This window comes from Catharus ustulatus, chromosome 23 (assembly GCF_009819885.2).
Source record: "Catharus ustulatus isolate bCatUst1 chromosome 23, bCatUst1.pri.v2, whole genome shotgun sequence".
In the NCBI taxonomy this organism is placed as follows: Eukaryota; Metazoa; Chordata; class Aves; order Passeriformes; family Turdidae; genus Catharus; species Catharus ustulatus.
This window is the reverse complement of record NC_046243.1, coordinates 5509710-5628052: the sequence shown is the minus strand read 5'-3', so window position 1 is coordinate 5628052 and position 118343 is coordinate 5509710. Positions and strand designations below refer to the sequence as shown.

At 53.1% G+C, this 118343-nt stretch overlaps 11 protein-coding genes and 7 gene segments (V, D, J or C); all 18 read left to right on the top strand.

The window, feature by feature from the left end:
- The first annotated feature begins 14256 nt into the window (after window positions 1-14256).
- On the top strand, window positions 14257-17790 carry LOC117006500. The segment is given in 2 exon segments: window positions 14257-15793; window positions 16646-17790. Coding segments are annotated over 2 exon segments (645 nt in total).
- Window positions 17791-20881: 3091 nt separating this feature from the next.
- On the top strand, window positions 20882-24801 carry LOC117006303. Its single transcript, XM_033078676.2, has 2 exons — window positions 20882-21449; window positions 24227-24801. Exons 1-2 carry the CDS (start codon window positions 21173-21175, stop codon window positions 24799-24801), a joined length of 852 nt encoding a protein of 283 aa, XP_032934567.1. The 5' UTR covers window positions 20882-21172.
- A 5611-nt stretch (window positions 24802-30412) lies between these two features.
- On the top strand, window positions 30413-34525 carry LOC117006492. Its single transcript, XM_033079017.1, has 2 exons — window positions 30413-32744; window positions 33531-34525. Exons 1-2 carry the CDS (start codon window positions 32468-32470, stop codon window positions 34295-34297), a joined length of 1044 nt encoding a protein of 347 aa, XP_032934908.1. The 5' UTR covers window positions 30413-32467; the 3' UTR covers window positions 34298-34525.
- A 1891-nt stretch (window positions 34526-36416) lies between these two features.
- LOC117006302 lies at window positions 36417-58657 on the top strand. Its single transcript, XM_033078675.2, has 3 exons — window positions 36417-37698; window positions 57054-57532; window positions 58643-58657. Exons 1-3 carry the CDS (start codon window positions 37422-37424, stop codon window positions 58655-58657), a joined length of 771 nt encoding a protein of 256 aa, XP_032934566.1. The 5' UTR covers window positions 36417-37421.
- Window positions 58540-62046, top strand: LOC117006491. Its single transcript, XM_033079016.1, has 2 exons — window positions 58540-60014; window positions 60866-62046. Exons 1-2 carry the CDS (start codon window positions 59738-59740, stop codon window positions 61669-61671), a joined length of 1083 nt encoding a protein of 360 aa, XP_032934907.1. The 5' UTR covers window positions 58540-59737; the 3' UTR covers window positions 61672-62046.
- On the top strand, window positions 61773-63963 carry LOC117006301. Its single transcript, XM_033078674.2, has 3 exons — window positions 61773-62103; window positions 62562-63071; window positions 63944-63963. The coding sequence occupies exons 1-3, from the start codon at window positions 61773-61775 to the stop codon at window positions 63961-63963; spliced, it is 861 nt and encodes a 286-aa protein (XP_032934565.1).
- Window positions 63873-68201, top strand: LOC117006300. Its single transcript, XM_033078673.2, has 2 exons — window positions 63873-65118; window positions 67645-68201. The coding sequence occupies exons 1-2, from the start codon at window positions 64842-64844 to the stop codon at window positions 68199-68201; spliced, it is 834 nt and encodes a 277-aa protein (XP_032934564.1). The 5' UTR covers window positions 63873-64841.
- Window positions 68202-73865: 5664 nt separating this feature from the next.
- Window positions 73866-77404, top strand: LOC117006503. The segment is given in 2 exon segments: window positions 73866-76070; window positions 76919-77404. Coding segments are annotated over 2 exon segments (600 nt in total).
- A 1035-nt stretch (window positions 77405-78439) lies between these two features.
- Window positions 78440-80185, top strand: LOC117006299. The segment is given in 2 exon segments: window positions 78440-79069; window positions 80171-80185. Coding segments are annotated over 2 exon segments (540 nt in total).
- LOC117006298 lies at window positions 79002-85800 on the top strand. Its single transcript, XM_033078671.1, has 3 exons — window positions 79002-81534; window positions 84081-84559; window positions 85753-85800. Exons 1-3 carry the CDS (start codon window positions 81258-81260, stop codon window positions 85798-85800), a joined length of 804 nt encoding a protein of 267 aa, XP_032934562.1. The 5' UTR covers window positions 79002-81257.
- Window positions 85801-86443: 643 nt separating this feature from the next.
- LOC117006297 lies at window positions 86444-89034 on the top strand. The gene is made up of 3 exons (XM_033078670.2): window positions 86444-87206; window positions 88041-88682; window positions 88991-89034. The coding sequence occupies exons 1-3, from the start codon at window positions 86930-86932 to the stop codon at window positions 89032-89034; spliced, it is 963 nt and encodes a 320-aa protein (XP_032934561.1). The 5' UTR covers window positions 86444-86929.
- LOC117006296 lies at window positions 88707-90846 on the top strand. Its single transcript, XM_033078669.1, has 3 exons — window positions 88707-89290; window positions 89754-90232; window positions 90778-90846. The coding sequence occupies exons 1-3, from the start codon at window positions 89215-89217 to the stop codon at window positions 90844-90846; spliced, it is 624 nt and encodes a 207-aa protein (XP_032934560.1). The 5' UTR covers window positions 88707-89214.
- Window positions 90847-91685: 839 nt separating this feature from the next.
- Window positions 91686-93555, top strand: LOC117006505. The segment is given in 2 exon segments: window positions 91686-92371; window positions 93204-93555. Coding segments are annotated over 2 exon segments (597 nt in total).
- A 2839-nt stretch (window positions 93556-96394) lies between these two features.
- LOC117006502 lies at window positions 96395-99185 on the top strand. The segment is given in 2 exon segments: window positions 96395-97991; window positions 98806-99185. Coding segments are annotated over 2 exon segments (603 nt in total).
- A 3274-nt stretch (window positions 99186-102459) lies between these two features.
- On the top strand, window positions 102460-104329 carry LOC117006504. The segment is given in 2 exon segments: window positions 102460-103145; window positions 103978-104329. Coding segments are annotated over 2 exon segments (597 nt in total).
- Window positions 104330-108193: 3864 nt separating this feature from the next.
- LOC117006294 lies at window positions 108194-110572 on the top strand. The gene is made up of 3 exons (XM_033078668.2): window positions 108194-108743; window positions 109580-110221; window positions 110529-110572. Exons 1-3 carry the CDS (start codon window positions 108467-108469, stop codon window positions 110570-110572), a joined length of 963 nt encoding a protein of 320 aa, XP_032934559.1. The 5' UTR covers window positions 108194-108466.
- LOC117006293 lies at window positions 110557-112316 on the top strand. The gene is made up of 3 exons (XM_033078667.1): window positions 110557-110828; window positions 111292-111801; window positions 112255-112316. Exons 1-3 carry the CDS (start codon window positions 110753-110755, stop codon window positions 112314-112316), a joined length of 648 nt encoding a protein of 215 aa, XP_032934558.1. The 5' UTR covers window positions 110557-110752.
- On the top strand, window positions 111703-115170 carry LOC117006499. The segment is given in 2 exon segments: window positions 111703-113386; window positions 114234-115170. Coding segments are annotated over 2 exon segments (654 nt in total).
- The last annotated feature ends 3173 nt before the right edge of the window (window positions 115171-118343 follow it).

Below are 118343 nucleotides of genomic sequence, written 5' to 3'. Positions count from 1 at the left end.
ATATTCTGTGAAAGTAAATGCTACCCAATTTGGAAGTAAAAAAGCCCCCAGAGTATTCCAAATGTAACAGGAACTGCATTACGACTCTGGAAAGACATGCTCCAAGACTGCACTTATCTCACTGGTACACTCCTTGTTGGTTTCATATATTTATAAAAGACACTGATGAGTCAAAAATAAACATTTTGATTGCAAAGATTTTCTTTGTTTTCCCACAGACTTGCTGGTTTCAAGCAGTTGCATCCCATTCCTGGGCTCAGCAGAGGGGCTTGATTTTCAAACCCTGCTGCTAGATGAGGAGAGGGGCTGGCTGCTGGTTGGGACAAAGGACCACATCTTCCTGCTCCACTTGGTTGATGTAAACAAAAATGTAGAAAATGTCAGTGCCTTTTCCGATGAGTTTATTTTGTAAGCTAAATTCTGTTAAATTCTTGTTTGGTTGGTTGGTTTTTTGGGGGGTTTTTTATTTCTTTCTTCACTGAGTAATTGCAGATTCGTTGTGCAATGCTATTTACCAAGATTTGATAGTGTCACCTCCCATAGTTATACATATTATCTTTAATCAATTGAATTTCTCATGCTTTATGACTCCTGTGTGACATGACCTGCAAGATATCAGCTATGTGGAAGAGCCCTGCATTGCATGAAAATAGCATCAAAATGTCAGCAAGCAGGAAAAATGTAGCTCAGAGTGTTCACTTCTCACCTCCTCTGGTCATGGTTACCCTCCTCATTTAAAAGCATTTGGAAGGAAATAACTGAAGACAGCATTTTCACTGCTTCCTGGCATCGATGGGGTTGCTTTGCTATAATACTGAACAGAGCAGAGGCAATTTGGGTGGTTTAAATTATAGTAAAATATAAGTGGCAATTTTAGTATTTCTGTTAATATCTAGAATTACTAATGATAGCAAAAGCTTACACTGGGATCTGCTGTGATCCCTCGCCTGTGCCCAGTGACAATGTGTTAAGTTGAGATAATAAGATGACAATTTAACCTTCAATATTTCTAGCAGACATGGTGAACTGGAGCTTTTGTAAACCAGAGGCTTGCACAGGAACACATGAAAACTGGTTTCCTTCCAGATATGAAGAAAATTTGAATTCTTAGCTGTTTTTGGTATTTTCTTTAGGCACCAGAGGGGGGTTTCAAATTACTGTGTTCTGCTGCCAGCTCTGAAGAGGTAACTGACCCTGAATTAATGCAATTGCCGGCAGGGACTGAACAGGTGGAACAAGAGACTATTTTGCCCACGTCTGAGAGCAACACTTGCTCATGTATAGAAGAGATACAGTACCAGGCAAATATCTTGTTCCTCATTTTAATTTCAGCAATGCAGCACATGCCACGTTTTGTAAAACTCAGATTCTGAGTATTTCAGGAAAATTATTCTTGGTTTGCTTTATCCAGCTTTACCTTGCTTCTGTCATCTCAGTAATTGACTCAAAATCCACCACCTCCTCAGGACATTGCATTAATAACAACACTGCTAATTATAATTGCAAATTATCAGACTACAAATTGATTTTTGGTATAGGTATTCTGTAGAAAACAAGTTTTGTTTGTGTGACAAGCAGACTTCTGTTTCTGTGGGGTGCTGCTTGCCTCCTGAGACATGCTGTCACCTCCCATTATGTTCAGTGGGGCTTTATGAGCCCAGACCTTGCTGGAGGTGGCAGCACCCTGCATGAGCGGCACCTCAGTCCAGGCTGGTGACATTTTCCCTTTGGCCAAACCACCACTGATCATTATGGATCTTGTGCTTTCCAAGAGGAGCAGAACACAGACAGAGCCAGGAGAATTAACCTGCAATTGGACAGTGATATAGATGTTACAGAGAAAAGACTCTATTGGAAGGAAATTTTGCATTTCCTAAGATGAATAGAGGATGTATGCTTACATATCTGTGGTAGCCTGAGAGGAGGGAATAAAATTCTTAACCACTTGCATATTTGGACTAAATATGTGTTCAGGTTCAAATACTTCTTTTAGTAGTAAACTAATAGTTTAACTGTTCAGATAGTATTAAACTTTTCAGAAGAAAAAACACATGAGGCAAAATAAATTTGGCTGGGAAGAACTGACTGTGAAAAGCCTTGCAGAGCATCCTGGTGTGATGATTTCCAAGGCTTCTATGAGCATTTAGCAACTTTGTAAGCATATCTTCTTGTGTAAATGCCCAGGTAACACAAGGCAATGCCACATAAGTGTTTCTCTTTAATTCCTCTGCACTTGGCTGGTTGAATCTTGTCAGTGGAGGGATGGGATGAGATGAAGGAGGTTGTCTGAGGAACCGAGTATAAATCTCAGTGGCTGAGGAGGATGCTAGAGGATACTGTAGCAATGAAGTGTCAGAAAGTAGCATTTGCCAGTGCTGTGTTTGGACTGACCTTAGTTTGGGTTGGCACCAGGCCAGGCGGCTGCTTCCAGGCTTTCCCAGTGTGAGGCAACCACACATGATGGGACTACAAGGGTCTGAAGTGAGTCCTTTGTACTCCTCTGGAGCATGAGTTGTCTGGAAAAAATAATCTGCTTACATACAGCCAATGAGTAGAAAATTATTAGAATATTAAGTTTCTGTCTATTAATGATGTGTTTATTAATGAATTTGAGGAAGGAGTATTAAAAGCAAGCTGAGGGGACAAGAGAGGTATAACACCTTAGAGACTAGAATGCAAGATTGTGCACAGTTTAGGGTTTCCTTTCTTTAAAACAAAGCTGAACATGAACTTTAAAATGCTCTGTGCTGTGTAGATTCATCTTATTTTAATAAAGCTCTCAATTTCAGATATTTGTTTTGTTAGGAGCTACTGATACCTCCAAAAACCAAGTCAGAATCCCCAGCAATTTATTCCCATATGTGGCTATAATTACTTGGCAAGGTTATACTTCTGAGTCTAAAGCTGTATATTAAGACATTTCTGGAATAGTAATCAAAGAAGCATCCAAAGCATTGTATCCTGCTCCCTTCTGTAATGTATACATATATACAATTTAATAACTTCCTTTTAAAAGCCTGTTTATTTACCTAAATTAGTTAATTTGATTTACATATATTAAGTTATGGCTTTATTTCCTGGTCCATTTTTCCTTATGAAATAAATCAATAGTTCTGCTGGAGTACCAGTTTCTTAAATGACAGGCAAATGCAGAAAGCTAAAGTGATTATAGTCAATAAATATATCAAGTTTAACAACAGGTAATCATCTTTCCGTAGCAGGGATACATTTTCTCTGAAGTTTTCCTGTACAGAAGCCTTCACCTCCTGCTGAGGAGTGGCATTATCAAGTGCCACAGTCTTTTTTTGAAAGATCCTCACATGCCTGACAAATTCTGCAAGCTCCTTGCAAACTGGAAGAATTGTGATTTCTTCTTACGAGTAAAATAAAGATGGTCAGCAAAAGAAAGCAATTCTACTGAAAGGCCTCTGTGCCATTCCCGCCAGAAATGCCGTGTAAAACCAAAGGATGTTTAATGGCATGAGAGGCTTGAAAGCTGGAGAAGAAACTCTGTAGGAACACCAGGCTCTGAGATCCTGATGGAAATATTACTTTAGTACGTTGAGTTTTCTTGTGAGTTTGCTCAAAGTGTTTTCTGTTTTACTCCTTAAGCTAAATAAATACGAAATACAGAATGCAGCTGGGTAAACAGTCGGTAAATAGCTGCAAAGCAGTGGTGCCCCTTTCTGTGGCTGTGCTAACAGTGCACGCGGGGTTCCATGTCAGCGCGATTATCCCGGTGTGATCGCAGCACGACGCGCCCAGCACCGCAGGAATAGGAATGCTATAACGCTTGACAAGCTTTGGAAAAGCTACCAACCTGCAGGAGCTGTCAGTGCTAGAAGACACAACCCCATGTGGGCCAAATAGATAAACATGTCAGATCCCCAATAGCAGCTTTGGAACAAGTTGTTTGCATCTGTCCCAGTGTGCACCGGCTCTGGGTCACAAATTATCATTGCTTGGAGCATCCTCACTTTTGGAGTTGCTACTATTTTCTGGCATGTGCAGCTGTCTTGTGACATCCTTGAATGCCCTCTTGGATTGACTATTATCTGCATTTTACAGGGAAGAATATACATAGGCATAAAAATATGTATCTGCTGCGTAAATGCTTATGAAATATTGGCACATGATTTTTTTCTGTAACTCCAGTGCTTGCCAACAGTTCAAGCAGACTTGTATTTCAGCACTGTTTGCAGTGTGACGCGCCCATCTCTGCAGGAAAGGTAACATATATGCAAATACATCTGCATATTTATGTAAAATCACACCCTTGAGATACAGGAGCAGGATTTTACATTCATTGCTCTGAGAAACTTCCTGTCAGTCTATATAAGCGTGGTCTCAATTAGGAATGAACCCAGTGGGAATTTAGCCAGTACTGAAAGGAGGCTTTGGTTCTTGCCATCAGACCTGAGCCTCAGGAATACATACAGTTTGAGCTGTGTACTGCAGCCTTGAAACACACTAATACCAAGATTGGTCCTTCTTAAAAAAATATGTGCTTCTTATTCTCAAGCTCAAAGGAAGTTAGCTTCCTGCCTGTTAGCAAAACTGCAGACAGTCTGAGAGTGAAGCTTTCATGACCTGTCAGAAGAAAAAGTTTGCCAGGAAACATAATTGGAGGACTAAGAGTCATGTGGAAACCACTGGAGATATTTAAATTTACGAAAGTGGGGCATCAGGACTGAGATAATCTGGGATAAACCCAGTGAAACTTCAGGTTAAGGGCTTCCAGAGGCAGAGGTGATAACTTTGTGCTTGTTAGCCTTTGGAGGGGTCTTACCTCTGAGCTATTTACCCTCTAAAGTTGTTTGACAGACTTAAATTTAGGCATCTGTGTAGACAAAGTGAAAGCTTTTGAAAAATGTTTACAGACAGAAAACAACAGATGGAGCAAGACGTGAAGAAAGCAGTATGAATCCAGAATGACAGCAGTCCTAGGTGGAAGAGAGTGTCTCTGTTATTTCCTTTTGCATTGTTACCATAAATTATGTTTCCATAAACAGCCGCTGTCATTTTTATATTTTACCCGTGTGTTTAGCTATAACGAATGGCCAGTATCCTGCCCCCTGAAAACATTTGCTTATATTCCTCACTGGTTTTTTCAAAGGTACAATTTGTTTTTTGTCTGAAGTGATAAACATGTCAGGAGCAATGCCATTTGCCCTAAAAATCCTGGTGTATGGTTTCCTTTTAGGAGAAACAGAAAGTAGTCAGAAGTCTGCTATGGTTACACTATAGAAAATAGAAAATAGAAAATAGAAAAGTGTAGAAGCACTGAAGCCTTTCAAGATTTAATCCAGTGTAAATTAAATCAGCATCCGGTTTATTTTCTTTAAGCTTTCACGTGTGCTTATAACATATACACGACAATGCACTTTTCAGAAAACCCTTGAGGCTGGAAGTATTGGCTGCTACTTAAGTTGTGTTGGAGATCACAGTTTGAGAGGAAAACTGGGGCATGTGGAAATGTTGCTTTGTTCCAGACAGATGAAATAGCCCATTTGGTTCTAATATGAGGTTTCACTTTATCAGCCACCTGCCAAATTTAAGCTACCAAAGTCTTGTGAAGATGCCTTCCAAATACACAACTTTTATTTTCCTCTGACTTCCAGCGCATTTTACTCAGTTTGACAGCACCGTGCAAATACACTGACATACACTGACATGGGCATTCCTGCTGTGTTGTAAATCACTTTGAAACAAGCCTCATATTCTTTCTTTCCCCCTTCCTGTTACATTAGAATAAATCTATCAGAGATCCAATTTTCTGTTACTATGAAATAATTGGAGATGGAAATTCTGGTCTATTTATTTCTTGGATGTGTGTTGCAGATATGGGAAATAGTACCACAGGTGAAGGTCTGTGGCAGATTTAAAAAAGATTAAGGATATAGTCTTGGCTTTTAAGTATTTCTGGGAGTTACCTAAACCTTTATGAAACTGCTATAAAGAAAGCTAGATGAAAAACCTCTAAGGACAGCATGGTTAGTTTTCAAATACAGAGAGAAATTTAGATGAGGAAATTGGATGTTAGCTTCCTTTGTTTGCTGATGACTTTCAAATATTAAATTTCAGAGTACAGCAATTTTCAGTGGTATTCTGTTACAAGACCTGCTTGGGGTAACCTTCCTATTGGGATTTGTATGTGAGAACAATCTGACCAGTTCCCCAAGCTGTGGACTTCCATACTGCCCACATTAATGCAGCAGATGTGAGATACTTAGAGAACAATTGGTATATGAATATGGTGTGCTAAAATCAGGCCATTTTCTCATTAATTAGCGCAGTTCGTTAGAGCATGGTGCTAATAATGTCAAGGTTATGGGTTCAGTCCCTTTACAGGCCATTAATTTAAGAGTTTAACTCGATGATCCTTGTGGGTCCCTTCCAACTCAGAATATTCTGTGATTCTCTGATAATTGGAACACTCCTTGTTTTCCACGAAATAATACAGAGAATGTATTAAATACTTTCCAGTGTGTTCTGGGAAATTCAGTAAATTCTTAGTGCTTGCAGTGATTTTCAGTGAAGTGACCTGAGGTCAGTATACAGCAGTGACAAATGTCCTAATTCTCAGGATGCAATCCATGAATACCCACTCTTACTGCATTGGGGCAGGGCATTCATGATATTGTCTTATGCAGCAGGGTGACATTCTTATTGGATCACTGTCGTATCTTTTCTCAGTGCTCCTTGATCTTACTGTTTTTCTTTGCTTTTGATTTTTGAGTTATGAGTTATAAAGTTATTCAGAAAATCAAGACAAAGATTTTAAAAAGAAAGTCACATTATTGTCATTTTCCTGGTGGGAAAATTGAGATCTGACTGTCACATACAGTAGGTAGGGCAATAACAAAACTAGGATTAGACTGTCTCCTGGTTTGCTTCAGTCTGTTTGGCTTATATTGCCCTCTTTACTGTACTTGTTTTATGGTCGCATTGAGCCTAGACATGAATCCTTCTATTTTTATTTTTATTTTCACACAGAGAGATCGCTTTTCATGGAGAAGAGTTACTTATGAAGCAGGAGCATTTCAGGCACGGCAAGGACAGGCCATTGCTCTGCCTGCTGCCGCTGCTGCTCCCGCTGCTCCCGCACACAGTCGTTTCCGGCACCTCTGTTCTCTCGCCGCTGCGACGTGCTTTCTGCCTCTTCCTCACTCAGCAAACACGCAGCTTGCTCTCGCCATGCACCTCGCACATCTCATCCTCACCGTCTTCCTGGCACAGCTCCTCGGTAAGTCCTGCCTTCTCCTCAAGGCTTCCTTCTTATTCCTTTCCCAGGAGACCCTCAACAGCCCGTTCAGGATCATGTTAGCAAATGCCAGTGATTAGAGGGGAAAGGCTGAAAAGAATGGGCGCCTCCTTGTGGTTTTGAAAGAGTTTTCTCAATAAGCTTTTAGATTCATAAAGGGAAGGCAGAGAAGAGAAACCTCAGACCCCTTCTCGGTCTTTTCTCCCACATTTAATCCATCTACCCCTTCCTCTCTCCTCATGATTTTGCTGTCACCTCCGGAGATCTCAGCTGTCTCTGCAATGCCATATTGCTCCTGATTTACTGTAAATTCCAGACCCCGTCAAACCTCTCCCAGGTACATCACTGATTTTCAATTAATTACATTATTAGGGAGTCCCATTCTGTCTCCAGCAGAATGACAAAGCTCTGCCACGGCTTCCAGTGATCGATCGCTGGGCCAACAGCACAACCAGGGCTCCCTGTTTCCAAGCTCAGCTTTGTGTGCACTCAGGGATCGAGGAGCCCTCAGATGGGACTGGAATGGTGAAGAAGGATGAACTACTCTGCTGTACCTCAGTGGGATCGTCAGGCTCCTGGAGGGGTGCTGGTTCCCACACACAAAGTTCAGGCATGACAGGCAGTTCCCTGGGTGGTACCAGCTGAAGAAAGGCCAAGCCCCGCAGCTGTTCTCCATTCAATCAGGGACTGGCCCCAGACACAGCGGCCGGATCACCACGCACCTGAACACCACGGGCAAATACAGTGTCCTGAAGGTGGAGGAAGTGCAGGTGTCTGACAGTGCCTCGTACCTGTGTGCTGTGCAAGACACCCTGGTGCAGGGAGCTTGCTCGGCTGTGCAACGACCCAGGGGAGGGAGAGGGTGTGTCAGTGCAAAGCTGAGCTAAGGAAAGGGATGTAGATCTCAACCCAGTGCTCACCACAACTTGCACCGCATGTGTGTACAATGGTCTGATGGTTTTCACTACGTCCATCCTGACACTTCCCTTGGAAATGTATGTTGGAATATTAGGACATATTTCTGTATGGTTCGGTATAGAGGTAAATAAAAATATTATAATTCCCCCTGGGACCTTGTCCTTCCACACTCCAACCCTGCTGCTTTTGACCCCTAGGTTCACAGCAGAGCCCCGGGCTGCTTCTGTGTTCCTGCCCTGGCTGCTCTTGCAGCAGCCCCGTTTGCACGGACACACGTGAAGCACAGATTTGTGGATGGTTCCACACTGGAGTGCATGAGCCTGTGTCTGTCCCTCTGTGTCCCCCATCGGGAGGGAATTCCCTGACTACGCCAGGGACACCGAGCACTGCTCTGGCCCTGTACAGCACAGAGCAGCAGCTTGCCAGGCTCAGAAGGAGCCCGAGTGCAGCTCAGTGCTGCCGGCAGCTGCTGGCTAGAGATGTGTGCAGGCAAGAGGCGCTGAAATGCAGCCCCTGAGTCCCGAGCCCTCCCTTTCCTGCCCGTCCAAAGCTCACGCTCCGCTCATGCCAATGTCAGCCCCTACGAGGGCGCTTTCGGTCCGACTTGGATGATCGCTTGAAGTCAGGACAAACAACACGGGCGGGGCCTCAGCAGGGCGGGCAGGCCCCTGGGCCTCAGAGTGGACACAACCACTCTCAGCAGCGCGGCAGAGGGCAAAAGCAGGAATTGTGCCTTGTGGGCATGGAGAGAGGCTCGGCAATGCTGCTGCTCTGTGCTGCCAGCGGATGGATGTGCTTGCGATGCAGTGTGGGTGGTGTGTGGGATGGCACACAGCTGTGTCCTCTCCCTGGCCATGGCACATGTCCTTGTGTCGCTCGTTGTGGCGGGGCTGGGAGAGGTGGGGACTGAGGGCGGTCGGGGCGGAGCTGTTGGCGTGGCAGAGGAGGCGGCAGGGCCGCAGCAGAGAGCCGGGGCTGAGGGGCACAGCGATGCTCGGCCGGCGGAGCGGCGCCATGCGGCGGTGTCGGGGCGCGGGGCTGGCGGCGCTGGCCGCGGTGCTGCTCGGTGCGCGGGGGTGGCGGCCAAGGGGCCGCGGCCGGGGCTGGGCTGATCCCGCACGTCCCTGGAGGCTGCCGTCCTGCCTGGCTTCTCCATACACCTCTTCCCGCGAACTGTTCTTTTGTTCATCCCTCCCTCTTCTCCATCTCATATTCCCTCAAAGGTCCCCGGTTTCTATTCTCTTCTCAACCCTGCACAAGCATTCTTTCTTTATAACTGGGGAAGTCATGTTTGCCCACTTTGTCCTTTTTGTCTTTTCGTGCTTTCCCCACCTCCACCCATTCTCCAGTGACACCACCGATCCTCCTATCATTAAGGCATTCATACCTCCATAAACGATTCATCGACACTTCCACTCCTGCGTATCTCGAAATTCTCTGAGAACTGTTTTCCTCGTGCTCTGTCTGTGTTCCGTGCATGACTGCTTATGCTGCCTTTATTCTGGGGATTTGTACGCTGGGCTGGGTAGACAGTTGGAGTTGAAATTTGCTCTCTTTGCCTTCCTGGCAGTAGCTGCGGTCACAGCCCAGGTGCAGCAGGAGCCATTCCTGGAGACCACCGAGGGAACCAGTATCAGCATCAAGTGCTCCCACCCCGATATCCGGACTGGAGATTTCATTCATTTCTACCGTCAGCTCCCGGGCCAAAGTCCCGAACTCCTGGCGGTCACTGCTAAAGCGTCCAAAGAAGTTCGATCCCCTGAAGGGCGTCTGTCGGTGTCGGCAGATCGGCGTTCGAGCGTGCTGTGGCTCAGGCAGCCCCGGCTCGGGGACGCGGCCGTGTATTACTGCACGCTGGGCCCACGGGCAGAGGAGCCGGGGCTGCGGCCGGGCACGAACCGGGGCGGGCGGGGCCCGCAGGGGCCGGCAGGGGCCGCTCCGCTCCCGGCTGACGCCGCTGGGCGGGACCGGCACCGAGCCGCGCCTGCAACCCGCGGGACCCCGGCCCGGAACCACCACAGGCTCCGCACACGGCCGGGCCTTCCACGAGTGACCCCTCCGAACACAAGGATGCTGCCCTGAAATGTGTACAAAACAATTCTGCTGGAGAAACATTTCATCCATAGTGAAGGGAGTTAGAGAAGGTATTTCTGAGCGTTTTGGCAGCCAAGGAAAGGCTCAGGAAACGTTGGCTCGTTGCTCGGTGAGGATGGGGACCTGCTGAAATGACAGGGTAAATGCTAGCACACCCTGTGCCTATTTGCTCTCATTTTAACTGGAGTAGCTTCTCCTCAGTTCCATCACATCGCTGAGACTCCCTGAAGCCATTCTGGGAACAAATCAGCACCCAGAGGAGAAGAAAATTTAAGTAAAGAACTTCTACTGCACATACACGAGTTCACAGTATCACAAACACACCGTGGAGCTTGCACACACCCAAAGAGTAACACATAGCTCTGCGTTTATGGACAGCTCTGTGCACACACATTTCCAAAGCACACCCAAGCACTGACACTTCTCCTTCTGCCATGTCCCCACACATCTGCAAACACGCACACTCACTCCCATTGCTGCTCCTGCACCCAAGTCTTTGCACACACATCTCCGGGAACATTCCTGCCCAGAGATGTGCACACATAAAGCACATCCCAAGAAGTATCTATTCCCACACACTCACACATACTCCTTCCCTTCTTCCCTCCTCAGCTCACCCTGATGCGCAGCGTTTTTTGCCTCCTGATGGCTCAGCACTGGGCTCCTTGTTTCGATCCTGCCCTGTCAAAACTGCCTTCAGGAAAGTATTCGGGCCTCGTTGGACATCTTCCCCTCTGTTCAGCCTGCGGGTACACAAACTGTGCCATGGGCTTGCCCGACTCCTTGTCCTTCCCCACTAGGCTCCAGCCCTGCTGCTGTTGGTCCCAGGTTTCCTCAGCAGTGTCCATGGCTGGTTGTGTCCTTGCCTGTGTTCCTGGTTTGTGTGTGCTTGTGTTCAGGCAGGGTCCACAGGAATCCTTGTGGGAGCACAAATCCGTGTATGAATCCAACCCGACGTGATTGGGCATGTGTGGGTGTGTATGTGTGTGTGCTATTGTGTTACTCAACAAGTGAATTGTGTTGATTGCACTGGAGATGCTCTGTGCTGTTCCGCTCTGAGCATCACAGAGCAGCATTTTCCCAGACTCAGAAGGAGCCTGAGTGCATTTGAACAATGATGTAGCAGCCTGCCGGACATTTGTGCAGGGAAGAGGCAATAAAATGCAGTCCCTGTTTCCTGGGCCCTCCTCTTCCAGCTCTAAACATCGCACTCTGCTGCTGCCAATTGCCGGCCCCAACATGGATGGCATCACCCAAGTTTGCATTGTTAACTTAATTCTGTTTGAAATGTTGGCAGTGCCTCAGCATTGCTGCGAGTGCTCACACAGACACAGACATAGAGACACAGAGACACAGACACACGTACACACAGACACTCAGACACAAGGAATGGTCTCTTCAGCCCAGTGCACAGCTGCTCTCCCCTGTGCTGTATCAGCTTGGTTTCGTGGACACGGAGAAAGGCTGAGGCTTTATGCCCACCTCCTTTATCCTGTGTGAGGGGATTTCTTTCCAGTGCCCTAAAAGAGAGTTCAGGAAAGGGGGGGTGTGAGGAAACAGATAATGGGAGTGAAAGAAACACAGGGACTGTCAATCTTCAGCCCCACGACACCAGCCCGACCCCCGGCCATCCTCCCCGCTCCCGTCAGTCCCGACGCGCAGAGACCCGACTGCCTGTCCACTCCCACCGCGCCCGCCTCCCCACCGTGCCCTGGCCGGACTCGCAGAGCGGAGTCGGGGAAGAGCTCTGCCCTGGGGCGGAGCTGGGGGCGGTGGAGAGGACAGAATAGGATTGGAGGCGTGGCAGAGGAGGCGGCAGGGCAGCAGCAGAGAGCCGGGGCTGAGGGGCACAGCGATGCTCGGCCGGCGGAGCGGCGCCATGCGGCGGTGTCGGGGCGCGGGGCTGGCGGCGCTGGCCGCGGTGCTGCTCGGTGCGCGGGGGTGGCGGCCAAGAGGCCGGAGGCAGCGGCTGTGTCTGGGTGTCTGGATCTGCCCGGGATAAGCATTGGGCTCGGGATTTGTGTCTGGCAATCCTGCCCCTTCTTACTTCTTTTTCACACACTGACCTCAACGCTCCTCTCTTCAATCAATCCATTCTCTCCTGGTTTGCCTGCTCTCTGCTCCAATTCTTTACCTATTCATTGATTCATTCAACCATCTCCCCATCCATTCGTTTCAGAACCTCTTCGCTCATTCCAGCCCTCCCATATGCACTCTGACACTTCCCCAAAATATCCCACATTCTTAAGTCCAAGTAATCACACTCAGAGAAATAGTCTCTCCAACCTTTATTCTCAGAACACATCCCAGGTAGCTCTGATTCGTGCTCCTGTGCCCTTCCCCATCTCTGCGTGCACGGTTGTGCTGCTAATGGAAAGTGATTCTTGTTTTCTCCGTGGCAGTTGTTGTGGCCAGAGCCCAGGTACAGCAAGAGCGGTCACTGGAGACCACCGAAGGCACCGGAGTCAACATCAGCTGCTCACATCCCAAAATCCAGACCAATGAATGGATCTATTGGTATCGACAGTTCCCTGGCCGAGGACCCGAATTGCTCGCATCAACAGCTAGAGAGACCAAAGAGCTGCCGGCCATTGCAGGACAGCTCTGGGTGTCGGCAGATCGGCATTCGAGCGCGTTGTGGCTCAGGCGGCCCCGGCGCGGGGACGCGGCCGTGTATTACTGTGCGCTGGGCCCACGGGCAGAGGAGCCGGGGCTGCGGCCGGGCACGAACCGGGGCGGGCGGGGCCCGCAGGGGCCGGGGGCACAGCGCCGCCCGCGGCCAGCAGGGGGCGCTGCCGCTCCGCCCGCCGGGCCCCAGGCGGCTCCGCAGCTCCTTCAGTGCCCCGAGCCCGCGCACAGCGACAGCGCCCAGCCCGCCACGGCCCCGACACACGGCTGCCAGCCTGCCTGCTGCGGGACACAGCCGCCACACACAGCCCGCCACGGCCCCGACACACGGCTGCCAGCCTGCCTGCTGCGGGACACAGCCGCCACACACAGCCCGCCACGGCCCCGACACACGGCTGCCAGCCTGCCTGCTGCGGGACACAGCCGACACACACAGCCCGCCACTGCCCTCGCCTTTCCGTTTCACGGGGAAAACATTTTATTTACTACTTACAACTATGTCAGCTGCAGACCACGTTGGGGATAAGTCCATTCCATCTTTTAACATCCTGGGTCTCCGGAACTGGAACTGTTCAAGTTTTAATTTTTGAGGGATATATTATAATCTTCTAATTTATATTTCCTCACACAGCCGGGGCACCATTTAATGCCGGACACGTGTTTACACACAGAGTCACAAACGAGACAGGACTTCTGTGGAACACGTCTCGAGCTGTTTATTTTCCAGCATCAGTCTCATTACTTGGTCAGGACAATGCGAAATTGCCAGCAGCTCATGTCCTGGGCAGCAGCCACACAACTTGGTGTTGCAACGCACTTTCAAAGTTTTATGACCAATCACAAAAAGCAAAAGCATACTGGCAGTAGTTTTATCCCACCACTAAAAGTATATGTACCTTTGGTTAAAACAATGCTTGCTTATTTCGAGTACAATACCTGCTTGTAAACCTATAATTTACAATGCAGAGATCTCCATTATTAATTTTATAACTTCCTACTACCTAGCCAGGTATACTTTTCCTCAGCTTAGGCAGTTAGTCGAGCCAAGCGTTAATCCACAGACCATTATTTCATTTGTCCTTGCTTTCTCCATCCCATAGAACTTTTCTGCTGACAAATCTCATAGCTACCACTTAGCTCTAATTAAAGCTCTGCTGTTTCTGAGGCCTGCTTTTTGCCACATTTTCAAAACCCTATAATTTTCAATATTCCCGCAGAAAGCTGTACTTTCAATCCCAGTTGAAGTTGGAATTCACTTCTTTACATTTTTGTCTCATCCACGGGCTTCCCCAAATACCCTTGGATGTGAATTCACCACATTTCTGAAACAGCAGAAAATCTGGGAGGGAAGACTAAAACTCTTTTGGACTAGAGGAGGATTTCAAACCATCAGAGGACCCAGCCACAACCACCTTCCACCTTAAAATGATTGGTCCTTTTTCATTGACTTTAGTATCCTCTCAGATACTCTGAAAAGCAGATGCCCGGGTTTAGCAATGTAGCAAGTGTTGGAGGGAGACACTTGGACGAATGAGCCCCACATGAGGTTTCCCTCCTGATACTTGTTATAGGGACCCCATTTCCTTTGGGGACAGGAGCCTTTCAGCATCTTTAGGAAGTCATTGCAATGAGCAAGCTCAGCAGAGGCCACAGTCAGGTCATGTGAAAGTTGATGGTGTCTTGTTCTCTAATGCTCACATCACGCCTATTTTGGTTTCAAAGGGAAGAACAAAGGAAAGCGAAAAGTAATGACCAGACCAGACAGTGACACCAATGTAGCAATAGGTGATAACGGAATGGAAGGGAAGCTCAGAGCTCAAAAATCTCTAATTGTTGAGCCTATAGAAACCACCGACCATGGCTGAGAATTGGCTCGGGCTGAGCTTTGTCAGTGGCAAAGGGTTAGAGATGATGAGGAAGGACATGGAAGACACAGGAAAGGAGAGACTGCAGTGCTATGTCTCTGGGATCACCAAGCATAGTTGCAGGATTTGTCTCAGCAAAAATACTGGGAAGACTTCTCATCTCCTTCAACAGGTCTCACCATCTTTTCTCTGCTATGAACCCTAGGAAGGCACAATCTTCGAAGGGTAAAGCAGAACGATAAGCTCCCATCTGGAAAGCCTGTGACAACCACAAACCCTGCATTTCTGTAGAAATCTCCTTCTAAACCACGGAACGAGGCAACACCTACATGAGAATTTTCCTATTACACCCATTATCATTATATGCATCATTGGAGACATTATTCCAAATACTTTCTGTGACAAAACCGTTTTAGAGAAACTGAAAATGACCAGTATGGGATCACTCAGGAGTTGATATGGAAAAGAGGGTGGGAAAAGAGGGACCTGGGAGAGAGGCATTTGTCCGAGGCAGATGAAGAATAGCACGGCAGAAGGGGCACAGACACACGAGTCCCCTGTTCCCAGAGGAAATTGCAATGAGCCCAGACAGCTGAGAAAGCTCAGTGGGGAAGAAGCCGCTGAGCTCGCCAATGGGCAGCACGGGGTGTGCAGCAGAGCTGGCGATTGCAGCTGCGGAGGTGAGGAGTGCAGTGCGAGCTGAGCGGGAAGAGCCCCTTGCCATGGCTGAGGCCGCAGAGGCACGGAATGCTCCGAATGCCAGTGGCTGAGGGAGCCACGGCGGCTGCTGCTGGACGAGCGAGAAACGCAGCAGGAGCATTTCAGGCACGGCAAGGACAGGCCATTGCTCTGCCTGCTGCCGCTGCTGCTCCCGCTGCTCCCGCACACAGTCGTTTCCGGCACCTCTGTTCTCTCGCCGCTGCGACGTGCTTTCTGCCTCTTCCTCACTCAGCAAACACGCAGCTTGCTCTCGCCATGCACCTCGCACATCTCATCCTCACCGTCTTCCTGGCACAGCTCCTCGGTAAGTCCTGCCTTTCCATCAAGCCACCCTTCTTATTTTTTTCCATCCCTTGCCTCAGGAAACTCTCAGCAGTTCAGGACCGTGTTGGGAAACATCAGAGATTAGAGGGAAAAGGCTGCGATAAAATTGGCTTCACATTGTGGTTTTGCAAATGTTTGCTCAAGAAGTTTTTCGATTTGTAATGGGAAAAGAGAGGGAGAGAAACCTCAGACCCCGTCTCTGTCTTTTCTCTCACATTCAGGCCCTCTTCCTCTGACCCTCTCTTCTCATCCTCCTGCTGTCACCTCAGGAGATCTCAGCTGTCTCTGCAGTGCCATGTTGCTGCTGTTTTAATGTAAAGTCCTCAGATCCTGTCAAATCTGCCCCAGCAACCTCAAAGCTCTCATTTCACTGACAATAACAGGGTGCCGCTTTCTGCCTCCAGGCTCTGCCAAAACTTCCAGAATTCTCTGGACTGGCAACACAATCAGGTTTCTCTCTCTTTCCAAGCTCAGCTTTGTGTGCACTCAGGGATGGAGAAGCCCTCAGAGGTGACAGGGATGGGGAAGCAGGATGAATACTTTTGCTGAACCTCGGAGGGCTCCACATCCTGAATCAGCACAGAAAATTCAGGCTGTTACCAGATGGCCTGAGCAGGAAAGTAGGATTAGGGAGACAGCCCAGCTCGTTTCAGGATCCAGCAGTGCTGAGAGCTCTGAAAAACAATGCAAAAAAACTCTCGCCTCGCTGTCTACACATCTCAGAATGTCTCTTGCAGGGCAGAGAGCTTTCTCCACCAGGGGTTTGCACTCATTTTACTTTTGCTACCTATAGTCCTTCCGTGTGGAGATACTGACCCTGATCTTCTTCCAGGCACATCAGGACAGATCACGGTCAGCCAGGAAGATGCACAAGTCACACTGAAGGAGGGACAAACCTTCGACACCACCTGCAAATACCAGAGCAGTTACTTTTATGGCTTGCAGTGGTACCAGGTGCGGAAAGGCCAAGCCCCCCAGCTGATCTCCATTCAATCAGTGACTGGCCCCAGGCACAGCGGCCGGATCACCACGCACCTGAACACCACGGGCAAATACAGTGTCCTGAAGGTGGAGGAAGTGCAGGTGTCTGACAGTGCCTTGTACCTGTGTGCTGTGCAAGACACCCTGGTGCAGGGAGCTTGCTCGGCTGTGCAACAACCCAGGGGAGGGAGGGGATGTGTCAGTGCAAGGCTGAGCTAAGGAAAGGGACACAGATCTCACCCCAGTGCTCACCATAACTTGCACCGCATGTGTGTACAATGGTCTGATTGTTTTCACTACGTCCATCGTGACACTTCCATTGGGAAAACATTCTGGACAATTTTCACTCATTTCTATATTGTCCAATGCCTAAGTAAGGAAAAATGTCTCCTGTGCATGCCTGGGACCTTGTCCTTCCACACTCCAGCCCTGCTGCTTTTGGCCCCACATGTTCCCCAGGGCTGCTTCTGTGTTCCTGCCCTGGCTGCTCTTGCAGCAGCCCCGTTTGCATGGACACACGTGAGGCACAGATTGGTGGATGGCTCCACACTGGTGTGCACGAGCCTGTGTCTGTCCATGTGTGTCCTTCAGAGGGACGGAATTCCCTGACTATGCCAGGGACACCGAGAACTGCTCTGGCCCTGCAGAGCACAGAACAGCACCTTGCCAGGCTCAGAAGGAGCCCGAGTGCAGCTGAATGCTGCCGGCAGCTGCTGGCAAGAGATGTGTGCAGTGAAGAGGCGCTGAAATGCAGCCCCTGTGTCCCGAGCCCTCCCTTTCCTGCCCCTCCAAAACTGACTCTCAGCTGATGTGGATGGATGTGCTTGCGATGCAGTGTTAGTTGTGTGTGGGACGGGACATAGCTGTGTTCTGTGCCTGGCCAGGCCAAACTTTTTTTTGTCTCTCGTTGTGGCGGTGCTGCGAGAGGCGGGGGCTGAGGGCGGCCGGGGCGGAGCTGTTGGCGTGGCAGAGGAGGCGGCAGGGCCGCAGCAGAGAGCCGGGGCTGAGTGGCACAGCGATGCTCGGCCGGCGGAGCGGCGCCATGCGGCGGTGTCGGGGCGCGGGGCTGGCGGCGCTGGCCGCGGTGCTGCTCGGTGCGCGGGGGTGGCGGCCACGGGGCCGCGGCCGGGGCTGGGCTGATCCCGAACGTCTCTGGAGCCTGCCGACCTGCCAGGCTTCTTCACACACCTCTTCCCGCGAACTATTCTCCCCTTTATCCTTCCCTCTTCTCCATCCCATAATGCTTTAGAGATCCGCGGATTGTATTCTCTGCCCAATCATGTACAATCAGTCCTTCTTTATAACTTACGAAGTCAGTCCTTACCCCTTCTAACTTTTCTGTGTTTTTGTGCTTTCTCCCACATCCTGCCGTTCTCAAGTGACTCTCTAGAGCGTTCTGACGTTCACGCATTCATCTCTCCGCAATCGTAAATGGACACGTCTGTTGTGCGTATCTTGAAATCCTCTGGGAACTGTTTTCCTCCCCATCTCTCTACGTCCCTGACTCTTTCGGCGTGCTTTGTAATGTGCTGTTGGGCATTGTAGGATTTCAGGTTTGTCCTTCTTCTGTCCCCGGCAGTGGCTTCAGGCAGAGCTCAGGTGCAGCAGGAGCCACTCCTGGAGACTACCGAGGACACTGGCATCAACATCAGCTGCTCACACCCAAAAAAACAGATTGAGGATTTTGTCCAATTCTACCGTCAGCTCCCGGGCCAAAGCCCCGAAATCCTGGCACTCGCTGCTAGAAATTCCAAGGATGTGCCGGTCATTGCAGGAAAGTTGTCAGTGTCAGCGGACGGGCAGAGCAGCGCGCTGTGGCTCAGGCAGCCCCGGCGCGGGGACGCGGCCGTGTATTACTGCGCGCTGGTGGCACGGGCAGAGGAGCCGGGGCTGCGGCCGGGCACGAACCGGGGCGGGCGGGGCCCGCAGGGGCCGGGGGCACAGCGCCGCCCGCGGCCAGCAGGGGGCGCTGCCGCTCCGCCCGCCGGGCCCCAGGCGGCTCCGCAGCTCCTTCAGTGCCCCGAGCCCGCGCACAGCGACAGCGCCCAGCCCGCCACGGCCCCGACACACGGCTGCCAGCCTGCCTGCTGCGGGACACAGCCGCCACACACAGCCCGCCACGGCCCCGACACACGGCTGCCAGCCTGCCTGCTGCGGGACACAGCCGCCACACACAGCCCGCCACGGCCCCGACACACGGCTGCCAGCCTGCCTGCTGCGGGACACAGCCGCCACACACAGCCCGCCACTGCCCTCTCAATGTCGTTACGCAGGGACCCCGACAATGCTATTTTCTGTTTGCAACTATATCGGCTTCTGACCACGTTGTGGATAACTCCATTCCTCCTTTTAACAGCCTGGGTCTGTGGCACTGGAACTCCCCAAATTTTTATCCTGGTTTTAAATTGGTTTTTTTTTAATATTCTTCCAATCTAGAATTACTCAGACTGCAAGGGACTTATTTCAGTCCCGCCACGGGTTTATGCACAGAATCCTGAACGAGACGGGACTGCTGTGGAACACATCTCGAGCTTTTTAGTTTCCAGCATCAGTCTCATTACCTGGTTAGGAAAATGGGAAATTCCCAGCAGCTCACGTCCTGGGCAGCAGCCACAGAACTTGGTGCTACAACGCGGTTTGAAAATTTCATGACCAAGCACAAAGAGCAGGGGCATACTGGCAGTAGTTTTATCCAACCACTACAAGTAAACGCACCTTCGCTTAAACAATGTTTCCTTATTTCGAATACAATACCTGCTTGTAAGAGAGCTCCATCATTAAGTTTAGAACTTCCTAGTATCATGCTAGATATTTTTTCCTCAGCTTAGGCAGTTAGTCGAGCCAAGCGATAATCCACAGATCATTCTTTCATTTTTCCTTGCTTTCTACATCTCATAGAAGTTTTCTGCTGAGAAATCTCATAGCTACCGCTTAGCTCTAATTACAGTTCTGCTGTTTCTGAGGCCTGCTTTTTGTCACTTTCTCAAAACCCTCTAATTTTACAAATTCCTACACCAAGTTGTACTTTGAATCGCAGAGATGGGTGGTATTCACTTCTCTGCATTTTCACCTCATCCATAGCTTTCCCCAAACACACTTGGATGTGCATTGACCCCTTTTCTGAAACAGCAGAACGTCTGGGACGGAAGATAAAAACTCTTTTGGACTAGAGTAACATTTCAAATCATCAAAATGCTCTGTCTCTCCACTTTCCACCTTAAACGGATTGGTCCCTTTTCCTTCACGTTAGGAACCCGTCAGGTATTCTGAAAAGCTGATGGCCGGGTTCAGCAATGCTGCAAGTGTTGCAGGGAGACATTTGAAATAATGAGCTCAGCATGAGGTTTGGCTCCTGAGACTTGCTCTAGAGACCCCATTTCCTTTGGGGACAGGAACCTTTCAGCACCTTCAGGAATTCATTGCAATGAGCAAGTTCAGCAGAGGCCACAGTCAGGCAATGTGAAAGGCGAAGAGTGTCTGGTTCTGTAATGCTCACATCACGTCCATTTTCCTTTCCAAAACAAGAATAATGAAAAAAGTGATGATCAGAGTACACAATGACACCAATGAATTAGTAGGTGATAAGGAAATGAAAGTGGCAGCTCAGAGCTCATTAACATCTAATTGATGAGCCTTTACAGACTAGCGACAGTAGGTGTGAATTGGCTCAGGCTGAATTTTGTCAGTGGCAAAGGGTTAGTGATATTGAGAGAGGACATGGAACCCCGAGGAAAGCAGAGACTGCAGTGCTGTGTCTCTGGGATCAGCAAGGATGATTGCAGGTTTTTGTCTCAGCACAAATGCTGGAAAGAATCCTCATCTCCCAGTGGGTGTCTGTCCATTTTTAATCGGCTCTAAAGCTAAGAATGCACAATGTTCGAAGAAGCCCGTAGAATGAGAAGCTTTCACTCGGAAAATCTATCATAACCTCAGGACCATCCACAACTCTAGAAACTTTCTATTAAGCCATGGAGCAGTGAAACACCTGCATGAAAATTATCACTATCTGCAATACTGTTCATGTTATTCTAGATAGATATCAGAATAAAAACCGTTTAAGAAAAATCAAAATGACCACTCAGGAATTGATATGGAAAAGAGGGTGGGAGTGATGGACCTGGGAGAGAGGCATTTGTCCCAGACAGATGAAGAAGGGCAGGGCAGAAGGGGCACAGACACACGAGTCCCCTGTTCCCAGAGGAAATTGCAATGAGCCCAGACAGCTGAGAAAGCTCAGTGGGGAAGAAGCCGCTGAGCTCGCCAATGGGCAGCACGGGGTGTGCAGCAGAGCTGGCGATTGCAGCTGCGGAGGTGAGGAGTGCAGTGCGAGCTGAGCGGGAAGAGCCCCTTGCCATGGCTGAGGCCGCAGAGGCACGGAATGCTCCGAATGCCAGTGGCTGAGGGAGCCACGGCGGCTGCTGCTGGACGAGCGAGAAACGCAGCAGGAGCATTTCAGGCACGGCAAGGACAGGCCATTGCTCTGCCTGCTGCCGCTGCTGCTCCCGCTGCTCCCGCACACAGTCGTTTCCGGCACCTCTGTTCTCTCGCCGCTGCGACGTGCTTTCTGCCTCTTCCTCACTCAGCAAACACGCAGCTTGCTCTCGCCATGCACCTCGCACATCTCATCCTCACCGTCCTCCTGGGACAGCTCCTCGGTAAGTCCTGCCTTCTCCCCAAGCAACCCTTCTTCTTATTTTTACCCCTTCCCTCAGGAAATTCTCAGCAGCTCGTTCGGGACCGTGTTGGTAAATGTCAGAGATTAGAGAGAAAAGACTGAGAAAAATCGGCTCCGCTTTGAGGTTTTGCAAATATTTGCTGAAGAAGGTCTTCGATTGGTAAAGGAAAAAGGAAGGGAGAGAAGTGAAACCTCAGACCCCTTCTATGTAGTTTCTCCCAACTTCAATCCATCTCCCTTTGCCACTTCATTAACATCCTCCTGCTGTCACCACAGGGAATCTCAGCTCTCTCTGCAGTCCCATATTGCTCCTGTTTTAATGTAAATTCCCACGCCTCAGCAACCTCAAAGTTCTCATTTCACTGACATTATTAAAGTGCCCCTTGTCTGCCTCAAGCCTGCCACAGCTCTGCCAAAATTTCAAGCGTTCTCTAAACTTAGCAAAACCAAGGCTCCCACTTTCCAATCTCAGTTTTGTGTGCACTTAGTGATGGAGGATCCCTCAGAGGGGACAGGAATGGGGAAGCAGGATGAATCCCTTTAGTGAACCACGGTGCGGTCCTTCACCTGCTTCACCACAAAAAGTTTAGGATACCAGATTGTCTTGCTAAGAGGAGCAGGAGCAGAGACCGAGCACAGCCCTTGTCAGGATCCTGCTGTGCATATAGCTCGGAAATCATTGTCGCCTATCTGTCTGCACATCTCAGGGCTTCCCTGCATGGCAGAGAGCTTTCTGCACCAGGGTATTGTACCCAATTTGATTTTCCTGTCTGTAGTCATTCCCTATGCAGCTGCTGACATTGACTTTCTTCCAGGCACCACGGGGCAGATCACGGTCACCCAGGAAGATGCACAAGTCACAGTGAAGCAGGGACAGCCCTTCCACACCACCTGCAAATATCATACCAGTTATTTTACTGCCTTACTGTGGTACCAGGTTCGGAAAGGCCAAGCCCCCCAGCTGGTCTCCTATCAATCAGGGACTGGCCCCAGGCACAGCGGCCGGATCACCACGCACCTGAACACCACGGGCAAATACAGTGTCCTGAAGGTGGAGGAAGTGCAGGTGTCTGACAGTGCCTTGTACCTGTGTGCTGTGCAAGACACCCTGGTGCAGGGAGCTTGCTCGGCTGCGCAACAACCCAGGGGAGGGAGGGGATGTGTCCGTGTAAGGCTCAGGTTAGGGAAGGGATGCAGATCTCACCCCAGTGCTCACCACAACTTGCACCCCGAGTATGTACAATGATCTGATGGTTTTCACTACGTCCATCCTGATACTTCCATTGGGAAAATATTCTGGAGAATTCTGACTCATTTCCACATTGCGCAACCTCTAAGTAAGAAAACCAAAAAAATATCCCCTCTACAGGTCTGGGACCTTGTCCTTCCACACTGCAGCCCTGCTGCTTTTGGCCCCTCATGTTCTCAGAAGAGCTCAGTGCTGCTTCTGTGTTCCTGCCCTGGATCCTTTTGTAGCAACCCCATTTGTATGGACACACGTGAAGTACACATGGCTCCACTCGTGTTGACGAGCCTGTGTCCGTCCGTGTGTGTCCCTCATCGGGACGGAATTCCCACACACTGCCAAGGACACCGGGCACTGTTCTAGCCCTGCAGAGCACAGAGCAGCAGCTTGCCAGGCTCAGAAGCAGCCCGAGTGCAGCTGAATGCTGCCGGCAGCTGCTGGCTAGAGATGTGTGCAGGGAAGAGGCGCTGAAATGCAGCCCCTGTGTCCCGAGCCCTCCCTTTTCTGCCCCTCCAAAGCTCACGCTCCGCTCCTACCGATGTCAGTCCCACCAAGGAGGGTTTGGGTCCAGTTTGGTGCTCATGTAAAGGAGGACAAATAACACGGCCGGGGCATCAGCAGAGCTGGCAGCCTCCATGGCCTCGGCACCAAGGCGGGACAGAGCCGCTCTCAGCGGCGCTGCAGAGGGCAAAAGTAGGAGATTTGCCATGCCTTGTGGGCACGGAGACAGGCTCGGCAATGCTACCGCTGTGTGCTGCCAGCGTATGGATGTGCTTGCGATGCAGTTGGGTGGTGAGTGGCAGGGGACACAGCTGTGTCCTGTCCCTGTCCACGGCAAACGTCCTTCTGTCGCTCGTTGTGGCGGGGCTGGGAGAGGCGGGGGCTGAGGGAGGCCGGGGCGGAGCTGTTGGCGTGGCAGAGGAGGCGGCAGGGCCGCAGCAGAGAGCCGGGGCTGAGGGGCACAGCGATGCTCGGCCGGCGGAGCGGCGCCATGCGGCGGTGTCGGGGCGCGGGGCTGGCGGCGCTGGCCGCGGTGCTGCTCGGTGCGCGGGGGTGGCGGCCGGGGGAGTCCGGGTTAGCGGTTTAGTGTGACCGGCTCCAGCCCAAGATACATCTCTTATTATCCTGTTCCTTTTCGGTTCTTAATTACCCTCTGTCCCCTCCTCTACCCTCATATTTTCTTCTCGCACTGTATCATTACTTCCCATTTTGCTTTTTGTACTCCACATGTTTATCCATCCATCCATCCATCCATCCATCCATCCATCCATCCATCCATCCATCCATCCTTCCTTTCTTCTCAGCAAGTGTAATTTTGTAATTTCGTTCTGAATTTTCCTCAAACCCAAACACATAGATTCTTCTCCTTAAACGAACAGTCTCAGTGAATTAATTTCTGCATGATTTATGCTGAGAACATATCCAGTTTCGCTCTAATCTTTCATTCTCTCCCATCTCCCTCTCCATGGCATTTTCTGAAAAGAAAATAATTGCTCTTTTCCCATCTGCAGTGGCTGTGGCCAGAGCCCAGGTACAGCAGGAGCCGTCACTAGAGACCACCGAGGGCACCGGAGTAAACATCAGCTGCTCACACTCCAACATCGGGACAGGAGATACGATCGCCTGGTACCGTCAGCTCCCGGAGAAGGGCCCGGTCTTCCTCGGCAGAGTTCACAAAGGGTTGAGAGAGCTGCCGGACATAGCAGGACAGCTGTGGGTGTCGGCAGATCGGCGTTCGAGCTCGTTGTGGCTCAGGCGGCCCCGGCGCGGGGACGCGGCCGTGTATTACTGCGCGCTGGTGGCACGGGCAGAGGAGCCGGGGCTGCGGCCGGGCACGAACCGGGGCGGGCGGGGCCCGCAGGGGCCGGGGGCACAGCGCCGCCCGCGGCCAGCAGGGGGCGCTGCCGCTCCGCCCGCCGGGCCCCAGGCGGCTCCGCAGCTCCTTCAGTGCCCCGAGCCCGCGCACAGCGACAGCGCCCAGCCCGCCACGGCCCCGACACACGGCTGCCAGCCTGCCTGCTGCGGGACACAGCCGCCACACACAGCCCGCCACTGCCCCGACATCTCGTTACCCAGGAACCCCTGATATTGCTATTTACTATTTTCAACTATATCGCCTGTAGACCACGTTGGGGATATCTCCATTCCTCCTTTTAACAGCCTGGGTCTGCGGCACTGGAACTCCCTAAATTTGTATCCTACTTTTCAATTTTTTTCTATTTGTACTCTTCTAAACTATAATTACTCAGACCGCAAGGGTCTGATTTCATTCCGGCCACGGGTTTGTGCACAGAATCACGAACGAAACGGGACTACTGTGGAACGTGTCTCGAGCTGTTTAGTTTCCAGCATCAGTCTCATTACTTGGTTAGGAAAATGGGAAATTGCCAGAAGCTCGCGTCCTGGCCAGCAGGCACAAAACCTGGTGCTACAACGCACTTTGAAAGGTTTATGACCAATCACAAAAGGTAAAAGCATACTGGCAGCAGTTTTATACAACCACTCTAAGTACATGTACCTGAGGTTAAAAAAATGTTTTCTTATTTCGAATAAAATACCTGCTTGTAAGCCCTGAAATACAATGGACAGAGCTCCATCATTAAGTTTAGAACTTCCTAATATCATTCCAGATAAAATTTTCTGCTGCTTAGGGACTTAGTCTGGCCATGTGTTAATACACACACCTTTGTTTTATTTGTCCTCGCTTTCTAAATCTCATAGAACTTTTCTGCTAACAAACCCCATGGCTACTGCTTAGCTCTAATTACAGTTCTGCTGTTTCTGGGGCCTACTTTTTGTCACTTTCTCAAAACCCTCGAATTTTACATGTTCCTACAGAAAGTTGTACTTTGAATCCCAGCTGAGGGTGGAATTCACTTCTCTACATTTTCGTCTCATCCATAGGTTTCCGCAAACACGCACGGATGTGCATTGACCACTTTTCTGAAATAGCAGAATCCGGGAGGGAAGATAAAAACACGTTTGGACAAGACGTACATTTCAAATCATCAAAAGGCTCTGTCTCTCCACTTTCCACCTTAAACTGATTGATCTCTTCCTTCTCGTTAGGAACGTCTCAGGTATTCTGAAAAGCAGATGGCCGGGTTGAGCAATGCAGCAAGTGTTGCAGGGAGACACTTGAAAAAATGAGCTCAACGTGAGGTTTCGCTCCTGAGACTTGCTCTAGGGACCCAATCTCCTTTGGAGACAGGAGCCTTTAACCCTTACAGGAATTCATTGTAATGAGCAATTTCAGCAGAGGCCACAGGCCATGTGAAAGGTGAGAGTGTCTGGTTCTCTAATGCTCACATCACGTCCATTTTCCTTTCCAAAAGAAGAACAAGGAAAAGGGAAAGTGATGACTAAAGCACAAAAAGACACCGTTGTAGTAGGAGGTGATAAGGAAATGAAAGTGGCAACTCAGAGCTCATCAGCCTCTAATTGATGAGTCTTTAGGAACCTGCGAGTGTGGCTGTGAATTACCTCAGGCTGAACTTTGTCAGTGGCACAGGCTTAGAGATGATGAGAGAGGACATGGAAGTCCCAGAACGGAGAGACTGCACTGCTGTGTCTCTGGGATCACCAAGCATGGTTGCAGGTTTCTCATGTCAGCACAACTGCTGGGGAGAATCCTCATCTCCCAGGACGTGCCTTTCCATCTTTTCTCTGCTCTGAACCCGAAGAAGGAACAAAAAGTGATGAAACCCGTAGAAGGACAAGCTTTCACCCGAAAAATCTATCATAACCTCGGTAATCTTCACTTCTCCAAAAATCTCCTTCTAAACCATGTAGTGGTGCAACACCTGCATGAGAATGTTCCTACTACAGTCATTATCATTTTCTGCATGACTCTTCATGTTATTCCACATAGTTTTCTGTGACAAACTCCTTTTCGACGAAAACCAGAATGACCGGTATGGGATCACTCTGCCGTTGATATGGAAAAGAGGGTGGCAGTGAGGGACCTGGGAGAGAGGCATTTGTCCCAGGCAGATGAAGAAGGGCAGGGCAGAATGGGCACAGACACACGAGTCTCCTGTTCCCAGAGGAAATTGCAATGAGCCCAGACAGCTGAGAAAGCTCAGTGGGGAAGAAGCCGCTGAGCTCGCCAATGGGCAGCACGGGGTGTGCAGCAGAGCTGGCGATTGCAGCTGCGGAGGTGAGGAGTGCAGTGCGAGCTGAGCGGGAAGAGCCCCTTGCCATGGCTGAGGCCGCAGAGGCACGGAATGCTCCGAATGCCAGTGGCTGAGGGAGCCACGGCGGCTGCTGCTGGACGAGCGAGAAACGCAGCAGGAGCATTTCAGGCACGGCAAGGACAGGCCATTGCTCTGCCTGCTGCCGCTGCTGCTCCCGCTGCTCCCGCACACAGTCGTTTCCGGCACCTCTGTTCTCTCGCCGCTGCGACGTGCTTTCTGCCTCTTCCTCACTCAGCAAACACGCAGCTTGCTCTCGCCATGCACCTCGCACATCTCATCCTCACCGTTCTCCTGGCACAGCTCCTCGGTAAGTCCTGCCTTTTTCTCAAGCCACCCTTCTTATTTTTATCCCTTCCCCAGGGAAACTCTCAACACGCCGTTCAGGACCGTGTTGGGGAATGTCAGTGATTAGAGAGAAAAGGCTGAGAAAAATCGGCTCCGCTTTGAGATTGTTCAAATGTTTGCTCAAGAAGATCTCCAATTGGGAAAGGAAAAAGGAAGGGAAAGAAATGAAACCTCAGACCCCTTCTCTGTAGTTTCTTCCCCCTTCAATCCTTCTCTCTCTGCCTCTTTATTCTCATCCTCCCGCTGTCACCGTTGATCTCAGCTGTCTCTGTAGTGCCGTATTGCTCCTGTTTTAATGTAAATTCCCAGACCCTGTCAAACCTGCCTCAGCAATCTCAAAGTTCTCTTTCACCGACATTAACAGGGTCTCTCTTTTCTGCTTCCAGGCTCCCACAGCTCTGCCACGGCTTCCAGTGTTCTCTGGGCTGGCAGCACAATCAGGGCTCCCTCTTTCCAAGCTCAGCTCCGTGTGTACTTAGTGATGGAGGAGGCCTCATAGGCGACAGGAATGGGGAAGTAGGATGAATCCCTTTATTGAACCTCGGTGTGCCCCTCAATCTGCTTCAGCACAGAAAGTTCAGGATCCCAGATTGTCTTGCTAGGAGGAGCAGGAGCAGAGACAGAGCCCAGCCCATGTCAGGATCCTGCTGTGCATATAGCTCGGAAATCATTCCCACCTTTCTGTCTGCATATCTTCGGACCTCCCTGCATTTCAGAGAGGTTTCTCCACCAGGATATTGTACCCAAATTGCTTTTCCTCCCTGTAGTCATTCCCTATGGAGCTGCTGACATTGACTTTCTTCCAGGCACCACGGGGCAGGTCACGGTCATCCAGGAAGATGCACAAGTCACAGTGAAGCAGGGACAGCCCTTCCACACCACCTGCAAATACCAGACTAGTTATCCTACTACCTTGCTCTGGTACCAGCTGAAGAAAGGCCAAGCCCCCCAGCTGGTCTCCATTCAATCAGGGACTGGCCCCAGGCACAGCGGCCGGATCACCACGCACCTGAACACCACGGGCAAATACAGTGTCCTGAAGGTGGAGGAAGTGCAGGTGTCTGACAGTGCCTTGTACCTGTGTGCTGTGCAAGACACCCTGGTGCAGGGAGCTTGCTCGGCTGTGCAACAACCCAGGGGAGGGAGTGGATGTGTCAGTGCAAGTTTTCAGGTTAGGGAAGGGATGCAGATCTCACCCCAGTACTCACCAGAGCTTGCACTCCATGTGTGTACAATGGTCTGATGGTTTTCACTACGTCTATCCTAACACTTCCCTTGGGAAAATTTTCTCGAGGATTCTGACTCATTTCCACATCTTGCAGTCTCTAAGTAAAAAAAAAATAATAAAATCCCCTGTACAGGTCTGGGACCTTGTCCTTCCACACTCCAGCCCTGCTGATTTTAGCCCCACATGTTCTCACCAGGCCCAGGGCTGTTTCTGTGTTCCTGCTCTGCCTGCTCTTGCAGCAGCCCCGTTTGGTGAAGCACAGATTTGTGGATGGCTCCACTCTGGTGTACGCGAGCCTGTGTCTGTGCGTGTGTGTCCCTCAGAGGGAGGGAATTCCCTGACTATGCCAGGGACACCGATTACTTCTCTGGCCCTGCACAGCACAGAGCAGCAGCTTGTGAGACTCAGAAGGAGCCCGAGTGCATCTGAATGCTGCCGACAGCTGCTGGCTAGAGATGTGTGCAGGGAACAGGTGCTGCAATGTAGCCCCTGTGTCCCCAGTCCTCCTTTTCCTGTACCTCCAAAGCTCACGCTCGGCTGATATGGATGGATGTGCTTGCGATGCAGTGTGGGTGGTGTGTGGGATGGGACACAGCTGTGTCCTGTCCCTGGCCATAGCAAACGTCCTTGTGTCGCTCGTTGTGGCGGGGCTGGGAGAGGCGGGGGCTGAGGGCGGCCGGGGCGGAGCTGTTGGCGTGGCAGAGGAGGCGGCAGGGCCGCAGCAGAGAGCCGGGGCTGAGGGGCACAGCGATGCTCGGCCGGCGGAGCGGCGCCATGCGGCGGTGTCGGGGCGCGGGGCTGGCGGCGCTGGCCGCGGTGCTGCTCGGTGCGCGGGGGGGGCGGCCGGGGGAGTGCGGGTTAGCGGGCTCAGTGAGACCGGCTCCAGCCCAAGATACATCTCTTATTATCCTGTTCATTTTCGTTTCTTAATTACCTTCTGTCCCTTCCTCTCATATTTTCTTCTCGCACTGCATCATTACTTCCCAGTTTGGTTTTTTAACTCCACATGTCCATCCCTCCATCCATCCTTCCATCCTTCCATCCATCCATCCATCCATCCATCCATCCATCCATCCATCCATCCATCCATCCATCCTTCTAAGCAAGTATAATTTTGTAATTTCGTTCTGAATTTTCCTCAAACCACAACTCATAGATTCTTCTCCTTAAACGAACAGTCTCAGTGAATTAATTTCTCCATGATTTATAAGCAGAACATATCCCATTTAGCTCTAATCATTCATTCTGTCCCATCTCCCTCTCCATGGCATTTTCTGAAAAGGAAATAATTGCTCTATTCTCATCTGCAGTGGCTGTGGGCAGAGCTCAGGTGCAGCAGGAGCCATTCCTGGAGACCGCAGAAGGCACCAGTATCACCATCAAGTGCTCACACTCCAATATCCGAAAGGGCGATTTCATCCATTTCTACCGCCAGCTCCCGGGCCAAAGACCTCTACTCCTGGCGGTCACTGCTAAAGCGTCCAAAGAAGTTCGATCCCCTGAAGGGCGTCTGTCGGTATCGGCAGATCGGAGTTCGAGCGCGCTGTGGCTCAGGCGGCCCCGGCGCGGGGACGCGGCCGTGTATTACTGCGCGCTGGTGGCACGGGCAGAGGAGCCGGGGCTGCGGCCGGGCACGAACCGGGGCGGGCGGGGCCCGCAGGGGCCGGGGGCACAGCGCCGCCCGCGGCCAGCAGGGGGCGCTGCCGCTCCGCCCGCCGGGCCCCAGGCGGCTCCGCAGCTCCTTCAGTGCCCCGAGCCCGCGCACAGCGACAGCGCCCAGCCCGCCACGGCCCCGACACACGGCTGCCAGCCTGCCTGCTGCGGGACACAGCCGCCACACACAGCCCGCCACGGCCCCGACACACGGCTGCCAGCCTGCCTGCTGCGGGACACAGCCGCCACACACAGCCCGCCACGGCCCCGACACACGGCTGCTGCTGCTTTCAGCTTGCTCTGCATAGCAAAGAGCTGCTCCAGGACAGCATCAGTGCTGGGAGCTGGCAAAGCAGCTGCACTGGCAGTCACACAGGGGATAATTCAGGTAGTGCCGTCACCTCGGTATGTCATGACATGAGAGGGATTTGCACTGAGGCTTTCTGAGATGATGAAGGAATCTCCAAGTCTGTCCCAGCAGAAATATCTCTGTGCAATACTGGAAGGTTCATCAAAAGCAGTATTCTCAAATGGATGTGTAAGTGGGGGTGCTCTTTGAATTCGTCGGAGGTTGGAATTCACTTCCCTTCTGTACATTTTTTCTAATGCTCAGGTTTCCCATGGATAAATGGATATGCTTTCAGAACCTTAGTGAAATACCAGAATATCTGGGAGGGAAAAGAATTAATCTTTTGGAGTAGGGGAGCATTTCACATTATCAGAAGGCTCTGTCACAACTCTCTTTCACCTCTAAACTAATTGTTCTCTTTCCATTAGTAACCTCTCAGGCATACAGAAGAACAAATGCTCGAATTTAACAATGCTGCACGTACTGGAGAGAGACACTCTAAAGGCTGAGCTCCACATGAGGCTTTTTTCTACAGACGTCCGCTAGACTCCCCGTTTCCTTAGGGGACAGGAGCCTTTCAGCAACTTCAGGAACTCATTGCAATGAGCAAGTTCAGCAGAGTCCACAGTCAGGGCATGGGATACGCAAGAGAATCTGGTTCTCTAATGCTCATATCACGTCCGTTTTCATTTCCAAGGGAAAAACAAGGAAAAGGGAAACGTGCAGAGCACGCAATGACACCAATGTAGCAGTAGGTGATAAGTAAGAGAAGGAGGGAGCTCAGAGCTCTCCAGGTTATTATTAATGGATCATTAGGAAATTTGTTTGAAGTGTCTCTGGCTGAGCTTTGTCAGAGATAAAAAGGGACAAGAAGAACAGGAGGAAAATGGTGGTTTCAGGGGGTCTTGTGGGGTTAGGCAGCACTCATCAAGGAATACCTATGAAGCTGTGAATTCTCCAGCATTAGGGTTCTCGAAAAGACATCTCAAAGTGTCCTCTGTGGAGCTCTGTGTGAGCCTTTCTGTGCAGAGGCTTGGACCATTTTACCCCAAAAGAGGTCCCTTGCAAGGAAAACCATGATGTGACTGCATAATCTGAGATATGCAGAGAGGATAAGAGGAACGACCAAGCCATCAAAGGAGACGTGAAAGTGAGAGATTAGAATCTTCTAGGAGTTTCCAGGATGATTCGGAGAAAAGGCAGTCAGATGTGCTGAAGAAGTGGTGAATGCAGACACAGAGACGCAATCAGGTGCATCCAGGCCCGACAAAGAGCTGGGGATGATGAGAGAGGGAACACAAGGTGCAGGAAAGGAGAATCTGCAGTGATGTGAGCCTGGGGTCAGCAAGGAGGGTTGCAGGTTTTTCTTCCCAGCACTAATGTAGAATCCTCCTCTGCCTGCAGATGTCAGATTGTCTTATCTCTCCTCTGAAGCCTAAGAAGGCACAACCATGGAAGAACTCATTAGCAGGGCAAGCTTGATCCTGATCTTTCACCTGGAAAATCTGTGACAACCTCAGGACCTTCAGTTTCTATAGAAACCTCCTTCTAAACCATGGAGTGGTGCAACACCTGCATGAGAATGTTCCTATTACAATCATTATCATTACCTGCATCATTGGTCACAACAGTCCAGATAGTTTTGTATGAAAAACCCGTTTAAGAGGAAAACAGAATGACCAGTATGGGATCCCTCTGGAGTTAATATGGAAAAGAGGGTGGGAGAGGGAGGCATTTGTCCCAGGAAGATGAAGAAGAGCAGGGCAGAAGAGGCACAGACGGAGGAGTACGCTGTTCCCAGAGGAAATTGCAACGAGCCCAGACAGTGGTGAAAGCTCAGTGGGGAAGAAACCGCTGAGCTCGCCAATGGGCAGCACGGGGTGTGCAGCAGAGCTGGCGATTGCAGCTGCGGAGGTGAGGAGTGCAGTGCGAGCTGAGCGGGAAGAGCCCCTTGCCATGGCTGAGGCCGCAGAGGCACGGAATGCTCCGAATGCCAGTGGCTGAGGGAGCCACGGCGGCTGCTGCTGGACGAGCGAGAAACGCAGCAGGAGCATTTCAGGCACGGCAAGGACAGGCCATTGCTCTGCCTGCTGCCGCTGCTGCTCCCGCTGCTCCCGCACACAGTCGTTTCCGGCACCTCTGTTCTCTCGCCGCTGCGACGTGCTTTCTGCCTCTTCCTCACTCAGCAAACACGCAGCTTGCTCTCGCCATGCACCTCGCACATCTCATCCTCACCGTCTTCCTGGCACAGCTCCTGGGTAAGGCCTGCCTTTCCCCCAAGCCACCCTTACTAATTTTATCCCTTCCCTCAGGAAACTCTCAATAGCACGTTCGGGACCATGTTGGGAAATGTCAGTGATGAGAGAGAAAAGACTGAGAAAAATCGGCTCTGCTTTGAGGTTTTGCAAATGTGTGCTGAAGAAGGTCTTCAATTGGTAAAGGAAAAAGGAAGGGAGAGAAATGAAACCTCAGACCCCTGCTCTGTAGTTTCTCCCAACTTCAATCCATCTCTCTCTGCCACTTCATTCTCATCCTCCTGCTGTCACCACAGGGAATCTCAGCTGTCTCTGCAGCTCAAAGTTCTTATTTCAATGACACTATTAGAGTGTCTCTTTTCGGCCTCAAGCCTGCGACATCTCTGCCAAAATTTCAAGCGTTCTCTAAACTCAGCAAAACCAAGGCTCCCACTTTCCAATCTCAGATTTGTGTGCACTTAGTGATGGAGGATCCCTCAGAGGGGACAGGAATGGGGAAGGAGGATAAATCCCTTTATTGAACCTCGGTGTGGTCCTTCACCTTCTTCAGCACAAAAAGTTCAGGATCCCAGATTACCTTGGTAGCAGGAGCAGGAGCAGAGACTGAAACCAGGCCCTGTCAGGATCCTGCTGTGCATATAGGTTGGAATTAATTCCCGCCTTTCTGTCTGCACATCTCAGGGTTTCCCTGCATGGCAGAGAGCTTTCTCCACCAGGGTATTGTACCCAATTTGCTTTTCCTGTCTGTAGTCATTCCCTATGGAGCTGCTGACATTGACTTTCTTCCAGGCACCACGGGGCAGATCACGGTCACCCAGGAAGATGCACAAGTCACAGTGAAGCAGGGACACCCCTTCCACACCACCTGCAAATACCAGAGCAGTAACTTTTATGGCTTGCAGTGGTACCAAGTGCGGAAAGGCCAATCCCCCCAGCTGGTTTCCTATCAATCAGTGACTGGCCCCAGGCACAGCGGCCGGATCACCACGCACCTCAACACCACGGGCAAATACAGTGTCCTGAAGGTGGAGGAAGTGCAGGTGTCTGACAGTGCCTTGTACCTGTGTGCTGTGCAAGACACCCTGGTGCAGGGAGCTTGCTCGGCTGTGCAAAAACCCAGGGGAGGGAGGGGATGGGTCAGTGCAAGGCTGATGTTTTTAAAGGGACGCAGATCTCGCCCCAGCGCTCACCAGTACTTGTGTCCTGTGTGTGTACAATGGTCTGGTGTTTTTCATTACGTCCATCCTTCCAATTCCGTTGAGAAAATATTGTGGAAAATTTTGACTCATTTCCACATTCTACAGTGTCTACGTAAAAAAAAATATCCCCTGGGCATGCCTGGGACCTTGTCCTTCCACACTGCAGCTCTGCTGCTTTTGGCCCCCCAGGTTCACAGCAAAGCCCAGGGCTGCTTCTTTGTTCCTGCCCTGGCTGCTCTTGCAGCAGCCCCGTTTGCACAGACACACGTGAAGCACAGATTTGTGGATGGCTCCACTCTGGTGTGCACGAGCCTGTGTCTGTGCGTGTGTGTCCCTCATCGGGAGAGAATTCCCTGACTATGCCAGGGACACCGAGCACTGCTCTGGCCCTGCACAGCACAGAGCAGCAGCTTGCCAGGCTCAGAAGGAGCCCGAATGCAGCTGAGTGCTGCCGGCAGCTGCTGGCTAGAGATGTGTGCAGTGAAGAGGCGCTGAAATGCAGCCCCTGTGTCCCGAATCCTCGCTTTCCTTCCTCTCCAAAGCTCACGCTCGGCTACTGTGGATGGATGTGCTTGCGAGGCAATGTGGGTGGTGTGTGGGACGGGACACAACTGGCTATGCCAAACTTTACTGTGTCGCTCGTTGTGGCGGGTTTGGGAGAGGCGGGGGCTGAGGGCGGCCGGGGCGGAGCTGTTGGCGTGGCAGAGGAGGCGGCAGGGCCGCAGCAGAGAGCCGGGGCTGAGGGGCACAGCGATGCTCGGCCGGCGGAGCGGCGCCATGCGGCGGTGTCGGGGCGCGGGGCTGGCGGCGCTGGCCGCGGTGCTGCTCGGTGCGCCGGGGCCGATTGCAGGGGCTGGTTCGGGATGTCTGGATCTTCCCGGGAGAAGCACTAGGCTCGGGATTTGTCTCTGGGACTCCTGCCCCTCCTTGCATCTTTTTCACACACTGCCCTCAATCCTCCTCTCCTCAACTAATGCCTTCCAGCCCAGCTTGCCTGATCTCCTACTCCATTTTATTAGTTATTCATGGATTCATTCAACCATCTCCCCATCCATTCAATTCAGACCCTCTTCCGTCTTTTCAGCCTTCCCATCTCGCGGTCTGACACTTCCCCAAAATACCCCACATTCTTATGTCAAAGTAATCCCTCTCGGAGAAAAACTCTCTCCATCCTTTATTCTCAGAACACGTTCCAGGTACCTGTGATCTGTCCTCCTCTGCTCTTTCCCATCTCTGCGTGCACGGCTTTGCTGCTGATGAAAACTGATTCTTCTTTTCTCCGTGGCAGTTGTTGTGGCCAGAGCCCAGGTACAGCAAGAACGGTCACTGGAGACCACCGAAGGCACCGGAGTCAACATCAGCTGCTCACATCCCAAAATCCAGACCAATGAATGGATCTATTGGTATCGACAGCTCCCGGGCCGAGGACCCGAATTGCTCGCATCCACTGCTGGAGGGACCAAAGAGCTGCCGGTCATTTCAGGAAAGCTGTCGGTGTCGGCAGATCGGCGTTCGAGCGCGCTGTGGCTCGGGCAGCCCCGGCGCGGGGACGCGGCCGTGTATTACTGCGCGCTGGTGGCACGGGCAGAGGAGCCGGGGCTGCGGCCGGGCACGAACCGGGGCGGGCGGGGCCCGCAGGGGCCGGGGGCACAGCGCCGCCCGCGGCCAGCAGGGGGCGCTGCCGCTCCGCCCGCCGGGCCCCAGGCGGCTCCGCAGCTCCTTCAGTGCCCCGAGCCCGCGCACAGCGACAGCGCCCAGCCCGCCACGGCCCCGACACACGGCTGCCAGCCTGCCTGCTGCGGGACACAGCCGCCACACACAGCCCGCCACGGCCCCGACACACGGCTGCCAGCCTGCCTGCTGCGGGACACAGCCGCCACACACAGCCCGCCACGGCCCCGACACACGGCTGCCAGCCTGCCTGCTGCGGGACACAGCCGCCACACACAGCCCGCCACGGCCCCGACACACGGCTGCCAGCCTGCCTGCTGCGGGACACAGCCGCCACACACAGCCCGCCACGGCCCCGACACACGGCTGCCAGCCTGCCTGCTGCGGGACACAGCCGCCACACACAGCCCGCCACTGCCCTCGCTCCCTCTGCCCCCTCTGCCTCACACCAAACTGCTGCGGCCGCCGCCTCTGCCTTCGCCTTCGGCCCTCCGCACACGGCTGCTGCTGCTCTCAGCCTGCTTTGCAAAGCAAAGAGCTGCTCCGGGAGAGCATCTTTGCTGGGAGCTGACAAAGCAGCTGCACTGAGGGGCACGCAGTGGTTAATTCAGGTAGTGTTGTCACCTCGGTAGGTCGTGGCATGAGACTGATTAACAGGGAGTCTTTTTTAGGTAACAATTACAATCTCCATTTCAGCGTTTATCTCTGTTCAATACATGCTGTATACGAGGCAACATCGTTTCAGGGATGGGTAAGGAAGGTGTATTGTGAATCCCACCTGAGGCTGGAATTAATTTGACTTCATTTTCTTCTCATCCGCTGGATTCCACCAATACGCTTGGATGTGAATTCAGCATCCTTCCTGACACAGTGGTATATCTGGGAGGGAAAAGAATAAATCTATTGGAGTAAAAAAACTTTACAACTAAACTGAGGCTCCTTCTCACCTACCTTCCACCTCAAACTGATTGGTCCACTTTCCTTCACGTAACTAACCTCTCAGGTATCCTGTAAAGTATATGCCCGGGTTTAGTTATGCTAAACCTATTGGAGGGACGCACTTGAAAGAATGAGATCAACATGAGGTTCCTCCCCTCAGGCTTGCTCTAGAGATCCCATTTCCTTTGGGGACAGGAGCCTTTCAGCATCTTCAGGAACTCATTGCAATGAGCAAGGTCAGCACAGGTCACAGTCAGGCCATGTGAAAGGTGAGACTGTCTGGTTCTCTAATGCTCTCATCATGTTCATTTTCCTTACAAAGGGAAAAGAAGGAAAAGGGAAAGTTGTGACCAAAGCCCACAATGACACCTATGTAGCAGTAGGTGACAAAGGAATGAAAGTAGCAGCTCAGAGCTCATCAGCCTCTGAGGGAATTAGCCTTCAAGAACCAGCGGGTCTGGATGAGTGGGCCCAGGCAGCGCTTTGTCAGTGGCAAAGGGTTAGAGATGATGGGAGAGGATATGGATGGCCCAGGAAAGGAGAGACGGCAGTGCTTTGTCTCTGGGATCAGCAAGGATGGTTGCAGGATTCGCTTCACAGTACAAATGCTTGAACATGTTTTAGCATCTTTTCTCTGTTCTTAAGCCTCAGAAGGCACAATCTTCGAGGGAGCCTGTAGAAGGATAAGCTTTCACCTAGAAAACCTCTGACTGCCTCCTGACCATCCACTTCCCTAGGAATTCGCTGAGCTCGCCAATGGGCAGCACGGGGTGTGCAGCAGAGCTGGCGATTGCAGCTGCGGAGGTGAGGAGTGCAGTGCGAGCTGAGCGGGAAGAGCCCCTTGCCATGGCTGAGGCCGCAGAGGCACGGAATGCTCCGAATGCCAGTGGCTGAGGGAGCCACGGCGGCTGCTGCTGGACGAGCGAGAAACGCAGCAGGAGCATTTCAGGCACGGCAAGGACAGGCCATTGCTCTGCCTGCTGCCGCTGCTGCTCCCGCTGCTCCCGCACACAGTCGTTTCCGGCACCTCTGTTCTCTCGCCGCTGCGACGTGCTTTCTGCCTCTTCCTCACTCAGCAAACACGCAGCTTGCTCTCGCCATGCACCTCGCACATCTCATCCTCACCGTCTTCCTGGCACAGCTCCTCGGTAAGTCCTGCCATTTCCCCAAGCCACCCTTCTTAGTATTCCTTCCCAAGATAACCCTCCACCGGCCGTTCAGAACTATGTTAGGAAACATCGGTGATTATAGAGAAAAGGCTGATAAAAATCGGCTCCTCTTAGTGGTTTTTCAAGTGTTTCCTCAAGAAGGTCTTCGATTTATAAAGGAAAATGGAAAGCACGGAAATCAGACCCCGTCTCTGTCTTTTCTCTCGCCTTCAATTTTCTCCCTCTGAATCTCTCACCTGATCCTTTTGCAGTCACCCACAGGAGATGTCAGCTGTCTCTGCAATGCCGTGTTACTCCTGTTTTAATGTAAATTCCACAGATCCTGTCAAATCTGCCCCAGTAACCTCAAAATTCTCCTTTCACTGACATTAACACGGTGTCCCTTTTTTGCCTCCAGCCTGGCACATCTGTGCCAAACTTTTCAGCGTTCTCTAGGCTGGCAGCAAAACCAGGGTTCCCTCTTTCCAGTCTCAGCTTTTTGTCTACTCAGTAATCGAGGAGCCCTCAGACAAGGATGGGGAAGCAGGATGGATACTTTTGCTGAACCTCGAAGGGCTCCTCAGCCTACATTAGCACTGAAAATTCAGGCTGTTCCCAGATCGTCTGAGCAGTAAAGTAGGAGCACGGACACAGCCCAGCTCTTGGCAGAATCTTGTTGTGCTGAGAGCTCTGAAAATCCCTTTTCCCTGTCTCTCTGCACATCTCAGGACTTCTCTTGCAAGGCAGAGAGCATTTTCCACCATAGCTTTGCAGACAATTTGCTTTTCCTGCCTATAGTCATTCCCTATGGGTCTGCTGACACTGAGTTTCTTCCAGGCACCACTGGGCAGATCACGGTCAGCCAGGAAGATGGAGAAATCCTGGTGAAACAGGGACAGCCCTTCCACACCACCTGCAAATACCAGAGCAGAAACTTTAACGCCTTACACTGGTACCAGGTTCGGAAAGGCCAAGCCCCCCAGCTGGTCTCCATTCAATCAGGGACTGGCCCCAGGCACAGCGGCCGGATCACCACGCACCTGAACACCACGGGCAGATACAGTGTCCTGAAGGTGGAGGAAGTGCAGGTGTCTGACAGTGCCTTGTACCTGTGTGCTGTGCGAGACACCCTGGTGCAGGGAGCTTGCTCGGCTGTGCAACAACCCAGGGGAGGGAGGGGATGTGTCAGTGCAAGGCTTCAGGTTGGGGAAGGGATGCAGATCTCACCCCAGTGCTCACCACAACTTACACCCCATGTGTGTACAATGATCTGATGGTTTTGAGTATGTCCATCTTGACACTTCCCTTGGGGAAATATTCTGGAGAATTCTGACTCATTTGCACATTGTGTAGTCTGTAGGAAAAATAAAAATATCCCCTCTACATGCTTGGAATTTGTCCTTCCACACTCCAGCCCTGCTGATTTTGGCCCCACATGTTGTTAGCGGAGCCCAGAACTGCTTCTGTGCTCCTGCCCTGGCTGCTCTTGCAGCAGCTCCGCTTGCACTGACACACATGAAGCACAGATTTGTGGATGGCTCCACACTGGTGTGCACGAGCCTGTGTCTGTCCGTGTGTGTCCCTCATCGGGAGAGAATTCCCTGACTATGCCGGTGACACCGAGCACTGCTCTGGCCCTGCAGAGCACAGAGCAGCAGCTTGCCAGGCTCAGAAGGAGCCCGAGTACAGCTGAGTGCTGCCGGCAGCTGCTGGCTAGAGATGTGTGCAGTGAAGAGGCGCTGAAATGCAGTCCCTGAGTCCCGAGCCCTCCTTTTCCTGACCCTCCAAGGCTCACACTCGGCTGATATGGATGGACGTGCTTGCGATGCAGTGTGGGTGGTGTTTGGGATGGGACACAGCTGTGTCCTCTCCCTGGCCGTGCCAAACGTCCTTGAGTCGCTTGTTGTGGCGGTGCTGGGAGAGGTGGGGTCTGAGGGCGACCGGGGCGGAGCTGTTGGCGTGTCAGAGGAGGCGGCAGGGCCGCAGCAGAGAGCCGGGGCTGAGGGGCACAGCGATGCTCGGCCGGCGGAGCGGCGCCATGCGGCGGTGTCGGGGCGCGGGGCTGGCGGCGCTGGCCGCGGTGCTGCTCGGTGCGCGGGGGTGGCGGCCAAGGGGTCGGAGGCAGCGGCTGTGTCTGGGTGTCTGGATCTGCCTGGGAAAAGCAGTGGGCTAGGGATTTGTGTCTGGCAATCCTGCCCCTCCTTGCTTCTCTTTCGCACACTGATCTCAGCCTTCCTCTCTTCAATCAATCCTTTCTCTCTCAAGTTGCCAGCTCTCCTACTTCGTTTCTTTACTTATTAATTCATTCATTCAGCCATCTCCTCATCTATTCATTTCAGACCCTCTTCAGTCTTTCCAGCCTTCCCATCTGCAGTCTGACACTTCCCAAAATATCCCACATTCTTATGTCCAAATAATCCCTCTTGAAGAAAATCTCTCTTCATCCATTATTCTCATAACATATGCTAGGTACCTGTGATCGGTCCTCCTCTGTTTTTTGACATCTCATCGTGCACGGTTTTCCTGCTGATGGAAACTGATTCTTGTTTTCTCCGTGGCAGTGGCTGCGGGCAGAGCCCAGGTACAGCAAGAGCCGTCACTGGAGACAACCGAGGGCACTGGAATCAACATCAGCTGCTCACATCCCAAAATCCAGACCTACGAACTGATCTACTGGTACCGTCAGCTCCCTGGCCGACGACCCGAATTACTCGGGAGCATTCAGAAGGATTTCAAAGAGCTTCCGGCCATTGCAGGACAGCTGTCGGTGTCGGCAGATCGGTATTCGAGCGCGCTGTGGCTCAGGAGGCCTCGGCGCGGGGACTCGGCCGTGTATTACTGCGCGCTGGTGGCACGGGCAGAGGAGCCGGGGCTGCGGCCGGGCACGAACCGGGGCGGGCGGGGCCCGCAGGGGCCGGGGGCACAGCGCCGCCCGCGGCCAGCAGGGGGCGCTGCCGCTCCGCCCGCCGGGCCCCAGGCGGCTCCGCAGCTCCTTCAGTGCCCCGAGCCCGCGCACAGCGACAGCGCCCAGCCCGCCACGGCCCCGACACACGGCTGCCAGCCTGCCTGCTGCGGGACACAGCCGCCACACACAGCCCGCCACGGCCCCGACACACGGCTGCCAGCCTGCCTGCTGCGGGACACAGCCGCCACACACAGCCCGCCACGGCCCCGATACACGGCTGCCAGCCTGCCTGCTGCGGGACACAGCCGCCACACACAGCCCGCCACGGCCCTCTCAATCTCGTTTTACAGGGACCCCTGATAATGCTGTTTTCTCTTTACAACTAAATCGGCTGCAGACCACGTTGTGGATAACTCCATTCCTCCTTTTAACAGCCTGGGTCTGTGGCACTGGAACTCCCCAAATTTTTATCCTGGTTTTAAATTGGTTTTTTTTTAATATTCTTCCAATCTAGAATTACTCAGACTGCAAGGGACTTATTTCAGTCCCGCCACGGGTTTATGCACAGAATCCTGAACGAGACGGGACTGCTGTGGAACACGTCTCGAGCTTTTTAGTTTCCAGCATCAGTCTCATTACCTGGTTAGGAAATTGGGAAATTCCCAGCAGCTCACGTCCTGGGCAGCAGCCACAGAACTTGGTGCTACAACGCAGTTTGGAAGTTTTATGACCAAGCACAAAGAGCAAGAGTACACCTGCAGTAGTTTTATCCAACCACTGCAAGTAAACGAACCTTCGTTTAAACAATGTTTCCTTATTTCGAATACAATACCTGCTTGTAAGAGAGCTCCATTATTAAGTTTAGAACTTCCTAGTATCATGCTAGATATACTTTCCTCAGCTTAGGCCGTTAGTCGAGCCAAGCGATAATCCACAGACCATTCTTTCGTTTGTCCTTGCTTTCTACATCTCATAGAAGTTTTCTGCTGACAAATCTCACGGCTATCGCTTAGCTCTAATTACAGTTCTGCTGTTTCTGAGGCCTGCTTTTTGTTACTTTCTCAAAACCCTCTAATTTTACAAATTCCTACACCAAGTTGTACTTTGAATCGCAGCTGAAAGTGGAATTCACTTCTCTGCATTTTCATCTCATCCATACCTTTCAGCAAACACACTTGGATGTGCATTTACCCCTTTTCTGAAACAGCAGAACATCTGGGAGGCAAGATAAAAACTCTTTTGGACCAGAGTAACATTTCAACTCATCAAAATGCTTTGTCTCTCCACTTTCCTCCTTAAACTGATTGGTCCCTTTTCCTTCACGTTAGGAACCTCTCAGGTATTCTGAAAAGCTGATGGCCGGGTTCAGCAATGCTGCAAGTGTTGCAGGGAGACATTTGAAATAATGAGCTCAGCATGAGGTTTGGCTCCTGAGACTTGCTCTAGAGACCCCATTTCCTTTGGGGACAGGAGCCTTTCAGCACCTTCAGGAATTCATTGTAATGAGCAAGTTCAGCAGAGGCCACAGTCAGGCCATGTGAAAGGCGAAGAGTGTCTGGTTCTGTAATGCTCACATCATGTCCATTTACCTTTCCAAAACAAGAATAATGAAAAGAGAAAAGTGATGACCAGAGTACACAATGACACCAATGAATTAGTAGGTGATAAGGAAATGAAAGTGGCAGCTCAGAGCTCATTAACATCTAATTGATGAGCCTTTACAAACTAGCGACAGTGGGTGTGAATTGGCTCAGGCTGAATTTTGTCAGTGGCAAAGGGTTAGTGATATTGAGAGAGGACATGGAAGCCCGAGGAAAGCAGAGACTGCAGTGCTGTGTCTCTGGGATCATCAAGGATGATTGCAGGTTTTTGTCTCAGCACAAATGCTGGAAAGAATCCTCATCTCCCAGTGGGTGTCTGTCCATTTTTAATCGGCTCTAAAGCTAAGAATGCACAATGTTCGAAGAAGGCCGTAGAATGAGAAGCTTTCACTCGGAAAATCTATCATAACCTCAGGACCCTCCACAAGTCTAGAAACTTCCTTCTAAGCCATGGAGCGGTGAAACAACTGCATGAAAATTATCACTATCTGCAATACGGTTCAGGTTATTCTAGATAGATATCAGAGAAAAAACTGTTTTAGAAAAATCAAAATGACTACTAAGGAGTTGATATGGAGAAGAGAGTGGCAGTGATGGACCTGGGAGAGAGGCATTTGTCCCAGGCAGATGAAGAAGGGCAGGGCAGAAGGGGCACAGACACACGAGTCCCCTGTTCCCAGAGGAAATTGCAATGAGCTCAGACAGCTGAGAAAGCTCAGCGGGGAAGAAGCCGCCGAGCTCGCCAATGGGCAGCACGGGGTGTGCAGCAGAGCTGGCGATTGCAGCTGCGGAGGTGAGGAGTGCAGTGCGAGCTGAGCGGGAAGAGCCCCTTGCCATGGCTGAGGCCGCAGAGGCACGGAATGCTCCGAATGCCAGTGGCTGAGGGAGCCACGGCGGCTGCTGCTGGACGAGCGAGAAACGCAGCAGGAGCATTTCAGGCACGGCAAGGACAGGCCATTGCTCTGCCTGCTGCCGCTGCTGCTCCCGCTGCTCCCGCACACAGTCGTTTCCGGCACCTCTGTTCTCTCGCCGCTGCGACGTGCTTTCTGCCTCTTCCTCACTCAGCAAACACGCAGCTTGCTCTCGCCATGCACCTCGCACATCTCATCCTCACCGTCTTCCTGGCACAGCTCCTGGGTAAGTCCTGCTTCTCCCCAAGCCACCCTTATTAATTTTATCCCTTCCCTCAGGAAACTCTCAGCCATTCAGGACCATGTTGGGAAATGTCACTGATTCGAGGGTAAAGGCTGCGATAAAATTGGCTTCACATTGTGGTTTTGCAAATGTTTCCTCAAGAAGGGCTTCGATTGATAAAAGAAAAGGGAAAGGAGAGAACAAACCTCAGACCTTTTCTGTGTCTTTTGTCTCTATCTCCCTCTGCTTTTCTCTTCTCATCCTCCTGCTGTCACCTCAGGAGATCTCAGCTGTCTCTGCAGTGCCATGTAGCTCCTCTCCTATGTAAATTCCCAGACCCTTTTAAACCTGCGCCAGGCACCTCAAAGTTCTCGTTTCATTGTCATTACAGGTTGTCCCTTTCTGCCTCCAGGCTGACACATCTCTGCCAAAGCTTACGGCGTTCTCTGGGCTTGCAGCACAAACTGGTCTCCCTCTTTCCAAGCTCAACTTTGTCTGTACTGTTTGGTCGAGGAGCCCTCAGATGTGACAGGGATGGGCAAGAAAGATGAACCTTCGGTGGTCTTGACAACTTGCTACAGCGCCCAAAATTCAGGCTGTTCTCAGATAATCTGAGCAGTAGATTAGGAATGGAGTCATAGCCGAGTATTTGTAAGGATGTTGCTGTGCTGAGAGCTCCAAAACCCTACCCAAAATAACTCTCTTGTCTGTCTGGACATCTTAGCCTTTCACTGCAGGGCAGAGAGATTTCTCCACAATGACTTTGCAGACAATTTGATTTTGCTGCCTGTAGTCTTTCCCTCTGGAGTGACTGACATTAACTTTCTTCCAGGCACAAAGGGGCAGATCACGGCCATCCAGGAAGATGCACAAGTCACGATGAATCAGGGACACCCCTTCCACACCACCTGCAAATACAAGACGAGTATTACTGCCTTGCACTGGTACCAGCTGAGGAAAGGCCAAGCTCCCCAGCTAATCTCCGTTCAATCAGTGACTGGCCCCAGGCACAGCGGCCGGATCACCACGCACCTGAACACCACGGGCAAATACAGTGTCCTGAAGGTGGAGGAAGTGCAGGTGTCTGACAGTGCCTTGTACCTGTGTGCTGTGCAAGACACCCTGGTGCAGGGAGCTTGCTCGGCTGTGCAACAACCCAGGGGAGGGACGGGATGTGTCAGTGCAAGGCTGAGCTTGGGAAAGGGATGCAGATCTCACCCCAGTGCTTGCCATGACTAGCACCCCATGAGTGTGCAATGTCTGATGGTTTCCATTACTTCCATTCTGACACTTCCGCTGGGAACATATTGTGGACAATTCTGAATCATTACCACATTGTACAGTGTCTAAATGCCTGCAACCTTGTCATTCCGCTCTGCAGCCCTGCTGCTTTTGACCCCTCATGTTCTCAGCAGAGCCCAGGGCTGCTTTTGTGCTCCTGCCCTGGCTGCTCTTGCAGCAGCCCCGTTGTCATGGACACACGTGAAGCACAGATTTGTGGATGGCTCCACACTGGTATGCACGAGCCTGTGTCTGTCCCTGTGTGTCCCTCAACGGGAGGGAATTCCCTGACACTGCCAGGGACACCGAACTCTGCTCTGGCCCTGCACAGCACAGAGCAGCAGCTTGCCAGGCTCAGAAGGAGCCCGAGTGCAGCTGAGTGCTGCCGGCAGCTGCTGGCTAGAGATGGGTGCAGGGAAGAGGCTCTGAAATGCAGCCCCTGTGTCCCGAGCCCTCTCTTTCCTGCCCCTCCAAACTCACGCTCCGCTCATGGGGATGGATGTGCTTGCGATGCAGTGTTCGTGGTGTGTGGGATGGGACACAGCTGTCTCCTGCCCCTGGCCGTGCCAAACGTTCTTGTGTCGCTCGTTGCGGCGGTGCTGGGAGAGGCGGGGGCTGAGGGCTGCCGGGGCGGAGCTGTTGGCGTGGCAGAGGAGGCGGCAGGGCCGCAGCAGAGAGCCGGGGCTGAGGGGCACAGCGATGCTCGGCCGGCGGAGCGGCGCCATGCGGCGGTGTCGGGGCGCGGGGCTGGCGGCGCTGGCCGCGGTGCTGCTCGGTGCGCAGGGGTGGCGGGCGGGGGGCTGGAGGCAGCGGTTGTGTCTGGGTGTATGGATCTTCCCGGGATAAGCAGTGGACTCGGGATTTGTCTCTGGCACTCCTGCCCTTCCTTGCTTCTTTTACACACACTGCCCTCCACTCTCCTCTCCTCAACTAATGTCTTCCATCCCAGCTTGCCTGCTCTTCTACTCCATTTCTTTAGTTATTCGTTGATTCATTCAACCATCTCCCCATCCATTTATTTCAGACCCTCTTCCATCTATTCAGCCTTGTCATCTGCGGTCTGACGCTGCCCCAAAATATCCCACATTCTTATGTCCAAATAACCCCTCTCGGAGAAAACTCTCTCCATCCTTCATTCTCAGAACACGTCCCAGGTACCTGTGATCTGTCCTCCTCTGCTCTTTCCCATCTCTTGCGTGCATTACTTTGCTGCTGATGAAAAGTAATTCTTCTTTTCACCGTGGCAGTTGTTGTGGTCAGAGGCCAGGTACAGCAAGAGCCGTCACTGGAGTCCACCGAAGGCACCGGAGTCAACATCAGCTGCTCACATCCCAAAATCCAGACCAGTGAATTGATCTATTGGTATCGACAGCTCCCGAGCCGAGGACCCGAATTGCTCACATCCACTGCTGGAGGGACCAAAGAGCTGCATGCCATTTCAGGAAAGCTGTGGGTGTCGGCAGATCGGCGTTCGAGCGCGCTGTGGCTCAGGCAGCCCCGGCGCGGGGACGCGGCCGTGTATTACTGCGCGCTGGTGGCACGGGCAGAGGAGCCGGGGCTGCGGCCGGGCACGAACCGGGGCGGGCGGGGCCCGCAGGGGCCGGGGGCACAGCGCCGCCCGCGGCCAGCAGGGGGCGCTGCCGCTCCGCCCGCCGGGCCCCAGGCGGCTCCGCAGCTCCTTCAGTGCCCCGAGCCCGCGCACAGCGACAGCGCCCAGCCCGCCACGGCCCCGACACACGGCTGCCAGCCTGCCTGCTGCGGGACACAGCCGCCACACACAGCCCGCCACGGCCCCGACACACGGCTGCCAGCCTGCCTGCTGCGGGACACAGCCGCCACACACAGCCCGCCACGGTCCTCGACATCTCGTTACCGAGGAACTCTTGATATTACTATTTACTATTTGCAAATATATCGCCTGCAGACCACATTGGGGATATCTTCATTCCTTCTTTTAAGAGCATGGGTCTGCGGCACTGGAACTCCCTGAATTTTTATCCTAGTTTTCAATTTTTTTTCTTTTTATATTCTTCTAATCTATAATTACTCAGACTGCAAGGGACTTATTTCATTCCGGCCATGGGTTTATACACAGGATCACGAACGTGTCGGGACTGCTGTGGAACATGTCTCGGCTATTTAGTTTCCTGCGTGAGTCTCATTACTTGGTTAGGAAAATGGGAAATTGCCAGAAGCTCGCGTCCTGGCCAGCAGGCACAAAACCTGGTGCTACAACGCACTTTGAAAGGTTTATGACCAATCACGAAAAGCAAAAGCATACTGGAAGCAGTTTTATCCAACTGCTCTAAGTACACTTACATGAGGTTAAAAAATGTTTTCTTATTTTGAATAAAATACCTGCTTGTAAGCCTTGAAATACAATGGACAGAGCTCCATCATTAAGTTTAGAACTTCCTAATATCATTCTAGATAAAATTTTCTGCTGCTTAGGGACTTAGTCCGGTCATGTGTTAATACACACATATTTGTTTTATTTGTCCTTGCTTTCAACATCTCATAGAACTTTTCTGCTAACAAACCCCATGGCTACCGCTTAGCTCTAATTAGAGTTCTGCTGTTTCTGAGGCCTGCTTTTTGTCACTTTCTCAAAACCCTCTAATTTTACATGTTCCTACAGAAAGTTGTGCTTTGAATCCCAGATGCGGGTGGAAATCACTTCTATAAATTTCATCTCATCCATAGGTTTCCCCAAACACACATGGATGTGCATTGACCCCTTTTCTGAAACAGCAGAACATCTGGGAGGGAAGATAAAAACTCTTTTGGACTAGAGTAACATTTCAAATCATCAAAAGGCTCTGTCTCTCAACTTTCCACTTTAAACTGATTAGTCCCTTTTCTGTCTCGTTGGGAACCTCTCAGGTATTCTGAAAAGCAGATGGCCTGGTTGAGCAATGCTGCAAGTGTTGCAGGGAGACACTTGAAAAAATGAGCTCAACGTGATGTTTCGCTCCAGAGACTTGCTCTAGGGACCCAATCTCCTTTGGAGACAGGAGCCTTTAACCCCTTCCGGAATTCATTGTAATGAACAAGTTCAGCAGAGACCACAGGCCATGTGAAAAGTGAGAGTGTCTGGTTCTGTAATGCTCACATCACGTCCATTTTCCTTTCCAAAAGAAGAACAAGGAAAAGGGAAAGTGATGACTAAAGCACAAAAGGACGCCAATGTAGCAGGAGGTGATAAGGAAATGAAAGTGGCTGCTCAGAGCTCATCAGCCTCTAATTGATGAGCCTTTAGGAACCTGCGAGTGTGGCTGTGAATTGCCTCAGGCTGAACTTTGTCAGTGGCAAAGGGTTAGAGATGATGAGAGAGGACATGGAAGTCGCAGACGGGAGAGACTGCAGTGCTGTGTCTCTGGGATCACCAAGCATGGTTGCAGGTTTCTCATGTCAGCACAACTGCTTGGAAGAATACTAATCTCCTTGGACATGTCTTTACATCTTTTGTCTGCTCTGAAACCTAAGAAGGCTCAGTCATTGAAGGAGCCCGTAGAAGGACAAGCATTCACCCGAGAAATCTGTCATATCCTCAGGAACATTCACTTGTCTAGAAATCACCTTCTGAACCATGGAGCGGGGCAACACCTGCCTGAGAATGTCCCTATTACAGTCATTATCATTATCTGCATGACTCATCATGTTATTCCACATAGCTTTCTATGACAAACCAGTTTTACAGAAAAACATAATGACCAGTATGGGATCACACTGGAGTTGATATGGAAAAGAGGGTGGCAATGAGGGACTTGGGAGAGAGGCATTTGTCCCAGGCAGATGAAGAAGGGCAGGGCAGAAGGGGCACAGACACACGAGTCCCCTGTTCCCAGAGGAAATTGCAATGAGCCCAGACAGCTGAGAAAGCTCAGTGGGGAAGAAGCCGCTGAGCTCGCCAATGGGCAGCACGGGGTGTGCAGCAGAGCTGGCGATTGCAGCTGCGGAGGTGAGGAGTGCAGTGCGAGCTGAGCGGGAAGAGCCCCTTGCCATGGCTGAGGCCGCAGAGGCACGGAATGCTCCGAATGCCAGTGGCTGAGGGAGCCACGGCGGCTGCTGCTGGACGAGCGAGAAACGCAGCAGGAGCATTTCAGGCACGGCAAGGACAGGCCATTGCTCTGCCTGCTGCCGCTGCTGCTCCCGCTGCTCCCGCACACAGTCGTTTCCGGCACCTCTGTTCTCTCGCCGCTGCGACGTGCTTTCTGCCTCTTCCTCACTCAGCAAACACGCAGTTTGCTCTCGCCATGCACCTCGCACATCTCATCCTCACCGTCTTCCTGGCACAACTCCTCGGTAAGTCCTGCCTTTCCGTCAAGCCACCCTTCTTCTTATTTTTATCCCTTCCTTCAGGAAACTCTCAGCAGCTCGTTCGGGACCGTGTTGGTAAATGTGAGTGACGAGAGGGAAAAGGCTGCGAAAAATCGGCTCTGCTTTGAGGTTTTGCAAATGTTTTCTCGAGAAGGTCTTCGATGTGTAAAGGAAAATGGAAGGGAGTAAAGTGAAATCTCAGACTCCTTCTCTGTCGTTTCTCCCACCGTCAATTCTTCTCTCTCTGCGGCTTTATTTTCATCCTCCTGCTATCAACTCAGGAGATCTCAACTGTCTCTGCAGTGCCATATAACTCCTGTTTTAATGTAAATTCCCACGCTCTGTCAAACTTGCCCCAGCAACCTCAATGTTCTCATTTCACTGACATTAACAGGGTGTCTATTTTCTGCTTCCAGGCTCCCACAGCTCTGCCACGGCTTCCAGTGTTCTCTTGACTGGCAGCACAATCAGGGCTCTCTCCAAGCTCAGCTCCGTGTGTACTTAGTGATGGAGGATCCCTCAGAGGGGACAGGAATGGGGAAGCAGGATGAATCCCTTTAGTGAACCTCAGTGTGTTCCTCAACCTGCTTCAGTACAGAAAGTTGAGGATCGCACATTGTCTTGGTAGGAGGAGCAGGAGAAGAGACAGAGCCCAGCCCTTGTCAGGATCCTGCTGTGCATATAGCTCTGAAATCTGGCCCAAAATCATTCCCGCCTTTCTGTCTGCACATCTTCAGGCCTCCCTGCATTGCAGAGAGCTTTCTCCACCAGGGTTTTGTACCCAATCGTTTTTTTTCCTGCTTGCAGTCATTCCCTGCGCAGCTGCTGACATTGACTTTCTTCCAGGCACCGCGGGGCAGATCACGGTCACGCAGGAAGATGCACAAGACACAGTGAAGCAGGGACAGCACTTCCACACCGCCTGCAAATACCAGAGCAGTTATCCTAATACGGCCTTGCTCTGGTACCAGCTGAGGAAAGGCCAAGCCCCCCAGCTGGTCTCCATTCAATCAGTGACTGGCCCCAGGCACAGCGGCCGGATCACCACGCACCTGAACACCACGGGCAAATACAGTGTCCTGAAGGTGGAGGAAGTGCAGGTGTCTGACAGTGCCTTGTACCTGTGTGCTGTGCGAGACACCCTGGTGCAGGGAGCTTGCTCGGCTGTGCAACAACCCAGGGGAGGGAGGGGATGTGTCAGTGCAAGGGTGCAAGTTACGGAAGGGATACAGATCTCCACCCAGTGCTCTCCACAACTTATTTGCCATTTGTGTACAATGGTCTGATGGTTTTCACTACGTCCATCCTGACAATTCCGTTGGGAAAATATCCTGGAGAATTCTGAATCATTTCTGCATTGTGCAGTCTGCAGGAAAAAAAATATATCCTCTCTACATGCTTGGGAACTTGTCTTTCCACACTCCAGCCCTACTGCTTTTGACCCCTCATGTTCTCAGCGGAACCCAGGGCTGGTTCTGTGTTCCTGCCCTGGTTGCTTTTCCAGCAGCCCCGTTTGCATGGACACACGTGAAGCACAGATTTGTGGATGGCTCCACTCTGGTGTGCACGAGCCTGTGGCTGTCCATGTGTGTCCCTCATTGGGACGGAATTCCCTGACCATTCCAGGGACACCGAGCACTGCTCTGGCCCTGCAGATTACAGAGCAGCAGCTTGCCAGGCTCAGAAGGAGTCCGAGTACAGCTGAGTGCTGCCGGCAGCTGCTGGCTAGAGATGTGTGCAGGGAAGAGGCGCTGAAATGCAGTCCAGAGTCCAGAGCCCTCCCTTTCCCGCCCCTCCAAAGCTCGCGCTCGGCTGATGCGGATGGATGTACTTGCGATGCAGTGTGGGTGGTGTTTGGGATGGGACACAGCTGTGCCCTGGCCATGGCCGTGCCAAACGTCCTTGTGTCGCTCGTTGTGGCGGTGCTGGGAGAGGCGGGGCTTTCGGGCGGAGCTGTTGGCGTGGCAGAGGAGGCGGCAGGGCCGCAGCAGAGAGCCGGGGCTGAGGGGCACAGCGATGCTCGGCCGGCGGAGCGGCGCCATGCGGCGGTGTCGGGGCGCGGGGCTGGCGGCGCTGGCCGCGGTGCTGCTCGGTGCGCGGGGGTGGCGGCCGGGGGAGTCCGGGTTAGCGCGATTGGTGTGACATGCTCCAGCCCAAGATACATCTCTTATCATCCTGCTCCTTTTCGGTTCTTAATTACCCTGTGTCCCCTCCCATACCCTCATATTTTCTTCTCGCACTGTATCATTACTTCCCAATTTGCTTTTTGCACTCCACATGTTTATCCATCCATCCGTACATCCATCCATCCATCCATCCATCCATCCATCCTTCCTTCCTTTCTTCTCAGCAATTGTAATTTTGTAATTTCGTTCTGAATTTTCCTCAAACCACAACCCATAGATTCTTCTCCTTAAACGAACAGTCTCAGTGAATTAATTTCTGCACGATTTATGCTGAGAGCATATCCCATTTCGCTCCAATCTTTCATTCTCTCCCATCTCCCTCTGCCTGGCATTTTCTGAAAAGAAAATAATTGCTCTTTTCCCCCCTGCAGCGGCTGTGGCCAGAGCCCAGGTACAGCAGGAGCCGTCACTGGAGACCACCGAGGGCACCGGAGTCAACATCAGCTGCTCACACTCCAACATAGGGACAGGAGATACGATCTACTGGTACCGCCAGCTCCCGGAGAAGGGGCCGGAGTTCCTCGGCAGCGTTCACAAAGGGTTCAGAGAGCTGCCGGACATTGCAGAACAGCTGTCGGTGTCGACAGATCGGCGTTCGAGCGCGCTGTGGCTCAGGCGCCCCCGGCGCGGGGACTCGGCCGTGTATTACTGCGCGCTGGTGGCACGGGCAGAGGAGCCGGGGCTGCGGCCGGGCACGAACCGGGGCGGGCGGGGCCCGCAGGGGCCGGGGGCACAGCGCCGCCCGCGGCCAGCAGGGGGCGCTGCCGCTCCTTCAGTGCCCCGAGCCCGCGCACAGCGACAGCGCCCAGCCCGCCACGGCCCCGACACGCGGCTGCCAGCCTGCCTGCTGCGGGACACAGCCGCCACACACAGCCCGCCACGGCCCCGACACACGGCTGCCAGCCTGCCTGCTGCGGGACACAGCCGCCACACACAGCCCGCCACGGCCCCGACACACGGCTGCCAGCCTGCCTGCTGCGGGACACAGCCGCCACACACAGCCCGCCACGGCCCTCTCAATCTCGTTACGCAGGGACCCCAGATAATGCTATTTTCTGTTTGCAACTATATCGGCTGCAGACCACGTTCGGGATAACTCCATTCCTCCTTTTAACAGCCTGGGTCTATGGCACTAGAACTCCCCAAATTTTTATCCTGGTTTTAATTTTTTTTTTTATATTCTTCTAATCTATAATTACTCAGTCGGCAAGGGACTCATTTCATTCCCGCCTCGGGTTTATGCACAGAATCCTGAACGAGACGGGACTGCTGTGGAACACGTCTCGAGCTTTTTAGTTTCCAGCATCAGTCTCATTACCTGGTTAGGAAGATGGGAAATTCCCAGCATCTTACGTCCTGAGCAGCAGCCACAGAACTTGGTGCTACAACACAGTTTGAAAGTTTTATGGCCAAGCATAAAGAGCAAGAGTACACCTGCAGTAGTTTTATCCAACCACTACAAGTAAACGAACCTTCGTTTAAACAATGTTTCCTTATTTCAAATACAATACCTGCTTGTAGGAGAGCTCCATCATTAAGTTTAGAACTTCGTAGGTTCATGCTAGATATTTTTTCCACAGCTTAGGCAGTTAGTCGAGCCAAGCGTTAATCCACAGACCATTCTTTCATTTGTCTTACCTTTCTACATCTCATAGAAGTTTTCCGCTGACAAATCTCACGGCTACCGCTTAGCTCTAATTAGAGTTCTGCTCTTTCTGAGGCCTGCTTTTTGTCACTTTCTCGAAACCCTGTAATTTTGCATGTTCCTACAGAAAGTTGTACTTTGAATCCCAGATGAGGGTGGAATTCACTTCTCTGCATTTTCATCTCATCCATAGCTTTCCCCAAACACACTTGGATGTGCATTGACCCCTTTTCTGAAACAGCAGAACATCTGGGAGGCAAGATAAAAACTCTTTTGGACCAGAGTAACATTTCAACTCATCAAAAGGCTCTGTCTCTCCACTTTCCAGCTTAAGCTGATTGGTCCGTTTTCCTTCACATTAGGAACCCGTCAGGTATTCTCAAATGCTTATGGCCGGGTTCAGCAATGCTGCAAGTGTTGCAGGGAGACATTTGAAATAATGAGCTCAGCATGAGGTTTGGCTCCTGCGACTTGCTCTAGAGACCCCATTTCCTTTGGGGACATGAGCCTTTCAGCACCTTCAGGAATTCATTGCAATGAGCAAGTTCAGCAGAGGCCACAGTCAGGCCATGTGAAAGGCGAAGAGTGTCTGGTTCTCTAATGCTCACATCGCGTCCATTTACCTTTCCAAAAGAAGAATAATGAAAAGAGAAAAGTGATGACCAGAGTACACAATGACACCAATGAAACAGTTGGTGATAAGGAAATGGAAGTGGCAGCTCAGAGCTCATTAACATCTAATTGATGAGCCTTTACAAACTAGCGACAGTGGTTGTGAATTGGCTCAGGCTGAATTTTGTCAGTGGCAAAGGGTTAGTGATATTGAGAGAGGACATGGAAGCCCGAGGAAAGCAGAGACTGCAGTGCTGTGTCTCTGGGATCAGCAAGGATGGTTGCAGGTTTTTGTCTCAGCACAAATGCTGGAAAGAATCCTCATCTCCCAGTGCGTGTCTGTCCATTTTTAATCGGCTCTAAAGCTAAGAATGCACAATGTTCGAAGAAGCCCATAGAATGAGAAGCTTTCTCTCGGAAAATCTATCATAACCTCAGGACCCTCCACAACTCTAGAAACTTTCCTCTAAACCATGGAGCGGTGAAACACCTGCATGAAAATTATCACTATCTGCAATACTGTTCATGTTATTCCAGATAGATATCAGAGAAAAAACGGTTTTAGAAAAATCAAAATGACCACGCAGAAGTTGATATGGATAAGAGGGTGGCAGTGAGGGACCTGGGAGAGAGGTATTTGTCCCAGGCAGATGAAGAAGGGCAGGGCAGAAGGGGCACAGACACACGAGTCCCCTGTTCCCAGAGGAAATTGCAATGAGCCCAGACAGCTCAGAAAGCTCAGCGGGGAAGAAGCCGCTGAGCTCGCCAATGGGCAGCACGGGGTGTGCAGCAGAGCTGGCGATTGCAGCTGCGGAGGTGAGGAGTGCAGTGCGAGCTGAGCGGGAAGAGCCCCTTGCCATGGCTGAGGCCGCAGAGGCACGGAATGCTCCGAATGCCAGTGGCTGAGGGAGCCACGGCGGCTGCTGCTGGACGAGCGAGAAACGCAGCAGGAGCATTTCAGGCACGGCAAGGACAGGCCATTGCTCTGCCTGCTGCCGCTGCTGCTCCCGCTGCTCCCGCACACAGTCGTTTCCGGCACCTCTGTTCTCTCGCCGCTGCGACGTGCTTTCTGCCTCTTCCTCACTCAGCAAACACGCAGCTTGCTCTCGCCATGCCCCTCGCACATCTCATCCTCACCGTCTTCCTGGCACAGATTCTCGGTAAGTCCTACTTCTCCCCAAGCCACCCTTATTAATTTTATCACTTCCCTTGAGAAACTCTCAACCGTTCAGGACCGTGTTCAGAAATGTCAGTGATTGGAGGGGAAAGGCTGAGAAAAATCGGCTCCGCTTTGAGGTTTTGCAAATGTTTGCTGAAGAAGGTCTTCCATTGGTAAAGGGAAAGGAGAGGAGAAAGCTCCGATCCCTTCTCTGTCTTCTCTCTCCATCTCCCTCTGCTATTCTCCTCATCCTCCTCCTGTCACCACAGACGATCTCACCTGTCTCTGCAGAGCCATGTTGCTCCTCTTTTAATGTAAATTCCCACACTCTTTTAAACCTGCGCCAGGCACCCCAAAGATCTCGTTTCACTGACATTAACTGAGTGTCCCTTTCTGCCTCCAGGCTGACACATCTCTGCCAAAGCTTACGGCGTTCTCTGGGCTTGCAGCATAAACTGGTCTCTCTCTTTCCAAGCTCAACTTTGTCTGTACTGTTTGATCGAGGAGCCCTCAGAGGTGACAGAGATGGGCAAGCAAGATGAACCTTCAGTGGTCTTGACAACTTGCTACAGCACCCAAAATTCAGGCTGTTCTCAGATAATCTGAGCAGTAAAGTAGGAATGGGGTCACAGTCGAGGTCTTGTCCGGATGTTGCTGTGCTGAAGGTCCAAAACCCTACCCAAAATTACTCTCACTTGTCTGTCTGGACATTTTAGGCCTTCACTGCAGGGCAGAGAGATTTCTCCATCATGGTTTTGCAGACAATTGGCTTTTGCTGCCTGTAGTCATTCCCTATGGGTCTGCTGACACTGAGTTTCTTCCAGGCACCTCGGGGCAGATCACGGTCATCCAGGAAGATGCACAAGTCACGGTGAAGCAGGGACACCCCTTCCACACCACCTGCAAATACAAGACGAGTATTACTGCCTTGCACTGGTACCAGCTGCAGAAAGGCCAAGCCCCACAGCTGGTCTCCAGTCAATCAGGGACTGGCCCCAGGCACAGCGGCCGGATCACCACGCACCTGAACACCACGGGCAAATACAGTGTCTTGAAGGTGGAGGAAGTGCAGGTGTCTGACAGTGCCTTGTACCTGTGTGCTGTGCAAGACACCCTGGTGCAGGGAGCTTGCTCGGCTGTGCAACAACCCAGGGGAGGGAGGGGATGTGTCAGTGCAAGGCTGAGCTTGGGAAAGGGATGCAGATCTCACCCCAGTGCTCGCCACGACTTGCACCCCATGAGTGTGCAATGTCTGATGGTTTCCATTACTTCCATTCTGACACTTCCGCTGGGAACATATTGTGGACAATTCTGACTCATTTCCACACTGTACAGTGTCTAAATGCCTGCAACCTTGTCATTCTGTTCTGTAGCACTCCTGCTTTTGACGCCTCATGTTTTCAGAAGAGCCCAGGGCTGCTTCTGTGTTCCTGCCCTGGTTGCTCTTGCAGTAGCCCCGTTTGCATGGACACACGTGAAGCACAGATTTGTGGATGGCTCCACACTGGTGTGCACGAGCCTGTGTCTGTCCCTGTGTGTCCCTCATCGGGAGGGAATACCCTGACCATTCCAGGGATACCGAACTCTGCTCTGGCCCTGCACAGCACAGAGCAGCAGCTTGCCTGGCTCAGAAGGAGCCCGAGTGCAGCTCAGTGCTGCCGGCAGCTGCTGGCTAGAGATGTGTGCAGGGAAGAGGAGCTGCAATGCAGCCTCTGTGTCCCGAGCCCTCCCTTTCCTGCCCCTCCAAAGCTCACGCTCTGCTGCCAGCGGATGGATGTGCTTGCGATGCAGTGTAGGTGGTTTGTGGGATGGGACACAGATGTGTCCTGTCACTTGTCGTGCCGTACTTCTTTGTGTCTCTTGTTGTGGCGGCACTGGAAGGGGCGGGGGCTGAGGGCAGGCGGGGCGGTGCTATTGGCGTGGCAGAGGAGGCGGCAGGGCCGCAGCAGAGAGCCGGGGCTGAGGGGCACAGCGATGCTCGGCCGGCGGAGCGGCGCCATGCGGCGGTGTCGGGGCGCGGGGCTGGCGGCGCTGGCCGCGGTGCTGCTCGGTGCGCGGGGGTGGTGGCCAAGGGGCGGCCGGGGCTGGGCTGATCCCGCGCGTTCCTCCAGGCAGTCATCCTGCCTGACTTCTGCACACACCTCTTCCCGAGACCTTTTCTCGTCTTCATCCCTCCCTCTTCTCCATCAGATATTCCCGGATCCTATTCTCTGCCCAACCCTGCAGAAGGGTTTCTTCTTTGTCACTCAGGAAGTCAATCCGTACCCTTTCTAAGTTTGTTGTCTTTTCGTGCTTTCTCCCACCTCCTGCCTATCTTCAGAGACTGTCCTGGTTTTCGCGAATTCATCTCTCCACAAACAAGTAATGGACACTTCTGTTCCTGCATGTATTTAATCTTCTGGGAACTGTTTTCTTCACCTTCTGTGTACATTCCTGACTCTTTCTGGGGGCTTTGTTCTGTGCACTGGGGCAATGTAGGATTTTAGGTTTGTCCTCTTTCTGTCCCCGGCAGTGGCTTCAGTCAGAGCCCAGGTGCAGCAGGAGCCTTTCCTGGAGACCACCGAGGACACCGGCATCAGAATCAACTGCTCACACCCTAAAAAACGGGCGGTGGATTTCATCCAGTACTACCGTCAGCTCCCAGGCGAAAACCTCAAATTCCTCGCATCGACTGCTACAAATCCCAAGGATGTGCCGGACATTGCAGGAAAGCTGTCGGTGTCGGAGGACGGGCAGAGCAGCGCGCTGTGGCTCAGGCGGCCTCGGCGCGGGGACGCGGCCGTGTATTACTGCGCGCTGGTGGCACGGGCAGAGGAGCCGGGGCTGCGGCCGGGCACGAACCGGGGCGGGCGGGGCCCGCAGGGGCCGGGGGCACAGCGCCGCCCGCGGCCAGCAGGGGGCGCTGCCGCTCCGCCCGCCGGGCCCCAGGCGGCTCCGCAGCTCCTTCAGTGCCCCGAGCCCGCGCACAGCGACAGCGCCCAGCCCGCCACGGCCCCGACACACGGCTGCCAGCCTGCCTGCTGCGGGACACAGCCGCCACACACAGCCCGCCACGGCCCCGACACACGGCTGCCAGCCTGCCTGCTGCGGGACACAGCCGCCACACACAGCCCGCCACGGCCCTCGCCGTCCCGTTTCTCTGGGACCCCTAAAATGGTTATTTACTACTTGTAACTGTATCAGCTACAGACCACGTGGGGATAAGTCCATTCGCCTTTTAACAGCCTTGGTCTCTGAAAATGGAACTGTCCAAACTTCTATTTTAGGTCGTTTTTTTATACTTTTCTAATTTATATGTCCTTACACAGGAAGACCACCGTTTAATGCCGACCTCGGGTTTATGCAGAGTGACGATGGAGATGGCATTGCAGTGCGAACATATCGAGCTGTTTGTTTTTCAGCATCAGTCTCATTACACGGTTAGAAATATGGGAAATTGCCAGCAGCTCACGTCCAGGGCAGCAGCCACACAACTTGGTGTTACAACGCTCTTTCAAAGTTTTTTGACCAAGCACAAAGTGCAAAAGCATACTGGCAGTAGTTTTATCCAACCACTCTAAGAACACGTACCTTTATTAAAACAATGTTTTGTTATTTCGAATACTATACCTGCTTCTAAGTAGAACTTCATTATTAAGTTTAGAACTTCCTAATATCATACTACATATACTTTTATCAGCTAAGGCAGTTAGTGTAGCCAAACATTAATACCCTGGTCATTCTTTCATTTGTCCTTGCTTTCTACATCTCAAAGATCTTTTCTGCTGAAAAATCTTAGGGCTACCGCTTAGCTTTCATTACAGTTCTGCTGTTTCTGAGGCCTGCTTTTTGTCACTTTCTCGAAACCCTCAAAATTTAAATATCCCCACAGAAAACGGTGCATTGAATCACAGCTGAAGTTGGAATTCACTTCTTACATTTTCATCTCATTCACATGTTTCCCCGAACAACCTTGGATGTGCAGTCACCTCCTTTCTGAAACGGTAGAACATCTGGAAGGGAAGAGAAAATCTCCTTTGGAGTACAGGAGCATTTCAAATCATCAAAAGGCTCTGTCACTCCCACCTTCCACATTAAACTGATTGGTCCATTTACCTTCAGGTAAAGAACCTCTGAGTTATTCTGAAAAGCAGATTCCAGGGATTACCAATGCTGCAAGTGTTACAGGGAGACCCCATTTCCTTTGGGGACAGGAGCCTTTAAGCACCTTCAGGAATTCATTGCAATGAGCAAGTTCAGGCAGAGGCCACAGTCAGGTCCATGTGAAAGTCGACAGTGTCTGGTTCTCTAAGGCTCACATCACGTCCATTTTCCTTTCTAACAGAAGAATAAAGAAAAGAGAAAGTGATGACCAGAGCACACAATGACACCAATATAGCAGTAGGTGATAGGGAAATGAAGAGAAGCAGCTCAGAGCTCATTAATATCTAATTGATGATTCTTTAGGAAGCAGCGGTCGTGCCTGTGAATTGGCTCAGGCTGAGCTTTGTAAGTGGCAAAGGGTTAGAGATGATGAGAGAGGATATGGAATTCCCAGGAAAGGAGAGACTGCAGTGCTGTGTCTCTGGGATCAGCCAGGATGGTTGCAAATTTCTAAGCACAAATACTGGGAAGAATCCTCATCTCCCAGTGTGTGTCTGTCCATCTTTACTTGGCTCTGAAGCTAAGAATGCACAATCTTCGAAGTAGCCCTTAGAATCATAAGCTTTCACCTGAAAAATCTGTCATAACCTCAGGACCCTCCACTACTTAGAAACTTCCTTCTAAACCATAGAGCAGTGCAACAGCTGCATGAAAATTATCACTATCTGCAGTACTGTTCAGGTTATTCCAGATAGATATCAGAAAAAAACCCGTTTCAGAAAAACCAAACCAAAATGACCACTATAGGACCACACTAGAGTTGATATGGAAGAGAAGGTGGCAGTAAGGGACCTGGGAGAGAGGCATTTGTCCCAGGCAGATGAAGAAGGGCAGGGCAGAAGGGGCACAGACACACGAGTCCCCTGTTCCCAGAGGAAATTGCAATGAGCCCAGACAGCTGAGAAAGCTCAGTGGGGAAGAAGCCGCTGAGCTCGCCAATGGGCAGCACGGGGTGTGCAGCAGAGCTGGCGATTGCAGCTGCGGAGGTGAGGAGTGCAGTGCGAGCTGAGCGGGAAGAGCCCCTTGCCATGGCTGAGGCCGCAGAGGCACGGAATGCTCCGAATGCCAGTGGCTGAGGGAGCCACGGCGGCTGCTGCTGGACGAGCGAGAAACGCAGCAGGAGCATTTCAGGCACGGCAAGGACAGGCCATTGCTCTGCCTGCTGCCGCTGCTGCTCCCGCTGCTCCCGCACACAGTCGTTTCCGGCACCTCTGTTCTCTCGCCGCTGCGACGTGCTTTCTGCCTCTTCCTCACTCAGCAAACACGCAGCTTGCTCTCGCCATGCACCTCGCACATCTCATCCTCACCGTCTTCCTGGCACAGCACCTGGGTAAGTCCTGCCTTTCCATCAAGCCACCCTTCTTAATATATTTCATCCCATCCCTCAGGAAACTCTCAATAGCCCGTTCGGGACCGTGTTCGGAAATATCAGAGATTAGAGTGGAAAGGCTGAAATAAAACAGGCTTCATATTGTGGTTTTGCAAATGTTTGCTGAAGAAGGTCTTCCATTGGTAAAGGGAAAAGGAAGGGAGAGAAGTGAAACCTCAGACCCCTTCTGTATGTTTTCTCCCAACTTCAATCCATCTTTCTCTGCCTCTTTATTCTCATCCTCCTGCTGTCACCTCAGGATATGTCAGCAGTGTCTGCAGTGCCATATTTCTCCTCTTTTAATGTATATTCCCAGACCCTGTCAAACCTACCCCAGCAACCTTCAAAGTTCTCATTTCACTGACATTAACAGGGTGTCTATTTTCTGCTTCCAGGCTGACACAGCTCTGCCACGGCTTCCAGTGTTCTCTGGGCTGGCAGCACAATCAGGGCTCTCTCTTTCTAAGCTCAGCTTTGTGTGCACTTAGTGATGGAGGATCCCTCAGAGGGGACAGGGATGAAGTAGGATGAATCCTTTTATTGGACCTCGGTGTGCCCCTCAACCTGCTGCAGCACAGAAAGTTCAGGATCCCAGATTGTCTTGCTAGGAGGAGCAGGAGCAGAGACAGAGCCCAGCCCTTGTCAGGATCCTGCTGTGCATATAGCTCGGAATTCATTCCCACCTTTCTGTCTGCACACCTCAGGGCTTTCCTGCATGGCAGAGAGCTTTCTCCACCAAGATATTGTACCCAATTTGCTTTTCCTGCCTGTAGTCATTCCCTGTGGAGCTGCTGACATTGACTTTCTTCCAGGCACCACGGGGCAGATCACGGTCATCCAGGAAGATGTACATGTCACAGTGAAGCAGGGACAGCCCTTCCACACCACCTGCAAATACCAGAGCAGTAACTTTTATGGCTTGCACTGGTACCAACTGCAGAAAAATCAATCCCCCCAGCTGGTCTCATATCAGTCAGGGACTGGACCCAAACAAAGTGGCCGGATCACCACGCACCTGAACACCACGGGCAAATACAGTGTCCTGAAGGTGGAGGAAGTGCAGGTGTCTGACAGTGCCTTGTACCTGTGTGCTGTGCAAGACACCCTGGTGCAGGGAGCTTGCTCGGCTGTGCAACAACCCAGGGGAGGGAGTGGATGTGTCAGCGAAAGGCTGATATTTTTACTGGGACGCAGATCTCACCCCAGTGCTCACCAGAACTTGTGTCCTATGTGTGTACAATGGTCTGATATTTTTCACTACGTCCGTCCTTCCATTTCCGTTGAGAAAATATTGTGGAAAATTCTGACTCATTTCCACAGTGTACAGTGTCTACCTAAAAAAAAAATATCCCCTGGGCATACCTGGGACATTGTCCTTCCACACTGCAGCTCTGCTGCTTTTGGGCCCCCAGGTTCACAGCAAAGCCCAGCGCTTCTACCGTGTTCCTGCCCTGGCTGCTCTTGCAGCAGCCCCGCTGGCATGGACACACGTGAAGCACAGATTTATGGATGGCTCCAAACTGGTGTGCACGAGCCTGTGTCTGTCCGTGTGAGTCCCTCTTCGGGAGAGAATTCCCTGACTATGCCAGGGACACCGAGCGCTGCTCTGGCCCTGTAGAGCACAGAGCAGCAGCTTGCCAGGTTCAGAAGGAGCCCGAGTGCAGCTGAGTGCTGCCGGCAGCTGCTGGCTAGAGATGTGTGCAGAGAAGAGGCGCTGCAATGCAGCCCCTGTGTCCCGAGCCCTCCCTTTCCTGCCCCTCCAAGCTCACGCTCGACTTGTGTGGATGGATGTGCTTGCGATGTCGTGTGGTGGTGTGTGGGACAGGACACCACTGGCTATGCCAAACTTTCCTCTGTCGCTCGTTGTGGCGGTGCTGGGAGAGGCGGGGGCTGAGGGCAGCCGGGGCGGAGCTGTTGGCGTGGCAGAGGAGGCGGCAGGGCCGCAGCAGAGAGCCGGGGCTGAGGGGCACAGCGATGCTCGGCCGGCGGAGCGGCGCCATGCGGCGGTGTCGGGGCGCGGGGCTGGCGGCGCTGGCCGCGGTGCTGCTCGGTGCGCGGGGGCCGATTGCAGGGGCTGGTTCGGGATGTCTGGATCTTCCCGGGAGAAGCACTAGGCTCAGGATTTGTCTCTGGCACTCCTGCCCCTCCTTGCATCTTTTTCACACACTACCCTCAATCCTCCTCTCCTCAACTAATGCCTTCCGGCCCAGCTTGCCTGATCTCCTACTCCATTTTATTAGTTATTAATGGATTCATTCAACCATCTCCCCATCCATTCAATTCAGGCCCTATTCCGTCTTTCCAGCCTTCCCATCTCGCAGTCTGACACTTCCCAAAATACCCCACATTATTATGTCCAAGTAATCCCTCTCGGAGAAAAACTCTTTCCATCCTTCATTCTCAGAACACGTCCCAGGTACCTGTGATCTGTCCTCCTCTGCTCTTTCACATCTCTGCGTGCACGGCTTTCCTGCTCATGAAAAGTGATTCTTGTTTTCTCCGTGGCAGTTGTTGTGGCCAGAGCCCAGGTACAGCAAGAGCGGTCACTGGAGACCACCGAAGGCACCGGAGTCAACATCAGCTGCTCACATCCCAAAATCCAGACCAATGAATTCATCTATTGGTATCGACAGCTCCCGGGCCGAGGACCCGAATTGCTCGCATCCACGGCTGGAGGGACCAAAGAGCTGCCGGCCATTGCAGGACAGCTCTGGGTGTCGGCAGATCGGCATTCGAGCGCGCTGTGGCTCGGGCAACCCCGGCGCCGGGACGCGGCCGTGTATTACTGCGCGCTGGTGGCACGGGCAGAGGAGCCGGGGCTGCGGCCGGGCACGAACCGGGGCGGGCGGGGCCCGCAGGGGCCGGGGGCACAGCGCCGCCCGCGGCCAGCAGGGGGCGCTGCCGCTCCGCCCGCCGGGCCCCAGGCGGCTCCGCAGCTCCTTCAGTGCCCCGAGCCCGCGCACAGCGACAGCGCCCAGCCCGCCACGGCCCCGACACACGGCTGCCAGCCTGCCTGCTGCGGGACACAGCCGCCACACACAGCCCGCCACGGCCCCGACACACGGCTGCCAGCCTGCCTGCTGCGGGACACAGCCGCCACACACAGCCCGCCACGGCCCCGACACACGGCTGCCAGCCTGCCTGCTGCTGCTCTCAACCTGCTTTGCAAAGCAAAGAGCTGCTCCGGGAGAGCATCTGTGCTGGGAGCTGACCAAGCAGCTGCCCTGACAGGCACTCAGGGACTAACTCCTGTCGTTCTGTCACCTCAGTAGGTCATGGCATCAGAGGTGTGTGCAGGGAGGGTTCCCGAGGTCACAGAGAAATCTCCAACTCTCTCCATGCAGAAATGTCTCTGTTCCACAATGCAAGGTGCCTCGAAAGCTGCACCCTTAAAAGGATGGGAAATGGAGGTGTACTTGGAATCCCCCTGAGGCTGGAATTCTCTTCTCGACATTTTCTTCTGATCCACAGGTTTTCCCAAGCATCCTACCATGTGCATTAAGCATCTTCATGAAAAGTTGCAACATCTGTAAGCGAAAAGAATAAATCTGATGGAGTAGAGAAGCTTTTCAAATCAGCTGAGGGCACAGTCACAATAACCTTGCCCTGAAACTGACTGCTCCGATTTCCATCATGTTAGTCACATCTACCTATCCTGAAATGCAGAGGCCCTAGCTTAGCCATGCTGCAAATGTTGGAGGGAGACACTTGAAAGAATGAGCTCCTTACAGTTCCTCTAGGGATCCCATTTCCTTTGGGGACATGAGCCTTTCAGCATCTTCATGAACTCATTGCAATGAGCAAGTTCAGCAGAGGCCACAGTCAGGCCATGTGAAAGTGACAGTGTCTGGTTCTCTAAGGCTCATATCACACCCATTTTCCATTCCTAGGGAAGAACAAGGAAAAGTGACAGTGATGACCAAAGTACACAATGACACCAATGTAGCAGTAAGTGATAAGGGAATGAAAGGAGTAGCTCAGAGCTCATCAACCTCTAATTGATGAGCCTGTAGGAAAGAGTAGCTGTGGCTGTGAATTGGCTCAGGCTGAGCTTTGTCAGTGGCAAAGGGTTAGAGATGATGAGAGAGGACATGGAAGTCCCAGGGAAGGACTGTTGCAGCAAGTGCTGTGTCTCTGGGATCAACAAGGATGGTTGCAGGTTTTTGTCTCAGCACAAGTGCTCGGAAGAATATTCATCTCCTTGAACATGCCTTAACAACGTGTTTTCTCTGCCCTGAAGCCCGAGAATGCATAATCTTCGAAGGAGATCGTAGAAGGATAAGCTTTTACCTGGAATATCTGTGAAAACCTCTTAACCGTCCACTGGTTTAGACAGCTCCTTCTAAACCATGGAGCAGTGCAACATCTGCATGAGAATGTCCCTCTTACACCCATTATCGATACCTGCATCATTCTTCACGTAATTCCAGATGGTTTTCTGTGACAAACCCATTTTAGGCCATGCCAAAATGACCACTATGAGATCACACTAGAGTTGATATGGAAAAGAGGATGGGAGTGAGGGACCTGGGAGTGAGGCATTTGTCCCAGGCAGAGGTAGAAGGGCAGGGCAGAAGGGGCACAGACACACGAGTCCCCTGTTCCCAGAGGAAATTGCAATGAGCCCAGACAGCTGAGAAAGCTCAGTGGGGAAGAAGCCGCTGAGCTCGCCAATGGGCAGCACGGGGTGTGCAGCAGAGCTGGCGATTGCAGCTGCGGAGGTGAGGAGTGCAGTGCGAGCTGAGCGGGAAGAGCCCCTTGCCATGGCTGAGGCCGCAGAGGCACGGAATGCTCCGAATGCCAGTGGCTGAGGGAGCCACGGCGGCTGCTGCTGGACGAGCGAGAAACGCAGCAGGAGCATTTCAGGCACGGCAAGGACAGGCCATTGCTCTGCCTGCTGCCGCTGCTGCTCCCGCTGCTCCCGCACACAGTCGTTTCCGGCACCTCTGTTCTCTCGCCGCTGCGACGTGCTTTCTGCCTCTTCCTCACTCAGCAAACACGCAGCTTGCTCTCGCCATGCACCTCGCACATCTCATCCTCACCGTCTTCCTGGCACAGCTCCTCGGTAAGCCCTGCCTTCTCCCCTACGCACCCTTCTTATTCCTTCCCCCAGGAATTCCAGAAGAGCCCGTTCAGGACCGTGTTAGGAAATGTTAGTGAATAGACAGAAAAGGCTGAGGAAAGTCAGCTTCACTTCTTTGTTTTGCAATGATTTCCTCAAAAAGGTCCTTGATTTGCAACGGAATATGGAAGGGAACGAAGAGAAACCTCTGACTCCATGTCTGTCTTTTCTCTCGCCTTCAATCCATCTCCCTCGGTCTCTCTTTTTTCATCCTCCTGCTGTCATCTCAGCTGTATCTGCAGTCCACACTTTTGCCATTTAAATGTAAATTCTCAGATCTTATCAAATCTATCCCGGGCACCAAAAAGTTTTCATTTTACTGACATTAACTGGATGTCCCTTTCTGGTTCCAGGCTGATACAGCTCTGCAAGGCTACCAGAGTTCTCTAGGCTGGCAGCACAACCCGGGCTCCCTCTTTCCAAGCTCAGTTTTGTGTGTAGACAGGGATCGAGGAGTCCTCAAAGGGTACAGGGATGCAGAAGCAGGATGAATCCTTTTGCTCAACTTCCATGGGATCCTCAGCCTACTTGAGCACAGAAAATTCTGGTTATTCCCATATTGTCTGAGCAGTAAAGTAGGAGCAGGGACACAGCCCAGCTCCTGTAAGGGTCCTGAAGTGCTGAGAGCTCCAAAGCCTGAGAGAAATCACTCTCATCTCAGGACTTCTCCTGCATGCCAGAGAGCTTCTCCACAAGGGTTTTGCACACAATTTGCTTTTCCTGCCTGTAGTCCTTCCCTGTGCAACTGATGACATTGACTTTTTTCCAGGCACCACGGGGCAGATCACGGTCATCCAGGAAGATGCACAAGTCACAGTGAAGCAGGGACAGCCCTTCCACACCACCTGCAAATACCAGAGCACTGCTTTTCGGGGATTGTTCTGGTACCAGGTTCGGAAAAGCCAAGCCCCCCAGCTGGTCTCCAGTCAATCAGGGACTGGCCCCAGGTACAGCGGCCGGATCACCACGCACCTCAACACCACGGGCAAATACAGTGTCCTGAAGGTGGAGGAAGTGCAGGTGTCTGACAGTGCCTTGTACCTGTGTGCTGTGCAAGACACCCTGGTGCAGGGAGCTTGCTCGGCTGTGCAACAACCCAGGGGAGGGAGGGCATGTGTCAGTGTAAGGCTGAGCTTCAGAAAGGGATGCAGATCTCACCCCAGTGCTCGACAGAATTTCCATCCTGTGTGTGTACAATGGTCTGATTGTTTACACTACGTCCATCCTGACACTTCCCTTTGGGAAAACATTCTGGACAATTTTCACTCATTTCAATATTGTCCAGTGCCTAAGTAAAGAAAAATGTCCCCTGTGCATGGCTGGGACCTTGTCCTTCCACACTCCAGCCCTACTGCTTTTGGCCCCACTTACTCTCAGCAGAGCCCAGGCCTGCCTCTGTGTTCCTGCCCTGGTTGCTGTTGCAGCAGCCCCGTTTGCATGGACACACGTGAAGCACAGATTTGTGGATGGTTCCACACTGGTGTGCACGAGCCTGTGTATGTCCACGTGTATCCCTCATTGGGACGGTATTCCCTGAAACTGCCAGGGACAGCGAGCACTGCTCTGGCCCTGCACAGCACAGAGCAGCAGCTTGCCAGGCTCAGAAGGAGCCCGAGTGCAGCTGAGTGATGCCGGCAGCTGCTGGCTAGAGATGTGTGCAGGGAAGAGGCTCTGAAATGCAGCCCCTGTGTCCCGAGCCCTCCCTTTCTTACCCCTCCAAGGTTCACGCTCCGCTCATGGGGATGGATGTGCTTGCGATGCAGTGTGGGTGGTGTTTGGGATGGGACACAGCTGTGCCCTGGCCATGGCCGTGCCAAACGTCCTTGTGTCGCTCGTTGTGGCGGTGCTGGGAGAGGCGGGGCTTTCGGGCGGAGCTGTTGGCGTGGCAGAGGAGGCGGCAGGGCCGCAGCAGAGAGCCGGGGCTGAGGGGCACAGCGATGCTCGGCCGGCGGAGCGGCGCCATGCGGCGGTGTCGGGGCGCGGGGCTGGCGGCGCTGGCCGCGGTGCTGCTCGGTGCGCGGGGGTGGCGGCCAAGGGGCCGCGGCCGGGGCTGGGCTGATACCGAACGCCCCTGCAAGCTGCCGTCCTGCCTGGCTTCCTCACGCTCCTCTTCCCGCGAACTCCCCTTCATGACTCCGTCTTCCTCATTTATACTCCCTCAGAAATTTCCAGATTGCCTTCTCTGCAAAAACATTGCTATTTTGCAGTTTACGAAATCAGTAGACTAACCCGTACCTCTTAACCCTACGCATTTTTCTGTCTTTTTGCGCTTTCTCTCACCTCCTGCCGTTTTCTAGTGACTGTCCATTTATTCCGGAATTCATCTCTCCACTACTGGACTCTTCTACTTCTGCGTGTTTTCAAATCTTCTGTGAAGAGTTTTCCTCACCTTCTCTGTACATGAGGACTTTACTCTGTGCACTGGGGCAATGTAGGATTTCAGTGTAGTCTCTTTTCTGTCTTCGGCAGTGGCTTCAGGCAGAGCCCAGGTACAGCAGGAGCCATTCCTGGAAACCACCGAGGGCACTGGTATCAACATCAGCTGCTCACACCCCGGAAAACGGAGCGGCGATTTTATCCATTTTTACCGTCAGCACCAGGGGCAAAGTCCCGAATTCCTCGCACTCACTGCTAAAGCATCCAAGGATGTGCCGGCCATAGCAGGAAAGCTGTCGGTGTCGGAGGACGGGCAGAGTAGCGCGCTGTGGCTCGGGCAACCCCGGCGCGGGGACGCGGCCGTGTATTACTGCGCGCTGGTGGCACGGGTAGAGGAGCCGGGGCTGCGGCCGGGCACGAACCGGGGCGGGCGGGGCCCGCAGGGGCCGGGGGCACAGCGCCGCCCGCGGCCAGCAGGGGGCGCTGCCGCTCCGCCCGCTGTGCCTCCTCGTCCCGCTCGTCCCGGGCCAGCAGGTGGTGACACCGACCCCAGGACCGGAACTGACACCGACACAGACACGGGCAACGGCATCGGAACCAGCAGCTCCAACTCGGAGTTGTTGACCACCCTCAGCTCCTCTTCTAAGTGAGGCCAGTGTGCAGCTGAGCGCCTAAAAAGGTGGAACGTTCTGTCAAAGGAAATACAAAACGAGCTACACAGGTTGAGGTCACTGCGTGGCACACAGAGCTGTTGTCTTTATTTCTCCATGTGTCTCTTAACTCTTGTGGGAATCACCTCAGCCTTTGCACCTTGAGCACTGAACCACCCTTGAAGATCCTGATACATTATTCCTTTCTAGGCTTTCCTTCTTGGACATCTGCTGTCTCACCCCCAGATGATGGAATCATTCCTTGCCACCAGCATTGCCATTTGCTTTTTCTGATTTCATTCTCTCACTTCTTCCTCCGTATGACTGCGTTGCTGATCCTCTCAGCCGTGCCCTTCTGTCATTATGGCACCATGTGGAAACTGCTTGGTGACAAGCACTATCATGACAATGGAAGCCAGCTGCCAACCAGTGCTGTTGACACGGGCAGTGGGTTCTGGAGACATCTCCTTGCAGGTGTCACTGCTGCTGAAATGTCCTTTCTGCACTACAAACATCCTTGACCATTTCGCGTGTGATGCTGCTCTAGAGTGAGTGTGGCCTGTTGGGGCTGGGCTGACCTTGGCAGTGTCAGACAGGCCCCAGGCTGCTCTAACGCTTCCCCTCTATCAACAGGACAGCAGAGAAACTGCAATGAAACAAAGGTCAGTTCCCATAAAGACAGCGAGATCCCTCACCAATCTCTGTCATGGGAAAAACCAAGTAGGCTTCTGGAAATGAATTTATGTACATATTATAAGGGGATAAGGAGAAATAAGAGCAAACTCCAAAGCACTTCCTCCACCCGCCTTCCTTTCCTCCCAGGCTGAATTTCACGCCCGAATTTCTGCCCAGACCTCTCACAGGTGGACAGGAATGGAGATGCATTCAGTTCATAACACCTTGACCTTCTCGTACTCCTCAGGCCCCTTCCCTAGTCCTGCCTGCTGTCCTTCCCATGGGGGACAATCCTGCAAGAACCACTCCAACAGGGGCTGCAGTTCTTCACCAGCTGCTTCAGAACATGTCCTGTCCTTGGAGTGCAGATTTCCAGGAAGAGATGCCTTTAGGGTGGGTCCCTCGTGTATCCACAAGACCTGTCAGAAAATCAGCTCCAGAATGGGCTCCTGTCCGTGGAGGCACAGTCCTGCCAGGACCTTGCTTCAGTGGGGATTTCCATGGGATCACACCTTCCTTAAGGACACATCTACCTGCTATGTCTTTGGATCTTCCATGGGATGGATTTCTGTTTTACCACAGACCTTCATAGGCTGTAGGGGGACAGCCTCCCTCACCATGGACTTCATCACAGGCTGCAGAAATATCAGTGCTCTGGTGCCTGCAGAAGCTCCTCTCCCTCCTTCCTCACTGACCTTCCTGACTGCAGAGTGGTTTCTCTCACAGAATCCCGTTCCTCTCTTCACGCTGATATTGCACAACTGTTTTTCTGCCTTTTCCATCTTTGCCGACACAGATTCTCTCTTTGACAGTCAAAGAGTGCAGGGTCTTGAGGCCAGCAGGGCCCTCTGCCTCTTGTACCCCTTGTCTGTTCTTACAAACACGTGTCCCAAAGGACAATTATGAAATCCCCACGTGCCAGTGGAGGGAGAACGGGAAGGAGTAGATGGTGGGGGAGAGGAGAGAAAAGAATCTGTCGCTCCTGTGCTCCCCGGGACAAACGGCTCCCGCCCCGCGCACTTGGCCCCGCTGTCTCCGTGGCCGCAGCTCCGATCGCTGCCCCGCTCTCGCCTCCCCCCCGCATCCAGCCAGGACCCGGCGAAAGCCCGAGCGGCAGCGGCGCAGGGCTCAGCCCCGGGGCGGAGCTGGCGGCGGGGAAGGGGAAAGCAAAGGGGAGAAGCCGGCGCTGCCGGAGCAGAGAGCCGGGGCTGAGGGGGCAGCGAGGCTCGGCCGGGGCGATGCGGCGGTGCCGGGGCGCGGCGCTGGCGGCGCTGGGCGCGGTGCTGCTCGGTGCGCGGGGTGTGACACCAAGGCGGCCGGGGCTGGGGCTCGACTATTTCCCGGGAATACCGACTGGGAAAGTTTCTTGCCTCTTTTACGCAGCTCCTTCTCTCTCCCTATATCCCTGCCATTTCTGATCCCCGACAGATCTTCGTGATTTGTGTCGGTAAACCGTGCTCGCACTTCTGCCTTCCTTTCCATGCATCTGTATTTGGCCCTGTGAATATAGCATTTATTTTTCCCCTGAATACAGCATTTCGATCTTCACTTTAACTCTTCGTTTCTCCATCCATGTGTACATGTGCGGACATGATTTTTGCATAATCTATGCATGCATGAATTTCGAATTCCTCACATTCCCGTCCAGTCTGCCTCTGTCTTGTGGCCACTGCACCTGACTCCGTCTGGCAATAGAAGCCATATAATTGCACGATTTTGACGATATTTGTCCTTTCTTCCTTCTTTCCCAGCAGTGACTGTGGATACAGAGCGAGTGCAGCAGAAGCCATGGGCACAGACCACTGAGGGCACCGGCCTGAATCTCACCTGCCTGCACCCCGAAATTTCTGCCGACTCCACTCACTGGTATCGCCAATTCCCAGACCAAGCACCCCAGCTGATAGTAACAGCTGTCCGAGGCACAGAAGCGGTGCTGGAGCCAGAGGGGACTCTCTGGGTGTCGGCAGATCGGCGTTCGAGCGCGCTGTGGCTCAAACAGCCCCGGCTCGGGGACGCGGCCGTGTATTACTGCGCGCTGGTGGCACGGGCAGAGGAGCCGGGGCTGCGGCCGGGCACGAACCGGGGCGGGCGGGGCCCGCAGGGGCCGGCAGGGGCCGCTCCGCTCCCGGCTGACGCCGCTGGGCGGGACCGGCACCGAGCCGCGCCTGCAACCCGCGGGACCCCGGCCCGGAGCCACCACGGGCCCGCACACGGCCTGGCCTTCCACGAGAGACCCCTCCGAGCACAGGGATGCTGCCCTGCAATGTGTACAAAACAATTCTGCTGGAGAGGAGCATTTCAGCAGCGTTCATGTGAATCAGGGAAGGTATTTCTGTGCGTTTTGGCAGCCAAGGAAAGGCTCAAGAAACGTTGGCTCGTTGCTCGGTGAGGATGGGGACCTGCTCAAATGACGGGGAAAGGGCTGACACACCCTGTGCCTGTTTGCCCTCATTTTAACTGGAGTCGCTTCTCCTCAGTTCCATCACATCGCTGAGACTCCCTGAAGCCTTTCACAGAATAAACCAGCACTTAAGAGTAGAAGAAGAAGTAATTAAAGGACTCCTATTGCATATACACGAGTTCACAGTATCACAAACACACCGTGGAGCTTGCATACACCCAAAAAGTAACTCACAGATCTGCATTTATGAACAGCTGTGTGCACACACATTTCCAAAGCACACCCAAGCACTGACACTTCTCCTTCTGGCATGTCCCCACACATCTGCAAACACGCACACTCACTCCCATTGCTGCTCCTGCACCCAAGTCTTTGCACACACATCTCCGGGAACATTCCTGCCCAGAGATGTGCACACGTAAAGCACATCCCAAGAAGTATCTATTCCCACACACTCACACATGCTCCTTCCCTTCTTCCCTCCTCAGCTCACCCTGATGCACAGCGTTCTTTGCCTCCTGATGACTCAGCGCTGGGCTCCTTGTTTCGATCCTGCCCTGTCAAAACTGCCTTCAGGAAAGTATTCGGGCCTCCTAGGACATCTTCCCCTCTGTTCAGCCTGCGAGTACACAAACTGTGCCATGGGCTTGCCTGACTCCTTGTCCTTCCCCACCAGGCTCCAACCCTGCTGCTGTTGGTCCCAGGTTTCCTCAGCAGCGTCCATGGCTGGTTGTGTCCTTGCCTGTGTTCCTGGTTTGTGTGTGCTTGTGTTCAGGCAGGGTCCACAGGAATCCTTGTGGGAGCAGAGATTCGTGTATGAATCCACTCCGACGTGATGGGGCATGTGTGTGTTTGTGTGTGTGTGTGTGCGCACTATTGTGTTGCTCAACGAGTGAAATGCTTTGATTGCACTGGAGATCTCTCCACTGCTCTGCCCTGAGCATCATAGAGCAGCATTTTCCCAGACTCAGATACTGACGAAGATGGAATTTCCAAGTTTGTATTTTTAGCTTTGATCTGTTTGAAATGATGGCAGCGCCTCAGCATTGCTGCGAGTGCTCACACAAACACAGACACAGACACACGGACACATGGACACACTGGCACACAGACAAACGGACACACGGACACATGAACAGGTCTCTCCAGCCCGGTGCACAGCTGCTCTCCCCTGTGCTGTATCAGCTTGGTTTCGTGGACACGGCGAAAGGCTGAGGCATTACGCCCACCTGCCGTACCTTGTGTGAGGGGATTTCTTTCCAGTGCCCTGAAGGGCAATTCAGGCGTCCCCACATGACAGCAAAAGGGGGAGGCGAGGAAACACATAATGGGAGTGAAAGAAACACAGGGACTGTCAATCTTCAGCTCCAGGACACCAACTCGACCTGCGGCCACCACCCCGGACCCTTCTCCCGAAGTTCAGAGACCCGACCGCCGCCCCACTCTCACAGCGCTCGCCTCTCCTCCGTGCCCTCCGGTGCCGGGGAAGAGCTCTGCCCTGGGGCGGAGCTGGGGGCGGTGGAGAGGACAGAATAGGATTGGAGGCATGTCAGAGGAGGCGGCAGGGCCGCAGCAGAGAGCCGGGGCTGAGGGGCACAGCGATGCTCGGCCGGCGGAGCGGCGCCATGCGGCGGTGTCGGGGCGCGGGGCTGGCGGCGCTGGCCGCGGTGCTGCTCGGTGCGCGGGGGTGGCGGCCAAGGGGCCGCGGCCGGGGCTGGGCTGATCCTGCACATCCCTGGAGGCTGCCGTCCTGCCTGGCTTCTCCATGCACCTCTTTCCTACAACTGTACTCCTCTTTATCTATCCCTCATCTCCATCCCATACTCCCTCTGAACTCTCCAGATTTTATTATCTGCTTATCCCTTGAAAGCATTGGTTTTTTGCGACTTATGTAGGCAGCTTTATCCCTTCAAACTTTTCTATTCGCTCGTGCTTTATCCTACATCCACACGTTTTCAAGTGGCCCTCCTAAGCGTCCTGTCGTTTACATATTCATCTGTCCACAAAGGATTAGTGGACACTTCTTTTCCTCACTGTCTTGAAATCCTCAGGGAGCTATTTTCCTAATTGTCTCTATACGTTCCTGACTGTTCTGTGCAGGAGGGCAATGTGCAGCTTTGTTCTGTGCAAGAGGGCAATGTAGGATTTCATGTTTGTCCTTTTTCTGTTCCCGGCAGTGGCTTCAGGTGGAGCTCAGGTGAAGCAGGAGTCATTTCTGGAGACCACCGAAGGCACTGGTGTCAACATCAGCTGCTCACACGCAAATAAAGGGGGCGCCGATTCCGTCCATTTCTACCGTCATCTCCCAGGCCAAAGCCCCGAATTCCTCGCACTCACTATTAGAGAGCCCAAGGATGTGCCGGCCATAGCAGGAAAGCTGTCGGTGTCGGAGGACGGGCAGAGCAGCGCGCTGTGGCTCAGGCGGCCCCGGCGCGGGGACGCGGCCGTGTATTACTGCGCGCTGGGCCCACGGGCAGAGGAGCCGGGGCTGCGGCCGGGCACGAACCGGGGCGGGCGGGGCCCGCAGGGGCCGGGGGCACAGCGCCGCCCGCGGCCAGCAGGGGGCGCTGCCGCTCCGCCCGCCGGGCCCCAGGCGGCTCCGCAGCTCCTTCAGTGCCCCGAGCCCGCGCACAGCGACAGCGCCCAGCCCGCCACGGCCCCGACACACGGCTGCCAGCCTGCCTGCTGCGGGACACAGCCGCCACACACAGCCCGCCACGGCCCCGACACACGGCTGCCAGCCTGCCTGCTGCGGGACACAGCCGCCACACACAGCCCGCCACTGCTCTCGCTCCCTCTGCCCCCTCTGCCTCGCACCCAACTGTTGCGGCCGCAGCCTCTGCCATCGCCTTCCACCCTCCGCCCATAGCTGCTGCTGCTCTCAGCCTGCTTTACAAAGCAAAGAGCTGCTCCGGGAGAGCATCTTTCCTATGAGCTGACAAAGCTGCTGCGCTGACAGGAACACAGGGGCTAATTCAGTTCGTTCTGTCACTTCGGTATACCAGTCATGACATGAGAGAGATTTGCAGTGAGGTTTTCTGAGGTATTAAAGGATTCTCCAACTGTGTCCTTGCACAAGTATCTCTGTGCCATATTGGAAGGTGCATTATAAGTAGCATTCTCAAATGGACGCATAATGAAGGTGTAATTTAAATCCCCCTGAAGTATGAATACACTTCCCTTCTGTATATATTGTTCTAAAGCTCAGGTTTCCCAAGGACGCATGGATTCCCCTTAAAAACCTTGGTGAGATAGCAGCATGTCTGGTGGGTGAAACAATAAATCTGCTAAAGTACAGGAGCCTTCCAAATAATCAGAAATCTCCATCACACCAACCCTTAATTTTAAACTGATTTTCCTTGGCATTAGTAACTGTCTAACATCCCGAAGAACAAATACCAGAATTTAGCAATGCTGCACGTGTTGGAAGAAGTCATTTTAAGGACTGAGCAATTCATAAGGTTGCACTCCACAGACTCTCTCTGGACACCCCATTTCCTTTAGGGTCAGGAGCCGTTCAGCATCTTCAGGAACTCATTGCAATGAGCAAGTGCAGCAGAGGCCACAGCCAGGCCATGTAAAAGGTCAGAGTGTCTCGTTCTCTACGGCTCACATCACGTCCATTTTCATTCCCAGTGGTGGATCTAGGACAAGGCAAAGTGATTACCAAAGCACACAACGACCCCGTTGTAGGAACAGGTGATAATGGAGTGAAAAGGGCGGTTCCGAGCTCATCAACGTCTAATTGATGAGCCTTTAGAAACCAGGTTCTCTGTCTGTGAATTGGCTCAAGCTGAGCTTTGTCCATGACAAAGGGTTAGAGATGATGAGAGAAGACACGGGAGTCCCCGGAAAGGAGAGACTGCAGTGCTGTGTCTCTGGGATCACCAAGCATGGTTGCAGGTTTCTCTTCTCAGTACAGCTGCTGGGAACAATGCTCGTCTCCCTGGACATGTCTTACCTTTTTGTGTCTTCTCTAAAGCTTGAGAAGGCACAGTGTGCGAAGACAACGGGCGAAGGACAAGCTTTCACCTGAAAATCTATGACAGCCTCAGGACCCTTCATTTTCTATGAACCCCGTTCTAAACCGTGGAGCCGCGCAACACCTGCATGAGAATGTTCCAATTACACACATTATCATTTTTCACGTAATTCCAGATAGCATTCTATGACAAACTCGTTTTAGAGGAAATGAAAATGACCGGAATGGGATCACTGTAGAGTTGAAACGGAAAAGAGGGTGGCAGTGAGGGACCTGGGAGAGAGGCATTTGTCCCAGGCAGATGAAAAAGGGCAGGGCAGAAGGGGCACAGACACACGAGTCCCCTGTTCCCAGAGGAAATTGCAATGAGCCCAGACAGCTGAGAAAGCTCAGTGGGGAAGAAGCCGCTGAGCTCGCCAATGGGCAGCACGGGGTGTGCAGCAGAGCTGGCGATTGCAGCTGCGGAGGTGAGGAGTGCAGTGCGAGCTGAGCGGGAAGAGCCCCTTGCCATGGCTGAGGCCGCAGAGGCACGGAATGCTCCGAATGCCAGTGGCTGAGGGAGCCACGGCGGCTGCTGCTGGACGAGCGAGAAACGCAGCAGGAGCATTTCAGGCACGGCAAGGACAGGCCATTGCTCTGCCTGCTGCCGCTGCTGCTCCCGCTGCTCCCGCACACAGTCGTTTCCGGCACCTCTGTTCTCTCGCCGCTGCGACGTGCTTTCTGCCTCTTCCTCACTCAGCAAACACGCAGCTTGCTCTCGCCATGCACCTCGCACATCTCATCCTCACCGTCTTCCTGGCACAGCTCCTCGGTAAGTCCTGCTTTCTCGCCAAGTCTCTCTTCTTCTTATTCCTTTCCCAGGAGGCCCTCAACAGGCCGTTCAGGATCATGTTAGCAAATGACAGTGATTAGACAGGAAAGGCTTAGAAAAATCGACTCCTCTTTGTGGTTTTTCAAATGTTTGCTCGAAACGCTCTCCGATTTCTAAAGGGGAAAAGGGTGAGAAATGAAACTCCAGACCCCTTCCCTGTCTTTTCTCTCCCCTTCAATCCATCTCCCTCTGACTCTCGCCAATAACCCCCAGGAGATCCCAGCTGTCTCTGTAGGCCCACATTCTTTCCATTTATAGGTAAATTCCCGGATCCCATCAAACTTCCCCCGGCGCCTCAAAGTTCTCATTTCACTGACATTAAGAGATTGCCCTTTTTATGCCTCCAAGCTGACACAACTCTGCCACGGCTTCCAGCAATCCATCTCTGGGCTGGCAGCACAACCAGGGCTCCCTCTTTCCAAGCTCAGCTTTGTGTGTACTTAGGGATCGAGGGGACCTCAGAGGGGACAAGGATGGGGAAGCAGAATGAACCTCTCTGCTGTTCCTCTGTGGGCTCCTCAGACAGCGGGAGGGGTGCTGGTTCCAGCACACAAAGTTCAGGCATGACAGGCTGTTCCCTGCTGCTCTAAGCCGGTGGAGCAGGAGCAGAGACACAGTTCAGCTCACCTATGAGTGATGCGAAGAAAAGTGCCCTGAACTGCTGCCCAAAATTTGTCAGGATTCTACTACAAGGTAGAGAGCTTTCTCCACTAGGGTTTCCCATGAGCTTCGTTTTTATTCCTGTAGTGCTTTCTCTGTGCTGCTGCTCACCAGTGACTTTCTTCCAGGTACCACGGGGCAGATCACGGTCAGCCAGGAAGATGCACAAGTCACAGTGAAGCAGGGACACCCCTTCCACACCACCTGCAAATACCAGACAAGTATTAATGCCTTGCTCTGGTACCAGCTGCGGAAAGGCCAAGCCCCCCAGCTGGTCTCCTATCAATCAGGGACTGGCCCCAGGCACAGCGGCCGGATCACCACGCACCTGAACACCACGGGCAAATACAGTGTCCTGAAGGTGGAGGAAGTGCAGGTGTCTGACAGTGCCTTGTACCTGTGTGCTGTGCAAGACACCCTGGTGCAGGGAGCTTGCTCGGCTGTGCAATAACCCAGGGGAGGGAGGGGATGTGTCAGTGCAAGGTTGAGCTTGGGAAAGGGATGTAGTTCTCACCCCAATGCTTACCACAACTTGCACCCCATGTGTGTACAATGGTCTGATGGATTTCATTACTTCCATTCTGACACTTCCTTTCGGAAAATATACTGGACAATTCTGTATCATCTCCATATTGTACAGTGTCTAAATGCCTGGGACCTTGTCCTTCCACGCTTCAGCCCTGCTGCTTTTGGCCCCACAGCTTATGTGTTCCTGTCCTGGCTGCTCTTGTAGCAGACCCGTTTGCACGGACACACGTGAAGCACAGATTTGTGGATGGCTCCACACTGGTGTGCACGAGCCTGTGTCTGTCCGTGTGTGTCCCTCATCGGGAGGGAATTCCCTGACTATGCCAGGGACACCGAGTACTGCTCTGGCCCTGCACAGCACAGAGCAGCAGCTTGTGAAGCTCAGAAGGAGCCCGAGTGCAGCTGAGTGCTGCCGGCAGCTGCTGGCTAGAGATGTGTGCAGGGAAGAGGCGCTGAAATGCAGCCCCTGTGTCCCGAATCCTCCCTTTCCTTCCTCTCCAAAGCTCACGCTCGGCTGCTGTGGAGGGATGGGCTTGCGATGCAGTGTGGGTGGTGTGTGGGATGGCACACAGCTGTGTCCTGTCCCTGGCCATGGCAAACGTCCTTGTGTCGCTCGTTGTGGCGTTGCTGGGAGAGGCGGGGGCTGAGGGCGGCCGGGGCGGAGCTGTTGGCGTGGCAGAGGAGGCGGCAGGGCCGCAGCAGAGAGCCGGGGCTGAGGGGCACAGCGATGCTCGGCCGGCGGAGCGGCGCCATGCGGCGGTGTCGGGGCGCGGGGTTGGCGGCGCTGGCCGCGGTGCTGCTCGGTGCGCGGGGGTGGCGGCCGGGGGAGTCCGGGTTAGAGGGCTTAGTGAGACCGGCTCCAGCCGAAGATACATCTCTTATCATCCTGTTCCTTTTCGGTTCTTAATTACCCTCTGTCCCCTCCTCTACCCTCATATTTTCTTCTCGCACTGTATCATTACTTCCCAATTTGCTTTTTGTACTCCACATGTTTATCCATCCGTCCATCCATCCATCCATCCATCCATCCATCCATCCATCCATCCATCCATTCATCCTTCTCAGCAAGTGTAATTTTGTAATTTGTTTCTGAATTTTCCTCAAACCACAACTCATAGATTCTTCTCCTTATACGAACAGTCTCAGTGAATTAATTTCTCCATGATTTATAAGCAGAACATATCCCATTTCGCTCTAATCTTTCATGCTCTCCCGTCTCCCTCTCCATGGCATTTTCTGAAAAGAAAATAATTGTTCTTTTCTCCCCTACAGCGGCTGTGGCCAGAGGCCAGGTACAGCAGGAGCCGTCACTGGAGACCACCGAGGGCACCGGAGTAAACATCAGCTGCTCACACTCCAACATAGGGACAGGAGATACGATCGCGTGGTACCGTCAGCTCCCGGAGAAGGGCCCGGAGTTCCTCGGCAGCGTTCACAAAGAGTTCAGAGAGCTGCCGGACATTGCAGGACAGCTCTGGGTGTCGGCAGATCGGCGTTCGAGCGCGCTGTGGCTCAGGCGGCCCCGGCGCGGGGACGCGGCCGTGTATTACTGCGCGCTGGTGGCACGGGCAGAGGAGCCGGGGCTGCGGCCGGGCACGAACCGGGGCGGGCGGGGCCCGCAGGGGCCGGGGGCACAGCGCCGCCCGCGGCCAGCAGGGGGCGCTGCCGCTCCGCCCGCCGGGCCCCAGGCGGCTCCGCAGCTCCTTCAGTGCCCCGAGCCCGCGCACAGCGACAGCGCCCAGCCCGCCACGGCCCCGACACACGGCTGCCAGCCTGCCTGCTGCGGGACACAGCCGCCACACACAGCCCGCCACGGCCCCGACACACGGCTGCCAGCCTGCCTGCTGCGGGACACAGCCGCCACACACAGCCCGCCACTGCCCTCGCCGTCCCGTTTCACTGGGACCCCTAAAATGGTTATTTACTACTTTGAACTGTATCAGCTACACACCACGTGGGAATAAGTCCATTCGCCTTTAAACAGCCTTGGCCTCTGAAAACGGAACTGTCCAAACTTTTATTTTAGGGATTTTTTTATACTCTTCTAATTTATATGTCCTCACACAGGAAGGCCACCCTTTAATACCGGCCTCGGGTTTATGCAGAGTGATGGGATTGCAGTGCAACACATATCGAGCTGCTTGGTTTTCAGCATCAGTCTCATTACACGGTTAGAAATATGGGAAATTCCCCGCAGCTCACGTCCAGGGCAGCAGCCACACAACTTGATGTTACAACGCACTTTGGAAGTTTTTTGACCGAGTACAAAGAGAAAAAGCATACTGGCAGATGTTTTATCCAACCACTCTAAGAACACGTACCTTCATTAAAACAATGATTTCCTATTTCGAATACTATACCTGCTTCTAAGTAGAGCTCCATTAATAAGTTTAGAACTTCCTAATATCATACTAGATATACTTTTCTCAGCTTAGGCAGTTAGTGTAGCCAAGCATTAATACCCCGATCATTCTTTCATTTGTCCTTGCTTTCTACATCTCATAGAACTTTTCTGCTGAAAAATCTTAGGGCTACCGCTTAGCTTTCATTACAGTTCTGCTGTTTCTGAGGCCTGCTTTTTGTCACTTTCTCGAAACCCTCAAATTTTAAATATCCCCACAGAAAACTGTGCTTTGAATCACAGCTGAAGTTGGAATTCACTTCTTACATTTTCATCTCATTCACATGTTTTCCCGAACAACCTTGGATGTGCAGTCACCTCCTTTCTGAAACGGTAGAACATCTGGAAGAGAAGAGAAAAAATCCTTTGGAGTACAGGAGCATTTCAAATAATCAAAAGGCTCTGTCACTCCCACCTTCCGCCTTAAACTGATTGATCGATTTTCCTTCAGGTAAAGAACCTCTGAGTTATTCTGAAAAGCAGATTCCAGGGATTACCAATGCTGCAAGTGTTACAGGGAGACCCCATTTCCCTTGGGGACAGGAGCCTTTAAGCACCTTCAGGAATTCATTGCAACGAGCAAGTTCAAGCAGAGGCCACAGTCAGGCCATGTGAAAGTCGAGAGTGTCTGGTTCTCTAAGGTTCACATCACGTCCATTTTCCTTTCTAATAGAAGAATAAAGAAAAGAGAAAGTGATGACCAGAGCACACAATGACACCAATGTAGCAGTAGGTGATAGGGAAATGAAAGTAGTAGCTCAGAGCTCATTAATATCTAATTGATGATTCTTTAGGAAGCAGCGGTCGTGCCTGCGAATTGGCTCAGGATGAACTTTGTAGGTGGCAAAGGATTAGAGATGATGAGAGAGAATATCGAAGACCCAGGAAAGGAGAGACTGCAGTGCTGTGTCTCTGGGATCAGCAAGGATGGTTGCAAATTTCTAAGCACAAATACTGGGAAGAATCCTCATCTCCCAGTGCGTGTCTGTCCATCTTTACTTGGTTCCAAAGCTAAGAATGCACAATCTTCGAAGAAGGCCGTAGAATTTCAAGCTTTCACCTGAAAAATCTATCATAACCTCAGGACCCTCCACTACTTAGAAACTCCTTCTAAACCACAGAGCAGTGCAACACCTGCATGAAAATTATCACTATCAGCAGTACTGTTCAGGTTATTCCAGATAGATATCAGAGAAAAACCCGTTTCAGGAAAACCAAAATAAACACTATAGGATCACTCTGCCGTTGACATGGAAGAGAAGGTGGCACTGAGGGACCTGGGAGAGAGGCATTTGTCCCAGGCAGATGAAGAAGGGCAGGGCAGAAGGGGCACAGACACACGAGTCCCCTGTTCCCAGAGGAAATTGCAATGAGCCCAGACAGCTGAGAAAGCTCAGTGGGAAAGAAGCCGCTGAGCTCGCCAATGGGCAGCACGGGGTGTGCAGCAGAGCTGGCGATTGCAGCTGCGGAGGTGAGGAGTGCAGTGCGAGCTGAGCGGGAAGAGCCCCTTGCCATGGCTGAGGCCGCAGAGGCACGGAATGCTCCGAATGCCAGTGGCTGAGGGAGCCACGGCGGCTGCTGCTGGACGAGCGAGAAACGCAGCAGGAGCATTTCAGGCACGGCAAGGACAGGCCATTGCTCTGCCTGCTGCCGCTGCTGCTCCCGCTGCTCCCGCACACAGTCGTTTCCGGCACCTCTGCTCTCTCGCCGCTGCGACGTGCTTTCTGCCTCTTCCTCACTCAGCAAACACGCAGCTTGCTCTCGCCATGCACCTCGCACATCTCATCCTCACCGTCTTCCTGGCACAGCTCCTCGGTAAGTTCTGTCTTTCCATCAAGCCACCCTTCTTATTATTTTTATCCCTTCCCTCAGGAAACTCTCAGCAGCTCGTTCGGGACCGTGTTGGGAAATGTCAGAGATAAGAGAGAAAAGACGGAGAAAAATCGGCTCCGCTTTGAGGTTTTGCAAATGTGTGCTGAAGAAATCTTCGATTGGTAAAGGAAAAAGGAGGGCAGAGAAGCGAAACCTCAGACCCCTTCTGTGTAGTTTCTCCCAACTTCAATCCATCTCTCTTTGCCACTTCATTATCATCCTCCTGCTGTCACCACAGGGAATCTCAGCTGTCTTTGCAGTGCCATATTGCTCCTGTTTTAATGTAAATTCCCACGCCTCAGCAACCTCAAAGTTCTCATTTCACTGACATTATTACAGTGTCCCTTTTCTGCCTCAAGCCTGCCACAGCTCTGCCAAAATTTCAAGCGTTCTCTAAACTCAGCAAAACCAAGGCTCCCACTTTCCAATCTCGGATTTGTGTGCACTTAGTGATGGAGGATCCCTCAGAGGGGACAGGAATGGGGAAGCAGGATGAATCCCTTTATTGAACCTCGGTATGGTCCTTCACCTGCTTCAGCACAAAAAGTTTAGGATTCCAGATTGTCTTGCTAGGAGGAGCAGGAGCAGAGACAGAGCCCAGCCCATGTCAGGATCCTGCTGTGCATATAGCTCGGAAATCATTCCCGCCTTTCTGTCTGCACATCTCAGGGCTTCCCTGCATTGCAGAGAGCTTTCTGCACCAGGGTATTGTACACAATTTGATTTTCCTTCCTGTAGTCATTCTCTATGGAGCTGCTGACATTGACTTTCTTCCAGGCACCACGAGGCAGATCACGGTCAACCACGGAGATGCACAAGTCACGGTGAAGCAGGGACACCCCTTCCACACCACCTGCAAATACCAGATCAGTGGTTTTAATGCCTTGCTCTGGTACCAGCTACGGAAAGGTCAAGCCCCTCAGCTGGTCTCCTATCAATCAGGGAGTGGCCCCAGGCACAGCGGCCGGATCACCACGCACCTGAACACCACGGGCAAATACAGTGTCCTGAAGGTGGAGGAAGTGCAGGTGTCTGACAGTGCCTTGTACCTGTGTGCTGTGCAAGGCACCCTGGTGCAGGGAGCTTGCTCGGCTGTGCAACAACCCAGGGGAGGGAGGGGATGTGTCAGTGCAAGGCTGAGGTTGGGAAAGGGACGCAGATCTGCCCTCAGTACTCATCATAACTTGCAACCCATGTGTGCACAATACTCTGATAGTTTTCACTACATCCATTCTGACATTTCACTTGGGACAGTATTCTGGACAATTCAGAATCATTTCTATATGTTTCGGGCTCTAATACAAGAAAATTATCCCCTGTGCATGCCTGAGACATTGTCCTTCCACACTGCAGTCCTGCTGCTTTTGGTCCCACATGTTCCCAGCAGAGCCCAGGGCTGCTTCTGTGTTCCTGTCCTCGGTGCTGTTGCAGCAGCCCCGATTTCATGGACACACGTGAAGCACAGATTTGTGGATGGCTCCACACTGGTGTACACGAGCCTGTGTCTGTCCCTGTGTGTCCCTTATGCGAGGCAATTCCCTGACGCTGCCAGGGACACCGAGCACTTCTCTGGCCCTGCAGAGCACAGAGCAGCAGCTTGCCAGGCTGAGAAGAGCCCGACTGCAGTTGAGTGCTGCCGGCAGCTGCTCGATAGTGATGTGTGCAGGGAAGAGGCGCTGAAATGCAGCCCCTGAGTCCCGAGCCCTCCCTTTCCTTGCCCCTCCAAATCTCACGGCCGCTTCATGTGGATGGATGTGCTTGCCACGCAGTGAGGGTGATGTGTGGGACAGGACGCAGCTGTCTCCTGCCCCTGGCCATGGCACATATCCTTGTGTCGCTCGTTGTGGCGGTGCTGGGAGAGGCGGGGGCTGAGGGCGGCCGGGGCGGAGCTGTTGGCGTGGCAGAGGAGGCGGCAGGGCCGCAGCAGAGCCGGGGCTGAGGGGCACAGCGATGCTCGGCCGGCGGAGCGGCGCCATGCGGCGGTGTCGGGGCGCGGGGCTGGCGGCGCTGGCCGCGGTGCTGCTCGGTGCGCGGGGGTGGCGGCCAAGGGGCCGCGGCCGGGGCTGGGCTGATCCCGCACGTCCCTGCAGGCTGCCGTCCTGCCTGGCTTCTTCGCACACCTCTTCCCGAGAACTCTGTTGCTCTTTATCCCTCCTTTTTCTCCATCCCATAATCCCTCAGAGATTCTCGGATTCTATTCTCTGCCCAACCCTGCACAAGTGTTTCTTCTTTAACACTGAGCAAGTCTGTTAATACCCCTTCTAACTTTTTTGTCTTTTCTTGCTTTCTCCACCCTCCTACCGGTCTCCAGTGACTTTCCTGTTATTCGGGCATTGTTCTCTCCACAAACGAGGAATGGTCACTTCTGCTCCTACATGTCTTTCATCTTCTGGGTACTGTTTTATTCACTGTCTTTCTATATGCGGGCTTTGTTCTGTGCAATGAGGCACTGTAGGATTTCATGTTTGTCCGTGTTCTGTCTTCGGCAGTGGCTTCAGGAAGAGCCCAGGTACAGCAGGAGCCTTTCCTGGAGACCACCGAGGGCACGGGAGTCAATATCAGCTGTTCACACCCCAGCAAACGGAGAGGCGATTACATCCATTTCTACCGTCATCTCCCGGGCCAAAGTCCCGAATTCCTCGCACTCACTGCTGGAGGGTCCAAGGATGTGCCGGCCATAGCAGGAAAGCTGTCGGTGTCGGAGGACGGGCAGAGCAGCGCGCTGTGGCTCAGGCGGCCCCGGCGCGGGGACGCGGCCGTGTATTACTGCGCGCTGGTGGCACGGGCAGAGGAGCCGGGGCTGCGGCCGGGCACGAACCGGGGCGGGCGGGGCCCGCAGGGGCCGGGGGCACAGCGCCGCCCGCGGCCAGCAGGGGGCGCTGCCGCTCCGCCCGCCGGGCCCCAGGCGGCTCCGCAGCTCCTTCAGTGCCCCGAGCCCGCGCACAGCGACAGCGCCCAGCCCGCCACGGCCCCGACACACGGCTGCCAGCCTGCCTGCTGCGGGACACAGCCGCCACACACAGCCCGCCACGGCCCCGACACACGGCTGCCAGCCTGCCTGCTGCGGGACACAGCCGCCACACACAGCCCGCCACGGCCCCGACACACGGCTGCCAGCCTGCCTGCTGCGGGACACAGCCGCCACACACAGCCCGCCACGGTCCTCGCCATCTCGTTACCCAGGAACCCTTGATAATGCTATTTACTATTTGCAACTATATCGCCTGCAGACCACGTTGGGAATATCTCCATTCCTATTTTTAGCAGCATGGGTCTGCGGCACTGGAACTCCCTGAATTTTTATCCTAGTTCTCAAATTTTTTTCTTTTTATATTCTTCTAATCGATAATTACTCTGACTGCAAGGGCCTTATTTCATTCCAGCCATGGGTTTATGCACAGAATCACGAACGTGCCGGGACTGCTGTGGAACATGTCTCGGATATTTAGTTTCCTGCGTGAGTCTCATTACTTGGTTAGGAAAATGGGAAATTGCCAGAAGCTCGCGTCCTGGCCAGCAGGCACAAAACCTGGTGCTACAACGCACTTTGAAAGGTTTATGACCAATCACAAAAAGCAAAAGCATACTGGCAGTAGTTTTAGCCAACTGCTCTAAGAACATGTACCTGAGGTTAAAAAAAATGCTTTCTTATTTCGAATAAAATACCTGCTTGTAAGCCTTGAAATACAATGGACAGAGCTCCATCATTAAGTTTAGAACTTCCTAATATCATTCTAGATAAAATTTTCTGCTGCTTAGGAACTTATTCTGGCCATGTGTTAATGCACCGACCTTTGCTTTATTTGTCCTTGCTTTCTACAGCTCATAGAACTTTTCTGCTAACAAACCCCATGGCTACCACTTAGCTCTAATTACAGTTCTGCTGTTTGTGAGTCCTGCTTTTTGTCACTTTCTCAAAACCCTCTAATTTTACATGTTCCTACAGAAAGTTGTACTTTAAATCCCAGATGAGGGTGGAATTCACTTCTCTACATTTTCATCTCATCCATAGGTTTCACCAAACACACATGGATGTGCATTGAGCCCTTTTCTGAAATAGCAGAACATCCGGGAGGGAAAATAAAAACTCTTTTGGACAAGAGGAACGTTTCAAATCATCAAAAGGCTCTGTCTCTCAACTTTCCACTTTAAACTGCTTAGTCCCTTTTCCGTCTCGTTGGGAACGTCTCAGGTATTCTGAAAAGCTGACAGCCGGGTTCAGCAATGCAGCAAGTGTTGCAGGGAGACAATTGAATAAATGAGCTCAACGTGAGATTTCGCTCTTCAGATTTGCTCTAGGGACCCAATCTCCTTTGGAGAGAGGAGCCTTTAACCCTTACAGGACTTCATTGTAATGAGCAATTTCAGCAGAGGTCGCAGGCCATGTGAAAGGTGAGAGCGTCTGGTTTTCTAATGCTCACATCACGTCCATTTTCCTTTCCAAAAGAAGAACAAGGAAAAGGGAAAGCGATGACCAAAGCACAAAAGGACGCCACTGTAGCAGGAGGTGATAAGGAAATGAAAATGACTGTTCAGAGCTTATCAGCCTCTAATTGATGAGTCTTTAGGAACCTGCGAGTGTGGCTGTGAATTGCCTCAGGCTGAGCTTTGTCAGTGGCACAGGCTTAGAGATGATGAGAGAGGACTTGGAAGTCCCAGAATGGAGAGACTGCAGTGCTGTGTCTCTGGGATCACCAAGCATGGTTACAGGTTTCTCATGTCCGCACAACTGCTGGGAAGAGTACTAATCTCCTTGGACATGTCTTTCCATCTTTTTTTCTGCTCTGAACCCTAAGAAGGCTCAGTCATTGAAGGAGCCCGTAGAAGGACAAGCATTCACACGAGAAATCTGTCATATCCTCAGGAACATTCACTTGTCTAGAAATCACCTTCTGAACCGTGGAGCGGGGCAACACCTGCCTGAGAATGTCCCTATTACACTCATTATCATTATCTGCATGACTCTTCATGTTATTCCACATAGCATTCTACGACAAACCAGTTTTACAGAAAAACATAATGACCGGTATGGGATCACACTGGAGTTGATATGGAAAAGAGGGTGGCAGTGAGGGACCTGGGAGAGAGGCATTTGTCCCAGACAGATGAAGAAGGGCAGGGCAGAAGGGGCACAGACACACGAGTCCCCTGTTCCCAGAGGAAATTGCAATGAGCCCAGACAGCTGAGAAAGCTCAGTGGGGAAGAAGCCGCTGAGCTCGCCAATGGGCAGCACGGGGCGTGCAGCAGAGCTGGCGATTGCAGCTGCGGAGGTGAGGAGTGCAGTGCGAGCTGAGCGGGAAGAGCCCCTTGCCATGGCTGAGGCCGCAGAGGCACGGAATGCTCCGAATGCCAGTGGCTGAGGGAGCCACGGCGGCTGCTGCTGGACGAGCGAGAAACGCAGCAGGAGCATTTCAGGCACGGCAAGGACAGGCCATTGCTCTGCCTGCTGCCGCTGCTGCTCCCGCTGCTCCCGCACACAGTCGTTTCCGGCACCTCTGTTCTCTCGCCGCTGCGACGTGCTTTCTGCCTCTTCCTCACTCAGCAAACACGCAGCTTGCTCTCGCCATGCCCCTCGCACATCTCATCCTCACCGTCTTCCTGGCACAGCTCCTCGGTAAGTCCTGACTTTCCATCAAGCCACCCTTCTTATTATTTTTATCCCTTCCCTCAGGAAACTCTCAGCAGCTCGTTCGGGACCGTGTTGGAAATGTCAGAGATTAGAGAGAAAAGATGGAGAAAAATTGGCTCCGCTTTGAGGTTTTGCAAATGTGTGCTGAAGAAGGTCTTCGATTGGTAAAGGAAAAAGGAAGGCAGAGAAGTGAAACCTCAGAACCCTTCTGTGTAGTTTCTCCCAACTTCAATCCATCTCTCTTTGCCACTTCATTATCATCCTCCTGCTGTCACCACAGGGAATCTCAGCTGTCTTTGCAGTGCCATATTGCTCCTGTTTTAATGTAAATTCCCACGCCTCAGCAACCTCAAAGTTCTCATTTCACTGACATTATTAGAGTGCCCCTTTTCTGCGTCAAGCCTGCCACAGCTCTGCCAAAATTTCAAGCGTTCTCTAAACTCAGCAAAACCAAGGCTCCCACTTTCTAATCTCTGATTTGTGCGCACTTAGTGATGGAGGATCCCTCAGAGGGGTCAGGAATGGAGAAGCAGTATGAATCCCTTTATTGAACCTCGCTGTGGTCCTTCACCTGCTTCAGCACAGAAAGTTCAGGATCCCAGATTGTCTTGCTAGGAGGAGCAGGAGCAGAGATAGAACCCAGCCCTTGTCAGGATCCTGCTGTGCATATAGCTCGGAATTGATTCCCGCCTTTCTGTTTGCACATCTCTGGGATTCCCTGCATTGCAGAGTGCTTTCTCCACCAGGGTATTGTACACAATTTGATTTTCCTGTCTGTAGTCCTTCATTATGGAGCTGCTGACATTGGTTTTCTTCCAGGCACCACGGGGCAGATCACGGTCACCCAGGGAGATGCACAAGTCACAGTGAAGCAGGGACACCCCTTCCACACCACCTGCAAATACCAGATCAGTGGTTTTACTGCCTTGCTTTGGTACCAGGTTCGGAAAGGCCAAGCCCCTCAGCTGGTCTCCAGTCAATCAGGGACTGGCCCCAGGCACAGCGGCCGGATCACCACGCACCTGAACACCACGGGCAAATACAGTGTCCTGAAGGTGGAGGAAGTGCAGGTGTCTGACAGTGCCTTGTACCTGTGTGCTGTGCAAGACACCCTGGTGCAGGGAGCTTGCTCGGCTGTGCAACAACCCAGGGGAGGGAGGGGATGTGTCAGTGCAAGGCTGAGGTTGGGAAAGGGACACAGATCTGCCCTCAGTACTCATCATAACTTGCAACCCATGTGTGCACAATGCTCTGATAGTTTTCACTACATCCATTCTGACATTTCACTTGGGACAGTATTCTGGACAATTCAGAATCATTTCTATATGTTTCGGGCTCTAATACAAGAAAATTATCCCCTGTGCATGCCTGAGACCTTGTCCTTCCACACTGCAGCACTGCTGCTTTTGGTCCCACATGTTCCCAGCAGAGCCCAGGGCTGCCTCAGTGCTCCTGTCCTCGGTGCTGTTGCAGCAGCCCCGATTTCATGGACACACGTGAAGCACAGATTTGTGGATGGTTCCACACTGGTGTGCACGAGCCTGTGTCTGTCCCTGTGTGTCCCTTATGCGAGGCAATTCCCTGACGCTGCCAGGGACACCGAGCACTTCTCTGGCCCTGCAGAGCACAGAGCAGCAGCTTGCCAGGCTGAGAAGAGCCCGACTGCAGTTGAGTGCTGCCGGCAGCTGCTCGATAGTGATGTGTGCAGGGAAGAGGCGCTGAAATGCAGCCCCTGTGTCCCGAGCCCTCCCTTTCCTGCCCCTCCAAAGCTCACGGCCGGTTCATGTGGATGGATGTGCTTGCCACGCAGTGAGGGTGATGTGTGGGACAGGACGCAGCTGTCTCCTGCCCCTGGCCATGGCACGTATCCTTGTGTCGCTCGTTGTGGCGCTGCTGGGAGAGGCGAGGGCTGAGGGCGGCCGGGGCGGAGCTGTTGGCGTGGCAGAGGAGGCGGCAGGGCCGCAGCAGAGAGCCGGGGCTGAGGGGCACAGCGATGCTCGGCCGGCGGAGCGGCGCCATGCGGCGGTGTCGGGGCGCGGGGCTGGCGGCGCTGGCCGCGGTGCTGCTCGGTGCGCGGGGGTGGCGGCCAAGGGGCCGCGGCCGGGCCTGGGCTGATCCCGCACGTCCCTGCAGGCTGCCGTCCTGCCTGGCTTCTTCGCACACCTCTTCCCGAGAATTCTGCTCCTCTTTATCCCTCCTTTTTCTCCATCCCATAATCCCTCAGAGATTCTCGGATTCTATTCTCTGCCCAACCCTGCACAAGCGTTTCTTCTTTAACACTCAGCAAGTCTGTTAATACCCCTTCTAACTTTTTTGTCTTTTCTTGCTTTCTCCACCCTCCTACCGGTCTCCAGTGACTTTCCTGTTATTCGGGCATTGTTCTCTCCACAAACGAGAAATGGTCACTTCTGCTCCTGCATGTCTTTCATCTTCTGGGTACTGTTTTATTCACTGTCTTTCTATTTGCGGGCTTTGTTCTGTGCAATGAGGCACTGTAGGATTTCATGTTTGTCCGTATTCTGTCTTCGGCAGTGGCTTCAGGAAGAGCCCAGGTACAGCAGGAGCCATTCCTGGAGACCACCGAGGGCACGGGAGTCAATATCAGCTGTTCACACCCCAGCAAACGGAGAGGCGAATACATCCATTTCTACCGTTATCTCCCGGGCCAAAGCCCCGAATTGCTCGCACTCACTGCTGGAGGGTCCAAGGATGTGCCGGCCATTGCAGGAAAGCTGTCGGTGTCGGAGGACGGGCAGAGCAGCGCGCTGTGGCTCTGGAGACCCCGGCGCGGGGACGCGGCCGTGTATTACTGCGCGCTGGTGGCACGGGCAGAGGAGCCGGGGCTGCGGCCGGGCACGAACCGGGGCGGGCGGGGCCCGCAGGGGCCGGGGGCACAGCGCCGCCCGCGGCCAGCAGGGGGCGCTGCCGCTCCGCCCGCCGGGCCCCAGGCGGCTCCGCAGCTCCTTCAGTGCCCCGAGCCCGCGCACAGCGACAGCGCCCAGCCCGCCACGGCCCCGACACACGGCTGCCAGCCTGCCTGCTGCGGGACACAGCCGCCACACACAGCCCGCCACGGCCCCGACACACGGCTGCCAGCCTGCCTGCTGCGGGACACAGCCGCCACACACAGCCCGCCACGGCCCCGACACACGGCTGCCAGCCTGCCTGCTGCGGGACACAGCCGCCACACACAGCCCGCCACGGCCCCGACACACGGCTGCCAGCCTGCCTGCTGTTCTCACCCTGCTTTGCAAAGAAAAGAGCTGCTCCGGGAGAGCATCTGTGCTGGGAGCTGACCAAGCAGCTGCCCTGACAGGCACTCAGGGTCTAATTCAGGTCGTTCTGTCACCTCAGTAGGTCATGGCATCAGAGGTGTGTGCAGGGAAGTTTCCCGAGGTCACAGAGAAATCTCCAACTCTGTCCATGCAGAAATGTCTCTGTTCCACACTGCAAGGTGCCTCGAAAGCTGCACCCTTAAAAGGATGGGAAAAGGAGGTGTACTTTGAATCCCCCTGAGGATGGAATTCACTTCTCGACATTTTCTTCTGATCCACAGGTTTTCCCAAGCATCCTACCATGTGCTTTAAGCATCTTCATGAAAAGTGGCAACATCCGTAAGCGATAAGAATAAATCTGATGGAGTAGAGAAGCTTTTCAAATCAGCTAACGGCACAGTCACAATAACCTTGCCCTGAAACTGACTGCTCCGATTTCCATCATGTTAGTCACATCTACCTATCCTGAAATGCAGAGGCCCTAGCTTAGCCATGCTGCAAGTGTTGGAGGGAGACACTTGAAAGAATGAGCTCCTGACAGTTGCTCTAGAGACCCCATTTCCTTTGGGGACAGGAGCCGTTCAGCATCTTCAGCAACTCATTGCAATGAGCAAGTTCAGCAGAGGCCACAGTCAGGCCATGTGAAAGTGACAGTGTCTGGTTCTCTAAGGCTCACATCACATCCATTTTCCATTCCTAGGGAAGAACAAGGAAAAGTGACAGTGATGACCAAAGTACACAATGACACCAATGTAGCAGTAGGTGATAAGGGAATGAAAGGAGTAGCTCAGAGCTCATCAACCTCTAATTGATGAGCCTGTAGGAAAGAGCAGCTGTGGCTGTGAATTGGCTCAGGCTGAGCTTTGTCAGTGGCAAAGGGTTAGAGATGATGAGAGAGGACATGGAAGTCCTAGGGACGGACTGTTGCAGCAAGTGCTGTGTCTCTGGGATCAACAAGGATGGTTGCAAGTTTGTCTCTCAGCACAAGTGCTCGGAAGAATATTCATCTCATTGAACATGTTTTAACAACGTGTTTTCTCTGCTCTGAAGCCCGAGAAGGCACAATCTTAGAAGGAGATCGTAGAAGGATAAGCTTTCACCTGGAATATCTGTGAAAATCTCAGCACTGTAGACTGGTTTAGAAATCTCCTTCTAAACCATGGAGCGGAGCAAGACCTGCATGAGAATGTCCCTCTTACACCCATTATTGATACCTGCATCATTCTTCACGTAAATCCAGATGGTTTTCTGTGACAAATCCGTTTTAGGCCATGCCAAATGGACCACTATGAGATCACACTAGAGTTGATATGGAAAAGCGGCTCTGAGTGAGCGAGCTGGAAGAGAGGCATTTGTCCCAGACAGATGAAGAAGGGCAGGGCAGAAGGGGCACAGACACACGAGTCCCCTGTTCCCAGAGGAAATTGCAATGAGCCCAGACAGCTGAGAAAGCTCAGTGGGGAAGAAGCCGCTGAGCTCGCCAATGGGCAGCACGGGGTGTGCAGCAGAGCTGGCGATTGCAGCTGCGGAGGTGAGGAGTGCAGTGCGAGCTGAGCGGGAAGAGCCCCTTGCCATGGCTGAGGCCGCAGAGGCACGGAATGCTCCGAATGCCAGTGGCTGAGGGAGCCACGGCGGCTGCTGCTGGACGAGCGAGAAACGCAGCAGGAGCATTTCAGGCACGGCAAGGACAGGCCATTGCTCTGCCTGCTGCCGCTGCTGCTCCCGCTGCTCCCGCACACAGTCGTTTCCGGCACCTCTGTTCTCTCGCCGCTGCGACGTGCTTTCTGCCTCTTCCTCACTCAGCAAACACGCAGCTTGCTCTCGCCATGCACCTCGCACATCTCATCCTCACCGTCTTCCTGGCACAGCTCCTCGGTAAGTCCTGACTTTCCATCAAGCCACCCTTATTAATTTTATCACTTCCCTTGAGAAACTCTCAGCCGTTCAGGACCGTGTTCGGAAATGTCAGTGATTGGAGGGGAAAGGCTGAGAAAAATCGGCTCTGCTTTGAGGTTTTGAAAATGTTTCCTCAAGAAGGTCTTCCATCGGTAAAGGAAAAGGGAAAGGAGAGGAAAAAGCTCCGATCCCTTCTCTGTCTTCTCTCTCCATCTCCTTCTGCTATTCTCTTCTCGTCCTCCTCCTGTCACCACAGGGGATCTCACTTGTCTCTGCAGTGCCATGTTGCTCCTCTTTTAATGTAAATTCCCACACCCTTTTAAACCTGCGCCAGGCACCCCAAAGGTCTCGTTTCACTGACATTAACTGGGTGTCCCTTTCTGCCTCCAGGCTGACACATCTCTGCCAAAGCTTACGGCGTTCTCTGGGCTTGCAGCACAAACTGGTCTCCCTCTTTCCAAGCTCAACTTTGTCTGTACTGTTTGATCGAGGAGCCCTCAGAGGTGACAGAGATGGGCAAGCAAGATGAACCTTCGGTGGTCTTGACAACCTGCTACAGCCCCCAAAATTCAGGCTGTTCTCAGATAATCTGAGCAGTAAAGTAGGAATGTGGTCATAGCCGAGCTCTTGTCAGGATGTTGCTGTGCTGAAGGTCCAAAACCCTACCCAAAATTACTCTCACTTGTCTGTCTGGACATTTTAGACCTTCACTGCTGGGCAGAAAGATTTCTCCACCATGGCTTTGCAGACAATTTGCTTTTGCTGCCTGTAGTCTTTCCCTCTGGAGCGACTGACATTGAGTTTCTTCCAGGCACCACGGGGCAGATCACGGTCACCCAGGAAGATGCACAAGTCACAGTGAAGCAGGGACATCCCTTCCACACCACCTGCAAATACCAGACAAGTATTACTGCCTTGCACTGGTACCAGATGCGGAAAGGCCAAGCCCCCCAGCTGGTCTCCTATCAATCAGGGACTGGCCCCAGGCACAGCGGCCGGATCACCACGCACCTGAACACCACGGGCAAATACAGTGTCCTGAAGGTGGAGGAAGTGCAGGTGTCTGACAGTGCCTTGTACCTGTGTGCTGTGCAAGACACCCTGGTGCAGGGAGCTTGCTCGGCTGTGTAACAACCCAGGGGAGCGAGGGGATGTGTCAGTGCAAGGCTGAGCTTGGGAAAGGGACGCAGATCTCACCCAGTACTTGCACCCACAACTTGCACCCCATGTGTGTACAATGTCTGATGGTTTCCATTACTTCCATTCTGACACTTCCGCTGGGAACATATTGTGGACAATTCTGACTCATTTCTATATTGTACAGTGTCTAAATGCCTGGAACCTTGTCATTCACTCTGCAGCCCTGCTGCTTTTGAAGTCTCATGTTCTCAGCAGAGCCCAGGGCTGCTTTTGTGCTCCTGCCCTGGCTGCTCTTGCAGCAGCCCCGTTTGCACGGACACACGCGAAGCACAGATTTGTGAATGGCTCCACACTGCTGTGCACGAGCCTGTGTCTGTCCCTGTGTGTCCCTCATCGGGACGGAATTCCCTGACCATTCCAGGGACACCGAACTCTGCTCTGCCCCTGCACAGCACAGAGCAGCAGCCTGCCAGGTTGAGAAGCAGCCCAAGTGCAGCTGAGTGCTGCCGGCAGCTGCTCGCTAGAGATGTGTGCAGGGAAGAGGCGCTGAAATGCAGCCCCTGTGTCCCGAGCCCTCCCTTTCTTACCCCTCCAAGGCTCACGTTCGGCTCATGGATGGATGGATGGATGTACTTGCGATGCAGTGTAGCTGATTTGTGGGATGGGACACAGCTGTGTTCTGTCCTTGGCCGTGCCAAACGTCCTTGTGTCGCTCGTTGAGGCGGTGCTGGGGGAGGCGGGGACTGAGGGCGGCCGGGGCGGAGCTGTTGGCGTGTCAGAGGAGGCGGCAGGGCCGCAGCAGAGAGCCGGGGCTGAGGGGCACTGCGATGCTCGGCCGGCGGAGCGGCGCCATGCGGCGGTGTCGGGGCGCGGGGCTGGCGGCGCTGGCCGCGGTGCTGCTCGGTGCGCGGGGGTGGCGGCCAAGAGGCCGCGGCCGGGGCTGGGCTGATCCTGCACATCCCTGGAGGCTGCCGTCCTGCCTGGCTTCTCCATACACCTCTTTCCTACAACTGTTCTCCTCTTTATCCCTCCCTCTTCTCCATCCCATACTCCCTCTGAACTCTCCGGATTTTATTATCTGCTCATCCCTTCAAGGCATTGCTTTTTGGGACTTATGTAGGCAGCTTTATCCCTTCTAAATTTTGTTTGCTCGTGCTTTATCCTACATCCACACGGTTTCAAGGGACCTTCCTGAGCGTCCTGTCGTTTACCTATTCATCTATCCACAAGGATTAGTGGACACTTCTTTTCCTCACTGTCTTCAGGGAACTGATTTCATAATTGTCTCTATACGTTCCTGACTGTTTCTGAGAGCTTTGTTCTGTGCAAGAGGGCAATGTAGGATTTTAGCTTTGTCCTTTTTCCATTCCCGGCAGTGGCTTCAGGCGGAGCTCAGGAGAAGCAGGAGCCATTTCTGGAGACCACCGAAGGCACTGGTGTCAACATCAGCTGCACACATGCAAATAAAGGGGGCGCCGATTCCGTCAATTTCTACCGTCAGCTGCCAGGCCAAAGCCCCGAATTCCTCGCACTCACTATTAGAGAGCCCAAGGATGTGCCGGCCATAGCAGGAAGACTGTCGGTGTCGGAGGACGGGCAGAGCAGCGCGCTGTGGCTCAGGCGGCCCCGGCGCGGGGACGCGGCCGTGTATTACTGCGCGCTGGTGGCACGGGCAGAGGAGCCGGGGCTGCGGCCGGGCACGAACCGGGGCGGGCGGGGCCCGCAGGGGCCGGGGGCACAGCGCCGCCCGCGGCCAGCAGGGGGCGCTGCCGCTCCGCCCGCCGGGCCCCAGGCGGCTCCGCAGCTCCTTCAGTGCCCCGAGCCCGCGCACAGCGACAGCGCCCAGCCCGCCACGGCCCCGACACACGGCTGCCAGCCTGCCTGCTGCGGGACACAGCCGCCACACACAGCCCGCCACGGCCCCGACACACGGCTGCCAGCCTGCCTGCTGCGGGACACAGCCGCCACACACAGCCCGCCACGGCCCCGACACACGGCTGCCAGCCTGCCTGCTGCGGGACACAGCCGCCACACACAGCCCGCCACGGCCCCGACACACGGCTGCCAGCCTGCCTGCTGCGGGACACAGCCGCCACACACAGCTCGCCACTGCCCTCGCCGTCCCGTTTCACTGGCACCCCTAAAATGGTTATTTATTACTTTGAACTGTATCAGCTACACACCACGTGGGAATAAGTCCATTCGCCTTTTAACAGCTTTGGTCTCTGACAATGGAACTGTCCAAACTTTTATTTTAGGGAGTTTTTTATACTGTTCTAATTTATATGTCCTCACACAGGATGACCACCCTTTAATACCGGCCTCGGGTTTATGCAGAGTGATGAAGGAGATGGGATTGCAGTGCGACACATATCGAGCTGCTTGTTTTTCAGCATCAGTCTCATTACATGGTTAGAAATATGGGAAATTCCCCGCAGCTCACGTCCAGGGCAGCAGCCACACAACTTGGTGTTACAACGCACTTGCAAAGTTTTTTGACCAAGCACAAAGAGAAAAAGCCTACTGGCAGTTGTTTTATCCAACCACTCTAAGAACACGTACCTTCATTAAAACAATGTTTTCTTATTTCGAATACTATACCTGCTTCTAAGTAGAACTTCATTATTAAGTTTAGAACTTCCTAATATTATACTAGATATACTTTTCTCAGCTTAGGCAGTTAGTGTAGCCAAGCATTAATACCCCGATCATTCTTTCATTTGTCCTTGCTTTCTACATCTCATAGAACTTTTCTGCTGAAAAATCTTAGGGCTACTGCTTAGTACTAATTACAGTTCTGCTGTTTCTGAGGCCTGGTTTTCGTCACTTCCTCGAAACCCTCTAATTTAAAATATCCCCACAGAAAACGGTGCTTTGAATCACAGCTGAAGTTGGAATTCACTTCTTATATTTTCATCTCATTCACATGTTTCCCCGAACAACCTTGGATGTGCAGTCACCTCCTTTCTGAAACAGCAGAACATCTGGAAGGGAAGAGAAAAACTCCTTTGGAGTACAGGAGCATTTCAAATAATCAAAAGGCTCTGTCACTCCCACCTTCCGCCTTAAAATGATTGGTCCATTTTCCTTCAGGTAAAGAACCTCTGAGTTATTCTGAAAAGCAGATTCCAGGGATTACCAATGCTGCAAGTGTTACAGGGAGACCCCATTTCCTTTGGGGACAGGAGCCTTTAAGCACCTTCAGGAATTCATTGCAACGAGCAAGTTCAAGCACAGGCCACAGTCAGGCCATGTGAAAGTCGAGAGTGTCTGGTTCTCTAAGGTTCACATCACGTCCATTTTCCTTTCCAATAGAAGAATAAAGAAAAGAGAAAGTGATGACCAGAGCACACAATGACACCAATGTAGCAGTAGGTGATAGGGAAATGAAGAGAAGCAGCTCAGAGCTCATTAATATCTAATTGATGATTCTTTAGGAAGCAGCAGCCGTGCCTGTGAATTGGCTCAGGCTGAACTTTGTAGGTGGCAAAGGGTTAGAGATGATGAGAGAGGATATGGAATTCCCAGGAAAGGAGAGACTGCAGTGCTGTATCTCTGGGATCAGCAAGGATGGTTGCAAATTTCTAAGCACAAATACTGGGAAGAATCCTCATCTCCCAGTGCGTGTCTGTCCATCTTTACTTGGCTCTGAAGCTAAGAATGCACAATCTTCGAAGAAGCCCGTAGAATTTCAAGCTTTCACCTGAGAAATCTATCATAACCTCAGGACCCTCCACTACTTAGAAACTCCCTTCTAAACCACAGAGCAGTGCAACACCTGCATAAAAATTATCACTATCGGCAGTACTGTTCAGGTTATTCCAGACAGATATCAGAAAAAAACCCGTTTCAGAAAAACCAAAATAACCACTATGGGATCACTCTGCCGTTGATATGGAAGAGAAGGTGGCACTGAGGGACCTGGGAGAGAGGCATTTGTCCGAGGCAGATGAAGAAGGGCAGGGCAGAAGGGGCACAGACACACGAGTCCCCTGTTCCCAGAGGAAATTGCAATGAGCCCAGACAGCTGAGAAAGCTCCGTGGGGAAGAAGCCGCTGGGCTCGCCAATGGGCAGCACGGGGTGTGCAGCAGAGCTGGCGATTGCAGCTGCGGAGGTGAGGAGTGCAGTGCGAGCTGAGCGGGAAGAGCCCCTTGCCATGGCTGAGGCCGCAGAGGCACGGAATGCTCCGAATGCCAGTGGCTGAGGGAGCCACGGCGGCTGCTGCTGGACGAGCGAGAAACGCAGCAGGAGCATTTCAGGCACGGCAAGGACAGGCCATTGCTCTGCCTGCTGCCGCTGCTGCTCCCGCTGCTCCCGCACACAGTCGTTTCCGGCACCTCTGTTCTCTCGCCGCTGCGACGTGCTTTCTGCCTCTTCCTCACTCAGCAAACACGCAGCTTGCTCTCGCCATGCACCTCGCACATCTCATCCTCACCGTCTTCCTGGCACAGCTCCTCGGTAAGTCCTGCCTTTCCATCAAGCCACCCTTCTTCTTATTTTTATCCCTTCCCCCAGGAAACTCTCAGCAGCTCGTTCGGGACCGTGTTGGAAATGTCAGAGATTAGGGAGGAAAGACTGAGAAAAATCGGCTCCGCTTTGAGGTTTTGCAAATGTGTGCTGAAGAAGGTCTTCGATTGGTAAAGGAAAAAGGAAGGCAGAGAAGTGAAACCTCAGACCCCGTCTCTGTAGTTGCTCCCAATTTCAATCCATCTCTCTTTGCCACTTCATTATCATCCTCCTGCTGTCACCACAGGGAATCTCAGCTGTCTTTGCAGTGCCATATGGCTCCTGTTTTAATGTAAATTCCCACGCCTCAGCAGCCTCAAAGTTCTCATTTCACTTTTCTACCTCAAGCCTGCCACAGCTCTGCCAAAATTTCAAGCGTTCTCTAAACTCAGCAAAACCAAGGCTCCCACTTTCCAATCTCTGATTTGTGTGCACTTAGTGATGGAGGATTCCTCAGAGGGGACAGGAATGGGGAAGCAGGATGAATCCCTTTATTGAACCTCGCTGTGGTCCTTCACCTGCTTCTGCACAAAAAGTTTAGGATCCCAGATTTTCTTGCTAGGAGGAGCAGGGGCAGAGACAGAGACCAGCCCTTGTCAGGATCCTGCTGTGCATATAGCTCGGAAATCATTCCCGCCTTTCTGTCTGCACATCTCAGGGCTTCCCTGCATTGCAGAGAGCTTTCTCCACCAGGGTATTGTACCCAATTTGATTTTCCTGTCTGTAGTCATTCCCTATGGAGCTGCTGACATTGACTTTCTTCCAGGCACCACGGGGCAGATCACGGTCACCCAGGAAGATGCACAAGTCACGGTGAAGCAGGGACAGCCCTTCCACACCACCTGCAAATACCAGATCAGTTATGCTAGTACTGCCTTGCTCTGGTACCAGGTTCGGAAAGGCCAAGCCCCCCAGCTGGTCTCCCATCAATCAGGGACTGGCCCCAGGCACAGCGGCCGGATCACCACGCACCTGAACACCACGGGCAAATACAGTGTCCTGAAGGTGGAGGAAGTGCAGGTGTCTGACAGTGCCTTGTACCTGTGTGCTGTGCAAGACACCCTGGTGCAGGGAGCTTGCTCGGCTGTGTAACAACCCAGGGGAGGGAGGGGATGTGTCAGTGTAAGGCTTCAGGTTGGGGATGGGATTCAGATCTCACCCCAGTTCTAACCACAACTTGCACCCCGTGTGTGTACAATGATCTGATGGTTTTCACTACGTCCATCCTGACACTTCCATCGGGAAAATATTCTGGAGAATTCTGACTCATTTCCACATTGCGCAACCTCTAAGTAAGAAAACAAAAAAAAAATATCCACTGTACAGGTCTGGGACCTTGTCCTTCCGCTCTACTGCCCTGCTGATTTTGGCCCCTCATGTTCTCACAAGAGCTCAGGGCTGCTTCTATGTTCCTGCCATGGCTCCCTTTGTAGCAACCCCATTTGTAGGACACACGTGAAGCACAGATTTGTGGATGGCTCCACTCATGTGTTCACGAGCCTGTGTCCGTCCGTGTGTGTCCCTCATCGGGACGGAATTCCCACACACTGCCAAGGAGACCGGGCACTGTTCTAGCCCTGCACAGCACAGAGCAGCAGCTGTGAGGCTCAGAAGGAGCCCGAGTGCAGCTGAATGCTGGCGGCAGCTGCTGGCTAGAGATGTGTGCAGAGAAGAGGCGCTGAAATGCAGCCCCTGTGTCCCGAGCCCTCCCTTTCCTGCCCCTCCAAGCTCGTACTCGGCTGATGTGGATGGATGTGCTTGCGATGCAGCGTGCGTGGTGTGTGGGACGGGACACAGCTGTGTCCTGCCCCTGGCCATGGCACACGTCCTTGTGTCGCTCGTTGTGGCGTTGCTGGGAGAGGCGAGGGCTGAGGGCGGCCGGGGCGGAGCTGTTGGCGTGGCAGAGGAGGCGGCAGGGCCGCAGCAGAGAGCCGGGGCTGAGGGGCACAGCGATGCTCGGCCGGCGGAGCGGCGCCATGCGGCGGTGTCGGGGCGCGGGGCTGGCGGCGCTGGCCGCGGTGCTGCTCGGTGCGCGGGGGTGGCGGCCAAGGGGCGGCCGGGGCTGGGCTGATCCCGCACGTCCCTGCAGGCTGCCGTCCTGCCTGGCTTCTTCGCACACCTCTTCCCGAGAACTCTGTTCCTCTTTATCCCTCCTTTTTCTCCATCCCATAATCCCTCAGAGATTCTCGGATTCTATTCTCTGCCCAACCCTGCACAAGCGTTTCTTCTTTAACACTCAGCAAGTCTGTTAATACCCCTTCTAACTTTTTTGTCTTTTCTTGCTTTCTCCACCCTCCTACCGGTCTCCAGTGACTTTCCTGTTATTCGGGCATTGTTCTCTCCACAAACGAAAAATGGTCACTTCTGCTACTGCATGTCTTTCATCTTCTGGGTACTGTTTTATTCACTGTCTTTCTATTTGCGGGCTTTGTTCTGTGCAATGAGGCACTGTAGGATTTCATGTTTGTCCGTGTTCTGTCTTCGGCAGTGGCTTCAGGAAGAGCCCAGGTACAGCAGGAGCCTTTCCTGGAGACCACCGAGGGCACGGGAGTCAATATCAGCTGTTCACACCCCAGCAAACGGAGAGGCGATTACATCCATTTCTACCGTTATCTCCCGTGCGAAAGCCCCGAATTCCTCGCACTCACTGCTGGAGGGTCCAAGGATGTGCCGGCCATAGCAGGAAAGCTGTCGGTGTCGGAGGACGGTCAAAGCAGCGCGCTGTGGCTCGGGCAACCCCGGCGCGGGGACGCGGCCGTGTATTACTGTGCGCTGGTGGCACGGGCAGAGGAGCCGGGGCTGCGGCCGGGCACGAACCGGGGCGGGCGGGGCCCGCAGGGGCCGGGGGCACAGCGCCGCCCGCGGCCAGCAGGGGGCGCTGCCGCTCCGCCCGCCGGGCCCCAGGCGGCTCCGCAGCTCCTTCAGTGCCCCGAGCCCGCGCACAGCGACAGCGCCCAGCCCGCCACGGCCCCGACACACGGCTGCCAGCCTGCCTGCTGCGGGACACAGCCGCCACACACAGCCCGCCACGGCCCCGACACACGGCTGCCAGCCTGCCTGCTGCGGGACACAGCCGCCACACACAGCCCGCCACGGCCCCGACACACGGCTGCCAGCCTGCCTGCTGCGGGACACAGCCGCCACACACAGCCCGCCACGGCCCCGACACACGGCTGCCAGCCTGCCTGCTGTTCTCACCCTGCTTTGCAAAGAAAAGAGCTGCTCCGGGAGAGCATCTGTGCTGGGAGCTGACCAAGCAGCTGCCCTGACAGGCACTCAGGGTCTAATTCAGGTCGTTCTGTCACCTCAGTAGGTCATGGCATCAGAGGTGTGTGCAGGGAAGTTTCCCGAGGTCACAGAGAAATCTCCAACTCTGTCCATGCAGAAATGTCTCTGTTCCACACTGCAAGGTGCCTCGAAAGCTGCACCCTTAAAAGGATGGGAAAAGGAGGTGTACTTTGAATCCCCCTGAGGATGGAATTCACTTCTCGACATTTTCTTCTGATCCACAGGTTTTCCCAAGCATCCTACCATGTGCTTTAAGCATCTTCATGAAAAGTGGCAACATCCGTAAGCGATAAGAATAAATCTGATGGAGTAGAGAAGCTTTTCAAATCAGCTAACGGCACAGTCACAATAACCTTGCCCTGAAACTGACTGCTCCGATTTCCATCATGTTAGTCACATCTACCTATCCTGAAATGCAGAGGCCCTAGCTTAGCCATGCTGCAAGTGTTGGAGGGAGACACTTGAAAGAATGAGCTCCTGACAGTTGCTCTAGAGACCCCATTTCCTTTGGGGACAGGAGCCGTTCAGCATCTTCAGCAACTCATTGCAATGAGCAAGTTCAGCAGAGGCCACAGTCAGGCCATGTGAAAGTGACAGTGTCTGGTTCTCTAAGGCTCACATCACATCCATTTTCCATTCCTAGGGAAGAACAAGGAAAAGTGACAGTGATGACCAAAGTACACAATGACACCAATGTAGCAGTAGGTGATAAGGGAATGAAAGGAGTAGCTCAGAGCTCATCAACCTCTAATTGATGAGCCTGTAGGAAAGAGCAGCTGTGGCTGTGAATTGGCTCAGGCTGAGCTTTGTCAGTGGCAAAGGGTTAGAGATGATGAGAGAGGACATGGAAGTCCTAGGGACGGACTGTTGCAGCAAGTGCTGTGTCTCTGGGATCAACAAGGATGGTTGCAAGTTTGTCTCTCAGCACAAGTGCTCGGAAGAATATTCATCTCATTGAACATGTTTTAACAACGTGTTTTCTCTGCTCTGAAGCCCGAGAAGGCACAATCTTAGAAGGAGATCGTAGAAGGATAAGCTTTCACCTGGAATATCTGTGAAAATCTCAGCACTGTAGACTGGTTTAGAAATCTCCTTCTAAACCATGGAGCGGAGCAAGACCTGCATGAGAATGTCCCTCTTACACCCATTATTGATACCTGCATCATTCTTCACGTAAATCCAGATGGTTTTCTGTGACAAATCCGTTTTAGGCCATGCCAAATGGACCACTATGAGATCACACTAGAGTTGATATGGAAAAGCGGCTCTGAGTGAGCGAGCTGGAAGAGAGGCATTTGTCCCAGACAGATGAAGAAGGGCAGGGCAGAAGGGGCACAGACACACGAGTCCCCTGTTCCCAGAGGAAATTGCAATGAGCCCAGACAGCTGAGAAAGCTCAGTGGGGAAGAAGCCGCTGAGCTCGCCAATGGGCAGCACGGGGTGTGCAGCAGAGCTGGCGATTGCAGCTGCGGAGGTGAGGAGTGCAGTGCGAGCTGAGCGGGAAGAGCCCCTTGCCATGGCTGAGGCCGCAGAGGCACGGAATGCTCCGAATGCCAGTGGCTGAGGGAGCCACGGCGGCTGCTGCTGGACGAGCGAGAAACGCAGCAGGAGCATTTCAGGCACGGCAAGGACAGGCCATTGCTCTGCCTGCTGCCGCTGCTGCTCCCGCTGCTCCCGCACACAGTCGTTTCCGGCACCTCTGTTCTCTCGCCGCTGCGACGTGCTTTCTGCCTCTTCCTCACTCAGCAAACACGCAGCTTGCTCTCGCCATGCACCTCGCACATCTCATCCTCACCGTCTTCCTGGCACAGCTCCTCGGTAAGTCCTGACTTTCCATCAAGCCACCCTTATTAATTTTATCACTTCCCTTGAGAAACTCTCAGCCGTTCAGGACCGTGTTCGGAAATGTCAGTGATTGGAGGGGAAAGGCTGAGAAAAATCGGCTCTGCTTTGAGGTTTTGAAAATGTTTCCTCAAGAAGGTCTTCCATCGGTAAAGGAAAAGGGAAAGGAGAGGAAAAAGCTCCGATCCCTTCTCTGTCTTCTCTCTCCATCTCCTTCTGCTATTCTCTTCTCGTCCTCCTCCTGTCACCACAGGGGATCTCACTTGTCTCTGCAGTGCCATGTTGCTCCTCTTTTAATGTAAATTCCCACACCCTTTTAAACCTGCGCCAGGCACCCCAAAGGTCTCGTTTCACTGACATTAACTGGGTGTCCCTTTCTGCCTCCAGGCTGACACATCTCTGCCAAAGCTTACGGCGTTCTCTGGGCTTGCAGCACAAACTGGTCTCCCTCTTTCCAAGCTCAACTTTGTCTGTACTGTTTGATCGAGGAGCCCTCAGAGGTGACAGAGATGGGCAAGCAAGATGAACCTTCGGTGGTCTTGACAACCTGCTACAGCCCCCAAAATTCAGGCTGTTCTCAGATAATCTGAGCAGTAAAGTAGGAATGTGGTCATAGCCGAGCTCTTGTCAGGATGTTGCTGTGCTGAAGGTCCAAAACCCTACCCAAAATTACTCTCACTTGTCTGTCTGGACATTTTAGACCTTCACTGCTGGGCAGAAAGATTTCTCCACCATGGCTTTGCAGACAATTTGCTTTTGCTGCCTGTAGTCTTTCCCTCTGGAGCGACTGACATTGAGTTTCTTCCAGGCACCACGGGGCAGATCACGGTCACCCAGGAAGATGCACAAGTCACAGTGAAGCAGGGACATCCCTTCCACACCACCTGCAAATACCAGACAAGTATTACTGCCTTGCACTGGTACCAGATGCGGAAAGGCCAAGCCCCCCAGCTGGTCTCCTATCAATCAGGGACTGGCCCCAGGCACAGCGGCCGGATCACCACGCACCTGAACACCACGGGCAAATACAGTGTCCTGAAGGTGGAGGAAGTGCAGGTGTCTGACAGTGCCTTGTACCTGTGTGCTGTGCAAGACACCCTGGTGCAGGGAGCTTGCTCGGCTGTGTAACAACCCAGGGGAGCGAGGGGATGTGTCAGTGCAAGGCTGAGCTTGGGAAAGGGACGCAGATCTCACCCAGTACTTGCACCCACAACTTGCACCCCATGTGTGTACAATGTCTGATGGTTTCCATTACTTCCATTCTGACACTTCCGCTGGGAACATATTGTGGACAATTCTGACTCATTTCTATATTGTACAGTGTCTAAATGCCTGGAACCTTGTCATTCACTCTGCAGCCCTGCTGCTTTTGAAGTCTCATGTTCTCAGCAGAGCCCAGGGCTGCTTTTGTGCTCCTGCCCTGGCTGCTCTTGCAGCAGCCCCGTTTGCACGGACACACGCGAAGCACAGATTTGTGAATGGCTCCACACTGCTGTGCACGAGCCTGTGTCTGTCCCTGTGTGTCCCTCATCGGGACGGAATTCCCTGACCATTCCAGGGACACCGAACTCTGCTCTGCCCCTGCACAGCACAGAGCAGCAGCCTGCCAGGTTGAGAAGCAGCCCAAGTGCAGCTGAGTGCTGCCGGCAGCTGCTCGCTAGAGATGTGTGCAGGGAAGAGGCGCTGAAATGCAGCCCCTGTGTCCCGAGCCCTCCCTTTCTTACCCCTCCAAGGCTCACGTTCGGCTCATGGATGGATGGATGGATGTACTTGCGATGCAGTGTAGCTGATTTGTGGGATGGGACACAGCTGTGTTCTGTCCTTGGCCGTGCCAAACGTCCTTGTGTCGCTCGTTGAGGCGGTGCTGGGGGAGGCGGGGACTGAGGGCGGCCGGGGCGGAGCTGTTGGCGTGTCAGAGGAGGCGGCAGGGCCGCAGCAGAGAGCCGGGGCTGAGGGGCACTGCGATGCTCGGCCGGCGGAGCGGCGCCATGCGGCGGTGTCGGGGCGCGGGGCTGGCGGCGCTGGCCGCGGTGCTGCTCGGTGCGCGGGGGTGGCGGCCAAGAGGCCGCGGCCGGGGCTGGGCTGATCCTGCACATCCCTGGAGGCTGCCGTCCTGCCTGGCTTCTCCATACACCTCTTTCCTACAACTGTTCTCCTCTTTATCCCTCCCTCTTCTCCATCCCATACTCCCTCTGAACTCTCCGGATTTTATTATCTGCTCATCCCTTCAAGGCATTGCTTTTTGGGACTTATGTAGGCAGCTTTATCCCTTCTAAATTTTGTTTGCTCGTGCTTTATCCTACATCCACACGGTTTCAAGGGACCTTCCTGAGCGTCCTGTCGTTTACCTATTCATCTATCCACAAGGATTAGTGGACACTTCTTTTCCTCACTGTCTTCAGGGAACTGATTTCATAATTGTCTCTATACGTTCCTGACTGTTTCTGAGAGCTTTGTTCTGTGCAAGAGGGCAATGTAGGATTTTAGCTTTGTCCTTTTTCCATTCCCGGCAGTGGCTTCAGGCGGAGCTCAGGAGAAGCAGGAGCCATTTCTGGAGACCACCGAAGGCACTGGTGTCAACATCAGCTGCACACATGCAAATAAAGGGGGCGCCGATTCCGTCAATTTCTACCGTCAGCTGCCAGGCCAAAGCCCCGAATTCCTCGCACTCACTATTAGAGAGCCCAAGGATGTGCCGGCCATAGCAGGAAGACTGTCGGTGTCGGAGGACGGGCAGAGCAGCGCGCTGTGGCTCAGGCGGCCCCGGCGCGGGGACGCGGCCGTGTATTACTGCGCGCTGGTGGCACGGGCAGAGGAGCCGGGGCTGCGGCCGGGCACGAACCGGGGCGGGCGGGGCCCGCAGGGGCCGGGGGCACAGCGCCGCCCGCGGCCAGCAGGGGGCGCTGCCGCTCCGCCCGCCGGGCCCCAGGCGGCTCCGCAGCTCCTTCAGTGCCCCGAGCCCGCGCACAGCGACAGCGCCCAGCCCGCCACGGCCCCGACACACGGCTGCCAGCCTGCCTGCTGCGGGACACAGCCGCCACACACAGCCCGCCACGGCCCCGACACACGGCTGCCAGCCTGCCTGCTGCGGGACACAGCCGCCACACACAGCCCGCCACGGCCATCTCGATCTCGATATGCAGGAGCCCCTAAAATTGTTATTTACTACACAGAAGTATATCGGCTGCAGACCACGTTGTGGATAACTCCATTCCTCCTTTTAACAGCCTGGGTCTGCGGCACTGGAACTCCCTGAATTTTTATCCTAGTTTTCAATTTTTTTTCTTTTTATATTCTTCTAATCGATAATTACTCAGACTGCAAGGGCCTTATTTCATTCCGGCCATGGGTTTATGCGCAGAATCACGAACGTGCCGGGACTGCTGTGGAACATGTCTCGGATATTTAGTTTCCTGCGTGAGTCTCATTACTTGGTTAGGAAAATGGGAAATTGCCAGAAGCTCGCGTCCTGGCCAGCAGGCACAAAACCTGGTGCTACAACGCACTTTGAAAGGTTTATGACCAATCACAAAAAGTAAAAACATAATGGCAGTAGTTTTAGCCAACTGCTCTAAGAACATGTACCTGAGGTTAAAAAAAATGCTTTCTTATTTCGAATAAAATACCTGCTTGTAAGCCTTGAAATACAATGGACAGAGCTCCATCATTAAGTTTAGAACTTCCTAATATCATTCTAGATAAAATTTTCTGCTGCTTAGGAACTTATTCTGGCCATGTGTTAATTCACACACCTTTGCTTTATTTGTCCTTGCTTTCTACATCTCATAGAACTTTTCAACTAACAAACCCCAAGGCTACCACTTAGCTCTAATTACAGTTCTGCTGTATGTGAGTCCTGCTTTTTGTCACTTTCTCAAAACCCTCTAATTTTACATGTTCCTACAGAAAGTTGTACTTTAAATCCCAGATGAGGGTGGAATTCACTTCTCTACATTTTCATCTCATCCATAGGTTTCACCAAACACACATGGATGTGCATTGACCACTTTTCTGAAATAGCAGAACATCTGGGAGGGAAAATAAAAACTCTTTTGGACAAGAGGAACGTTTCAAATCATCAAAAGGCTCTGTCTCTCAACTTTCCACTTTAAACTGCTTAGTCCCTTTTCCGTCTCGTTGGGAACGTCTCAGGTATTCTGAAAAGCTGATAGCCGGGTTCAGCAATGCAGCAAGTGTTGCAGGGAGACAATTGAAAAAATGAGCTCAACGTGAGATTTCGCTCTTCAGATTTGCTCTAGGGACCCAATCTCCTTTGGAGAGAGGAGCCTTTAACCTCTTCCGGAATTCATTGTAATGAGCAAGTTCAGCAGAGGCCACAGGCCATGTGAAAGGTGAGAGTGTCTGGTTCTCTAATGCTCACATCACGTCCATTTTCCTTTCCAAAAGAAGAACAAGGAAAAGGGAAAGCGATGACCAAAGCACAAAAGGACGCCACTGTAGCAGGAGGTGATAAGGAAATGAAAATGACTGTTCAGAGCTTATCAGCCTCTAATTGATGAGTCTTTAGGAACCTGCGAGTGTGGCGGTGAATTGCCTCAGGCTGAGCTTTGTCAGTGGCACAGGCTTAGAGATGATGAGAGAGGACTTGGAAGTCCCAGAACGGAGAGACTGCAGTGCTGTGTCTCTGGGATCACCAAGCATGGTTACAGGTTTCTCATGTCCGCACAACTGCTGGGAAGAGTACTAATCTCCTTGGACATGTCTTTCCATCTTTTTTTCTGCTCTGAACCCTAAGAAGGCTCAGTCATTGAAGGAGCCCGTAGAAGGACAAGCATTCACACGAGAAATCTGTCATATCCTCAGGAACATTCACTTGTCTAGAAATCACCTTCTGAACCGTGGAGCGGGGCAACACCTGCCTGAGAATGTCCCTATTACACTCATTATCATTATCTGCATGACTCTTCATGTTATTCCACATAGCATTCTACGACAAACCAGTTTTACAGAAAAACATAATGACCGGTATGGGATCACACTGGAGTTGATATGGAAAAGAGGGTGGCAGTGAGGGACCTGGGGGAGAGGCATTTGTCCCACACAGATGAGAAGGGCAGGGCAGAAGGGGCACAGACACACGAGTCCCCTGTTCCCAGACGAAATTGCAATGAGCCCAGACAGCTGAGAAAGCTCAGCGGGGAAGAAGCCGCTGAGCTCGCCAATGGGCAGCACGGGGTGTGCAGCAGAGCTGGCGATTGCAGCTGCGGAGGTGAGGAGTGCAGTGCGAGCTGAGCGGGAAGAGCCCCTTGCCATGGCTGAGGCCGCAGAGGCACGGAATGCTCCGAATGCCAGTGGCTGAGGGAGCCACGGCGGCTGCTGCTGGACGAGCGAGAAACGCAGCAGGAGCATTTCAGGCACGGCAAGGACAGGCCATTGCTCTGCCTGCTGCCGCTGCTGCTCCCGCTGCTCCCGCACACAGTCGTTTCCGGCACCTCTGTTCTCTCGCCGCTGCGACGTGCTTTCTGCCTCTTCCTCACTCAGCAAACACGCAGCTTGCTCTCGCCATGCCCCTCGCACATCTCATCCTCACCGTCTTCCTGGCACAGCTCCTCGGTAAGTTCTGTCTTTCCACCAAGGCACCCTTCTTATTATTTTTATCCCTTCCCTCAGGAAACTCTCAGCAGCTCGTTCGGGACCGTGTTGGAAATGTCAGAGATTAGAGAGAAAAGATGGAGAAAAATCGGCTCCGCTTTGAGGTTTTGCAAATGTGTGCTGAAGAAGGTCTTCGATTGGTAAAGGAAAAAGGAGGGCAGAGAAGTGAAACCTCAAAACCCCTTTCTGTGTAGTTTCTCCCAACTTCAATCCATCTCTCTTTCCCACTTCATTATCATCCTCCTGCTGTCACCGCAGGGAATCTCAGCTGTCTTTGCAGTGCCATATTGCTCCTGTTTTAATGTAAATTCCCACGCCTCAGCAACCTCCAAGTTCTCATTTCACTGACATTATTAGAGTGCCCCTTTTCTGCCTCAAGCCTGCCACAGCTCTGCCAAAATTTCAAGCGTTCTCTAAACTCAGCAAAACCAAGGCTCCCACTTTCTAATCTCTGATTTGTGTGCACTTAGTGATGGAGGATCCCTCAGAGGGGTCAGGAATGGAGAAGCAGTATGAATACCTTTATTGAACCTCGCTGTGGTCCTTCACCTGCTTCAGCACAGAAAGTTCAGGATCCCAGATTGTCTTGCTAGGAGGAGCAGGAGCAGAGACAGAACCCAGCCCTTGTCAGGATCCTGCTGTGCATGTAGCTCGGAATTCATTCCCGCCTTTCTGTCTGCACATCTCTGGGATTCCCTGCATTGCAGAGTGCTTTCTCCACCAGGGTATTGTACACAATTTGATTTTCCTGTCTGTAGTCCTTCATTATGGAGCTGCTGACATTGGTTTTCTTCCAGGCACCACGGGGCAGGTCACGGTCACCCAGGGAGATGCACAAGTCACAGTGAAGCAGGGACACCCCTTCCACACCACCTGCAAATACCAGATCAGTGGTTTTACTGCCTTGCTTTGGTACCAGGTTCGGAAAGGCCAAGCCCCTCAGCTGGTCTCCAGTCAATCAGGGACTGGCCCCAGGCACAGCGGCCGGATCACCACACACCTGAACACCACGGGCAAATACAGTGTCCTGAAGGTGGAGGAAGTGCAGGTGTCTGACAGTGCCTTGTACCTGTGTGCTGTGCAAGACACCCTGGTGCAGGGAGCTTGCTCGGCTGTGCAACAACCCAGGGGAGGGAGGGGATGTGTCAGTGCAAGGCTGAGGTTGGGAAAGGGACACAGATCTGCCCTCAGTACTCATCATAACTTGCAACCCATGTGTGCACAATGCTCTGATAGTTTTCACTACATCCATTCTGACATTTCACTTGGGACAGTATTCTGGACAATTCAGAATCATTTCTATATGTTTCGGGCTCTAATACAAGAAAATTATCCCCTGTGCATGCCTGAGACCTTGTCCTTCCACACTGCAGTCCTGCTGCTTTTGGTCCCACATGTTCCCAGCAGAGCCCAGGGCTGCCTCGGTGCTCCTGTCCTCGGTGCTGTTGCAGCAGCCCCGATTTCATGGACACACGTGAAGCACAGATTTGTGGATGGTTCCACACTGGTGTGCGCGAGCCTGTGTCTGTGCGTGTGTGTCCCTTATGCGAGGGAATTCCCTGACGCTGCCAGGGACACCGAGCACTTCTCTGGCCCTGCAGAGCACAGAGCAGCAGCTTGCCAGGCTGAGAAGAGCCCGACTGCAGTTGAGTGCTGCCGGCAGCTGCTCGCTAGAGATGTGTGCAGGGAAGAGGCGCTGCAATGCAGCCCTGTGTCCCGAGCCCTCCCTTTCCTGCCCCTCCAAAGCTCACGGCCGGTTCATGTGGATGGATGTGCTTGCCACGCAGTGAGGGTGATGTGTGGGACAGGACGCAGCTGTCTCCTGCCCCTGGCCATGGCACATATCCTTGTGTCGCTCGTTGTGGCGGTGCTGGGAGAGGCGAGGGCTGAGGGCGGCCGGGGCGGAGCTGTTGGCGTGGCAGAGGAGGCGGCAGGGCCGCAGCAGAGAGCCGGGGCTGAGGGGCACAGCGATGCTCGGCCGGCGGAGCGGCGCCATGCGGCGGTGTCGGGGCGCGGGGCTGGCGGCGCTGGCCGCGGTGCTGCTCGGTGCGCGGGGGTGGCGGCCAAGGGGCCGCGGCCGGGCCTGGGCTGATCCCGCACGTCCCTGCAGGCTGCCGTCCTGCCTGGCTTCTTCGCACACCTCTTCCCGAGAATTCTGCTCCTCTTTATCCCTCCTTTTTCTCCATCCCATAATCCCTCAGAGATTCTCGGATTCTATTCTCTGCCCAACCCTGCACAAGCGTTTCTTCTTTAACACTCAGCAAGTCTGTTAATACCCCTTCTAACTTTTTTGTCTTTTCTTGCTTTCTCCACCCTCCTACCGGTCTCCAGTGACTTTCCTGTTATTCGGGCATTGTTCTCTCCACAAACGAGGAATGGTCACTTCTGCTCCTGCATGTCTTTCATCTTCTGGGTACTGTTTTATTCACTGTCTTTCTATTTGCGGGCTTTGTTCTGTGCAATGAGGCACTGTAGGATTTCATGTTTGTCCGTATTCTGTCTTCGGCAGTGGTTTCAGGAAGAGCGCAGGTACAGCAGGAGCCATTCCTGGAGACCACCGAGGGCACGGGAGTCAATATCAGCTGTTCACACCCCAGCAAACGGAGAGGCGAATACATCCATTTCTACCGTCATCTCCCGGGCCAAAGCCCCGAATTGCTCGCACTCACTGCTGGAGGGTCCAAGGATGTGCCGGCCATAGCAGGAAAGCTGTCGGTGTCGGAGGACGGGCAGAGCAGCGCGCTGTGGCTCAGGCGGCCTCGGCGCGGGGACGCGGCCGTGTATTACTGCGCGCTGGTGGCACGGGCAGAGGAGCCGGGGCTGCGGCCGGGCACGAACCGGGGCGGGCGGGGCCCGCAGGGGCCGGGGGCACAGCGCCGCCCGCGGCCAGCAGGGGGCGCTGCCGCTCCGCCCGCCGGGCCCCAGGCGGCTCCGCAGCTCCTTCAGTGCCCCGAGCCCGCGCACAGCGACAGCGCCCAGCCCGCCACGGCCCCGACACACGGCTGCCAGCCTGCCTGCTGCGGGACACAGCCGCCACACACAGCCCGCCACGGCCCCGACACACGGCTGCCAGCCTGCCTGCTGCGGGACACAGCCGCCACATACAGCCCGCCACGGCCCCGACACACGGCTGCCAGCCTGCCTGCTGCTGCTCTCACCCTGCTTTGCAAAGAAAAGAGGTGCTCCGGGAGAGCATCTGTGCTGGGAGCTGACCAAGCAGCTGCCCTGACAGGCACGCAGGGTCTAATTCAGGTCGTTCTGTCACCTCAGTAGGTCATACCATGAGAGGTGTTTGCAGGGAGGGTTCCCGAGGTCACAGAGAAATCTCCAACTCTGTCCATGCAGAAATGTCTCTGTTCCACACTGCAAGGTGCCTCGAAAGCTGCACCCTTAAAAGGATGAGAAATGGAGGTGTACTTGGAATCCCCCTGAGGCTGGAATTCACTTCTCGACATTTTCTTCTGATCCACAGGTTTTCCCAAGCATCCTACCATGTGCATTAAGCATCTTCATGAAAAGTTGCAATATCTGTAAGCGAAAAGAATAAATCTGATGGAGTAGAGAAGCTTTTCAAATCAGCTGAGGGCACAGACACAAAAACCTTGCTCTGAATCTATTTGCTTCATTTTCCATCACAGTAATCACGTCTAGCTATGCTGAAATGCAGAGGCCTCTGGGATCCGCAAGGATGGTTGCAGGTTTTTGTCTCAGCACGAGTGCTCGGAAGAATATTCCTATCCTTGAACATGTATTAACAACATCTTTTCTATGCTCTGAAGCCCGAGAATGCATAACCTTAGAAGGAGATCATAGAAGGATGAGTTTTCAGCAGGACAATCTGCGACAATCTCAGGACCGTCCACTAGTTTAGAAATCTACTTCTAAACCATGGAGCGGTGCCACACCTGCATGAGAATGTTCCCATTAAACCCATTATTACTACCTCCATCATTCTTCATGTACTTCCAGATGGTTTTCCAAGGCAAACCCGTTTTAGGCCATGCCACAAAGACCACCATGGGATCACTCTAGAGTTAATATGGAAAAGAGGATGGGAGTGAGGGACCTGGGAAAGAGGCATTTATTCCAGGCAGATGAAGAAGGGCAGGGCAGAAGGGGCACAGACACACGAGTCCCCTGTTCCCAGAGGAAATTGCAATGAGCCCAGACAGCTGAGAAAGCTCAGTGGGGAAGAAGCCGCTGAGCTCGCCAATGGGCAGCACGGGGTGTGCAGCAGAGCTGGCGATTGCAGCTGCGGAGGTGAGGAGTGCAGTGCGAGCTGAGCGGGAAGAGCCCCTTGCCATGGCTGAGGCCGCAGAGGCACGGAATGCTCCGAATGCCAGTGGCTGAGGGAGCCACGGCGGCTGCTGCTGGACGAGCGAGAAACGCAGCAGGAGCATTTCAGGCACGGCAAGGACAGGCCATTGCTCTGCCTGCTGCCGCTGCTGCTCCCGCTGCTCCCGCACACAGTCGTTTCCGGCACCTCTGTTCTCTCGCCGCTGCGACGTGCTTTCTGCCTCTTCCTCACTCAGCAAACACGCAGCTTGCTCTCGCCATGCACCTCGCACATCTCATCCTCACCGTCTTCCTGGCACAGCTCCTCGGTAAGTCCTGCCTTCTCCCCAAGCAACCCTTTTTATTTTTCCTTGCCCCAGGAAATCCTCAACAGCCCGTTCAGGATCGTTTTAGGACATGACAGTGATTAGAGAGAAAAGACTGAGAAAAATCGGCTCCTCTTTAAGTTTTTTTTAAGTTTTAGCTCAAGAAACTCTTCGAATTGTGAGGGGAAAGGGAATGTAGGGAAGGGAAATCTCAGACCCCTTCTCTGTCTTTTCTCTCACTTTCAGTCCATCTCCCTCTGCTTCCTTCTTCAAATCCTCCTGCTGTCACCTCAGGAGATCTCAGCTGTTTCTGCAGAGCCATATTGTTCCTGTTTTAATGCATATGTCCAGGTCCTTTTAAACCTGCCCCAGCAACCTCATAGTTCTCATTTCACAGGGCGTCCCTTTCTGCCTCCAGGCTGACACAGCTCTTCCACGGCTTCCAGTGATCTCTGAGCTGGCAACCGGGGTTCCCTCATTCCAAGCTCAGCTTTGTGTGTACTCAGGGATGGAGGAGCCCTCTGAGGTGACAGGAATGAGGAAGCAGAATGAACTTCTCCGCTGTACCTCGGTGGGTTCCTGAGGCAGCTAGAGTGGTGCTGGTTCATGCACACAAAATTCAGGCATGACAGGCTGTTCCCTGCTCCTCGAGCAGTAGGAGCAGGAGGAGCGATACAGTCCAGCTCACCTCTGGGTGATACAAAGCAAAGAGCTCAGAATTCATGCTCAAAACCTCTCAGTATTTCCCTGCTATTTGACAGGGATTTTGTTCCACCAGCTTTTTCCATGCATATTGTTTTGCTTCCTATAGTCCTTCCCTGCAGAGCTGCTGACATTGACTTTCTTCCAGGCACCTCGGGGCAGATCACGGTCACCCAGGAAGATGCACAAGTCACAGTGAAGCAGGGACACCCCTTCCACACCACCTGCAAATACCACGCCAGTGGTTTTGATGCCTTGCTCTGGTACCAGCTGCGGAAAGGCCAAGCCCCCCAGCTGGTCTCCTATCAATCAGGGACTGGCCCCAGGCACAGCGGCCGGATCACCACGCACCTGAACACCACGGGCAAATACAGTGTCCTGAAGGTGGAGGAAGTGCAGGTGTCTGACAGTGCCTTGTACCTGTGTGCTGTGCGAGACACCCTGGTGCAGGGAGCTTGCTCGGCTGTGCAACAACCCAGGGGAGGGAGGGGATGTGTCAGTGCAAGGTTGAGATTGAGGAAGTGACGCAGATCTCACCCCAGTGCTCACCACAACTTGCACTCCGTGTATGCACAATGGTCTGATGGTTTTCACTACGTCCATCCTGACACTTCCCTTGGGAAAATATTCTGGACAATTCTGACTAATTTATGTTTGTTTCGGTCTGTAACTGAAGAAAAATATGCCCTGTGCATGGCTGGGACCTTGTCCTTCCACACTCCAGCCCTGCTGCTTTTGACCCCACATGTTCTCACCAGAGCCCAGGGCTGCTTCTGTGTTCCTGCCCTGGGTGCTCTTGCAGCAGCCCCTTTTGCATGGACACACGTGAAGCACAGATTTGTGGATGGCTCCACTCTGGTGTGCACGAGCCTGTGTCTGTGCGTGTGTCTGTGTCTGTGTCCCTCACAGGGAGGGAATTCCCTGACTATGCCAGGGACACCGGCAGCTATTCGCTGGAAATGTGTGCATGGGCGAGGCGCTGAAATGCAGCCCCTGTGTCCCGAGCCCTTCCTTTCCTGCCCCACCAAAGCTCACACTCTGCCGTGGCGGGGTGGATGGATGTGTTTGTGATGCAGTGTGGGTGGTGTGTGGGATGGCACACAGCTGTGTCCTGTCCCCGGCCATGGCATAATGTCCTTGTGTCTCTTGTTGTGGCGGTGCTGGGAGAGGCGGGGGCTGAGGGCGGCCGGGGCGGAGCTGTTGGCGTGGCAGAGGAGGCGGCAGGGCCGCAGCAGAGAGCCGGGGCTGAGGGGCACAGCGATGCTCGGCCGGCGGAGCGGCGCCATGCGGCGGTGTCGGGGCGCGGGGCTGGCGGCGCTGGCCGCGGTGCTGCTCGGTGCGCGGGGGTGGCGGCCAAGGGGCCGCGGCCGGGACTGGGCTGATCCTGCACATCCCTGGAGGCTGCCGTCCTGCCTGGCTTCTTCACACAGTTCTTCCCTACAACTGTTCTCCTGCTCATCCCTCCCTTTTCTCTATCCCCCACTCCCTCAGAATTCTCCGGATTCTCTTCTCTACACAAACATTTTTTGTTTATATCTCACGAAGCCGGCCCTACCCCTTCTAACTATTCCGTCTTTTTGTGCTTTCTCCCACCTCCTGCCTCCTGCAATGACTGCCCTGTCCTTCACGCATTCACCTCTCCACAAACGATTAATGAACACTTCTCTTCCGGCATATCTTCATACCCTCTGGGAATTGTTTTCCTCTCTGTACATTCCTAAATGTTCCTGCTAGCTTTGTTCTCTTCATTAGGGCAATGTAGGATTTCAGGTTTGTTTTTTTCTGTACTCGGCAGTGGCTTCAGGCAGAGCCCAGGTGCTGCAGGAGCCATTCCTGGAAACCACCGAGGGCACCGGAATCAACATCAGCTGCTCACACCCCAAAAAACAGATTGAGGATTACGTCCATTTTTACCGTCAGCTCCCTGGCCAAAGCCCCGAATTCCTGGCACTCACTGCTCGAGGGTCCAAGGATGTGCCGGCCATAGCAGGAAAGCTGTCGGTGTCGGAGGACGGGCAGAGCAGCGCGCTGTGGCTCAGGTGGCCCCGGCGCCGGGACGCGGCCGTGTATTACTGCGCGCTGGTGGCACGGGCAGAGGAGCCGGGGCTGCGGCCGGGCACGAACCGGGGCGGGCGGGGCCCGCAGGGGCCGGGGGCACAGCGCCGCCCGCAGCCAGCAGGGGGCGCTGCCGCTCCGCCCCCGGGGCCGCCTCGCCCCGCTCGTCCCGGGCCAGCAGGAGGCGACACCGACACCAGAACTGACACTGACGCCATTTCCATTGCTGGCATCAGCACCGACCGGCGTGCAAGTTCTTCACCCGTAAAAGAAGGGCATGTACGGGTCTATGCATCTTCAAGCACTCCTCACAATGGGTCACTGTTGAGAGCACAAACTTCTTTTGCAGAACTCGGAATCCTTGGAGTTGTCCCCAGTAGACAGGGTAAAAACTAGACTTAGCCTCAAAAGTTGCAAGAGTCCTTCTTGATGAGTGATTGAGCATTAGTTTTCTAAGATGTCCTAAAGGGTTGGAGGTCTGAGGGTCTGTGTGCCCCTGGGAAGAGTCTGTAGCCTCCAGCAATTCCCCAAGGAACTCTGTGTGGCTCCAGTAGCTGTTATAACTGTTCAAAGCCCATGGTCAGAAGATTCTTAGGAAGAGAGTGAAGGATCACTCCTATTCCCTGTCTGGGCTTGGTAGTTCTGGCTTAGGGTTCCTCCAGCATTAAAGTACAGAAGACAAAAGAGAGGTGGGAGTGAGAGAAAGACAGGGAAGTCAATCACTGGCCATGGTTTCAGAGACTCAGATGCTCTCCTTTGGACAGACAACACTGGATGCTCAGCACCTCTGAATTCCCTGGGCAGGAGCTCTGTCCTCAGTCCAGTATCACCTTCTGGTTTCCTGGAGCTCCTTGTGAGGCCTGCCCAAGTGGCTTTAGTATGGAGGACCCTTTCTGCCACCACAGCAGTTGGTGATGCAGGAGAGGTCAAAGCCCCCAGAGCTGATGGGCACTCCCTCAGAGCTGAGGATGTTGCCAACAGCAGCAGAGGTGGAGGATCCCACAGCGGTGTTCTGGGGGAAGGAGCTGAGGATGGGGCCGGGCAGGGTCACCAGCACAGCAGGCGGCTCAATGGCCACGTGGGAGCTCTGGCACTGCCTGACACAGCACTCATTGCAGCTGTTGGCCAGCGGGCAGGGGCCGCAGGGCTGGCAGCAAGGGTTGCAGGGCTGGCACTTCTCTATGCAGGATGTCTTAAGCCATGAGGGGCATTTGGAGAGAGGGCAGGAAGGAAGAAAACACAGGGATACATGAGGAGTGGCCTCTTGCCACATCAGGAGTCAAATAACAGGCAGAACCTCTGCAGAGATGTATGAGGGCCTAAAAAGAGCCACCACCTCCTGTGCAGCTGCTGCCCAGGCTCCAAGTCCAGATGAAATCTGATCACAGCCTCCCTACACTTCGAACATTCTACCCCTCCCATTGAACACAGACTAGACAGAGCAAAAGGAATAAAAGAGGAATTTATTGAAAGGATTCACCTTGGGCAGTGCAAGAGCCCAGCCAGGGCTACACCCAAACCAAATCCAAGATGTATCCCAGTCATGAGTTTTTACACTTTTATAAGTTTTGGTTAATCTTGGGGTCAATTGTACAACCACAGCTCCAGGTTATGAAGTCTCAGCCCCTGGCTTGCCCCCTTCCCATTGTTTCTGATTTTTGGGTACCAGTTGTCCTTAATACTCTAGCTAGAAAGGAATTGCTTTGTCACTCCCCTGTGAAGAGAATTCATTAACACCTAATATGAAGTTTCAGAGCTACACACTAAGCAGCAGAGGATCTGAAAAATATAAAAGCTAAAACCCAAGGCATCACCATGAAAAGAACCCCTATATCACAGGAAAAAGCTGGTCTCAGCTGAGAGGTCCACTGAGGCGAGGTCTCCTTTTAGAGAAAGCAGAGAAGGAGAAAGGGTTTCAGACTCACTTGACTCCCAAGAAGAAGGAGGCAATGGATGAGAGAGCAGAGAGCTGGGCTGGCTTTTATCATGGACCTTTACTGCCTGCCAGGCTGGCAGAGGCATCCCTTGTGGAGGTGATCATTTTCTGACAAATTCATCTTGAATGCAAAACATTCCAGCTCATACCATGCTGATACCGTGGACTCAGGTGACCTGCTGGACAAATCCAGAAAAGGCAAATTATGTCAATCTGGGCCACTCCTTTGGGGTCTTTATGGCTTGGTAAGAAGTGGCTGGTTCCTGG

What these genes read in the sequence shown, in the direction of transcription:
- LOC117006297 (XM_033078670.2), top strand. Translation starts at nt 86,930, where the DNA reads ATGCTCCGAATGCCAGTGGCTGAGGGAGCCACGGCGGCTGCTGCTGGA. An exon ending in CTTCCTGGCACAGCTCCTCG is followed by an intron (nt 87,207 to 88,040) that starts GTAAGTCCTGAC and finishes GTTTTCTTCCAG; the next exon opens with GCACCACGGGGCAGATCACG. An exon ending in CCTCAGTGCTCCTGTCCTCG is followed by an intron (nt 88,683 to 88,990) that starts GTGCTGTTGCAG and finishes GCCCCTCCAAAG; the next exon opens with CTCACGGCCGGTTCATGTGG.
- LOC117006491 (XM_033079016.1), top strand. Translation starts at nt 59,738, where the DNA reads ATGCTCCGAATGCCAGTGGCTGAGGGAGCCACGGCGGCTGCTGCTGGA. An exon ending in CTTCCTGGCACAGCACCTGG is followed by an intron (nt 60,015 to 60,865) that starts GTAAGTCCTGCC and finishes ACTTTCTTCCAG; the next exon opens with GCACCACGGGGCAGATCACG.
- LOC117006492 (XM_033079017.1), top strand. Translation starts at nt 32,468, where the DNA reads ATGCTCCGAATGCCAGTGGCTGAGGGAGCCACGGCGGCTGCTGCTGGA. An exon ending in CTTCCTGGCACAGCTCCTGG is followed by an intron (nt 32,745 to 33,530) that starts GTAAGGCCTGCC and finishes ACTTTCTTCCAG; the next exon opens with GCACCACGGGGCAGATCACG.
- LOC117006303 (XM_033078676.2), top strand. Translation starts at nt 21,173, where the DNA reads ATGCTCCGAATGCCAGTGGCTGAGGGAGCCACGGCGGCTGCTGCTGGA. An exon ending in CCTCCTGGGACAGCTCCTCG is followed by an intron (nt 21,450 to 24,226) that starts GTAAGTCCTGCC and finishes TCCCATCTGCAG; the next exon opens with TGGCTGTGGCCAGAGCCCAG.
- LOC117006294 (XM_033078668.2), top strand. Translation starts at nt 108,467, where the DNA reads ATGCTCCGAATGCCAGTGGCTGAGGGAGCCACGGCGGCTGCTGCTGGA. An exon ending in CTTCCTGGCACAGCTCCTCG is followed by an intron (nt 108,744 to 109,579) that starts GTAAGTTCTGTC and finishes GTTTTCTTCCAG; the next exon opens with GCACCACGGGGCAGGTCACG. An exon ending in CCTCGGTGCTCCTGTCCTCG is followed by an intron (nt 110,222 to 110,528) that starts GTGCTGTTGCAG and finishes GCCCCTCCAAAG; the next exon opens with CTCACGGCCGGTTCATGTGG.
- LOC117006298 (XM_033078671.1), top strand. Translation starts at nt 81,258, where the DNA reads ATGCTCCGAATGCCAGTGGCTGAGGGAGCCACGGCGGCTGCTGCTGGA. An exon ending in CTTCCTGGCACAGCTCCTCG is followed by an intron (nt 81,535 to 84,080) that starts GTAAGTTCTGTC and finishes TGTCTTCGGCAG; the next exon opens with TGGCTTCAGGAAGAGCCCAG. An exon ending in ACAGCGCCCAGCCCGCCACG is followed by an intron (nt 84,560 to 85,752) that starts GCCCCGACACAC and finishes TAAACTGCTTAG; the next exon opens with TCCCTTTTCCGTCTCGTTGG.
- LOC117006301 (XM_033078674.2), top strand. Translation starts at nt 61,773, where the DNA reads ATGCAGCCCCTGTGTCCCGAGCCCTCCCTTTCCTGCCCCTCCAAGCTC. An exon ending in GCTGGCCGCGGTGCTGCTCG is followed by an intron (nt 62,104 to 62,561) that starts GTGCGCGGGGGC and finishes TCTCCGTGGCAG; the next exon opens with TTGTTGTGGCCAGAGCCCAG. An exon ending in CGGCTGCCAGCCTGCCTGCT is followed by an intron (nt 63,072 to 63,943) that starts GCGGGACACAGC and finishes TTCCATTCCTAG; the next exon opens with GGAAGAACAAGGAAAAGTGA.
- LOC117006300 (XM_033078673.2), top strand. Translation starts at nt 64,842, where the DNA reads ATGCTCCGAATGCCAGTGGCTGAGGGAGCCACGGCGGCTGCTGCTGGA. An exon ending in CTTCCTGGCACAGCTCCTCG is followed by an intron (nt 65,119 to 67,644) that starts GTAAGCCCTGCC and finishes TGTCTTCGGCAG; the next exon opens with TGGCTTCAGGCAGAGCCCAG.
- LOC117006293 (XM_033078667.1), top strand. Translation starts at nt 110,753, where the DNA reads ATGCTCGGCCGGCGGAGCGGCGCCATGCGGCGGTGTCGGGGCGCGGGG. An exon ending in GCTGGCCGCGGTGCTGCTCG is followed by an intron (nt 110,829 to 111,291) that starts GTGCGCGGGGGT and finishes TGTCTTCGGCAG; the next exon opens with TGGTTTCAGGAAGAGCGCAG. An exon ending in CGGCTGCCAGCCTGCCTGCT is followed by an intron (nt 111,802 to 112,254) that starts GCGGGACACAGC and finishes TCTGATCCACAG; the next exon opens with GTTTTCCCAAGCATCCTACC.
- LOC117006296 (XM_033078669.1), top strand. Translation starts at nt 89,215, where the DNA reads ATGCTCGGCCGGCGGAGCGGCGCCATGCGGCGGTGTCGGGGCGCGGGG. An exon ending in GCTGGCCGCGGTGCTGCTCG is followed by an intron (nt 89,291 to 89,753) that starts GTGCGCGGGGGT and finishes TGTCTTCGGCAG; the next exon opens with TGGCTTCAGGAAGAGCCCAG. An exon ending in ACAGCGCCCAGCCCGCCACG is followed by an intron (nt 90,233 to 90,777) that starts GCCCCGACACAC and finishes TCTGATCCACAG; the next exon opens with GTTTTCCCAAGCATCCTACC.
- LOC117006302 (XM_033078675.2), top strand. Translation starts at nt 37,422, where the DNA reads ATGCTCCGAATGCCAGTGGCTGAGGGAGCCACGGCGGCTGCTGCTGGA. An exon ending in CTTCCTGGCACAGCTCCTCG is followed by an intron (nt 37,699 to 57,053) that starts GTAAGTCCTGCC and finishes TGTCCCCGGCAG; the next exon opens with TGGCTTCAGTCAGAGCCCAG.